Source organism: Podarcis raffonei, chromosome 2 (assembly GCF_027172205.1).
Source record: "Podarcis raffonei isolate rPodRaf1 chromosome 2, rPodRaf1.pri, whole genome shotgun sequence".
NCBI lineage: Eukaryota > Metazoa > Chordata > Lepidosauria > Squamata > Lacertidae > Podarcis > Podarcis raffonei.
Window position 1 is genome coordinate 72117831 of NC_070603.1, and position 144179 is coordinate 72262009.

Here is a 144179-nt window from a genome sequence, read left to right on the forward strand (position 1 = left end):
TAGATGAGGCCACAGCAGAGGCACAGACGATTGTGACGCACAGAGGAGCATTCAGGGTAAAGCGGCTGCAATTCGGTGTCAGCGTGGCACCAGGCATATTCCAGAATCTAATGGACTCTCTACTTAAAGGGATTCCGGGCGTCACCCCCTTCTTCGATGATGTGTTGATTGCCGGGCCCACACCAGAGGAGTTTGAGGACCGCCTCCGCACCGTTCTGCACCGTTTCCAGACGGCGGGTCTCAAGGTGAAGCGGGAAAAATGTCTACTAGGAGTGCCTCAGGTGGACTTTCTGGGATTTATGGTGGACGCAGAAGGGGTCCACCCGACTGGGGACAAGGTACGGGCCATTTGTGATGTCCCAGCGCCCAAGAACAAGACTGAACTTCAGGCCTTCTTGGGACTATTGAACTTTTACCATTCCTTCCTTCCCCACAAGGCGGCGGTAGCAGAGCCCCTACACAGACTCCTGGACAAGCGGGCCCCTTGGGTGTGGGGCCAGCGCCAGGAGGCCGCATTCCAGGCAGTCAAGGACTTGCTTGTCTCAAACTCGGTCTTGGCACACTTCGACGAGAGGCTGCCGGTGGTGCTAGCATGCGATGCCTCGCCCTATGGAATTGGCGCTGTCCTGGGACACCAACTCCCGGATGGAAGAGAGGTACCGGTGGCATACTTTTCCCAGACACTCAACTCAACCGAGCGGAACTACTCGCAAATCGACAAGGAGGGTCTGGCAATCGTGAAGGGAGTAAAAAAATTCCATGATTTCTTGTACGGGCGGCCCTTCACCGTGGTGACTGACCACAAGCCGTTGCTTGGCTTATTTGCCCCTGAAAAGCAGACCCCCCAAGTGCTGTCTCCTCGCGTCCTCAGGTGGTCAATTTTCCTTGCCAGCTACCAGTATGCACTGATTCACCGTCCGGGGAAGGCGATGGGCCATGCGGATGCCCTCAGCAGGCTACCACTACCGGAAACAGGCCCCGACCCAGCACCCGCACAAGAGGTTATGAGCCTGGAGCTGCTTCCCGACCGCCCCATTCAGGCACAAGAAGTTGCACACCATTCCAAGAAAGATAGGGTCATCTCCCGGGTCCTGGACTGGGTGTGGAGGGGATGGCCCAGCAGCAGCCCCGGGCCAGAATTCGCCGGCTACACAACCCGCAAACATGAACTGTCGGCCCACAAGGGGTGCCTGTTATGGGGAAGCAGGGTCGTTGTTCCCCAGCCCCTCCGAAAAAGGGTCCTCACAGCCCTACACGAGACACACCCAGGGGTAGTAAGAATGAAGGCCCTTGCCAGGAGTTATGTGTGGTGGCCGGGGATCGACGGAGAGATAGAGGCCTGGGTCAAACACTGCCAGGCCTGCCAAGAATCCCACCCAGATCCCCCAAGGGCCCCAGTCCAGTCCTGGGAGTCCGCCCGAGCACCATGGTCACGCCTGCATGTGGACTTCGCTGGCCCCTTTCAGGGGAAAACATTCTTCATAGTGGTGGACTCCTACACCAAATGGCTGGAAGTCGCACTGGTACCGTCCACTTCTACGTCCGCAGCCATCCGGGTACTACGCAGGCTGTTTGCAACCCACGGGCTCCCTGACACTCTCGTCTCAGACAACGGGACTGCATTTACGTCAGGAGAATTCCAAACCTTCACAGCGCAGAACGCCATCCGCCACATCCGTTCGGCGCCATTCCATCCTGCCACCAATGGCCAAGCAGAACGCATGGTGCGGACCACCAAGGACACCCTTCGCCGCATGACGCAAGGGGATTGGGAGTACCGCCTTGCCACATTCCTTCTAGCACAGCACAGCACCCCCAGCTCAACGACTGGCCGGAGCCCCGCTGAACTACTAATGGGTCGGCGCCTTGCAATCAGATTGGACCGCATTCACCCCGATAGAGCTCAGGATGAGGTAGTGGTGGGGGAAGGCAGGAACCCCCGGACCTTCGAGGCCCAGGACCCAGTGTACGCAAAGAATTTTGGGGCAGGCCCAGCATGGGTACCCGCCACAGTCACCAGGGTCACTGGCCCCGTGTCGTACGAGGTGCTAACAGATGGGGGGCAATGCTGGCGCCGCCACTGCGACCAGATACGGCGACGATTCCCGGGAGAAAACCAGGAGGAGGAAAGGTCAGAGGAGTCCCAAAGGAACAGAGGGGCAGTGAGGCCCATAGAGCACGAGGGGCCAGCAGGAGAGGCAGAATCAGTAAATACAGAGAGGACCTGCGAGGCCGAAAGGACACCGGAACCAGAACCACAACTGAGCGAGCCGGTTGCGCCAGACCAAATAGCCCCATCACAGCCAGCATCCTTGGAACACGAGCCAGAACCTGAACCCCGGACCAGGGAACACCCCAGGCCGCAACGCACACGTAGGCCGCCAGCGTACCTCGAGGACTATGAATGCGACCTCCCGGGCAGGACTGGAACTTAGAGGGGAGGGGTGTTATGTACTGAGTTGAATAGGATCCAAACTGCAGCAGTCTGATTGGTCCTAGAACAATAGGATCCAAAAGGCAGCAGTCTGATTGGTCCTAGAACAATAGGATTCAGAATGCAGCAGTCTGATTGGTCCTAGAACAATGCAGCAGTATGATTGGTTGGCAGGAACTACCCAATCATGCTCCAGATAGAAGTGAATCCACAACCTGATTGGCTTACAGTAGAATTCCGGAATTAGCCAATCTTGTGCAGCCCATTGTGTAAATAATGTATATAAAGCTGATACTTTGAGGGGACTTTCATTCATTCCTCCTCACCACTATGAGCTGAATAAAGAGCATGAAATCACTTCGCGACTCTGAGTATATTTCAAGCCCCTTCTCTGGCAGGTGGAGAAGAGAATGGATCCCTCTATCTTTCCGATGAGTGAAAGGAAAAGGGACCCATTCTCCTCCCCATTTGCTACAGGGGTGAGCAGAATTAACTTAATTTTCCTCCTGTTCCATGCCAGGGCATTTTTTTAAAGGGGGTGAGAACTGCCTCCCTTCTCTTTCCGATTAAAGAGAAAGGAACCCATTCTCTCACCGCTTGGTACCAGGACAACGTGAGGAGAGGGAAAGAAAGTGGTGGAGTTGTGTGGACGCTTCCCGGACACCCCTTCACCAAACCTGGCAGCGCCACTGAGTTTACTCAGGAGGACTAGTCATGGGACTTTGCCTAAAGCTTTTCTGAAGTCCAGGGGATGTATCTCATCCCTATCTAGATGTTTGTTGACACTTTCAGAGAATTCTAAAAGGCTGGCGACGAGGCAAGTACTGACAACAACCAGTACAGTGCACTTTGTTGCTACAGTTTCTAGGAACTGCAGCAGATTTTTGTCTTGTTTTTCCAGACATTGGCCATTTGGAATGGCACCTGCTATGTATGATCAGGCAGTCACCTTGTCGGTCTGCTGCAAACTCTGTACTTTGGGTCTTCACCTTTGGCAAGCAGCAACTTCTGTCTAGAAGCTGATATAGCCATTTCTGCTTCACAGGGGATCGTCCCATGATCCTGTGCTTTCCCTACTTTGCCCTCCTTCACATCATGGTGTTGATGTGGGCGAGGACTTGATTGTGTTGGTTTGTGAGGTAAGACATGAGGGCTCTTTCCAGGACTCCCTTCTGATGGGAATTGGTAAGAGGATATAGGAACTATATTTAATCCTCTATATGTGGGGGGCTGACAGCAAAGTGTTAAAAAATGACTGGTGCCTAATTTAAAAATATGGGGCTAGCACACAGAAAGCCCAAATAGGAGAGTATTAAGTACCATAATTAGGCAGATAAATGAAGCATAGGAATAGGCTACAAAACCTAACTGATTCCATTAAGCTGTGTGAAGCAGCTGATATCCACCACATGTGATGTGTTGTACCTAAACTATTGTAGCCTCTCCAGCACAAAGTTAGGATTGTTTTATTAATATAGCTACACCGTAATGGGGTCAAATGCCATCGGTGTAATAATTTAAATGTCTTTTTTTGGATAAGAGTTTTGGTAGTTTTTTAATACACAAATTATTCCAATTACTTCCTCAATCTCTATCCTAGATCAGATGCCTTTTACTGTTTCACGGAATTACATCCTCCAATTGTTAACTCATTAATTATTTGATAGAGTATAGGGTATTTTCATTTGTATGCAAAATCAGTTTTTCAAATGATGTTAAAGGTCTTGCAGCATGTGCTTTAACTTCAGAATTTGATATAAAATACACTATTTGAAGAACAAAAATCCAGTTTACACTTTTCTCACTATTTGTTCAGCTGATATAGGTGAACCACTTTCAAATAAATCATTTAAGTCTATAAAGATCTTTCTCTCCCCATTTCTGAATAACATGATCTTTTCCTGTGCAGCATGACTGACTGACTGAGACTCAGGTGTGCAGTATTAGAGAGACAAGTGTTTTCTGCTGAGCATTATTGGAAATCACTTTAGTTGTCAAATGAGCAGAAAGATAATGATTTCATTCTCTCCTTTCCCAATAGAAAAGTGAATGTAATTGATGTGTCACTGTCATGCTGTGTTTCAAACCGTATCTCCAAAGAGTAAACCACTTGATTAGTTCCATCACTCAGATGCCAACCACAGTCTTTCAGATGTCTGTATTGTCACCTCTCTTCAAAGCAAGGAACAGCAGGTGGGGAGAATCCTGTATCATTCAGAATGTTACCTGTTCTATTTTGGGTAGGTCATGAGAGGACATCAGAAAGGGTTCCATAGTTGTGAAGGCTACATCTACATTTCAGAATTTGCTGCAAATGCTGAAATGTCCTTGATCATTCATTTTAAAACATGTATGCTCTAAGAACAGGGGTAGAGAAACTGGATCCAGATGTTGTTGAACTCCAACCCCCATCAGTACCAGCCAGCATGGTTAGGGATGATGGGAATTAGAGTTCAGCAACATCTAGGGGGTCACAGTTGTCCATCTGTGTCACTGAACATTAGAAGCTAGCACAAAGTAGGATTGTATCTCCTGTCTGCTGGGATTGGTAGAGCTACAACTGTTGATTCAAAAGTGTATGCTTGAATATGCCCATTATCCAGTCAACCATTTTGGATAACAGCAGAACTAGTGTGTTTATACAGTGTTAGACAGACATAAAATAATTAGGTGACTAAAACTTAGTCCTTGAATGTACTCACAAAACATAGTTAGGTGGCTTGAGATGGGCCTATCACATCAAAATCTGCAAGTCTTGTTATATATGATGCTTCCAACAATACATACAAGTGCATGTTTGAAGCCCATTTCCAGTATTATTCCACAGAAAAGCAATTCTTACCAGCTCCATGACCATATAATATTTGTTTTTTTATTATATTGTTTAGAAAAACAGTTCCATAAGCTGTGTTACAAGTGATATGTTTCTTAAAGCATTTACTAGTAGTTACTTTGGTCATGCATGATGAAGTATGTCACACATACAAAAAGATGGCAGTGGGGCATGATAAGATGTCATAATTTGAAGAAATAGGGACTAGCAGTAGAGAGGTTTGCCCAGTTGCCTTGCAGAAGAAGGAGCTGTTGTCACTGGTGCACAAGCTCGGCATAGATTGGATTTGCTCTTGAGCACAATTTGCAACATTGAAAATGTGACCAAATGCCATGCAATGAGGGTGTGTGTATAATAATAACCATATTTTGTAGTTCATAACACAGTTTGCAATGGTAATGGTGCATAAAAAAAGGAATGATCCTTGTACAGGGAACACACAGTGTGTTTTCCCCTCATTCATTCCTGGAAGTTCTCAATCAATTAGCTTCACAGAAGCCGGAGGCAAAATGCTACAAACCAGCCTGAAAGGGTTTCACTTTATCTGAGTAGTACATCACCAAGCCTCCCTACAGATACGGTACGTCACATGCATGGCTAACAAGGAGAAAGGTAACCTTACATCCTGGATGAAACCTGTTAAAAATTGTAGAGATTACCTTGGCATCTATTTGCCCCGTACTGGAACAACAGAAACTCATTAGGTTAATGAGTTCAAACAATGAGTTCATAACATTCTGATTCTGTAAACACACCTATAGACGTTCTCTCGTTCTCTTCTCTCTCTCTCTCTCTCTCTCTCTCTCTCTCTCTCTCAGGATACACAATTGTGCAATTATTGCACTATAAAGTATCTAGAAAGACCCTTCTAAAACCTTTGACAAAATATCCAAGCTTACAGTTCAGCAGGGAAATGGTTCAAGGATGCACACTGACAGGTCAAAACATAACCGTGTTAGAGCCAGAGGAAAATACGGATCAACAGTAGCACCCAGATACATTCCAGTTTCCTCTCATTTCTCAATTCAAATTCTTCAGGTTTTTCTGGTAAGATAAGTGAAATGCCATCAGTGGAGTGGAGCAGTTGGAGAAAGGTCATTTTGCTTGACCCCAACTTGGGGCTTATCCATATGTCTTCTTGTCCCATGCCTAGAAAGCATGGATCTGAATCTTCTACTTGACCCACACTTTCTAGGGGCTTTGCCCTGTTCCTTTCCCAGGGAAAACCCTGCCTTTAGCTCTAAATTGGAAATAACAGCAATCCACAGAAAACCCTATCGCTATTTGCTCCACCTGAAAGCTAAAGAGAATATCATGGGAGACTTTGTCAAAAGCCTTACTGAAATCAAGATACACTATGTTCACAGCATCCCCCTGATCCACCAAGTTTGTAACTCCATCAAAAAAATAATTGTCTGGTATGACTTATTTTTGAGAAACCCATGCTGGTCTGATTGGTAATATAGCATACTCTCCAACATTTCTCCAATGAAAATAGGGACATCCTATTCCACACTCTTAAACATTTCACTGATGGTATCATACGAATCACTGTATGATCCCTTACTGACAAGAATTATCTGAGTAGCTAATGAAGGAAGAAGCAACCAGAGAGGAAATGGTGCCAATGTAGGAACAGCCAATGCTGCCAAACAAGATTTTAAATGGTAAAAGTAAACCCCCACACCACAAAATATTTTTGGTCCACCAAAATCACCCTCTTTGATTGAAACTCAAGAATATCTGGTGCAACTACCATCTATACCCAGATAAAAGCTCTTAATTAATAATTTCCCCGCATTTATCTAGGCCATTCATTTTGGATGTTTTTCACAGCGATGACAACATGTCACCAAACGCCCCTGGGAGGCAGCAGATCGCATTCTCCCATGACAAGTCAGAACTGCCTAGGGAAGAGAAAGACTAAAAATATTTTATGAGGGTTTGGGGGGGGTGTTAGGCTGAATGCCTGGACCCCATTCTAAATTTCCTGGATCCAGCATGGATTCAATTGATGGAATAGCCAGGCCAGCCTAGGTGATGGGTTGTTAAGAGGACCACTGCCAGTCACCATAGATAATATGTTATTGGGATAGGCCAATGGTCTGATTCAGTATTACACAATTTCCTGTATGTTCTTATGGGCTGCTATGTGTGAGTTTGAGGGGAGGGTTGTATTGTAAGAACTTTAACCTACTAAAATTCTCCTCACCACGTCAGCTTTGCACTCCTGTTCCCTCCAGGGGACCAAGCTCTATCACATGTTGCCTCAGACAATCTATCACATGATGAGAAACAATAATAAAATTGACCAGTTTGCTCTGCCTCCCTAGCACAGTATCGACTGGATGGGTACTTAAAAGGTAGCCATTCATGATCTCTTACAAAACTGAGTGAGGTAGTTATATAAGCCCAGAGAGGCCAGGATAGGAAATTGCAAAGGGAGGGAGAGGCTCTCCTTAAAAAGAAAAGAAAGGAGACCATGAATTCAAAGATCTACAAAGACACTCCTGTCTTTCTGGATGTTTAAACAAAGAGATCCCATAACATAAAGCTAGTAGAAAGAGCCAGGATTAGCTCTTTCAGAACAACACTGAATTCACTCCAGAACTTTTTATTTTAACGATGTTCCAATGTACAGATAAAAGAATTAATGTCTAAAGAGCTCATGAGCAAGGTGGCCTATCGTCCAACAATGTAAATACTTGGGTAACTTAATTATACAATTATGGGATCAAAAACATGTGGAACATTGCAATTTTGGGGGGGGGGGATACATTTAGCTTAAAATTAATTGAAGCTGAGACACAACCTTTGGATTTTTGTGCAGCATGGTGGAATTTTATGCAATATGTTAATAATCATTAAGTGACTTGATTCCAGAAGTAAGTCAGAGAAAGAGCAAGGACTGTAATTGGGAGCAAAGCGTGGCTGGTGGCTGGCACCTGCACTTTGCAAGAAATTGGAAAGGACAGCTGAGCAGGATTAAGGAGGGGGAAACATCAAATCCGCTTCCATTTGTTATGTTTTCTTGACAACGTTTCAGCGGGAAAGAAAAAGGGTATAACAGAGAATAGCAGCAACTGTGAAGCTGGACACATGAAACAGGGCTTTCTAGGAAATGGCTCACTGCTCTCTCCTGATTGGCCCGTTCCTCACGGGTCCCCACACACTTCCTGACTTGATGCTTCCTTGATCTTATTTTGATGTCCATGGCTTTCTGTGAGGCTGGGGAGACAGAGGTATGGCATGGAACTCAAGCTCTGAGCGAGATAATGGTGGCAGACTTGTGTCCTCTAGCTAGGAGGGCCTTCACCAAGGTACTGGTGATTCACCTCCTAAGAAAGTAGCCTCAACCTCATTAGCCACGCACTGTAAGGTCATGACAACAAGTTGTGAGGGGAGAAATGACAATGAGATTGGCTAACACATCCCTTCCTGTGACTGCAGAAGTGTGGCGATGACAGCAGTACTAATTGTCCAATGATTGGCTCAACACATGGCTTGAGTCTAAAGATGAGCAGCTCTCCAGATAGTCAGAGCAGCCATATGAGAAAGTTTTAAGCAGCAATCATTTCCCCATTAAGAAGGATCCATTTTTAATCTATCATCTGTCTGTCTATCTATCATCTATCTATCTATCTATCTATCTATCTATATCTATCTATCATCTATCTATTATCTATCATCTATCTATCTATCTATCTATCTATCTATCTATCTATCATCTATCTATCATCTATCATCTAATCTATCTATCTATCATCTAATCTATCTATCTAACTATCATCTATCTATCTATCTATCTATCTATCTATCTATCATCTATCTAATCTTCCTCTGTATCCCCTTTCGCTAGACCAGTGGGAGAGAAAAATGTATCTAGACAATGTGAGTGTCTGTTGGCTTTTGAGTGGTGGGTCAGAATGTGATTCTCTCAACTCATCATTGAGACAACACCCTCCTGCTGAGTCACTGGACCAAAAATGAAGGACCAGTACCATCTCTAACCTCCTACAAAAGAGCTCTGCACACTGGCATCAATTCAAACAAACCAGGCTTACATCCAGGAACCTTGCTGAGATGTCATTCTCTGACCTCTGGTCCATGTTTCTGCGGACATAGCTGGTTAATATTTAGCTAATGGCCACACTATGACAGAAGCCTAAGTAGATCAATTTGGTGGAGAAGCAGATGATGTATGTGCTGGAACTTGTCCCAAGCCGATTAACTAGGCAGTAATTTTCCATGTAATTTGGGCTAGTTCTGTATGAGTAGGATAGGGTTTAGGGGGGATCATAGTTCTCCCCTGAGAATCCTCAGGGAAGTCCAGAGAGAAGCACAGGGAACCCAGCATCCACAAGGATACACCACAGCCAACTGCTCTAACTTGAATCTGTTACTTACAAAAAGGTGGGAATTGGGTTGAATAATGTACAAAATCCTGGTCTGAAAATTCTATCAGCTGTACTGAAATCTGGACCAGGATGTTTTTCCTGTTTTCATGTTTAATTCAACAGGTGTTATGTGTGTTTGTGGTATCAGTCACACAAGAAATCACTGAGCTATAAAGTCCTAGACCTACATCCCGAAGAAGCTCCACATGGAAGATATCACCACATGTATTTACCACTGAGGAAAACCATGACTCCAGTTCATTAACATTTGATTGGTGCAGAGCCTATCCCATTGCTACTAGGGCAGCTCCCGTTTAAAGCCAAATTTTAAAATCAGTGCTTAGCCAAAATGTTATTTAATGGATCAATTTAATTTGAAGATCTTTAAATAACCCGAATTTGAAAATGTGCCATGGTTAGATTTACTTTTTCCTGCTAGAAGAGGTTGAATGATATGTTTCTGTTCACCTGTTGCCTCATGTGGAAGCTTCTAGGTGATGTACAATAAAAACAGATTAAAACGCAAAGCACAACCAATGCAAACTGCTAATGAATGAAACAAGAAGAGTTTGGATTTGATATCCTGCTTTATCACTACCTGAAGGAGTCTCAAAGTGGCTAACATTCTCCTTTCCCTTCCTCCCCCACAACAAACACTCTGTGATGTGAGTGGGGCTGAGAGACTTCAGAGAAGTGTGACTAGCCCAAGGTCACTCAGCAGCTGCATGTGGAGGAGCAGAGATGTGAACCCAGTTTACCAGATTACGAGTCTACCGCTCTTATTAAAAACAACCTGGTACAATTATCAAAACTACAGACTGCACCTGTACAAGCAAAAATAAAAATAAATCCAATTTAAATAGGGACCAAGTTAAATGAAATCTTTTAAAATGTTAAAAGATTACCCTCCCCCCAAAAAAGGACTGAGAGAAAAGTCTTTGCCTGGTGCTAAAAAGAAAACATCTCAAACTGCAGCCAGGTAAGCTGGTATTAAAAGATGCTTACTTCTGACAATATGTTTCATTTCCTAGTTTTGTTCATATCACTGCATACCTAATTTGCTTCATAGAACATGACCACACATTTTAGCATTCTTCCTTCTCATGTGACCAGCTTTTAAGATGCATTACATGGCACCCAAGACTCATCGGGCTGAGGAGCATGAAATATGTAGTGACATCACAACTGCACAGCAAGATCACAACTGTACAGCAATCATGGTGCTAGACCAGGAACCTTCCATAAATGTCCATGGCAAAGCAACATTGCCTTGACCACAATGGGTACTAACAATTATTAAGGAGAGCAGGTTGTTCTCCCAACAGAAGAGTACTATACGTATGTGTATACATATGAATGAGAGAATCATGAACAAATGGGACAGCTCTGCAGCAATGCAAACTGCCCTGTGATCGTCAGATGAAGAGTGGTATATACATTTAATAAAGAAGAATAAGAATCCCTCCATGTGTATTGTTTCCACACAGGGGCTAGATCTAGACAAATCAAAAAAAAAAATTCAGGGAAAACACGTTGTAAACCTCATAATGGGAAATCACGATGCTGAAAGACAGAACTCCACAGCGCCATCTGGTGTCACAGTGTTATAACACATTTTAAATGTTTTTTCTTTACTAATGTAGCTGAGTCCTGTGACGACTCTGCAGTTCGCTCCATCCCAGTGAGCCAGCAACATGTAGCTGCCAAATGGCAGACTAGAGCAACTGCTAGATTACAGGGGTCAGCAAACTTTTTCAGTAGGGAGGCAGTCCACTGTCCCTCAGACCTTGTGGGGGGCCAGACTATATTTTTTCGGGGGGGGGGAATGAACAAATTCCTATACCCCACAAATAACCCAGAGATGCATTTTAAAGAAAAGGACACATTCTACTCATGTAAAAACACGCTGATTTCTGGACAATCCGTGGGCCGGATTTAGAAAGCAATTGGGCTGGATTTGGCCCCCAGGCCTTAGTTTGCCTATCCATGTGCTAGAAGGATAGCTTTTGGAAGTGCTAGTACTGGGCCATTGCTAGTAACAAGATATGGAGCAGCCCTTCCTCCTGATTCCTGCCACACTGGGACAAGAGGGATGAAAATAGTACAAGTTTTAGTGGAACTACTGTATGGAGGAACAAATGGATTTTGTACACCAGGGAAATCTCAGTCCATACCCATCAGGGATTAATCTTCTTTCAAAGAATCCTAGCAAACTCAGAGCTTCTGTGGTTCTGATCACTGCACTAACATGAAATAGTTTCCCCACCCTAGGAACTCAAAAGTCTGAATACACACAGTGATGTAAGAGAAGGCAAGGCCAAGAGTCGGTCAGTGACTTACCCAAGGTCACACAGAGCGTCAGAGCGTCAGACTTACTTTCTAAGTCCACTTACCAGCCAATGCTCACTGTCACCTCTCTGATGAGAAAATGTTTGAGCACTGTGACAAATTACTGACACTGTTGGATTTTTCTTTGGGGGCCAATTGCAATAGGTCGTCATTCCAATCTGGGAAATTGTGTGTGTGTGTGCATGCGCGCACGCATATACACTCACATACAAAAATACATACGGTACATACTAGGGGCTGCTGGTGCAGGCTATACCATTTCTGCTTTGTTAGCATGTGCACCATTTAGGGACTAATAGCATTCCTGTAGCAATTTGTTTATTTCCAGCTAGTTTGGATAGGTCATCTTTTTTTCTGCCTCCACTTCACACTGTCAACATGCTCCACAGCAATTACAAGGCAAATTCCATTACCACATATCATACAGGTTATTTCCTTTGCTTGTGTCTTGGATGCCAAAGCTCGTTATTGTGCTAATTCAGATACAAGATAGCACTGATGGCATCTGTCTCTATCAAACCACAAAACCGTGCCTGGATATATACACTTGTTTTGTTGATTACAGCATGGGCATTTTTTTGTTAGAATTAGAATTGCCACCAAAATGTCAAAGTTTAGAAAGCTCAAGTAAAGCTGGAGGGCCCTTCTTAAGTGAATTATTTCAAGGAAAGTTAAGGGAGTTTTGATAAGATTTCCTAGGGGTCTGTCTGTATTCTACAAGATGGGGGGGGGGGAGATATATCGGCTGTGTTTCAAAATATGCATCTAAATGGAATGAGAGTCTTGCAGCAAAAGCAAAACAACAAACTAGGGGCAAGTGACATTACAAAGAAAGCCCACCTACCTCCACAAAAGACAAGTGTATAGGGAAGCTGCCGTTGGTCGTTGTTTGCTTTAAAGCTATGTTTGCTGTCCCTTCCTTATGCCTTTGTGCGTCTGATGATCCTGACATCTTTGGCTCTTGTTACAGATGTGCTTGTTATTTGGATGGCTTCAAAAACTGCTAAAGCTTTTCTGAGCATTCATTGGAACACTAGAAAAGCCCAAAAGCACTTCCATGGCAAGCCAGAGGGTGACCACCCACCCCTATTATTTGTGTTTCCACTTGGGAGGGATGCTTGCAAGTAGAGGAAGGATCTTTTTCCATTTGTGTTTTTCTTTTTTAAAGAAAATCATTGTAATAATATAAAACAGTGGGTGAGAGAAAATTCACAGGTGGCTAGCAGGTAAGTGAAGCTTCCTTTGAATATTCTCAGAAGGTTTTCAAAGATCTCTAGGTAGAATATTGAATTTGAGGCTGCTTCCAAACTAATGCTATTTTATGGATGGGATTCAATCATGTACAGGCAATATCTGATTGTGCAATTAAAGCAGATTTCGTGCTTCTGTGAAACAGGTAAGTAAAGGTAAAGGTAAAGGACCTCCAGATGGTTAAGTCCAGTCAAATTTGACTATGGGGTGCAGCATTCATCTGCACTTTCAGGCCGAGTGAGCTGGCGTTTGTCCACAGACAGCTTTCCGTGTCATATGGCCAGCATGACTAAACCATTTCTGGCACAACGGAACACCGTGACGGAAGTCAGAGTGCACAGAAATGCCATTTACCTTACCGCCACAGCGGTACCTATTTATCTACTCACACAGTCATGCTTTCTAACTGCTAGGTTGGCTGGAGCTGGGACAGAGCAACGGGAGCTCACCCCGTCGTGGGGATTCAAACTGCTAACCTTACAATCAGCAAGCTCAAGAGGCTCAGTGATTTAGACCAGTGTTCCCCAACCTTGGGCCTCCAGCTGTTTTTGGACTACAACTCCCATCATCCCTCGCTAGCAAGACCAGTGGTCAAGGATGATGGGAATTGTAGTCCAAAAACAGCTGGAGGCCCAAGGTTGGGGAACACTGATTTAGACCATAGCACCATCCACTTCCCTGCTTTTGTGAAACAAACCCACTTCCCACACCAAAAAGAATTTAACTTCTTGCATTAAGGACAGTGACAGAAAAGAACCCTGGAAAGTGTGGGATAACAATTGCTTTATTTGACATCATATTACCTTGCAAACAAATCAAAACAAATGCTCAATAAATGGTGTCCATTGTAAATCTTCTCCAGACACTTTGTGCAAACAGGATTGAATGCTCAATAAACTTCTCGTCTTTGACTCATATGCCTCTCTTAAACATCAGTTTAAATACCATGCAACCTTGCCCATACAGCAAAATAGTGTTGTGTAATCCCTTAGCATGAACTCTCTGCCTCCAACTTACTTATATAGGCATCATTTCAGATTTGACAGGTGTGGACATAAAAACATTTCAATAGAGGAGGCATCATCTCTCCTTCCATCTTTTTCTTTAAAAAGAGGAAGAGTTTGTGGCTCTTTGGCATGCATACCTGCTGAGTTCATAGGTTCATTTACTTGTTTGTAACAATCATTGCAAAGTCTGCAGATCCAACAGACTAAAGGAACAATCACTTCCAAACTGGAAAGGTGGATTGGGTGGTGCTTTCGAAACATTACTCCTGCCTCCACTGTTCTATCTTCATGGTCCCTGGTGGCAGCTGTCATCTTACATCTCATCCATTGCCCAAAATGTTAGGGAGGAGATGGGCAATCCCAGCATGGTTTCTCCTCACTGCTGCTGGTGCCATCCATCTTCTCAGAGCAGGGCTTCCTTTGAAGCCCAAGTCCCAGATCTGGTTGATGACGAAATGCCAGGCTTCCTTAAATGTTTTTACACCCTCCAGATGTTTTTGGCCCACAACTCCCATGATCCCTAGCTAACAGGACCAGTGGTCAGGGATGATGGGAATTATAGTCTCAAAACATCTGGAGGGCCAAGTTTGAGGAAGCCTGCAAAATGCAGTGAAGCTCTCTCTGAACCACTTTCTGCTGTCAAATCTTAATGATGCCTTTGGGCTTCTGGGCTGAGATTTTACATATAAACTTACCTGCGGGTGAGGAAGACGGACGGCCCCTTCAGTCAGATAAAGCTACATTCTTCAACAATGGCATGGCGCACTTCCTCCAGCCATCTGTATTTTTTTAGAAAGAAATACAGTATTCCTCTTACAAGTGCACCCAAGGTATTTTGCTGCCAGAGCTGGACCTCCCCCTTCCCACCTACCCCAAGTCAAGTTGCATGGTATTCAAGGACAGTTATTTTGGCACTGAGGGTCATAAACAAACAAGCAAACAATCCCACAAGTGCTTCTCTTCCTCCCTGCACTCTGTTTTTTTTTTTAAATTAAATATTTATTAGCATTTTCAAGAAACAAACAAGAACAAAAAATAATCAGAACAAAAGAAAAATACAAAAATACATAACAAAATTAAACAACAAAAGAAAAATAGAAAAAACACATAAAGTTACTAATACTTATTGTTCTTAACCTTATTTCTCAGACCTCCTCACACCTCCCCTTCTTGTATTCCAATTTAAATTGTCAGTTCAGCAAGTCCTTAACTTATTTCTTTACCTTAACTTATACATTTATTCTAACATACCATTTTTTACTTTGCTTCTTTTTTCCATTTCCTCCATTTATTTTTAACAATCTTATTTTCAATTAATTTAAAAAAGAAGAAACCAATTTTACCTTATTAAAAACACACATCAATACTTATACCTCATTAGTTGTTCTTAAACTTTTTTCCTAAAGTCGACCAAAATTTCCCTTCCACGATTTACCCAATTTCCTTACCACTAATTAAAAATAAAAAAGAAAACAAATTATCCTTATGTGCCCTTTGGATTCCCAACCTCCACCCACCCTTTTCCCGGTTCCAGTCCCCGACCAATGTCCATCAGTCTTTATGTTATTTATTTAGCCTGGAGACCTCACATCTGAGGCCCTTTTATCTCTCTCAGTTCCTTTCTGCCGGTCTCTTTGATGGTCCTTAATGTTAAACCCCAAGTCTCGAAGGGGCTCCGGCCCAGCAGTATCCTTGTTGCTTCCAGCCAGTCTTCCATACTTAAAAGCAAAGCCTATGGGGGGCTCCAACTCTTGTTTCAAATTTCTTACAGATCCAGATGTCCCCAAGGCTCCAGCTTTCACCTTCCGCAAATTTGTAATCCTCAGGTCTTCAGATCTCCTCCAAGGGAGATCTCTCCATTTTCCAGGCTCCCATTCAGACCAGGCTTTCCACATCCAATTTTTATTGTCCTTTTTTATCATCATGTCAGGCCTCATATTGTAACTCTCCTTTAACTCCTCCACATCTCCTGCTTCTCCTTCATTTTCTTCAAAAACAGCACCTTGCTCCATCATTTCTGCACTTTCAGTTTCATTTATTTGTTCAGTTAAGTAGGCTTCCTGTTTCAAGTCCTTATCAGGCTCAAAACTGTTGTTTACTGACCAGTGTAGTAGTGATACCTTTGTAGACATAACATTGTATTCATCTTTCAAGTTTCCCAAGAGAGCGAGTGTTCTGTCCAGTTCTGCTTGGAATTTACGTACTCCAGTCATTTTTGTAATGTAGTATCCCTATTACCCCTCTAGGGGGATTTTAGTTCCTTAATGTTCCTTTCAGCTCAAAACCAAAAGTCCAGTTATTTTGTATCAGCCCTCGTTGTTTTCAACAAAGTTGTACCAAGTGAACCAGCAAAAACAGCAGAAACAATGTTCTCTTTTTCCAGCTGGCAACTAGCTGACTAGCAGCTCTCTTGACAGCTGTCAAAATCTTCCATGCAACAGACTTTCTCTTGGGGCGTTCCCGGGTCTCGGGGGGGGGGTGTGAAATTCCAGTCCCCAAATTCTTTTTATCCTCCAGTAAATCCTTATAGTGTCAAAACCGTGAAATCAAGATCTTTTCACTAAAAAACAGGTTCTCTCAACCTTAGTTGCCCAGTCCTTTGCTTTAAATTGTTTACAAAGAGGGGGGGGTGACTTCCTTTTTAGCCCCTTCCCGCTCGTTCCAGATCCAAAATTAAAAATTTTTTAACGTTCCAATCTCCGTATTACTCACGGGTTTATATTTTAGAGTCCAGTCAGTCTTGAAAGAAGTTGGCGCTCTCTGTCAATGGCTTGCGGCTTCACTCCGTAGGCGAGGGAGTACTCTCAGCACCACGCCTCACCCTGCCTCCGTTCCGAAGCCTTTAAAAAGGCTCCGTCGCGGATTGGGGGGGCGCAAATGGTGCCCGCCGAGTCTCTGTGTTCACAGGCATCCGCGCCTGTGATTTTAAGGGTCCCCGCTTCGCCGCAGCGGCCAGACCCAGACGCTACGGAGCCGATTCCCTCCGGAGCTCGGAGGGAATCCGCCATTAAACAATGGCGCCAACCCGGAAGTCGAGGCACTCTGGATGTAATGGTAAAATAACAGTACATTAAGAAGCTAGAAATTTTCTGTGTCCTTTCATAACACCCAAAATTAGCTGCCTGAGATGGCTACCTCACTCTGCTTAATTGTTGGGCTGACCCTAATACCACTGGCATGACATACCTTGTTTATTTGTTTTTCTTGTGGCACAAACCCCCACAAGTTAATTTCCAGATTTACATGAGCACAAGCAGCCTCATACCCAGCATTTAATTTTGTGAACTTCCCTGATATCTACGGGTATAGGGAAGTATACAAATGTATAATAATAATAATAATAATAATAATAATAATAATAATAATATAATTGCTCAGGAATTCTAAGAAGCCCAAAAAATCTGTGCAGTTTTTTAAATTCAGTAGTTAAAATCAGTGTAGTTTTGAATAGTTCAGTCTGCCTTCTTCAGTCAATATGGTGTCCAATTCTAAATACAGATGAAAACTTGCTCCTTGATCTCAGGAACAATCATGTAAATTTAGTCACAATATCTAAAGACATGTCCAGATCCACAGTAAACAAACAATTTCCCAAAGTACATAGTAGACATAGTATCTCACCCAGGTGCAAGATTTAGGATTAAAGCCCCAATAAACACTATTATATGCAGTGCAGATATGATTATTGTCCAGGAGACAGAGAACTAGGCTTGAACTCTAACTTAAGTCAGTTCTTCCAAAAGAAAGAAAGAAAGAAAGAAAGAAAGAAAAGAAAGAAAGAAAGAAAGAAAGAAAGAAAGAAAGAGATTCTAGAGGATTAGGGATGGAGTGTGAAATTCAGTTTGTTATAGATTTTAAGGTGAACCCAACTAATTCACACTTTCTCAAACAATATATGAACTGAAACACAGATATCTTCTGAAATTTGCACTTCTCTGCATTTTGTTATGCAGTTCTTCCAATAAAATAGTTTAGACAAAAACGTATTGCAAGGAGTGTACACAAAAATGAAAACAAGCTATAAAAATGCCCTATAAAAATGCATTCTGTCAGGGGAAACTGCTTGCAAATACATGTATAGTAGACAAAATTGCATACGAAAAAGTGCATGTTATGAGCATTAAAATGCTAGTGGATTTTCATGAGGACTTTAAAAAAACAATACAAACTGATGCAGAAATTTGGAGAACTAAAGACTGGGAAAATGAGAAACCGAGAGAAACCAACATTGACATAGGAGGAACTATATATGTCAGAAGCCTCTGGACAGCAGAAATACATGTGTGGGACAGCAAATGATTGTGCCAACCATTTGCTTCATCACAATTGTATTTTATTTTTTTGCAGGGCAAGGCTAAATTATTAGAAAATGTGATGACAGAGGAAGACACTTAATTCACCTCTGCTAGGTGTGACGAGAAGGGGTAGATTATTTTAAAAGAAAAGGGAGAGATCAGCACAAAGATAAGCAACCATCTGCAGTGTTCTCCTCTTATCAGTGTGCCCTGTCTGGCTTCCCTGCATCTCTCTGGATTCCAGCCAGGCCTTGCAAAAGTCGCTGCTTTGGGAAATGATCAATGGAAATCTCCAGGATTCTGACCTTGACCCTCCCCCTGGGAAGCAGCTACCAATTGGCTGCCAATCTGCAAGTGGGAGATACTGAACTTGCTCCATCTGAGGCCCGTTCCTCTCTCCCCATTATGCAAACAGATGGAAAAGATCCCTTTACACAAAACAGTAAAGTACCGGTAACTTAAATGGGGGGAGCATATTCACAAACCTCCAATATTTCCACTGACTTTCCTGGGGGTATATTTGATTTGCAGCAGTGCAATTAAGGGGAAAAGGTAAAGGGGCCCCTGACCATTATGTCCAGTCGTGACCGACTCTGGGGTTGTGGCGCTCATCTCGCTTTATTGGCCAAGGGAGCCGGCGTACAGCTTCCGGGTCATGTGGCCAGCAGGACTAAGCCGCTTTTGGCGAACCAGAGCAGCACATGGAAACACCGTTTACCTTCCCGCCGGAGCGGTACCTATTTATCTACTTGCACTTTGACGTGCTTTCAAACTGCTAGGTTGGCAGGAGCAGGGACTAGCAACGGGAGCTCACTCCGTCGTGGGGATTACGAACTGCCAACCTTCTGATCAGCAAGCCCTAGGCTCTGTGGTTTAACCCACAGCACCACCCGCATGGGGAAAGGGTTTTGCAAAAGATTCTCCCCAGCTTTTTGGCCACCTTCTTGTTGCCTGCTTATGGTTGTGGTGGTGGGGCAGTGATCATGTTCCCCACCGCTGCCATTTTTAAAGCTTCTGTTTTTGAACCACATTAACACCAGTAAAGGCAAGAGACACATCCTTAGTCGGATTTTGCTTTGGACCTTATAATCAGCTAAATTTCATTGGCAATGTAGTGGCCTCGCAAAGCCAAGTCACAGGCAAGGAAGAAACATCTCCCTCATTTAGCCCCTCACCCTGGCATCATGCGATTAAAATATATAAAATGATGCCTCCAGAAAGAATGATCAGTGCCATATTAAGTGGGGCAAGGCTTTCCCACTGTTCCCACCCGACCCTCTAAATCATAAAGGGGGTGAGCAAAACCTATAAACAGTGTGGTGAATTTGTGGGGACCAGGCAATAGGAAGTAAATTTTGTGTACACCAGGCAATAGGAAGTAAATTATTTTATTTTTGTTCCCCCTGTAGCTCCCTGCTCAAGGAAGGCTCCATAACCCTCTAGAACAGGGGTCTGCAACCCACAGCTCCAGAGCCACATGTGGCTCTTTTACACCTTTGCCGCGGCTCCAGGGCGGATACTAGCGAGGGGAGGAGGCGCATTGTGCGCCCCGACACTCCCCACTGTGGCGGGCGCTGTACTGGCTGTGACGTCGCATGGGGGCGGTGCGTGTGTTAGTCATGCACCCTCCCGACGTCACCTTCCCGCCCGCTGTCAGATTGCGGCTCCGGAGATATATTTGTTTTAAATGTCGCAATGGTTTTGCGGCTCCCAGTTTTTTTTTCTTCGGAAACGGGTCCAAGTGGCTCTTTTTGTCTTAAAGGTTGCAGACCCCTGCTCTAGAATAAACTTTGAAGGTGCGCAGATAGAAGATCCATTCTGACCATAGTGTCCATTCTGATGGTGGATGGATGTTCTTAAAAATGAAGTCTTTATTAACATTATTATAAAATTTAAATTTATGATTGAATTACCTTCATTTAAAAGGATTTTATTTCTTTAATCTTTATCATACGGACCATCTTACAAATTGCACATCTCTTTTGTCTGGTCAGTGATTAATCTCTAGTTACATATTCCCCAGTTATGGATTTGTTCATTATTTCTATTAAATTATTTAAATTGTATTCTGGTCTTTGACTACCCACATTAATAAATTCTAACTTATTTAAATATTATAAAGATATTAAAAGGATATCTGCCACATGGAACTCATAGAAGATTTTCAGATTTGATTCCCTGATAGCAATTAGAAGTCTCTCAGTTCTGTTATTTGTGGTGACATCATCATCATCATCATCATCATCATTAAAATAAGATCCTGATATTTTTATATGTGTTGTACAAACACGTTCCTTACTCATTTCAAGCAGTTATTCTGCATTTATACCTTCAGCCTTAACTGGTAACAATTTAAGCCCATCCATCTTTATTATGCAATAGTTAAAAGCAATTATTTTGGATGCAATTGCTCCATTTAGGATTAGGGGTTTGACATCCTAATTAACTATAAAAGATTCTTAGCAGTCAATGGGTTGACGCTTTTGTCAACCTCTTTAGGATTTTATTCTATCAGAATTATTTACTCAGGATTATTAAGTCTTTTTCTTCCATTTAAATCCATTCAGTTGCACAGCTAATTACTGTTCCATCTCCTTGACACAAATGCTCATCCTTGATGAAGTGACTGAGAACCATCTTCTTTGCAAATGTGATTCAGGCATTTTCTTGAGGACCCTGACTTATCTCAGCTGGCGAGGAGCCCAGAGATGGGAGAGGTCAGCAAATGCACCTGCATAACCCTCCCTAGCAACTCTACTGACCTTGAAGCCTGTGAGTCTTGGGAAAAGGAGGAGAGAAATACCAGCTGTGGCTTATGGACTGACTTTCAGCCCAGAGATCAGTATTTAAGAAGTGCTGCTGCTGCTGCTGCTGCTGCTGCGTTCCCCTTTGGGAGCTATTTCTATGAGGGTGGTATGTGTATGTGTGTTCAGGTTGGCTCTGTTATAAGGGGAAATTGGGGTGGGACAGTTTTGTGTGTGTGGTATGGGTGGTTGTGAGCAGTGGTTTGTGTTACTCAAGGTGGAAGCCTGGATAGGTTGAATAGTGGGACTGAAAGGTGTTAAGGTAATCAGAAGCCATTGGGTAAGGTTGCATTGATGCAGAGTGGAGCCCTCTCTGTGTGAGAGAAGGGAGGGGGATGAATGCATTACTCCAGGTGAGAGATGGGGTAAAAAGTTCTGCTACAGCTCCTTAATTGTTTCAGTTGCTTGCATGCCTTACTCAGGTATTTGGTTAAACTAGAAGTTATAATTGTTCTCACTGCAGTATAGCACTGCTTACTTTATGGTGGAACTTTTGATTTCTTATTTATTGGACCTGTTTTTATTATTCTGTGCTTTTTTGCAGATTATCTTTTTTTCTCTATGTTTTTATTACCCTATTTCGTTGTTCCCTGCTCTGGAACTGAAACTATTCAATGCATATTTCTATTTCTATTGTAAGCAAGGCTTTAGCTGTCGCTGTTTAGCTGAAACCCACAAGAGCAATAGAAAGCATGTTAGTCTTCATTCTACTGTCCCAAGAAGAACCTGTTGGCCCATCTGGTCCAGCATCCTGTTCGCACAGTGGCAAACCAGATGGCTGTGGGAAACCAGCAAGATGGATATGAGTTCAAGAGCAGTTTCCCCTCCTGAGGTTTCCTTCTCTAACACTGTGTTCACACTCCCATTTACTGTGCATTCGCTGCATTTCCAGGGCTGAGCTTTTAATCTGTGTTCACACAACCACATTATCCAAAAAGCACATGTCTTCTGTACTTCGTTATAAAATACTACTGTTGGGTGTGTCATTTTCTCTAACCAGCTTCACACCGTTTGCAGTCTTTAAGCTCTCCCAAATTTGTCTCTAGCCAGGGTATGAATACTTTTGCATAGGGTAAAGGCATTCCTGCCTCATCAATGCCCCCTGGTGTGTGGCTAAGATAAAACAAACTGAAGATGTGAACAGTTGGAGGGAGGAGAGTGCTGTGAAATGTGAAGGAAGGGAGGCAGCCTCGCTGGACTCCCACCTTTGGACTTCCTCAGGGAGAAGCAATGGCACTTTCCTTTCCCTTCTACAAATCCAGAACAGACTGAATTCTGGCGTGCTGGGAGAAACCTGGGTTCAGATGACATAATTCATGGACTTAGAGTCTTGTCTGAGATTACCCTCCATCCCTTAGCCTTGCTTTAGACATGCCCTTGATAAAAAAAAAGTGGTGGGGCAGCAAAGGGATTCTGACCTTCTTACTATTTGTGACAGTTCCTTCATTATGAGCAGTACATATTTTGAGAAGACTACAGGGGCAAGTTTTGACCAATACTGGGATGGTGGAGGGCTGCCCAATCTCTAACCTCCCCCACCCCTTCAAGTACTCAGAGGATATTCTACTTAGTCTCTGAAAACAGATGTACATCTTTAAAAAACAACAACAAAACTTCACACTATAATTCAGTAGGCCATAGAACACACAATTCCAATAATATTCACCAGTTGCTCTTTTTTCCAGCACAGTTCATGTTAACAAAAGGGTCTGGACTACCCCCGATTCACACTGTGAGAGGGATGGTTGCTCATTGGTTGAGCGAGGCCTCTGTCATCCCAGGAGCCTCCAGTCAAAAGGAGCAGGGAGCAAGTGATGGGGAAGACCTCTCTCTGCCTGAGGCTCGGGAGAGCTGCTGCCAGTCACAGCAAGCAATACTGGGCCAAATAGGCAAACAGACTGACCCGGTATAAGGCAGCTTCTGTTCTCAGTAAAGGAGTAGGGTAGAAGAACTTACACAACCATTAAAAGTTGTCATCATTAATTTGGCCTCTGCATGAGTTCTCAACACCAGCAAGCCATCTCCAGCAGTAACTAAATGGGATTTAATGAGGAATTACCACTGAAAGCTTTAAACAGGACAGTAGTTCTAAATATAGACCATAAATAAAATGTTACCCTGTGTGTGTCCCCAGTTGGCATCTGGAAGGCATGGAGATGAAATCCCTGGAATGAAAATTGGAGCTAAGATAACATTTACCCTTGAGGTCTGTAGCAAACTCCTGTCACCAGCTACCCAATACAGTGACATTGACCTGTGGGCAGGGCACTTCTTTACCCCAGTTGAGAAGATGAGTTATTAGACCAGGGATGAGGACGCCTTCTGAGCCTGAGGGCCACATGTCATGGCCAGAGACAAAAGTGGGTGGAATGGCAGGCTAGTTTCTACACACATTCCGCTCTGTCCTCCATCCACCCATCCATCCAAGCAAGCAAGAGGCATTATCAAGAGTTCAAGGACTGCATTTGCCCCCTGGGCCTGAGCATCCCCACCCCTGGGTTAGGCAAAGGGTAAATTCAGACGACTGTTTACTAAGTTGTTCCTTACTGCACTGTGTGCCTGTCCTATCTTCAACTGCCTAGGAAGCCCACCAGGAATGGGACAAGGATTAGGATGGAACACCAGGGTAGATCTCCCAGTCATTCTAGAGTCTAAGAAAGCAACTCATCCTTTTTCTTCCATTCCCTATAATTTGGCCAATGAGTGGTTCACCGTAAGGGGGGCCAGTGAGCAGGAGAATCCAGTGAGACCAGGAGAATCCAGTTGTGGCAGATCCTGACACTTGTTGAACATGGGACAACAACAACAACAACAATAGTAATAATAATTTATTTCTACCCTGCCCATCTGGCCACTCTGTGTGGTTTTCAACAGAACATTAAAAACAGAATAAAATTTCAAACATTAAAAACTTCCCTAAACAGGGCTGCTTTCATATGCCTTCTAAAAGTCGGATAGTTGTTGACTTCTGATGGGAGGGCGTTCCACAGGGCAGCACCACTACCGAGAAGGCCCTCTGTCTGGTTCCCTGTAACCTCACTTCTCGCAATGAGGGAACTGCCAGAAGGCCCTCGGAGCTGGACCTCAGTGTCCGAGCTGAACGATGGGGGTGGAGACGCTCCTTTAGGTATACTGGGCCATGGCCGTTTAGGGCTTTAAAGGTCAGCACCAACACTTTGAATTGTGCTTGGAAACATACTAGAACAAGTGCTTCTAGCCCCCCTTCCATCATACATGTTGTTGTTGTTTAGTCGTGTCCGACTCTTCGTGACCCCATGGACCAGAGCACACCAGGCACTTCTGTCTTCCACTGCCTCCCGCAGTTTGGTCAGACTCATGCTGGTAGCTTTGAGAACAGTATCCAACCATCTTGTCCTCTGTCGTCCCCTTCTCCTTGTGCCCTCCATCTTTCCCAACATCAGGGTCTTTTCCAGGGAGTCTTCTCTTCTCATGAGGTGGCCAAAGTATTGGAGCCTCAGCTTCATGATCTGTACTTCCAGTGGGCACTCAGGGCTGATTTCCTTAAGAATGGAGAGGTTTGATCTTCTTGCAGTCCATGGGACTCTCAAGAGTCTCCTCCAGCACCATAGTTCAAAAGCATCAATTCTTCGGCGATCAGCCTTCTTTATGGTCCAGCTTTCGCTTCCATACATCACTACTGGGAAAACCATAGCTTTTACTATACGGACCTTTGTTGGCAAGGTGATGTCTCTTTGATCATACATACACCTCCATAAAACTGGACCAAAGTTTGCTAGCACTGCATTATTCATCCCAGCTGCAGAACCAAATAGTCTGGTAATAAAATATTTTTTAAAGAAAATTGCAACATTTTAATAATATTCCTAGGTTTTTCATGAAACTACCGTCTAGCTTTGGAATGTGTATTTCACTCCTTTTAATTTATTTGTTCCCCTAGCTTTCATCTGCTTAGATTAGAAGCATGTCAAGAAAGGGACAGTGGCTGAAGGTAAACTAATGAGATTCAAAGTTAAATGAAAAAGGCAATGGTTCTCAAACTTTTTTCTCTGAGCCACACTTTCAAAACAAAAATTTGCTCACACTACATCAGATTTTTTATTGATAAGAAATGCATTGGGAAACAAAAAGAAACAACTCCTAACAGTGCTTGATTTATAACACAGAATACAACTATCTCTGCGGACACACAAAGCGGGTAACCAAATGGACAGGGGGTAGGGCTTCTGGGTGATAAATAATGTTAAATATGGATCAGATGAGAGTCTGACCTTAAAAACAATTTGCTGGGGCATTGTGCCCCTACTACTATTTATACACCTATTTACCAAGTAGGTTTACAGGGATTGTATGTAAAAGGTAAAGGTACCCCTGCCCGTGCGGGCCAGTCTTGCCAGACTCTAGGGTTGTGCGCTCATCTCACTCTAGAGGCCGGGAGCCAGCGCTGTCCGGAGACACTTCCGGGTCACGTGGCCAGCGTGACAAGCTGCATCTGGCGAGCCATCGCAGCACACGGAACGCCGTTTACCTTCCCGCTGGTAAGCGGTCCCTATTTATCTACTTGCACCCGAGGGTGCTTTCGAACTGCTAGGTTGGCAGGCGCTGGGACCGAGCAACGGGAGCGCACCCCGCCGCAGGGATTCGAACCGCCGACCTTTCGATCGGCAAGCCCTAGGCACTGAGGCTTTTACCCACAGCGCCACCCGCTGTGTGTATGACAGAGGGCTAAAAACTCAAGAAACAATGCACACGCACACGCGCGCACACAATTTTTGTATGTGCAAGCCAGTCTGCAAGACAGGAAGCTTAACTGAGGCCCTTATGGTCCACCAGCTTTGTGGCTCACAAGTTAAGCAGGCTTGATCTAGTGAAAGACAACTGCACTGTAGTTACATATTCTGCCAAGCCTGCCCTGTGTCTTGGCCTATGTAACAAGGGTAATAAAATGCCAGAAAGAGAACTTGGTTGAAAGCTCCTTAATGGCTATGTAAACATTTCCCTGGACATTAGAATTTTACGGAAAAGGTTGAGAGAGTTCTATGAGGTGGGTGGATCTTTGAATCTGGGTTAGAATTTTAACCTTGAACTTCAGCTTGAATTCAGTGACACACATGAAGTATTTGGCAGGGTGGCAAAGAGAGGAACTGTGTCACCTAAAAAAGACATATGACATATAGAATATAATGAAATCAGGGGAAAAAAATCAATAAAGCACCAGTAGCTATTGGTTGGTGGGGGGAAACTCATATTAGGAATGCCTGTCTAAACAAGAGCAGTCTTATTCTCTCTGGACACAAATGTGCAGGTAGGAATGGAGCAACCACAACACACCACCCCCCCCCATCCTGCAAAGTCAGCCCAAAAGGTTACCACGGTCAATGGTACTGAGAGGTCAAGAAGGAGCAGGGTTGCACTCCCCTTGTCATTCTCACCATGAAGGTCATCCATCAGAGTAAACAAGGCTGATTTGGTCCCAGATCTAGGCCTGGAACCAGACTGGCACAGATCCAGATAACCAGTCTTACTCATGACCCTCTCAAATATTTTCCCAGAAGGAAGTATTTGTACCCAGGTTATAGTTGTTGCAATCCATTGAGTCCCTGCTGGCTTTTTCAGCAGTGACTGCACTACTTGCATACATACGTACATATGTTGTCCAAGATTAGGGGAAACCTTGCTTTAATGTCTGTATAAGCATTTATAAAATTCAAAGGCAAACAAGAGCCTTCTTGTATGAGTACCAAGGTGTCAAAATCCCAGGCCTCGGTAACAAGGCTGACCATCTGAGTTATTCTTTCTGAGAAAATTGTCATTTTAGTTGTGATGTTAAAAGTGTGAGCACAAATAAACATACCGGTAATGCTTCTCTTGAGTTTTTCATAGCACTTCCGTAGCACACAGCTTGCTGTTTCTCGCTTATTCATTCCTGAAGGCCTAGAAGGCCACCTGGTGGCTGGCATCTTCTTCCTTGTCCCATACAAGGCAGTTGTACCCAACCAATTGTTTTTAATGGGTGTTTCTGTACACCAAAACTGGCTTAATAGTTGCACCTTTGCCCTAGGGAAGCCTGAGAACTAGAGTTCTGTAGAGGGGATAATGAGAGCTATAATATTATTCTCATCATCTGCATAAAATTATAGTTGACAGGATTCTTTTTTGGGAGCTAAAACTGCCCAGAGAGTTGGAGGTGGAATTGCAGAGCTCTTGTTTTCTGTCCTGTGCAAATTTATTTTTCTGGCTAGCTGTGGTCTTCGGTCAACCTAGTTTGGGAGATTTAGCTCTTCAAACAATACCTGAGAAAAGCCCAAACTCACAACCAGTGAGACAAACATCATAGCTGCTATTGATGTGCATATCCATTTACTTTGACTCACACAAGTTCTTAGGAATGTATCTAACCAAGTCATTGAAATCAATAGACCTGACTAACTTTAGTCCGTTGAATTTCAATGGGCCTGCACTGAGTATAACTTAGTTGAATATGATCCTTACTGGATAGTACTAATGATGAGTAATGTACTCATCTTCAATGCCTGAAGCAGTGTGGGAATTTGTAAAACAACTTTTAAAAACAATGAAAACATCACAAAAGTGATAATAAACAAGATGGCTGAATGTTATTGTGAAAGCTTGCATTCCAATGAAATATAAAGAAACATTTTACTTATGTGTTGGTTGGTGTGTTTCCCTTGGTTTATCTATAATAATCAAAAGTGCAATTGTCCAAGACTGTTTATATCAGCCTATTAGTCCATGATGATGAAAGCAATGTACATTCTAGCAGAAGTCAACAAAAAGGTTAACAATTCCAGGTCATCTTCCAAAATGAGATTTCTCAGAGTACATTTTGAGGGGATGACTAGTCATGACCAGTCATGTTCTTAATCTTCAAAAATATTCTTCTCAATTAAAAAATAATAATCAGACAAGTCCAATCTATATGAAATATATGAAATATGAAATGTCCACATCTGGTGCTTGAGGCCTCCAACAGCAGCTGTTAGGTAGGACATAAACATGTTTCTAGCTGACAGGAATTAGATATTAGCAAAACTGGATTTTTAATTTATTTTAAAACTCCCTTTAAATGTTACATTAATAAAAAGTACAACATTTTTCCATGGCCCAAACTACTCTTTATCTGAGACTATTTCTCCAACCAATTTTAACTTTTATCCAAAGTGTAATCTTTCTATGTCTACATTTACAATTAGATGGCATAATTCCCTCCCCCATTGAGTTCAAAAGCTCTGAAACATCTTGTCACAAACAAAGCAACCGTGATGGTCCGTCCCCCCCATCATTATGAGGGATGTAATAGGAAGGGGCATTGAACTCTTTCCTCCCAGATGAGCTCTTGACAAACATAACTCATGCAAAGCACTGAGAGGAAAATAGCACAATTGCAGCAGGCCAGCATCCCTCTCCCTGTTGCAATCCCAATCTATAGCTCTTATTCCCCTGGCTGCTATTTGCATTTTTTTAAAAATGTGCATGTTAAATGCTTTTAATGTCACATATAGTTTGCAACTCTGAAGTGGCCCTTCTTTCAAAATAACATGAAAACAGTAGAGATGGGAGCATAATAATTCTCATGACAAATTAAGAAAGAATTCCCTCATTTCTATGGATTAGCCTTCCTCCACTCCAGCAGAGAATTTCACACATGAACTTTGGCCAAGACCTTCAGTCCACTTCTGTATGAAGATAAACAGTTTCATGCAAATAAAGCAGAAGAAAGTGTAAATGAAGATGCTAACATTTATCCCTTCTCCGAAACATGGTGCTCCATAACAAAGCTCTTCAATGAGTTGAACCTCTTAAGGAGTATTCATCATTTCCTTTTTATAGAGCACAATCATTAAAGCAAGTCTACAGTAAATTGAATCTGCACTGAAGGCTTTCAGATGTGTAGTTACAGAACATCTTCCAATGAAAGGAGACCAAATGTAATTCAATGTACTGTACCAAGGAAAAGGTAATTGGTTTATCTTTTCTCTGATACTGGCAAATGGACAGACATGGTCCTGTTGCATTTGTTCTGGTTCTTACGCTTGGGTAACATTAATTGGCACTTTGAGCTCATCATCATCATCATTTATTACTTATACCACGCCGATCACTACACTGGGCACCATATTAAAACTTTGAAAGGCTTGGCCCCTACAAACAGGTTTATAATCTAATAAAACACAGCACACAAAGGAAGGGGGATAAAGAGGAAAGGGGGTAATTAATACAGAAAGATTGGTTGGAAGTACCTGGCAGAGAATCATTAAGAAAAAAAGAAAATTGAAGAACAAACAATCTAAGCAGCTTGACCACAGTCTCAAAGCAAATCATTGGTGGAGACTGGATGGTGATGATGATGATGATGATGGTAATTATGAAAACCAGAACTGGTAGCAATGTAGACTTCCACCAAGGTAAGCCAATGCCATCCTACCGAAGTACAAAGCCACCACCATCTAATTATCAATGTTAGATGGTAACGATTGCATGTTCTGGAGTGTTGTTATGACAGGGTCCTGGGGTGGTGGTGGTAAGAAAATATTAAAGTTAACTCTTTTGTTTATTAGATCTGACTTAAGTGAGCGCACCCTTGCAAGGCCCCGACACCCAATTTGAGACAACTTTCCTAAAGAAAAATGGCCATCGGCAGACTTGCAGAAGTCAGTAGGTTTTGTAGATTTGGTAGTATGTCTTGATATGCAATGTTATGCTGATGCTAATGTAATCCAAACTTGATGTTTGGAGAAGCTGGAGGAGATGGAGAGGACAGAGGGTGAAGAAAGAACTTTGAGTGGAGGGGGGCCTTTTCCCCATCCTTTGGATCCCCTGGGAAACTCAACAAACCTGCTCAACCGGGAACTGGGTGTGGAGAGTGCAGCTGAATGGGACACAGCTGTGGGCAGCCTGAGGAAGTGCCATCCACCTTGGACCTGCCCCCAAAAGCAAGTCTAGAGTGAGAGACTAGGGCGGTGTCCACTGTTTCCAGGAACTCTTCTTGTGATATTTTTGTGGGTGAGCTGAGAGTTTGTTTGGACCCTTGATAAGAACCCAAAGGCTGAGAGGGAGGGTGTGTTAGAAGGGAAATGATACAGATAGACAGAAAGATATTCCTTCTTCTAACACACCCTTTCTCTCAGCCTCTGGGTTCGTACATATATATGTAACTTTGTATTAATGTAATACTCTTACATGTAACTATGCGGTTTTGTAATTACTAGCTTTGTATTAATGTAGCACTTTTATATGTAACTGTATTTGGTAGTATTTTGTTTAAGTCGTCTGTTGTGGATTCATTTTTTTGTATACCGCTTAGTGATATTTTTAATATATTAAGCAGTATAGAAATTTGATAATCAAATGTTTATTTTTTTCATGTACCATTTTTACTGCTTTTTCATTCTGTATATTGCGAGCTTCCTTGAACACAAGTAACTTCTGTAAAAAGGGAACCCATAAAAGTCAAAATTGTTACAGATACCACATTCTCCTCAATATCTCAAAAGGGCAGATGCCATCATTGGGTTAAAAAGTAGATGATTAAGCAACTTTGAAAAGAAAAACCAGTTAACTGCACAGAAGTCAGAGGCCTAGTCTACAACAGGATGGCCGGCAATATTACCCTGTTATTAAAGTGTCTCTTGGTGTTTAGTTTCTTTGATTCACAGTGAATGTCTTACATTTGACTGGTAGGAGAAAAAGTAAAGAATCTGCAGTGGGTGGCATTGGTGAGCTATGGGATCAAACCAAACCCTTGTCCCATTGGGGCAACAGAGTCAGGGTTGGGAGCTGGATTTTGCCCCCAACTTAACAAAGTCCCTTCTTATATCATGGAATCATAGAATTGCAGAGTTGGAAGGGACCCTGAGGATCATCTAGTCCAACCTCCTGCAATGCAAAAATATGCAGCTGTCCCATACAAGGATCAAACCTGAAACCTTGGCACTATCAGCACCACACTTTGACAACCCTCTGTTTGTAGTTCAGTGTAAGAGATGTGACCTAAGCTCTCTCTTCAGATATTTCAGACCTAATTATGAAAGTGTGTGGGCTTGTGATAGAGCCCCTTGGGGAGTCTGTGCTGGGTATCTGGAAAGCAGAAGATCTAGCTCTCAGCAGATCTTAGTAATTTCTTTCTTAATCACTTCAGAACTTCCTTATTTGTCATTGCTTCAATTAAGAGACCTGACTTCCACTGACAGATCTGCCAGGCCACCTGCCTGAACAACAGCAGAACAGTTGCCTCAGTTGTTCCCTGGACAGAAGCTCCGTGGAGGTTTGCTCTGAGCAGAGAGATACTATTCAGAAAGTATTGCAAGTTATCATTCTTTTTCATTATCTGGCATGTAATTTCATTATCTGGCAAACGACCTTGACAGATTAGAGAACTGGGCCAAAACAAACAAGATGAATTTTAACAGGGAGAAATGTAAAGTATTGCACTTGGGCAAAAAAAATGAGAGGCACAAATACAAGATGGGTGACACCTGGCTTGAGAGCAGTACATGTGAAAAGGATCTAGGAGTCTTGGTTGACCACAAACTTGACATGAGCCAGCTAAAAAAGCCAATGCAATTCTGGGCTGCATCAATAGGAATATAGCATCTAGATCAAGGGAAGTAATAGTGCCACTGTATTCTGCTCTGGTCAGACCTCACCTGGAGTACTGTGTCCAGTTCTGGGCACCACAGTTCAAGAAGGACACTGACAAACTGGAACGTGTCCAGAGGAGGGCAACCAAAATGGTCAAAGGCCTGGAAACGATGCCTTATGAGGAACGGCTAAGGGAGCTGGGCATGTTTAGCCTGGAGAAGAGGAGGTTAAGGGGTGATATGATAGCCATGTTCAAATATATAAAAGGATGTCACATAGAGGAGGGAGAAAGGTTGTTTTCTGCTGCTCCAGAGAAGCGGACACGGAGCAATGGATCCAAACTACAAGAAAGAAGATTCCACCTAAACATTAGGAAGAACTTCCTGACAGTAAGAGCTGTTCGACAGTGGAATTTGCTGCGAAGGAGTGTGGTGGAGTCTCCTTCTTTGGAGGTCTTTAAGCAGAGGCTTGACAACCATATGTCAGGAGTGCTCTGATGGTGTTTCCTGCTTGGCAGGGGGTTGGACTCGATGGCCCTTGTGGTCTCTTCCAACTCTATGATTCTATGATTCTACGTAGGAGGACACTCCTGATGTGCCTATTAGCTTAAACTACTTAATGTGAGCTCTTACACGTCACATCTTCTATTATCTTCATTAAATCCAAAGGTTAAAAAAAAAGTACCGGTAGTGACAGCTGAACACTTCAGCCGAATAAAGCACAGCTGAATATCTTGATATTACTATAGCCCGATTTTTCTCAAACAGAACAATCCTGTGCATGTTTACTCAATCTTAGGAGTTTTTTTTTATTAGTAGAGACCTGCTAAGATCTCTCTCTCTCTCTCTCTCTCTCTCTCTCTCTCTCTCTCTCTCTCTCTCTCTTTCTCTCTCTCTCTCTCGTGCACACAGACACACAAGAACATGTACATGCACACACACTAAAATGCACACATCAGATTCATAAAGCAAATTAATCCCTGAGACAGAGTTCATGTTTAAGCTCAAAATACTTCAGGCTCTTGGGATTTCTCCCGATACTCAATTTTGTTTTTGAGAGGTAGATGCACTGTTGTTGTTGCTTCTTGGTTGCTATGGAGAATCAAGATAACTGCCCTTGTAGAAGCTCTGCTGTGCTGAAAATTAAAGCTGCATTTTCTGAGTACTCAATGTACAGTCGTTGGGAAATTATAATTTCCTCTTGAGTTAGCACATCCATTGTGCTAGTGTGAAATGGTTCCATGGATGTCATGGGCTATATGGTGCCTGCAGCATTACTGAAAATGAAGAATATTCAGTACCTCCAGAATGGGTCACTTCATATATTCAGTGGTGGCAAAACCATATTTGCCATTGTACACACGTTACTCAGAGAACAGGGGCAATTCTGGTTTTCTTGTGGGTCACCTAGAAGTGACATAAATCATACGAGGACTTCTCCACACACACACATCCCATCTACTAACCGCACCAGCTTCTCAATTTTCTGCTAGACTCAGTGAAATATCATTGTGTTGAAAACACAGGGCTGTGCAGTCATCACAGATACTGGTTGTGGGTTGTATGAATCTGTTCTGCGGGTTTCCCCAACCCTCTGGGTAGATCTGTGGGGAGAGCATGAGGAGAGGAGAGGGAGGAGAAGTTCTTCTGAACAAGCTGGAGTCCTTACATGAACTTAATGACTTTGTTGTATACAAGCCTGTACACTTAATAAAGAAACAAAATAAAAAAAATTCCTTCCAGTAGCACCTTAGAGACCAACTAAGTTTGTTATTGGTATGAGCTTTCGTGTGCATGCACACTTCTTCAGATAGACTGAAACAGCATGCACACAAAAGCTCATACCAATAACAAACCTAGATGGTCTCCAAGGTGCTACTGGAAGGATTTTTTTTATTTTGTTTCGACTACGGCAGACCAACATGGCTACCTACCTATAACTTAATGAAAAGTTAAACGCTGGCTTTTAGTTAAAAAGGTGCAGTAAAAAGAGCCAGTGTGGTGTAGTGGTTAAGAGCGGTAGTCTCGTAATCTGGTGAACCGGGTTCACGTCTCCGCTCCTCCACATGCAGCTGCTGGGTGACCTTGGGCTAGTCACACTTCTTTGAAGTCTCTCAGCCCCCCTCACCTCACAGAGTGTTTGTTGTGGGGGAGGAAGGGAAAGGAGATTGTTAGCCGCTATGAGACTCCTTAAAGGGAGTGAAAGGCGGGATATCAAATCCAAACTCCTCTTCTTCTGCTTCTTCAGTAAGAAATAAACAAGCAGCCAACGGTGAGAACAGTACAGGAATTCAAGAAGCAGAAAACCTGAAGGAAGTTCCATGAGCTGCAAATATCTATCCCCCAGCTCACTTCTATATACACCAATGCATTCCTAACATTAAAGCCATGCAGTGGGTTTTAACTGCCTGGGGGACCCACGTTAGCTACAAAGCATATTATAAAATATAGCTAACTGAATCATAAAGTTTACTTGTACATATACCTTCAAAATGCAATGTGCTGCAGGAGTCTTAGGAGTTAACATGCTTAACATCTGTAACAGTGCCCTAATACTTGCTTGTCAAAACTGTTTTAGCAGTGTGGAATTTAGAATGGGGAAACAGTGGTAGCAGAGTGCTTAACCCTTTCCTCACAGTTTAAAACTCATGTTTGAGAGGGCCAACGTGAACTTGAAATTTTACAAGCTGTGGTAGGGGGGGAGCCACTTGGGAGATTCTGAGGGGGAAACGGAAAGTGGCAAAGGCTTACGTCTCCTCACCCTCTCTTGCTTCTCTGCTCTAATTACATCTCTGTTGATTTTTAAGATGGAATCGCTCAGTCGGTAGAGCATGAGACGCTTGCCCTCAGGGTTGTGGGTTCGAGCCTCACATTGGGAAAAGGATTCCTGAATTATAGGGGGGTTGGACTAGATGACCCTTGTGGTCCCTCCCAACTCTACAATTCTATGATTCTGTGAAAAGGGCATTAGTAACACCATTCAGTTTAGCCTAACGAGATAAAGAGCACATGCTTTGCATTACAGGAAGGTCCCAGGTTCAATCCCCAACATTTCCAGGTAGGACAGAGAATGTCCCCTCCCTGAAACCCTGGAGAGCTGCTGTCAAGCAGTGTGGACAATACTGAGTTGGTTGGATCAAGGGATACGACTTGGTATATAATAAGGTAGCTTCCTATGTTGCTAAGCAAAGTTACAACAGCACATCTTGACCACAGGGTGGCACTAGAAGGCTTTGTAGGAGGGTTTGGTTCCACGTAGAATTCAATAGCAGGGTGAACGCAAGTGAATTGCTATCTCCCTTTCACAGGCAGTAATCTCTGATGCTTCCTAAACCACTGTCTGGGAAATGATTGAATCTCTTTGTAAAGATCAGCTTTAGCTGTCCTTGTGCCTTGGATAGAGCACATTTTCTCTGTCCTTCCTCCCCCCCCAAAAAAAAACCCCCCATCATTAGATGATGATGACTAAGACAATAGTAAGACACATTTATATGATGCATTTCAATATGTGAATGTCCTTTGCCAGTAATCATTACACTATCCACACATCATAGGCCTGTAGTACTATTCCAATATTGCAGATTGAGAGGCAGAGACTTCCCTGTGAGGTGACTCAGGCTGCAGTCCTACACCCTGGGAGTAAGTCTCATTGAACTCCCAAGCAAATGGACAAACTTGTGCTCAGATAAGAACTAACCTCTTGGTTTGTTGATCACCTCATTGCAAGAGCATTTTCTAATCTAGACATGTGGGTTTCAAGAAACATATATTCCTCTTGGAGAAAAGGTTTGATGGTACAGCAGAACAATTTTGATGCTGCGAAAATGAGTTAACTTTGCCTGTGTAAGTCAATCTTATTTAAAACTCTTCTTACTGCTATGACAGAAACTACATAACATCTAGGTTTTCACATACTGTTTTTTCTTCTCATCAAATCGTAAAGTTGGAAGAGACCCCAAGGGTCATCTAGTCCAACCCTCTGCTGTGTAGGAATCTCAACTAGATCGTACATGTCAGATAGTCATCCAACCTCTGCATAAAAACCTCCAAGGAAGGAGAGTCCATGACTTCCCAAGGGAGTCTATTCCACTGTTGAACAGCTCTTATCATCAGAAAGTTCTTCCTGATGTTTATTCAGATTTGATTTTTTTTTAAATGTACCTTGAATATATTGGTTCAGATCCTACCCTCCAGAGCAGGAGAAAACAAGCTTGCTCCATCCTCCATGTGGCAACCCTTCAAATATTTGAAGATGGCTATCATATCTCCTCTCCATCTACTCCTAGCCAGGCTAAACATCTCTGCACACATTCGAGCTTGTCAATGTCCTTCTTAAACTCTGGTGCTGAGAGCTGGACCCAGTATCCCAGATGTGGTCTGACCAAGGCAGAATAGAGCAGGACTTATGACTCCCCTTGATCAGGACACTATATTTCAAATTGTATAGCCTGGAGTTCTTCCTGTTGCTTCAGCATTTCCATATATGAAGAAAATGAAAGGTTTGCATGAAGATTGTTTATATGTGACAATTGTACATGCATCTATTTTACTACAAGTGTGATCTACATAGAGTTTTCCACATTCCCCCACCCCCGTACAGAGATATTTATCATGTAGGATTCTCAAAGTGGGGACACTTTGCAAAAAAAGAGCAAAACGGAATTAACTGGGAATGCTTGATGAAATAAGCACAAAGCACAGGTGGGGATTTCTGTCCCATTTTGAAACTATAAACACGCACACAAGGCACTAGGAACCTACCGGGAATAGACTTAAGCAGAATGTTCTTCCAAGGAATCTTTCCATTTTCCTCCCCTTTCAACACGTCCGATGGTATAAGGCCCTCTGCCTGCCAGTGATTCCCCAGTGGGCCGTCTCTTTTGAGTCACATTCCAGTCCTGTGCCTCATGGCCCCTCTCCTGAAAATTTGCAAACCAGATGGGCAAAAGGGAATATTACAGGGACAGTCTCATTCCTAATTACAGGGAGAGCCTCATCGCTAATTAAGTGCAAAGATGCATCTCAGAGAAAGCAACTCGCTTTGCTTCTTGATTTGAATTTAAACTTCTCCAATAAAGTCAGGAAAAATACCTACATGATGCTTGGATGCCAACAACAGCAAGCAATGGCTTTGGGCATTCATGGTCAAGACTACTGCCAGTGAACACTGGAAGCTGTGCTATCTAACAAGGATGACCTAGATTCTCTGGGGCTAGTCCAGTTGGGGTGGGGAGGCTTAGATGTTGCTTCTGTCCTGGCTCCCCTTTTGGTCCCCTTAGATTCCCCTTCCCTTCGTTTCAGAAATGGAGGTTAGGGGTTAACATGTGGCCAGTTCTTCTTCCTCCTCTTCCTGTAGCTCAGCCTTGTCTCCTAGCTGCAGAATGAGGACCTGAGCTGTCTCCTTCTCAGCCTCCCACCCCCACCTGCAATATAGAGTGCTACAACTAACACAAATCCTGTGCCAGTTCCTAGGCCTCTTGAGAGATTTACTGTAAGCAGAGTCACAACCCTGCTGCCATGTAGGATTGCCTTGGGCAGCTCACTCTTCCACAATTCTCCCCTCCCACCCAGTCCTAGCCCAAAACACAAGTCACTGGGCACTCAAAGTCATAGCACCTTATCAACAGAACCCTGACTTCCTTGCTGTTAATCTATGAAAAAGCAGAACCTGAGGCATTTGTAAGTAACACCTCCTTGCCTGAGCCTGACTTTGTGAGTTTTAGTAAACAGGTAAAAAATTATTATACAGACAGGACTTGTCAGTGTTTGTTTTTTGCATTGGCATTATCTGCTATATAGATTGCTTGACAAACTATTAATGCTTGTGGGCATTGTATTTTCGGATGGATTTTGTGATTTTATATTTACCCAGTGTTTGTTTTGTATGTACCAGCCACTTGGGAGCTATGAGAAAAGAGGTCAGGTCTTCCTTTCTTTTGTTGAGCAACAGGGTCCCGGAAAAAGCTCTGCTGTCAAGCATGAGGGCAGAGCAAGAGAGGATAAGGTTAACAAGAGCACCGCTGGGGAGAATGGAATAGGTACTTCTAAGCCGCTTCCTGCAACCATGAAAGCAAGAGGAGGGAAGGTGATCTATCCTGCCCATTTGGACAGGAAGGAAAGGCCTTGGGCCCATCAATGCCTGTGTCAAAGGCCTCTCACAAGCCACCTAACAAACCCTCAAGCTGGAAGGCCAGCTGGCATTTGAAAGGGACTTCCTCCTCGCTGTGTTCCAGACTGTGAGAAGTTCCTACAAAGAATCTTATTGTGCAAAGGATGAGGAGATTCCAACAGGACAAGTTCAGTTCTCAGGATGGGATACAGGGGTTGTGATGCTTTTTCTCTTGGACCACAGCCAAGAGAACAACACAAAAGAGGCTTAGTCCTCTCTGGATGAGCTACTGAACAAATCTGGGTACCAGTAGTGCTGAGAAGAACCAGTATAAGGGCCAGGATACTCTGAACATCATTATCAGGGGATGCTTCCTTCAGGTCAGCTCAAGAGAAAGAATACAGTCTTGGAGAAAGGAAAGCTATGATCAAGGGAGGGAAACCACAGTATTGAGTAAGCCTTCTCGTTCAGAGAGACATGAACTGTACCCCACCCACAGAGAGTTTACTGCTGTTCAGCCCTCTCATGTTCATCCTATTGCATAATATCAAAATGCTGCTGTCAATTAACATATAAATAAAGCCTAGCCATGGGGAGAGCTGTAGCCATTTCTTGAGGATGGTCATCATTTCATGATGGCATCACAGTACCTATTTTTTCCACTAAAAAGTGATTTACAAGTTAAGGGATAACTTACGATATAGGCTCCCTGGTGCATACCGCATTTGGTGCATACCGCATTTGAATCTGCCCTGCTCACCCAAACAGCTTCTGGTCCACGGAAAGCTATCAGGTCAAAGATTCTAGATTGAGCCATTGTGAGAATAGCATGCTAAACAAGATGGCAATTGGCCTGATCCTGCAGGTTACTCTTTTTTCTGCTATGCTTTTTGAAACAATGAGAGTTTTGTTCGGTTTGGTTTTTTGATGGGGAATTATTTAAACCTGTAATTATCAGTTTGCATCCTGAAGTAATATGAACCCAAAAAGACTGTGTCTATACCAGGTGCTGCAGCATGTGTGAATTGGCTCCAACCACAAGCCTGTGAAGCAGGAGGATGGGAGAAGAAAGGTGCAGAGGGGCTTCTGGCTTGTTTCAAAACACAACTCAAAAGTGCTAACTTTGATCTATGAAGCCTGACATTACTTGGGATCTGCGTCCTGGAAGAACCATTAGCTCCTATGCAAAGCCAGCCAACTATTACAATCCGCATCAGAGGCCCTACTCAGTGTGGCCCCGTCTTCAGGAGCAAGGTGGGCGAGAAGAGGAGACAGGGACTTCTCAGTTGTGGCATTTTGATTATGGGGTGTCACCCACCTGTCCATTAGTCCACCCTTGGGTGCCAGTTCTGTTTTTATTGTTTCTATGGCATTTTGCTATGGCTTCTCTTACTATCTTTAACCATATATATACATTTTATTTCACATATTCTTTTGTTTTTTTAACACATTTTTTGTATGAAATAAGACTGAAAACCAGAATGCAAATGCTTTGAGTAAACAAACAAACAAACAAACAAACAAACTGCTATTGCCGCATTCATTGAGTGTGGAACGTTGCCTCTCATCCAGCTATGCAACCAGAGTCGGGAGCTGCGAGGCTGTGCCTGTGAATGGAATCTTGAAATGACACAGGGCTGGGTTCTGAGTTCTTAGTATAATGACAGAGAGAGCTTGTGTGAGATTAGACAGCGTTTCCAAATTGTTGAAATAGTGTTCCACCCACGGTGTCTCCGGCAGGCATTCTTCTGAACTTGTGTAACTCCACTGCTCAGGCGCATGTTGAACTGCAAGACCCACAAAGATATGGGTGTTCAGCAGCTAGACCTCGCTTCTGTAAACTGTAGCTTCCTAAATACTTGGCCTCCTGTTACGCACAAAAGTGGCAGCATCCTGCCACGTAATGGTGTACCAACAGCCTCCATGATTGTTTCAGCAACTTCAAAACACAAGGTGGTTTCGTTACCCAAACCAAAGATACACACGCCCTACGCCAGGCACCCCCAAACTTGGCCCTCCAGATGTTTTGGGACTACAACTCCCATCATACCTAGCTAACAGGACCAGTGGTCAGGGATGATGGGAATTGTAGTCCCAAAACATCTGGAGGGCCGAGTTTGGGGATGCCTACCCTATGCACATCACAAATACAGTAAGAATTCACAAATATTATAGGACTCTTAGAAATACAATTAAGTACTACCAATGTGGTATAATTCCTATATAATGAATAACTAGTCTTGACATGAAGAGAAAATATATCACCCTCAAATTTATCACTAAAAATGCAATAAAAAAGGCTGCTATGTTTTTGACATTATAGCTATGTCCCAGACTAGTGAAATCATTCTGATATACAGGAAAAGCTGTATTCTTCTTCCAGCCTTGATAGCAACTTTAGCAGCAGTTTGCAATTTTATAACGATTTCTAAATCCACATCCTCCACCAACCCATCTAGATAAACAGCCATCCACAAGAACTTTATAGTAATTTGTCTTTTCTACTGTCTTTTCAGTAACTAATCAAGACCATCCTTTTTCTACAAGCCTTTTCAATGGAGATATTTATCCCAGTCTGTTATATATGTTGGATTTTAAATTGCTTTAATTGGTTTTACATATAGGAATGATTTTGTTTTCATTGTTGATGTATTTACCGTGAAATTCCAACACCGTTTAATGTTATTACACTACCAGCAGATTATGACAAAGATCCACATGTGATTCTCCAAATCACCACCAATAATCTTGTGACAATTTGTAAGCTCAAGGTTGCTTCATAAAGACTGGGTCTCTGAACCCACCAGAACCCACTATTTTTTCTTCTGTTGTAGAATTTGTTGCAAAATCATTAAAACTTGTTATTAGTTAAAATGACTCATGTGGTTATGGAAGAACTGGCCTCAAAAGTCTCACATACAAGCCAAAAACAATGAAATTAGTTTTTTTCTTTCTTTTTAATTGTTAACAGTGAAAGAGAAACAAAATAAAGTGGAATGGTTGATTCAAACAAGATAGAAACCAAATATTTGTTTAAACAGAATGTTAATTAGCTGCACATGTTTGAAAACTACGAAATTAAATTTGGCTTCCTTTGCTGAACATGGGTGCTACCACCTATGATTCAAATGTCACCTAAGTCATAAATGAAGTGCGAGTGGTCTTAGGCAATCATCCGTTTCCCAACATCAGCCCACTCATCTGTGGGTAAAGATTTACTGACCAGCACCCCATCTACATGTGGACTTAGTTGTCATGGGAGAAGAATGCAGATCCTCTTTCCAATATGGAGGAGTAAATGGACCAGTCTCACAGTAGATGGAAATCAGCAGTGGGGTCTCCTCACCTCAGGATCATCTTTAGAACAAGTGCATTTTATCATTCATGTATTATCTGGTGTGAGGTAGCCACTCACTTCTTTTTAAAGAAAAGACTGATTGTTCCCACAGGTCCCCTGCTGTGATTCTATGATGCCAAAAGATTGTTGTGACCCACTCAGATTTTTCTTTTTACACTTTTACACTGATGGCACACATTTTTACATGTGACCCTAAGAGGACTGGCCATGTGTCAGCCTGAAAAAGGTTATCCACCCCTGCAGTAGATGAGTGGCTGCAGAGGAGGAAATTAATCACAGCAAGGGGGGAGGGAATGACAGGGGGCAAGGGGGTAGGTACATCTATCTCAACCTCAGGTCCCCAGTGGCATCAGTGTAAAAAGTTCACAGCAGCAAACATGACCCTTCCGTCTGTCAAAATTAGAAAATCGGATCTCTGAGCTTTGCCTTTGTTCCAACCTCTTTTGGCTTCAGTATGGTTTCCTAGTTACAGTCATACCTTAGGGTGCGAACGTGCTCCCTGCGGGAGGCACGTTCGCAACCCGCAGCGCCGCATCTGCGCACACACGTGATGCGATTTGGCGCTCTTTGGCGCATGCACGTGATGTCATTTTGTGCTTCTGCACATGTGCGAGCGCCGAAACCTGGAAGTAACCCGTTCCGGTACTTCCGGGTTCGGCACAGTCCACAACCCGAAAATGTGTAACCCGCAGCATTCGTAACCCGAGGTATGACTGTTCTCAGAATTAAGTTTTTAAAAAGCCATTTGAAAAGCAGCTCCTCTGCAAGTTCATCATGATAAGCTTTGTGAAACCCGAATTCACCATTGAAAGCAGAGCTGGGCAAGTAACTGCAAGACACCTCCTTTTGCCATCCTGGTTCTTTGATAGGAAGATGGTCCCTGGTGTTTATCTGAACAGTGCACTATCATAGCCCATTCCTAGTTGGTCTTTTCTTCCTGAGAACTGCTGCTTCAAAGCAGAGCCCAGAGCCAGGAGAGGTCAAAAGGTCCCAACACGATGTGCATCTTGGGATGGAGACCTGATGAGCGTTCATCAGAGCGCAATGGCTAAGTGTTCAGTATGCATTATTGGGTGGGGTGGGGGGGCTGAATAGTTTACAATATTTGTTAACATTTTAATTGGTATTATACTTAAGGTTTCGCTTTATTTCACAAGAATTGCCATCTTCTCTATGGCTTTGGAGGACAGGAGGAGAGGAAATGATTAATAGAATTACTGAGGTTAGAAGCAGGCCTATCCGATTTCAATTAATTGCTGGCATTTACGTCACAGCAACAGCAGGCGGGCTGGGGGGGGGGAGCTGAGTCAGACAGGGCACTTCATCTGTGTACAGTGCCAGGGGACTGGGTGAGGGGAAAGGGGGAGCTTACAGAGGAGGAGGAGGATGGGACATTTCTCAGGATTAGTTTCCACCACAAATCTTATCATCTCAGGCAGCAATGACTGTGCTGGGTTGATCAGGATACTCGGGACAAACTTGCTTGGCAAACAGCACTCACAAGTACTCCGTTATCTGCGGAAATGTAATGGGGAACAGATATGCATCAGCAAATGCAGCCCAGGACCAAATGGAACCACCTCTCTCACAAATATACCTCCGCATTAAACAACTACCAATATCTGGCTGCCCTGTAATAGTATGCAAACGGCAGCTGCCTCACACTATTGCGCGGTCTCAGCCTGCCTTAGGCGCCAGTCTGCTTCAGAAGGTGCTGTGCGGAGATTCTTGCCACGACACACCAAGAGCTACATCTTCCTCAAATGTAGCCTTTTAACAAGTGAGTGGCATGCAGTGAATGCTGCAGTCCTACCAAGATGTACAGCAGACCCTCCAAGTGTCCCTATTTTCCAGGGACGGTCCTAGAATTACAGAAGTCATCCCAGCTTCTGATTTGACCCCAGAATGTCCTGCTTTTCCTTAGGACGTCCTTACTTGCATCAAAGAAATATTGGAGAAATATGGTAAGATGTCCCTATTTTCTTCGGAGAAATGTTGGAGAGCAGGGAGTTATGTGACCGCCGAGCCAAGGAGATAAGTAACCAGGCAACATTTAGAAGACATCTGAAGGCAGCCCTGTAAAGGGAAGTTTTTTAATGTTTAACGTTTTGTTATGTCTTATATATGTTGGAAGCCACCCAGAGTGGCTGGGGCAACCCAGTCAGGTGGGTGGTGTAGAAATTTAATTTAATTTATTATTGATGTCCCTATTTTCATCGGAGAAATGTTGGAGGGTGTGGTATAGTGAGAGCATGGATCTGATAAAAAGGTTCATGAGGGATTCTATAAATCCAGCTGCAAAAGGCACACACACTGAGAGCTGTCACCTGTCCTCATTCAAAAAAAAAGAAGGTAACTTGGGGGTTCACAGAAACCTAACTCAGCAGTGAAGCATTGTCTCTGCTTGCGCAAGGTCCCAGGCATCTCCAGATAGGACTGGGAATGTCTACTGTCTGAAACCACTGCTAGTCATTGTCAACAGTACTAGGCTTGATGGACCAAAAGCTGCAGCGGGTTCACTTTCTTCTTTTTTATGCTATGATGAGAGAATTCCTTTCGCCCGTGATACACTAACAGGGTGGGGAAGGAGGAAGTCAGTCAGCAATTAATTTCCCTGGAAGAAGTCCATCTTTTGGCTCTGCTGCCTGAGAAACATGACTGGAAAGTCTCCTGGCCCTGGCTGCATCCTCAAAGCCAGCAGGCAAAAGTTAAATAAAGAACTTGGAAGTGACAGTGCCTCTGTGGCCCTGGGTCTCATCTAGGGGAAGTTCTGCGCCCTGACTCAGCCGCTGTTTACAGAGAATGGGACAGAAGGCCTATTGAAGCCTTCAATAGCACTGAAGCATGGTGGGGCAGCCTTGTCTCCTTGGCATGGAGCTGCTTCCTTGCTCATCTGTTGACTGTCTATAGCAAAGTAATATTATTTAAAAATTGGCTACTTTCACACAGTGCTCTCTGTGCAAAAAAGGTCAAATGTAGGAACACAGGAAGCTGCCCCATACAGCATCAGACCATTGGTCCATCTAGTTCAGAATTGTCTACACTAACTGGCAGCCGATCTCCAAGGTTTCATGGTGTCAGGAACTGGGCAGAGGAGCAATGGTGGAGACTGCATCCCCAGCCTGACCCTCCCAGAGAAGAAGACGACAGTTCAGAATTACAACAGGGTTTTGACAGAGGTCACAGCTCAGAGGAAGATGAGGGGGAGAGATGGAAAATAACGGGAGAGGAGGATTAGGCAGAGCCGGAGCAGCTGGCTGACATGTTATCACTAGAAAGCATTCTAGACCCACCACCTTCCAGAACCCTGCGAGCCTTAAAAGTAGGAGAGCAAAGAGCTTGAAGACAGAGGGCACTTAGCTGCACCCATAGAGGAGGTGATGATGATGACGAATGAGGAAGTGGGAGAGAAGGGGGGGAGGGTGTGGAGATTCACTCGGAACAGCGCCATTATTCAAAGAGGCTGCATTCCCAAGCCTCTCTCTGTGAAGGACTTTTCCTTGTCTTATCCGTTCCTGCCGTGGGGGTTGGTTCCTCTGCCACCTGACACATGCAGGCGGTCTCTCTCAGCCCCACCAGGAGATGCTGGGGATTGAACCCAGAACCTTCTGCAAGCAAAGCAGTAGCTCTATCACTGTGTTCTAGCTCTCCCTCACTCGAAGCAGGGAAAACAAATGTTTTCAACAGGTGACAAAATATCAGATTTGTAGGTGCCTGCCAGATTTCAACAGGAAGAGTATTCCAAAGTACTGGTGCCACTATGCTAAAAGCTTGACTTTCTATAGAAAGTAAATGAATATGTGATAAAGGTCAGACAGTCACAGTCATTTGGTTGGTGTATAAAGGAGGTACACTTATGTCTCTTTCCTTCCAACAGCAGAGCACACTATTAAGTAGCATATATTAATTACTATTTAAATGAATGTCGTCGTTTTATAAAGTGGAAGCGAAATGTGGGAGACCCTTTTCCCCAGCTGCTGTCCCTGGCTTTTGAATTATCACTGTTCAGAAAGGAAGGGGAAATATGTCTGTTCCTCCACTTTGGATCCTCAGGCCGATATAACACCGCACAAGGTCCTATTGTGTCTGCTGCAAGCTGGGCTTCGCAGGACATGTGGATAATAGCTGTATTGTTCTTAACATGTGGGCTACTGAAGAAATGCCCAGCTATGTGGATCTGGGTGAAAATGTCATGAGATTCTTATGCCCCCAGAAGCTAGGATGCTCTATTTGATGGCGCGATTACCAGGGAGGGCTGCCAACAGGATCTCCTGGGGTTGGTACATTATGGCTATTCAAGCTGCCTTTTTGTGGCTGCAGTCCCTGGCTAACTGAACTCTGGGTCCCTATAACAGACCCATCAGTTCTGTTGTAGCTCTGGAAGCAGGCGTTAATAAGCAGGGAGCACTCTGGGTTACATAAACATCTACAAAATTCATCCATACAATAAACCAGTGTCGCATCTCTGTTACAACATACCTGCCAAATGCCCTAGAAAAAATGGGACATCCCTTATTTTTGAGCAAGATTGCAGTGGCCATTTTGGGTGCCACAATCTCATGCACTCTCGTGTTGTGTTCTCACACTGTACTCTCGCACTATGCTCTTGTGCTATGCCCTCACCCTGAAAAAAACAACCCATTTTCGGAGTGAGAGTGAGGCGCGTGCTATGTGCCATGCCTTGGAGTGCATCCCAGAAGAAGCACATCCTGGTTTTGGGTCTGAAAAAGTTGGACAGTATGTTATAGTCTCATTTTACAGATGAGACTATGCCTTGGCCAAAGGCGTTAACATAGTTCACCTTTGAATAAGAATTTAAATTCAGTCCGTTTAACATTACAGTTTGCATCTGAAACATATTGCATTTTTACCCCGTTTTTCCTCGAGGGAGCCCAGGGTGGCCAATATCATTACCATCCCCCTATATTAATGACAACCCTGTGAACAGGGATGGGAGAGAACATCATGTAGGGTGAATTTTGTGGCACAGTTCTGAATTTTGCAATACAATTCTCAGGTCAAATAATGTGCCAAACTGCATTTATAAAATTAAGACTTTGGAATACAAAATATTTAGAAATATACACATTGAGATGAAAAGTGTCTTTGCATTCATATCTAAATATCCAATTTTTGTGCAATTAGAAAAGTCAATTGCAATGCAGAAATAGGATAAATTGGTGTATGGAACGGGATAGAATAGAACGGGAACATTGCAAAATAGACAAACAGACCAGAAATAGACTGATCTGTCCACCCCCGCCAATAGCAGGTTAAGATTCAGAGGTACTGGCCCAAGGTCACCCAACAACCTTGTGACTGAGTGAGGATGGGGTGGGTGGGTTTGAACCTAAGTTGTTGTCTTGGTCCAACATTATAACAACTACACTACACAGCTCCACAGGAAACAAGATGTTGTTCTCAGGACCATTCCCTACAGATACTTCGCTGCTTTTCTCCTGCTATTCTGTCCTGCCGCCTGCATCATCCCTCTTTACCAAGTGAAGTCAGACAAGATCAAAACCCCATATGATGTGGTTGCCCTGCTGCCAAGGCCAAGAAGCTCCCTCCCACAGCAATTCTTGTTCAGCCTGAGAGCTGGTACTTCAGACACTATGGGGCCCTCCCTTTCCAGCCCACATCCCAGTGAAGTTCAGCCTTCCTTTATTCCCCCAAGATACTTGTATTTGTTAAGGAACTAAAAGATAAAGGAAGCCACCCCCCCTCTCCCGCCACCTTCCCTGCTTGCACAGACACACAAAACCTCCCCTGCCTAGCTTTGTTTCCCTCACACAGGCAAGCAGTAAATTCTCCTTGGCTCCCAGGGACAGATTTGATCACAGCTTGGCTCAGATGAATGCCTTAGCCTGTTCCCTGCTGGGACACGACACAAGAGAACAAGCATTGTTACTTGGGAGCCTTTCGTCAGCACAGGAAGGAATAATGGCCCTGGAGTGGCCTCAGTCCCAAAACTCAGACAACAAGGAGGTGAACATGGCTCCTGGTTGTGTCGCCCAGTTTCAGAAAGCAAGATATACTTAAGTGCATTATGTGTACTTAAGCTGCTAGAAATGAAAATGTTGTTGCGAGGCTTTGATTTCTGGTGCAGGCACTTTCACGTTCAGAGAGGTCTTGTTTTCCCTACCAAAAGTAGGCCTGTAAAGACACAAGGACCTATGAATGAGGAGGAAGGACATCAGAAGTAGAGTTAAAATGCATGCCAGCTGCAAAGGATACTTATTGTTGTTTTATTTTGTACCGATTTGTGAATCACCTTCCACATATACATCCCAAGGTGAGCCACAAACACATCCTCAAAAGCAGCTAAAATGATGTTTAAAGCAGTACAAGAACAACAAAGTACAGGTTTAAAGGCTATACTAAATGAACAGCTAGGCTGGAAAACCTTCTGGAATCAGCCGCTAGGAAGAATGGGCTTACTGTGCCGCGCTTGAAACAAGTTTACAACTTACTAGAGATAAATGTTGCCATAGCTTGGGTGCTGACATCATACAATCTTCTGAACCAACCCAAAAGTGAAAATATTCTGGCAGGTCATATTAAGTATCATAAAAGAAATAATGGGGCATGGCCTACCATTTACTCCGAAATCACCCCTTTTGGGATATTTGAAAGGAATAAGTCATGAAGAGGATTAAGAATTATGAACAGCTCTTTTAACTGCTGTTAGGATTGTTATAGCGAGTCACTGGAAATCTGCAAAACCTTGAGGCAAATTCAAAAAAAGTATAAGAAATGGCACTATTAACAAGACTGACATCCTATAAGAGAAGTAAGGAGAGCTACACCAGGTAGATTTCTTGAGAGGTGGAATGTGTTTGGGAACTCCTGGCATCTACAGCTGTGAATTACTGGAATGTACATTTCCAAGATAGGACACAACAATATGTCTTGTTTACATGTATATAAATACTAAGACTTTAGGATAAACTAATCAAGAGCACTGTATTATTACTATAACTGTTCTTTGTACATATGTGATAGAGTTTGATGAAGTCTCTCTCTCACACACATCTTTATGACACTATTTATTAGTATTTTCTGCAGTAATTGTTTTCCCCCCCTAACAATAGAAAAAGCATGCCCACCAGCAACAGAAAAACCCCATGTGCTTTTTTCTGTTCTGGTAGGCTGCATGTGGAGTTGATTCTAAGTCAGCAGTCTAGAAATCCAATCTGGGGGCTCTTTGAACTTGGTTCGGCCTCTTAAATAAATATTTCTTGACAAGGAAGAAGTGTGCCCAAAAAGAGCATCAAATGTTACCATCAAAAGCAAAAGAGTCATGTGTTGTGGTTATGAGCAGGCAGCATCTAACCAGGAAAGTGGTATACACTTATTTCTCTTCACCTGATACCAAATTGTTCTGGGTGGTTGAAACAAAACGGGATTATGGGTAGCTTCAAAAAGATCTCTCCAAACTGGGTGAACAGACATGAAAATGGCAAAAGTGATTCAGAGACAGCAAGCACAACGTGATGCACATTGGGGCAATTCTACCACCACCCTCCAATTTCACATGTATGCTTTGGGGGGGGGGTGTGTCTGATCTGGCAGTGATTGATCATAAGCAAAACTTTAGAGTTCACTCTAAAAGTCATCCCACTGTGCAGGCAGCTAGGGAAAGGGTAAATTTCAGGCTGGAAATCATTAGGTAAGGAACTTAAAAGAACACTGACAATATCATAATGTTGTTATATAAATCTATGGTGAGATCACACCTGGCTTAATGTGTACAGTCACTGCTGCCTCACATCAAAAGGGATATTGCTGGAAAAGGTTCAGAGAAGGTCAACCAATATTATCAAGGGGCTGGAGCAACTCCCATATGAGGAAAGGTTACAACATTTGGGGCTCCCTCACATCTGGCCAGTGTGAGAACAGGATTATGGACTAGATGGGTCTTTGGCCTGGTGCAAATGGCCTGCTTTTATGTTCACCTCTATCCACCATGTTAGTTGGGGAGAGGAGAAGTAGTCAGATGCAGGAATCTCAGGTATGCTTTAGCTGAGATTCCTGCATTGCAGGGGGTTGGACTAGATGACCCTTGGGTCCCTTCCAACTCTATGATTTATTAATTACTCACCCACCCTTAGTGTAATCATTCAGGAGTCCTGGATGCTTTTTGAGGTGATGTTGCCTAACTGTAAATTGTTTTCAATTAATTTTAATATTGTATTTTTATATCACCCTTGGACCTTATGGTGAAGGGCAGATAAGATTTTTGTAGTAAAAAGTACGTCTCTCTTTCTCATCTCCCATGCAAAGCAGATCACACACAGCTCTCTCTTGTGTTGTTTATTTATTTATTTAACTTTATTTGGCAGAAATCACAGCCAAACTAGACAAATGTGTGGGGTTCTTTAGCTGTGCTTCCTGCATTGCAGGGAGCTGGACTAGATGACTCTAAGGGTCCCTTCCAATTCTATGATTAAACACTTGCCCATTTACCTATAAGCAGGAATGTGGTCTACTTTTTAATATCCAGAAAAAGCATGCAGGAAAGGGGAATGAAACCAACCCCACCCCACCACCTTAAATCTAGTGAGAATCTGTTTTTTGTTTATGATTTCACTGCAGAGCTTGTATGGGTGAGTAATAGTTCTGAGTGAGGATCTCTGTTCATTTTTATTGCTATGATTAGTGGATGTTCTTGTTGCTGATCCAGCAATTTCCTAATTGTTCGGTATGATTGCTTGCTTGCTTGCTTGCTTGCATTGCTGGCAAAGGGGATGTTTAGGTCAGAGAATGATAGTGTTGTTTTCATTTGGCTTAAATTATTTGGCTGCTCATGTTCTTGCAGTGGAGGGAGTGCTGGCTGCTTTGGCTGACCTGGCAGCAAAAAAACGAATGTTCTTTTCTACAGGCTTACTAACAAGGAGACCTGGGTGAACTCAGCTCTGAAGCCTTCCCTTTCTCGGCTAGAAACTTTTGCTTTCTTTTTCGAGAGCACCCAATTATGAAGCAGAACTGATAGAGCAAACCTTGGGATAAGTGGAGAGCAAAGGTCGAGGAGGGAGGCCTCTTGCTTTGATCTAGAAAACAGAACCAGTTTAGTTACTACTTGGAGAGTAAGAGCTCTGCCAGACTGATGTGTGTTTGCTGGTGGCAGGTTCACTGAGTCAGTGTGCCTGAGGATGCAACTGGGGTCCCCTCCAGACTGGGGTTTTATTGCTGTTCCTGACACAACAATAGTGCATTAGTGGTGGGTTTGTTCTGCTTTATTAGTTGTTCTGTGATGCTTCCCCACATTATTGCGGATCAGAGGGGCTATAGTACAACAAAAGTGGGACAAAAACAACAACACCCCCAGAGCATTTGTGGTATGAAAAGTAACAGGATTTCAGCAGGAAGCTACAGGATATGCACTGGCTGTGCTATGGGCACCCCAAATATTTGCAGAAACGTATAGTAATGAAAGTGGCATTGTGCATGAGCACAAATAGTCGTGAAAGAGCAATAGAAAGGGTGGCTGGAGAGCCATCAAGACAACACCAGAAGGTCCACGATCAGATCTCGTACTATTTTGGAACATTATATTTTTTATAGTTGAAGACGTTTAATCCGTTCCTCCTGTTGCAAAGTCACCACATCCAGCATCTAGATCTGGCCCTGTTGTTAGGCAGAGTGAGGCAGCTGCCTAAAGCAAATGGTGATGAAGGAAGTAGTACAGGAGTCGGCAAGGTTTACCTCGCCTGGGCCGGTTCACTCCAGTGGAGATCCGTCTGTGGGCCGGATCATGCGTGAGCGCGCATGGCTGCAATTTCTGGCATCTGCGCAGACCCGATTTCCAGAGTCTGAGCATGTGCAGAGCGATTTCCGGCACTGGGGAAGCGAGTCCCCATGCCGCACTGCACCGGTTTAGTGCAGTGCGCGGGGACACACCGAGTGGGCGGCTTGGTTTGTGGGTGGCTTGTGGGCCAGTTAAATGACCCCTTAGGTTGCCTACCGCTGAAGTAGTATGTCTCATCTCTGAATATTCACCTGACAGTCCCGCTAGCCTCTGTACATGGAGGAAAGGCTAGCCAGTCCAAGATGTTTGGCCACTTGAGGCAAAACAGAAAATGATGCCGCCGCCAAAGGTGACTGGGGGCAGCCCAGGGAAGCCCCAGTGCTCTGAAGGTGGTGGGGGGAGAAAAAAGGAGGGTGGAGAAGAACATGCAGGGGGAGAGGGAGACAAGTGCAGGAAGAGGCAGGTGTGTGCTCCTTGGAGGCCCATTACTTGTTTCTCACAAAAGCATGGTCATCTCTTGGGCGGATGCAGGAATAGCTTTGGGAGGCCCTGAAACTTGCACCAGCATCCACAGCAAGCAGGTCTGCTGCCTGCCTGGTCCTGCCAACTCCTTCCTTCCTAGAACATGGGTGGGAGGAAGGAGGCTGAGGTAGAAGCAGAGGATCTTAGTGGCATGGCCGGCCACTGCTAAAGCAGCAACAAAAGAATAGAACAGAAGAGACAAAAAAAGAGGAGAGAGGCATGGGTATAGCCGGGGGGCAGGGGGGCAACTGCCCCCCATCAATAAAAATCAATACAAATCTGAGGTTCTGGCCCCCCCAACAAAAATCCTGGTTACACCCATGGAGAGAGGCCACTGCTGCTAGTGGTGGCAAAACCCCCACCCCCAACAAAAATGAAGCAGTGGGAAGGGAAATTGTTGCCATGAGCAGGAAGAGGTGGGAGCTGAACAGCAAGGAGGGAGATGAAGACAATTCGGATGGGGGGGGGCACAATGTGATTTGCCCCAGGACACACACACACACACACACACACACTCCAGGGATAGACAGGGATTGGCAAATCTGCCCATTTTGGTTTCTCTTTTTTTCAGATATAAAGTTCGCCTTTCCACCTTTCCACATCCATTTGTTATTATTTTTTTCAAAAATGAAATCTCATGAAAAATCACCAGGCTTTTAGTGTGAACTTTTTCCTAAAATACTTGTTTGTATGCAACTTTGTCTAATGTACACATTTTCGCAAGCAATTTCTCTAAATATAACGCCTTTTTCAGCAATATGCCTATGTATATGCAAAATATACCCTACCTTACCAGTTACTTGGCTAGAGAACGGCATTGCAAAATTCAAAGAAAAAAGAGCTTTGAAGGAGGACTGCATGTCAGGAAGTGTAAATTGCGAATAGGTTCACCCTTAAACCGCAAACGGAACTGAATTCATCCTCCAGCCCTAGTGATGCTCCACACAAAAAAAGGTCCTTTCAGTTCAACTTCTTTTGTTGGCTACACTTAGTTCTGCAGTTTTATTCCCTCTGGGTGGGATGAAACGAGATTATGGAGCCAAGGGCCAAACTAGCTCCATAATCTGCATGTGAGTTTTCTCCAAAGCAGCAGTAGATGCAAGCATTGGCCCGCTATGTCCCTGGTTAAGGGCAAACTGCCTGTGGGAAGCAAAACGGGGAAAGGATAACGTATCCTAGCTTCTCTCTCTGTGTGACCAGATAAAAGTGCCTCAAAAGATTTCCAGTGATGGGCACACCCAGCTTAAAAATAGCAGCCCAATGGCAGGGTGGGACACAGGCACAGGAGAGCTATTTTTGAAACTTGGGGGTATGCCAGCTGGAAGCTGGAAGAGTTGAAGAGAGCAGAGAGGCTACAAACTTCAGGGACCAGTTTTGGAGGGGCAGCTGTGCTCATCTGAGGCAAAGACACAGAGCCTTATAGCACCGTAACAACATATTGTGGTGAAAGGCTGGACTGCCTTGCAGCAGAAAAAACCAACCTGCTTCAGACAACGCCAGGGAGTTGTGGGGTTGTGGCGGAAGAGAAAACTGAAGGCAGGAACTGGTAACTGAATGGCACAGCAAGGACTTCTAAAATGTTGACCTGGTGCAAGAACAGGGGGAAGCACCATTGAGGTTCATAGAGCAAAACGTTTTGGGCCAGCGCTGGTGTAGAATAAGCTGTCACAGACCTGAGTCCACTTCATCAGATATATGGAGGATTCCCTTTGGTTGATGATAAATATATATATTAAAACATTGGTTTTAAGGAAAGAGTAAGGTGCTTACAACTTTGTGGCACACTGTATGAAGGTACAGTAATAGATTCAGGAGGTGCTCAGGTCTCAATGTCAAAAGATCCCAAAATGAGTGTCAGCCTTGCATGTCAGAACTGCCAGCTTGCATGCAAACTGCACACTCCATGACGCAGCTGCCTTATGTCCTGCTGCAATTGGGATGTTTAAGAATTCTAAGCGGTGCCCAGAGTAAGAGGCATCAATCCTAAGGTCAACTGCTGATTTAATTCAGCTCCTTCCCATGGAAAACCTTGCAGCAAGCATGCTCTGGTGCACCTAATGGAGAGGGATTGAATGATAAATGGCATTTGCATCCATTGGCACACCATGAAAGGCTTCCCTGGTATCAATGAAACAATTCAGTCCTTTTGTTGGGATAATAAGAGGTCCTATCAGGGGTAGACTCCTTCTGCTTCGTCTCGTCTTACCTTTCTCATGCCACTGCAGCCTCTTCCCTCCCTTCCCCCACTTTTTCCACAATATATTGCGCAGCCGGCAAGCTGGAACTGTTTGCCTGGAGTCTTACTTGGACCTGCTTCCCAGAAACGTAACAGCTCATTACCATCCTGACTCCCTTCCCAGTGTCTTTGCTTGAAAAACTCTTGTGCCCAACCAGAACATCCTTGAAGATTTATGGCAGCTACTTACATCTATTTCCATTCTTGCTGTACTTTAGGAGCAGCACTACTTTGGCTACAAAGATGCACACATATCACTCCAAACAGCAAATTTAATTAATGGTGACTTCATGAGGTTTATTGTAATGAGCACTGTGGTTTGTTTGTTGTTTTCCTGCATGCTTTCCTTGTGGAAAAATGTTGAATGAATAATTTGGTGTTTGATTGACTTGTTCTTTCCCTTTGTGTCACAACAAATTTTTTATTTTTTTTTAAAGCCTCCTTCACAGGCCTCATAAACAGAAGTTCTCAGCTTGTAGATACTGGAGACTTGACAGCATCCCATATATACACTGCTTTCTCTTTGGTTCAAGCTCAGCACTTAATGGCCTGCCCACACACATATATGGCCCCAAGAAGCTGGATGAATACAATTACTGGGGCAAATAAAGGTAAAAGGTAAAAGTAAGGTAAAAGGTAAGGTAAAGGACCCCTGGTCCAGTCAAAGGCGACTATGGGGTTGCAGCGCTCATCTTGCTTCAGGCTGAGGGAGCTGGCGTTTGTCCACAGACAGCTTTCCAGGTCATGTGACCAGCATGAATAAACTGCTTCTGGTGCAACAGGACACTGTGATGAGTGCCAGAGCTGACAGAAACACCGTTTCCAAATAGAGTTGTTTGCAATAGATACATCATGGCCCACCAATCAGACCAGGCATAAGCAAATTCGGCCCTCCAGATGTTTTGGGACTACAACTCCCATCATTCCTGACCACTGGTCCTGTTAGCTAGGGATGGTGGGAGTTGTAGCCAAAAACTTCTGGAGGGCCAAGTCTGCCTATGCCTGAACTAGTCAAATTCATTGGCAATAAAGGCTGTCAATGGCTTCCAGCCACAGTGGCTATGTACTTCCTCCATTGTCAGAGGCAGTCTATGCTCTGAATGCCAGTTTCTGGAAACTACAGCTGGGGAAAGGGCTTCCCATGGGCATCTGGTTGACCACAGTGAGAATTACTGACCATAAGGGTCTTTGGTCTGACCCAGCTGGGCTCTTCTTGTGTTCTTAAATCAGGACCTTCACACTGCAGGAAGCTGCAGACTTCGTGTGAAAGTTTGGATGGAAAGCATGAGGCTTCTGCAGTTCTTCCATGGCCATCTGCAGATGCAGAAGATCTAGTTATTTTTTCTCTTTGCATACTTAACGTAGGCTTCTGCATCTAAAGCATTCACTGCTGCAAAACTATGGAGACTGCCCATCTCTTCTATTTGCTCAACTATCTCACTTGATTCTTGCATGCTTAACCTTTTTCTCCGCAAGCCTGCTGTTCACTATACTTGCTTCTAGACTAGATACGTTTGCCTGAACAGAGCCAAACAAATGTCTCCTCTTCCTCCCTCTCAGGATACACACTTCCACAGCACATTCAAGGATTTAGAATTCCTCACACTGGCAACATAAACAAGAATAGAACAGGCTGTTTCCTTTATTGACCCATTTTCCCAAGCCCGCCCCCCGCACAAAAAAAGTTTTAAAAAATCAGATGCATGAAGCTTGTTGGCGTTGCTTCCTTGCCCTAATTCAATCCAGACTATGCCTCTCTCTCTCTCTCCCCACCGCCACCGCCTTTGGGGCAGGGCTGGGGGATCGTGTCATTCCTGGTCACTCTTCCCTCAACATGGCAGCTCTCCAGCATAGGGAGCAGGATCTCGTGACCCAGCCACATTCACAACTTGCAGCGCATTCGCCATGAAAAGGGAGCCTAGCCAAGAGAAACCACAGCCCGTGCTGTGTAAAACCACGGCCTGTTTCATCTTTTCCCCGCCAGCAAGCTACAAGGAGCACTTCTACCCCTCCCCTGGAAAAGAGGGAAGGATATCTGCATTGGACAGAGACAGGGCTTCAAAGCTTAGCTATAATCCGGTTCTTTCATGTATTTCCCCCCCGCTCTGACTTTTAGAACTGGTGAATTAGGAGAGGCATGAGCCAGCTCTGGTTAATTTTTCTTTTTTTCTCCAGAGACCATATTGCCACAAGTTAATCTGGAAATAGATATACTATTTGGACATATAATTACTGCACACCAGTGACCCTGCACCTTTAAAATTTGTGTAGCTGATGGACTGCAGGCTTTCCAGGGAAGGCCTCCTTGAGGCTTGGAAAGATTCTTACCCTGTTACAATAGATTCCTTTCCAGTTTGATTCTCCGGTTTGGATTTTGCTTGGCTGGGACATTGTTATCACTCAGGGGATCTCCTATCAGAAATTTGAACCAATCGTGGTTTTCAGATTTGTTCCTCCAATATCAATATTGCTTTTAAGTGCAGTTTCCTCCGTGGTTTTGGCAGGACTACCATGCTCTATGGTGACAAACTGTTTCTCAATGGGCTACATTTTCAGAAATTTACCAGCAACATCAATCTTGGGAAGGGATTAATGAAGGGCCTTTAGCATTGAACAAACTCTGCCATCTGCGAGAAACGTTATTTGCAATGTCAGTGGGTGAAGGAGGATGGCAGTTCAGCTAAAGGAAGAGAAACCATAGCTCAGTGCTAGAGCATGTGCTTTACACACAAGAAGACCCCTGTCATCTCTAAGTAAAAGGATCAGGTAGCAGGTGATGGGCACAAGACCCTGGAGAGCTGCTGCCAGTCAGAGCAGACAGCACTGGGCTAGATGGATAAATAGTTTGACCTGGTATAAGACAGCTGCCTATGTTCAGCTTTCAAAATACTTTAAGTTTTATGGCTTGAAAATGTGGCTCACGCTAGACTCCATTGTTAATATAAGCTGATATCCAAGATGTAAGAGAGAAAAGATACCAGAAACATCAAAAAACTTAAATCTAACTTGATTTCAGATTAAGCCTCCAAATTACCAAAACAACTTATAGTGATTTTACCTTCTTTTTCCCTTTTAAAATTATTATTATTATTATTATTATTATTATTATTGCTGCCAGTGCATAAAGGGCAACTTTGTGTTACAAAGCTACTATTGTCACTCAGAGAAAATTGAACCATTTCTACCTGGGTGTACCTGCTTGCTTGTGTGAACGAAGATTTACTTTATTACATTTATTTATATTATTTTATATTATATTATATTATATTATATTATATTATATTATATTATATTATATTATATTATATTATATTATTATATATACTGCCCTTCATCCGAAGATCCCAGGCTTCACAAAAGAAAAATGCAATGGCTTCAGAGAGATAGTGACTCTCAACAGAAAAAAAAGGTTCCCAACCCCTTGCTCAACAGGAAACGCCATAACCAAATTTGCCATGGATGGCAAATGCTCTCTTTGTTTTTAACAGCTTGTCTTTCTTCCAGGGTAACTGGAATTCATGGTTTGGAACCTTAAATCATGGCTAAAAAAAAGGAAAAAAATGGCTTCAAGTACAAGATGGTACAAAGCATCTTTGATAGAGCTAGGAGACAGGTAGGGATAGGGAAGAAATTCAATTCAGTTTGCATTTAAAGGCCAACCTCCTTAATTTGCACTTCCTGAAAGAATACACAAACCAACACAGAGCCATCCTTCGAAAGTCTCATGTCTCCAAATTTTGCAATGCAATTCTCGAGCAACCCAGTTAATTGGCAGTGAAACATTTGCCACAACCACATCTGCAGACTTCTGTTAAAAGGCCAACAAGGAATTCTGACCACATAGTGTGGCTTCTGAAGTAAACTGCAGCTGGCCATCCTCATACCAAGTCAAACAGCTTGACGTTGAGCTAAAACAGTCCATTTTGATTTGAAGGTTACATGCCCCTGGGCAATTTATTATTATGGTTCATGGCATTCACTGTTAAAAGTATACATCTTGTTTGAAGAAACTGCATTCAAGGATATTTTCCCCCCAAACCAAATGGAGCCTAAAAAAAAAAAAGCACAAATGGGTATGGAGAACAGAGGATTGCTCAAACCAATTCAGCAAAATCCAAGGGCCAAACCACAAGGGAGCCACAATTGGAACTTGCAACTTTTTAAACTTTAAAATGGGCAATGAGGGTTCCAGATTTGATGAGCAGCAGCAGCACTGAAGAGGGGACATTTAACCTTTTGCTGAACACTGTTTCCCCATTTGAAGTCAGTAGTGACCCCAGGAGCTATTAGCTCAACTAGAGAAAACTGGTATCTGTATTCCCCCCCCCCCCCCGAAGCATCTTAAAGGGGCAGTTTAGATCAGGGAGACAACACAGGGAAAGGGTTCATTACCTCTTCCTGTGTTGCACCAATCAAGAAAATGGAGTCCTTTGCACCTGCTGTAAAGGAATTAACAGCCAAAATGGTATAGCAGTAAAACTGTTGGACTAGGACAGGAGAGGTCTATGTTCATACTGCTTCTCAGCCATTATGATCACTCAGGGCCCCTCTCAGCTAGCATTTATTGCGGGTGCATTTTGCAGCACATTCTTAACACAATAATAGTGCATCAGTGGTGGATATAATCTCATTTAGTTTTTCCGTGAACCTTTCCCCATTGCTACCACATTATTGCTTGGGGGGGGGGCTATAGCACAACAAAAGCAGGGCAAAAATAAACCAGAACTTTTGTGGTATAATGAGTTACAAGATTTCAGCAGGAAGTTATGGGATATGAACCAATTGGAAGTGAAGCAGTGTGACCACGCCATAACTTTTGCAGGCACAAGTCATGTTGAAAGTGGGATCATGTGTGACTGCCCCAAGAGCAGGGGTCAGCAACCTTTTTCAGCCATGGGCTGGTCTACTGTCCCTCAGACCATGTGGTGGGCCAGACTATATTTGTTTTTTGGGGGGGACGAATTCCTATGCCCCAGAAATAACCCAGAAATGAATTTTAAATAAAAGCACACATTCTGCTCATGTAAAAAACAGCAGGAAGGCCCCACAAATAGACCAGAGGTGCATTTTAAATAAAAGGACACATTCTACTCATGTAAAAACACGCTGATTCCCAGACCATCCGCTGGCTGGATTGAGAAGGCGATTGGGCCTACCCCTGCCCAAGAGCACCCAGAGTACAAATCATTGTGAGAGTGCAACAAAAAGGATATCTGGAGGGGCCCTGGGTCACTTGAGGCCAGTCACTGTCTCTCAGTCTAACGTGCATTACAGGTCTATTGCGCAGATAAAATAGAGGCGCAGAGCCATGGATACTGCCCAGGAAAGGCAGGAAAGAAATGCTTTACAAGTTGGCAAAATCTGCCATGAATCTGTCATCACACGTAGCTTTGTCCAGATTTTCCAGAGCAGAGTTTATAATATTAGATTGCACTATACTTCCAGCTCCATGCTTTGTGCTAAAGGGGTGGGGCATTTTGGTGACATGACTGATCCAAGACCAACCTACATCTTCTATAAAGTACTGAATCTGGACAACACCCTGCACTATCAGGTTCTCTCTTTGCTGCATACAGAACCCCCCCTCCAAAGGGCTGATCAACACAGTCAATATTTGTGCCAAGTCCAAGTGAGGGTTATCCAAGGGAGCCTGTTATCAGACAACGCTGTAGTATTATTACCCATGAGTTACAGTGGTGCCAGCAGCCAGCCCTCTCTTGCTCATTGCATTGTGCCTGATAGCTTACAAACTCTTTATTGTAATGTTCATTTTATATGCACACTCAAGAGTTATGGCACCTCCTCTACAAAACACGGAAGGCCCCTGAACAATGTCAAAGGCCACCACTAAGTCTGGAGAAGAGCTGGTGTCTTCTCCAGAATACCCAAGGACTCCGAGAGAGTAAGGAACTACTCATGAGAAGTTGCTCACCATGAGTACACTACATTCTTCAGGCAATCCAGGTGGGTAGCAAATGCGCTCTGGGTGGGGTTCTGTAGACTCTTGGTTAAGAACCTTCGGTTCCTGGCAGAGAGTGCTGCAACAACATCATTGTGCCAACCACATTAATTTATTTTTGTGATCTAACTGGTGATGGGGCTGCCCTGTGTTTTGACCTTGGACAGTGACCAGCCCTTGCCTTTCAGATCACCTCTGAGAGTGGACTTGGGGCTGCTAGATTTGGTTTCATCTGAAGCAGGACAGTAACCAAATTTTGCAGGATGACTCCTGAGATGGAGGAGAAGGTTTTTCTCTCTGCTGGGGTGCAGCTTGATGGCAATTTGAATCAAGATGGCAGACTGAACCTTTCAAAGATTTTAATCACTGATCTCAAAAGTGCACTGATATCTTGGTTTCTTGAGCAAAACCAACTATGAGGTGGCTAGTATGTGTATCTAACATATACACACTAGTGAATGACACTTCATGTGTCTTCTGAAGTTGATTTCAGTCCAGAAAAGCTAATGTGCCACAAGATAGTATGATGTTTTTGCTGAAACAGACTAATTTAACACCTGTAGAAATTGCTTGCTGCCTATCAATGGATATGATGGTATGAATTATTGTTCTGAAGAAGACTCCCAAGTCTTGGGCAGCTCTTGTTCCTTAGAATATATCCTAGCCCCATTAGAAGAGGTACATTGTAGTAAATCCTGGATTCCCTGGTATAAATGCTAAGGCTGCAAACCTATTCACACTTACCTGGGATAAGGTTTATTTCTGAGCTGGGTAGATAGATCCTTGCCCAAAGGCACCCAGAAGAGTTGACATTATCTGTGAACCTGTTCTGCTCAGTCTGGCTACTGGCTTGACACATGCATGCTTTACATCAACCCCTAGTAGCATGAACATATGAATGTAATAATGACTTTTTGATCTTGGCTAACATACAGTGGAGGGGTAAATTAGAGGCAGTACAGGTTTTTTCCAAATTCCACTGGAATTTTAGACAAAAATAAAAATCATGCTGTTCCTGTTTATCAGATGAAAACTACTGATTCATTGTGCAGTGTTGTGGAGTATATTGTGCAACACATATATACACACCCTTTGGCAACTCTATTATTTTCTCATGTGAAATGTTATTCATTCCCCTTGGCTACAGATACTTTCCTACATCCCTGCATGGCAGCTTGGATCCTCAATCAGCTCTCTTCCTGCGTCACTTGTAACCTGACCCCCTGAAAACATCCACATAGTTCTCATCAGTTGTTGGTGCTGTGATGCTGACGTCCAGCAACAAGTCTTATTGCATGCAAACAATGTGATTTTCCTCCTCTCTGATGGGTCTGAGTCAACCCTAACAACAATATTGGCTCCTTTTGCCCTTCGCAAAGGTCTACACACTGCTCTGTCCCCAACATGTCATAATGAAGTCACACATTCCCATCACAGAAAGCAGGGAAGATGTTTTTTCTGTACTCTCCAGACATCTATAATCTTCATTCATTTGAGTCAGGGCAGGGTACAATTCTTGGTCTTTTTATTATGCTCCTGGAGACGAGGGTAACAGACTTCTCTTACTGGTTGTTGCCTAGTATTTATAGACAACTCAGGTTTATCACTGAATACTGTACATGTGTAATTAACATGGTTTCCTACTGTCTGCACTGGAAGTCTGGTCAAATATATTCATATGAGCATAAGGACTGGGGCTCAGGTGAACTGTAGAGTTTCCTATTCAGCGTCAGACCTGACCTATGGCAGTCAGATACTGCTGCAACTTCATCTTATTTGCAAATACAGTCTCAATCTGCAATACTCAGAGCTTATCACATTCCCCACCCCATCACTTTTTGCTGCCATTCCAACCACTTTCTGAGTCTGGAGGAACTGAGCAAGACTTGGTTGTGATCTTCAGTTCTTAGTACAAGGACAGCTTATACCACAATGAATGTGTTAGTCTTTAATAGGACCCTAGGTAGTTTTTGCTGCAAAAGACTAACCAACATGGAAATATCTATCTTTCCAAAAGCAACCTTCTCCTTTAAATCACTATGTTAGGCTTTAGATTTCCATGTGTCTGTGTGGTTCCATCCCACTGTCTATCAACTTACCAGTAATTTCTCCCTGAATTAAATGGAAATAATGGCAGGGATGAACTGAGCTATATGGCAACTAACCAGTGGACAGGGGAAGGGGACTGACTTGAGGACCACACATCCCAATTATTTCTCTAGGTTGTGCCTGTCACACAAAAAACCACTTGTCTCCTGCCCCCCATTTTCCCCAAGGAAGGCAAGCACCTATCTCCTACCCAGGTTGCGAATCCACAGGTTAAAGATTAAACTGTATGGAACTGAGTATGGAACTGAATACAAAGAACTGCAGTAACAGTAATGACTCCCTGTGGTGATGGCTGCTTTTTCCTGCCCCACCAATGCTTTAAAAGGTTAATTAGAGAAGAGGGCACCTGAAAAGGAGCAAGCAGACTGATGTCAACCAACACCAGGAGGTGCAACTCACATGCTTGCCCATGGATTTATCATTTTATTATTAGGAATTATCTTCTTTGTTTTGCTCCTTCCCTCTTAACCTTGTGTTTAGTATTATTAGTGCCAATTACTACAGCACATGCCCATTGCTTCCTTTCACCTACCTCTATACTTTTTAAAATTCTGCATTTATTGAATATCGCTTTCCTCCGGACCTAAACCAAGATGCTCACTGAATAGACACTGCAACAGGAAAACCCACCATCCCTGCTCTCTAGCACTGTTCCAGTAAAGCAAGCACCTCATCCATCTATCTCAGCCTTGTCCACCATCACCTATCTCACTCTTGGTCTTTCCTTCCATTTTGCCCCCTTTTTGCTGCCGCTTGGACCCAGATATCCCCTCCTGCAGCATAATGGAAAGCTGAGTGGTGACAGACACCATGCCAAGGAGGTGGAGACCATGAGGGGGCTGAGGAGTGAATCTCAGGAATGTGCCAACTCCATTATTCTCAGCCAGTGACGTTCCCAGCAAGTGAGCGTGCTAATGAGATCTGATAGAAGCCAGCAAAGAGACTTTGCTGCCAAGTAATCTCCCCCCACCTCTCTCCTGATTAGTATGTTGGTCAACATTCACTCCCCTGACCACCCTCATTTACCAGCACTGGATTAGGACAACAGCCCTGGCCGTTTCAAACATTAACTCTCAAAGCAGACCCCCTGCCTCTGATTAGCTGATCTGTTTATGTTAAGAAATCGTGGTACATTTTCATATTTCCTTCAAGCACTTCTTCTTTCTGTTGAAGCAGCAGCAATGGAGGCAATTAGTGGCATGGGCTAACTTACATCCTCATTTCCCACATTGCAGTGGGCCTATCAAGCAGGGCCCTTTTAGCCCTGTAGACAACTCTGGCTTCCTCTGTTATTTTCGCTTATATACACATTTTTACCGGCGCCTCACCCCAGTAATTATATTTTTGTGCACATTACCTGGCACTGCAAATTTCTACGGATGACTGTGTTTCATTTCTCTCCTTGTTTCAGAAACGGTGCATAAGGTACGTTTGCCTTTTGGTGCAAACATAATTGAAATTCTCCCCCATCCCTAGCCTAATGCACCAATCAATCAAGCATTACCCCAAGCTTTTATTTCATTAAAAAAAGAAATATTCCATTTCCAGGGATTTCCAGATAAGGGTTTGCCCATAAGGTGTCATTTGAACCTTAAAGGCAAAGAGCTAGTTATCCACCACTGCAGCTCCACTGACACAACAGACTTCCATGTGTGCAATGCAAATCCCTCTTCCTCTCCTGCTCCCTCCAACTCCCTATGTGTCCTCAAAATTAGCTCCAGGGGGTGGGTGGGTGAGTGTGGAGCTTTCAGAGCAGATAGGAAGATAGGAAGTAGAAGTCCTCCTGCACTAGTAGAACAAGGCTAGTTCAGCACTGGATGTAACCCAAAAGGTGCCCCTTTCCTCACTCATCACTTCCTTTCTTTTGTACTAGTCTCTGTAGTGTCTGCCATTGTCTAGCTGCAAATGGGTTTGCTTGGCTTGAATTATCAGAGGCCCTGTTTGGACAATGCCTAAAAGTGCCGATCCAGCTTACTATCCCTACCATTCCAAGCCAACCATCTGGGGAATGGTCTATTCCGAATACAGCCATATGCATAAAATCTTATGCACAGAGAACCGGACTGCATGGTTTGTTCCTAAATTGCACACAACTGTAAAAGCATGGAGTGCATTTGGAGGGGCCATTCTCATATGGATTTTTCGCTAACTTTTATATATGAAAACACACACACACTTTTGGCTCTCAGCAAGTAGTGTATAAATAATAATATTTTAAAACAAAACCCCGAAAAGCATTAAAAACAGACCAGGGAAAAGAGTCATATTCATATCCTCCATATCCTGGATCATGCAATGGGCCAGATCAGCACTTTGTTGTCATCTGATACCTGTGGCATTTTTCCACTAAAGTGTGTCAAGCTCAAGACTCAGCACTTTGGGAATATCAGGCAAGAATATGCTCTGTCTGCCTCCACTGATCTCTGTCCAAAAAAGGGTGTGAAAGATGTTCCATCTATGGAAGAACCTTCTATTTACACACTAAAAGTCATCCCAGGACATCCCTGGAACCAGAACAGTCCCAACTTGCTTATTTTTATGTGGATGATTAAAAGGCATTCACAAAGACCATACACAAAACTAATCTCAAGGGTAAAAGATGTCACCATCATGAGCTCTTGCCTGAGTAGTTACAGGCAGTTCACAGTCTGGCAATGCATCTCTTACTTTATGCTTACTTACATTGAATCTCCTCCGCCATTTTGCTGCCCAGCAACTAATTTTGTTAGATCATTCTAGGATTTTTCACACTCTGCTTTCAATTTAAATATTCTGCGTGTTTCAGTGTCATCTTGAAATTTGGCTGCCTCGATATTCATTCCTGTCTCTGGATTATTTATTAATGTTTTAAGAGTGCCAGTCCCAATAGTGGAATAATAGTAATGCCTTTGATTTATGGAGTTCAGAAATGAGCACCAGCCTTCACGTAGTCGAAACAGCACCCTCCCTACACAAGAGACACATATCAGAAGGACTGGAGGAAACTGAACAACATTTACAGAAGTACAAAAAATCCTTAGGGGAAAAGCCCTAAGATGGGGGGACCCAAAAACAACCCAATGAGAACCAAGTGTGCTCAGTGTTCAGAGGATGCTGCCTGGGTATTGGGGTTTATGTGGAAAATAGGAGAGAATGGAATGGAGTATTCTATCCTGAACTGGAACACACTGCAACATTTTGTTCTAGGTCCCACTTGCCAAATTTATAAATGGAACCCAAGGGACTAGGGTACACCAGACATCATGCTGAACAACAAATACTATGCTTTATTAAACAGGCTGTATGGCTCAAGCCACACAGCTCAAGGAAAAGTAGAAAAGAAGAACACTACCAATTCTGATCTAAGCAGAACTGCATCTGCCCAAATATCTTAGGCCCAACATATAAAAGCAAGACTTCACCAAGAAAGAGTTTTCTTAGCATTCTCATTCACCCCATAAATATAATGTCTCATTAGAAGGAAAATGTCTGTGGCCGTTTTAGCTATTTTCCTGATGAGCTAGCTTGTTGCTGAACTAAGACAAAAGCCCCTTTCTTCCTTGCATTCTGACATTGCAATAGCTCAATTTTGTTAATGAACAAAGCCCCTCGTCTGAAAAGCAAGGTTACAAATAATTAACAGCCCACTGATATCGCCCGGTAGAGAAAGACCAGAGGCAGGCCATGAACTCAGAGGACAGGGCAGGCATCCATATGAAGATGGTCTGAAAAGGGCATGTCAGCTTAATTTGGCAAAGAATAAGAGGAGGCATAATAAAGGCAGAGAAAATAATGAAGGGATAGAAAGAGCCAAAAAACCTTCTTCTGTTAAGAGCAGCCTTTTGTTATACACTGAAACATTCCCAGGGTGACACATTTTGAAGCCTGTAGGAGAAAATGTGTTTTGTTATTAAACTGTGGAACATATTGCCAAGGGATGTTAACAAACAGCTCTACATGCATTCTAGTAAGACTAGATAATATCACTTAGGTCCAATTTCATCTGATGATTTTCCTGTGTAGATATGATTTCTGTGTTATAATAAAACAGGTTGCACAGTATTTCCATTTTCCCCCACATGTGCACAAGTCAGCTCTTGTGTTAAATGACCCTGTCACCACTCATTTCAAAAGACTGTACTCACACCTCACTCTTCAAGTCTCCTTCATTTTGTGTTTAAAAGGGGGGGTTGTCTCTAAGGATAGTCATGGAAGCTTGCGCCTCCCATTTTAAGAACTTCTAGAGCTGTTTTAGTCTGGAGAGAGTGAGGGGTGGGGTGAGGAATCTTAAAGCAGGCCAACCTATGACATAAGCTTTTGTCAACCAGATCCACTTCACATATCCACTTGTCAACCAATCCACTTCACAGAAATTGGCAGGCATGTGTAAAACATGTATCTCACATAAAAATTGACTGTTGACAGGAGAGTAGCTCCTGAGGATTAATGAGAGGCTTTTATTTGAGCACTCTATAGTCTATGCTCAAGTTGATATGAAATGTGTGCACTTTAATTATTAGCCTCTTTATGCATTTTACAGTATAGATTTATTCATTGCTGTGCGTTTTATAATATATGATCAAGCGGCTAGAAACAGAGTCTGCTTTAATATTTAGCCTTGATGGTAAAAATCTTATACACTTTATTTTTAACTTTTATACATTTGGCATAGTACTGCCATGCAGCTGCTGCTAGTTTTGTTATTGTTAATGTGAGATTGTACTAGAAATGTTTATTATATCTGATTGATATTAATCAATATGTTTTAATGACTGATAATTTATTTTATAACAATTTAAAATGATATTATTAACTGCTCCGTTGTGCTTCCGTTGTAGAACCATGATCTTATTCTTCGTAGCATTTGTTTTTCTCTCTGAAATAACCATTTCTCCAGCCTGCATTGTTTTCTTTCTTAGGTTGTTGGCCATATGATGTCAAACAGGCAAGCCATTGTTCGTTTACACATCTCTCAAACATTTGTAGCTATAGTTAAGTAAATAAAAATAAAATAAAAACCAATTTAAAAAGTTATAATGCTTGTCTTATAAAAAATGAATTATTCAGATTGCCATATTTTGTTTGAAATGCTCTAGTACAGTGGTACCTCGGTTTACGAACTTAATCTGTTACAGAAGTCCATTCTTAAACCAAAACCATTCCTAAACCAACTAATGAGGCCTCCCGCCACCCTTCCACCATTCGGGTTCCGTTCTTAGCCTGAGGTAAAGTTCGCAAACAAAGACACTATTTCTGGTTTTGCAGAGTTTGTAAACCAAATCGTTCTTAAACCGGACTGTACTTAAACCACTGTATTTGAGAGTTATTGTAATTATGTATCAATTTGCATTTGGTTGTGCTATGAAATGCTTTGGGCATATTTGTATGGAAAAGCAGCACACAAAATGGAATAATAAATAAATACATATATTTACACAAAAACACAGTGGATATAGGCTGCATATGCATCACCATTGACTTTGGCTTCAGTGCTCTCCCATCATGAAGCTGCGTACATGAGGTCAGCCACAATCTACACTGAGCCTGCAGTTTTCTGAGAAATACTGCTGTTTTATATGTTTTCCTTCAAACCAGCTTCCATCTGATTTGAAAATAGAAGCCACATTCACTTCGCAGTTAAGCCAGGTGTGTACAAACAGGTAATGTTCATTGGGTGAAGACATCCCTGACCCCTCTCAGAAATTCTATTGGGGGCTTACTCCCAAGTACAATAAATTAGGATTATAGCCTTACAGTGGTACCTCAGTTTACGAACTTAGTCCGTTATGAAACTGAAACTGTTCTTAAACCGAGGCACACTTTCCCTAATGAGGCCTCCCACTGCCAGTGCCCTTCCACCATTCAGCTTCCGTTCTTAGACCAAGGTAAAGTTCGCAAACCAGGACACTACTTCCAGTTTTGCGGAGTACTTATACCGAATAGTTCATAAACAGGGCTGTTCTTAAACTGAGGTACCATTGTAGTTGGTAACTTACAATGAAAGATAATGCTACTCTGCAGTTTTATAGTTACTTACTGTATTTTTACTCCTCCTGATACGGTATGGTGGAATGAAATTGTGGGATTCATTGTTTTAAGTGTATTTATTGTGCTTGTCTAAAACTCTGGGATTGATTTCAGTGAAGTGCGGGTCAGAAATATTTCAAATAGTCTGACTCGGCAATAAGCTGTTTCCTATGTGTTAAGACAGCGTGACTTTGAGACCAACATGAGCTCCGCATGATTTTAGGAATTAAGCTCTGCTTTTAACTGAAGCAAAAGGCAGAAAATCTCAACTGGCATGAATTACTCCAAAAGAGCTATAGGTTTGGGCATCGCATCCAGTACAGTGGTACCTTGGGTTTAGAACTTAATTTGTTCTGGAGGTCCGTTCTTAACCTGAAACTGTTCTTAACCTGAGGTACCACTTTAGCTAATGGGGCCTCCTGCTGCTGCCGCACCGCTGCTGTGCGATTTCTGTTCTCATCCTGAAGCAAAGTTCTTAACCCGAGGTACTATTTCTGGGTTAGCGGAGTCAGTAACCTGAAGCGTATGTAACCTGAAGTGTCTGTAACCCGAGGTACCACTGTATCAAGAAGCTGCCAGGGGAACATTTCCCATTGTCTCTGATATGGGTACTTCATGGATCTACAGTAAGTCTGACACTGACATTTTAGTCTCACAACTATCCCCTATGCATGTTAGGAGGATGACTGATGGTGGCTTGTCCAAGGACACTCTAGGGAAATTTGAACCAGGGCTTTGCACCTCAAAATCCAACCCTGTACCTGCCATGCTGGATCTCTGGTACAGCATTTCATGGAGGGACGTGCAGTTAGTGTGCTCCCACAAATGCCACCGTAGCCAAGCACACACACACCTCAAAAAACTGGGAACAAAAGGAAAATGATTTTTTTAATTAAAAAAAAAGAGGGAGGGAGGGGAAAAGGAAAAGTGGGTCGATCAGGCCCTACTTCTGAAAGGAACCAGATGTGATTAATGAGCACGTGTGAGGGGTTAAATGCAAGCACTGCAAAGTACCTGGCCTCCAAAACTATTTATCAGGAAAATTCTCCTTAAGCAGAGCTGGAAGTGAGCCAGAAATAATTCCCACGCTCAGTGCGGTACCAGGCAATCACACCAATGCTTCCAGCTGCCCAGCCCAGACCGACAGTCTGCCACACACGCAGGGGCTCAGCTCTTTGGTGTGGGCTTCTTTGATTCCATTTCCTATTTGGGGGGAGCTCTTTAGTGTGTGGATTGAAAACAGCCACGCTGGCTAGAGAAAGTGAACAAACCCCATTGCAAGGAAATTGATTTGCATTCCTGAGAACAGCCTGAGAGTTACCCTTATACTACCAAGGGCACCGAATCATTGCACCTTTCCCTTATGGCTTTGGATAAATCCCAACCACAGTTCTGCTGATGCTCATCATTACCAAACTTCTAACTACATAACTACAATGGCTCTACTCCAGCCTAAAGAGAAATGCCACCTCCAAATTCTTCTCAGCGGCTCTCAAACCTAATCCAGGACCTCCTGTTTCAGGCCTGCATTTCCAAACCATGCTGCTCTCTTCAGTTCAGAGTCAGAACCTTCAAGGAAAAACCAGAGGTCTTCATTGTACATTCTGGGTTGGTGTGTGTGCGTGTGCGTTACTTTAATCCTCTCTGGCAGCCAGGAGAACATAAAAGTTTAAGGCAGAAAAGCTATGTTAAATCCTGTCTAATCTCCTGTCTTTTGTTAGCACAGGATTGTTTGTTATGGTACATTTTAAATGCTGCTTCAATCAAGCTTTAAATTGCTTTGATAAAGGAGCCTTCCCCATTTTCTATGAATATTCATTGTTTTAAGGGAGATTCAGAGCAGCTTGCCCCCAAATTGATCCATGGTTCAATTTCATCCTAGCCCTCCTGTTCCGCTGCATTCATATGCATTCATAAGTCCTCCTTTCCCACCATTAGGGGTGCCCCTATTGGAGTTGCATCAATGGTCTAGTTCCCACTGAAGTCATGAATTTGTGCCTGGGCTGTACTACTTCAGACTGCAGGCAGGAGCTCACTTGGCTGGATGTTCCTCTGTTCAAAACTAGAGGTCAGCAAAAAAGGATTCTAGCATAGCCTCCTTGCTGACATGCCAGCTTTCTACCTGCAGGGAATATTTTGTATAGAGCAGCATTTAAACATAATTGCACATAGCAACAGGCTGAAATGGCACATCCCACACCTAGGTTTATCAGTTCAGTGAAAACAAGACCAATATTTCTTACAGTATGTAACTGTTGAGAACTGAACACAGCATTCCAGGCACAGCAGCCAACTCCATAGAAACTGCTCATTACATTGACTCCTCTTGGTTTTGTGACATGAACTAATTGCCTCTTGGACATCATTTGCTAGCTGCCAGCTTCTTTCTACCATGATGCCAAGCATTAATCCTACAGTTTAATCCACTTTGCACTCCATCTTCACAATCCACAAAGTAAAAATCCATTCTGTGAATGTCCATGGAGGATACTTGCTGGAAAAGGGTAAGGGCATTTTCTTCCTGCCATAGCGTTACATGCAGCACTATCCACAGACCTACCGGGTATTTTACTACTTATGTGCCAACTTGGGTAGTAGGTAGATAAACACACGCCCCAAGTACATTACTATACACACATAGTAAGATTCGCAACTGAGAAGACATTGTCAGATTGCTATCCAGTATAGCTTAGCCTTGAAAAAACGGACTTTTACCATAAGGTTAATGGGAGAGAGAGAGAGAGAGAGAGACCTTTTCCATTTGGCCCCTGTGTATCCTTCTACATGTATTAAAACAACAGGAGAAAGATGGATCATTGCATAACTGACCTATGGCTTTTTGTTCACTTTCTCCGGTATCCACACTAATTTTATCCCAGTTTCTCTAGTGATGAGCAGTGTTAGCGGCCAAAAAGCACTGAAATCCAGGAACCTGTCATTCTTCTGTCAAGAAACACCATGGCAAGTCAGCCAAGGAACCAGCCAAAGATGGAAAAGAGGGCATATGTCAAGGTGTTAGAAGACCTTCCATCCTAGACATAGTTCATGCAATATTTTATAGAGAAATTTTTCTAGGGAGTCTTTAGGGACTGCCTTTTATTTTTCTTACTTTTATGTGACAAGAAAGTTTATTTCCATTGGGTACTCCTGGAAAAATAAGCACTCTCCCCCTTACATGGAGTTAAACAGTAATGTATGTAGCAAGGGGGTGTTGTTAGGGGGCCTGGATCTGGCCATGAAGCTCACTGACTGTCTCTCAGCCTGCCCTACCTCATAGGGTTGTTTAAGGATAATGTGGGTGTGAGGAGAGCATGTACTCCACGTAGCCCTGTAAGTACCTAGCAATGTACTTGGCAGTGGTGGCTGAGGCCTATTGGAAGTAGCGAAATGGAAAGCAGGGCAACTAATTGGAGACAGAACCAGAACCAATGGTAGCCAGAGCCCCCTAATGTCATCTCTACACCAAGGGTAGAATTCAACATCTCACTAAGGAAATCATTCTGTCAGCACAAGCATTTCTGCTTGCCTGACACAATGATCTCCCCTCTCCTTCCCTTGCACACTGTTCTGGGGGTTCTCCCAACCCTTCAGCATGGATTTGGGATAGGCACAGGTGGAGGACAGTGGGGGGAAGCCCCACTTCATCAGCAGAGGACCTTGCACAGGGCTCCCACTGATGGGACAGATTAGTTGATTCCTGCTCCCATACATCTAAGATTCATTTAAAGCACATGCTTCCTCCCAAATAATCCTGGCATCTATAGTTAATGCACCATAAAACTACAGTTCCCAGCAACCCCAAATGAACTACAGATCTGAGGATTCTTTGGGGAAAGTGATATATTTTATAGTGTGGATGAGATTTTTGTTTCGCCCCGTCCTCCTTCCCGCTGAATTATACAAAGGCAACCCTGAAACTAAGGAGAAGGAGGAAGTTAGCAGGCAGCTGGTTATAAGAAAGGAGGCAAGGCCAAGTGGTTGGTGGGGCAGTGCCCCATTCACCCTAATCACCTAACCACCCTGGCCCCCAGTGTGAAGTGAAATTCAGAGCAACAGAATGCAAACACATGTAAGCAGCAGCAGCAGCAGCAGCAGCAGCAGAAAAAAGGGTTCTCCAGGCCTACACCGCACAGCTGTCCCTACCTCCATAACATTCAACACATTAGAAACGCATATGGAAAAAGTGTAACTATAGCAAATTTGAGGAGGAAAGAAACTTACCTACTACCTGAGGTTGCTGTTGCTATAAACTGCTTACAGAAAGATAGTGGGGGTTTTGATCCCAAGGGATACAAGGTCATAAACAAGTGCTCATTACAAACTCAAACAACAGCAATTATGGCTGCAAGTGAGCAAACACATGCTACCACTCCTGTATAAAGAGGTGTGAAGTATATAACAAGGGCAAGGAGAGAAAACACAGCAGTTATTCCCTACAGAACTACCTGCCAGATTTTGGCAGGGAGGAGTAATGAACTTGTTATTCTGAAATGGAAATGTGGTCCTCCTTGCCAATGATTATTTCTCCAGGCAGAGTGAGATGTTAAAATGTGCATAGAGACTGCAATCAGTATTTGCAAGACACCACATTCCTGATTTCCCTGCTGACCATTCTCAAGTTATGCCTTCAGCATCCAAAGTTTTCTGTCCCGGGATCCAATATGGAACATGGCGCTATCAGCACACACGCACCCTCCACAAACCAAGAGAGAGGAGTATAGACCTCAGGAAACCTCACTGCTGGAGCTCTGAACTATGGGCTGTATAACATTACTGCATGTCAGTTATCTACTAATGAATGTCTAAGTGGAAGGTGAATAACACTGCAAGACTTCACGTGATGCAATAACGCTTACTGACTTCCAAGTAACCATCTAAACTGCCCATTTAGAGCAAAACTCTTGACCTTTGCAATGCAGTTATCTATTATTTTCTATTTATATAAGATCTGTCATTGGCAATAATTTAGAAAGTGGCTTAAGGTCAGATTGGGGCAGTATCTTTATTTTGGATCTGGTTTTAGTCACTCTCTCTTGCTCTCCACAGCAAGCCACCCTACATATTTTTCAGCCACCCTACATATTTTTCAGAATATCCAAAGGGAAATGGAAAAAATGTTTTATTTATATGCAGTTTGCAATGCTCAGTTATGTAAATTAATTGTTTAAGCTCTTTGGATTAACTAAAAAGACATCCCCAGTTAAAATTAAAACTATTTTAATATAAATACTTATAAAAAAATTGCAGACTGTAGACACCATCTTAGAAAAGACAATATCCCTTCTCTCACATGAGTGGCTGGGTGGCTGGGGAGGGAACCATACCTGCCTCAATAGTTCACAATTAAATGAATAATATTTATTTCTTCTGGTTTGCTGTATTCCTATGAAAATTTATTATGATTTGATATTAAAGCTAATACAATTTCAACTAAAATTTCTCTGATCAACTAATATCCCTATTTACATCCTGACTTTTTGCCCACCAGAGGTGTTCAGAATTCCAATCAAATAATACAACAATTGCCTATGGTAGAATGGTTTTTAAAACCTTTTGAAATACCTCTGTCCTTAGCCTCTTTAAAAACCCTAAGTAAATGGCTTATGAAGGCATGTTCTGTTGGTCAAAAGCAACCATATTTATAGATTTAAATGTCTGTATGCCACCCTTCAGTTTCAATATCCTCAGAGAAGCTCAGAGAAAGATAAAACAAAATCCAAACAGCAATAATAAATGCCAAAGCAGAGCATTAAAAACAATTCAGATTTTTTTTAAAAAAAAGAAAAACCACCTAAGAGAACAGTAAAAATATCCAAATTACAAAACCAGTTAGATGACATCCTGGAAAATCTGAGCACACAAAATGTCTTTGCTTTGTGCCGGAACATAGCAATTTTGATGCCAGGTGAGAAAAAACCATTCCTTATTCGGGACAGCACAATGCTGAAAATGTCCTCTCTTTGGTTGCAACTCATCTAACTTGAAAAGGTGCAGTCGCTCGGAGAGAGACCTCTAATGCAGACCCAACATCTGGGCAAGCTCATGTGAGCAAAGGCAGTGCAGGAGCTGCTCCTACCTTACAGCTGATGCCATTAGGAACATTGCACCTGCTACTAGACAGAGAACCACTGCCCCAAGTTCTGGAATGGCCAGCTGGCCAGCAGCTCCCCCGGTGTGTCCTTCCTTTTCTAAATCTGCCTCATCCTGGATGCTGAATAAATCTTTTACTTTGCCCTAAATAGGATCTGGCTTCAGCTGGTCAGAGAATGAGACTGTAAGGGATGGAGGGGCAGGGAACCTGATGGGTTTATGGAGTTAAGTTAGCCACTGAAGTTCACTGCTGTGATGTCCCGGAGGGCTGTGTGTGACCCCTGCAGGCGTCCTGCCAAGGGAGATATTTGGGGACTGTATTATGGGAACTCTCCTTGTGTGATATGCTCATGAAGAGATTTTAACAAATTAGATCCTGAAGCAGCACATAAGGCATATGTGGATTCCACCAATTCTTAAAAGAACATGACTTAAAGCAAAGTGAGCTGCTGCACAAGTATTATAGCACTAGATAACTTACACTGGAAATAAACATTCAGCCCAGTCCTGACCATGATTACCAACAGGCAAGTCCCACTGAGTGGGTGGCCCTTACCTTGAAGTTAAGTGTACAGTACTTATCTGAGCACGAAGTCCTATTGGATTCAGTAAGAGTTGTTTCTTAGTGCACAGAGTTAAAATTGCACTGTTAAAGTTAGGACTCATTGAAACAGAAGGGAGTATTGGGGAAAGGGGTAGGGAGAAGTAAAGACAAAACAAAGTTCTTGGGTAAAGAGAAGTCCACACCTGAGTATTGTACACAAGAAACATTCTGTGAAGTTGGATAAAGAAGGCCCACCCTAAGCTACAAATCTCTATAGGAGTGCTGGCTTTAAAAATATATTGTTTGCTATTCTGACTGTGTAATCTTTTTATAGCTGTATTATGCTTTATTTGTTGTCTGGCTGCTTGGTTTATTTTGATTGTTGCCATTTATCTTCTTGCTAGTCACCCTCAGAACACTCATGCAAAAAATTGCAGGATATATATTTCACAAACTTTTTGCCCCCTGAGACAGAGCTCTTCTTGTACACCAGCCATGCTGAATTTTTTGCAGCGGGGCTTCCCCCCACCCCATTGCTTCTCAACACCAATAAAAGCTTTGTTCACAGCTGATAAGTGCAAAGAAGTCATGTCAGGAAACAAAACTGACAATCCCATTTACCCAACAGGAACCCTGAGAGCAAACCACAACCTCTTCACTTCATTCTAGATATTCCCTCCATCAAAGAATAAAAACACACAAATTTTAAATCTGCCCATGAGCTCCAGCTACTGTGGGCTGGCCACTGCCTTCCAAATTCCATTGCATTGTTGGCACTAGACAGCCCTTGCCATGAGCAGTGGCAGCCGGGAAATGCTTTGGAGCTGTGTCACCTGGCCTGGAGGCTCAATTCTCACTTGGAAATAATAAACAACTCTGTGTTGTGGCACACAAGCTCTTGTACTATCTAGAACGAGGCTTAGAAGACAAGCATGTGCCATCACCTGCTTGCCAAAGGACTTGGGGGCTTAGAGCCAAAATGCCCAAAGGCCTCTAGGAGGTGTAGTGCTAGAGGGTTTATCTACAAAAGGAAAGAGGCAGTAGTAAGAACTTTAGTTTGTTGTTCCGCTCCTCAGGCAATGAGAGGGAATGTTCTCGACTGACAGTTTTACAGAGGAAGCTCAGGTAGCTGGAGCCTACACGTTTGCTTAGAAGTACGTTTGCTTAGAATAATGTACAGGAAGTAATATTGAATACACCTGCCTTCCCTCTCAAAAGTTCTACCCCACTCTTCCATTATTATTTATGGTTGATAACACTCTTCCCCCAAAGAGCTAAGAGCAATGCACATCACAATAATCCTGTAAAGTAGGTTATGTCGCAAGAGTATGCAGCCCAAGGTTACTGGGTAGACTCTGTGGCTGGGAAGCAATTTAAATCTGTTGTTACCTCAGTTTGAGGTCATGGGTTCAATACTGTATAAACACCATACTGGCTTTCATATATCTCTATGAAAGAGGCTAGCCAGTCCTATTACAGTTCAAGAAGTCGCTGCTTCTCCTCCCCCCCCCCCGCCCCCAATCTCTGGCAGAGGGGAAAGGCCTATAATTTCTTGACACAAAAAACAGAGCTCCTGCCAATGGCAAGTCCATTCAATTTGGTGTAAATCTGCTTATATGCAAAGGATATGCTATTCCAGTGTTGCAAGAGAGTTGGCAATCCTTTTTGGATGAACCCACACATTGTTCTCTGTACTCCACCCTCCCCAAAACTTCCGTCTAAGGCCCTTGCCCCTCTTTTTCTTTGGAAATCTGTTGCATGCAGACACAAAATAACAAACACAGAACAGGCCTGCAAATGATTTCCGATTGGCCAAACTCAGCTGGGACCATTTACTCGCTTAATGGTGCGATAAGGGTCACATCAAATAAAGCAACAGCACACTTTCTACCAGGCCTTGGACAGGAACACTTCCTTCTTTCAACTACTACCTCCTCCCTTTTCTGTGCATTCTGCCAGGGCTGGAAAATTGCAGCTTGTCCTGAAGGCAGTTCTCTAAAATGTAAACAAAGCCAGCCAACCTTAATTCCTCAAATGCAGGTGTTTTTCCAACAAAAATTGTACACATGGGTTGGCAAGCACTCTAGCCAATGCTTACATTTAAGATGATCCAAAGGGGTGGAGGGACTGAAGTGCAGAGAGACAAAGAGAGAAACCTACAGAGAGCTGTGGTTTGCAAAGTTTCTCTTTTCATGAACGTCTTCCACATAGGTTGCTGAGCTGAGTAGCCTCTGTGCACCTGCCACATAATTTTGGTGCATGGCAGGATTTCAGGCTTATGTTGTAGGGTGCTGATTTGGTTCATAGAGGGCACTGGCCTGGCCTGCTAGACCTGGCTGTCATCTTCCACAGAGTGTGTCCCATAACCCCACTCCTCTGCTGCATCTGGTGGGACAGCTGCCCTTCAGGACAAGTTGCATCCATTGCCGTCTCTCCCTCTCTCTCTTTTTTTTTACTTCCCAAGGAATTCAAGTCCCTAAAACAGTTTTAAAACTCAGACACAGAGGGCTAGTGGCTTGTTTTCCAGTCAGCGTTCTTGTGCCTTTAACATTTAACATGGAGCAGACTTCCTGGCATTGATAGTAGATTAAGTGTTGGGGGAAGCTTCTTTGTACTATGTCCCCAGTTTGTCAGGAAGCTCCTTGAGGCTGCAATTCTGAGTGCACTTGCTAGGGGTGGTCATGTCCTATTGTGCTGGCTACTCAGTAGTGAGACTTACAACTGAGTAAAAACATGTAAAGGAATGTGCTCTAAAGATCAAGGTCACACCAGAAACAATTGTTTAGCAACCCTGGGAGAGCTAAACTGTGGTCATCCAAGGTGTTTTGGGGCTACAGTACGTTTCCAAGCACAATTCAAAGTGTTGGTGCTGACCTTTAAAGCTTTAAACAGCCTCGGTCCAGTATACCTGACGGAGTATCTCCACCCCCATCCTTCTCCCCGGACACTGAGGTCCAGCTCCAAGGGCCTTCTGGTGGTTCCCTCACTGTGAGAAGGCAGGTTACAGGGAACCAGGCAGAGGGCCTTCTCGGTAGTGGCACCCGCCCTGTGGAATGCCCTCCCACCAGGTGTCAAAGATAAGAATTAGCAGACTTTTAGAAGACATCTGAAAGCAGCTCTGTTTAGGGAAGCTTTTAATGTTTAACAGACCACTGTATTTTAATATTTTGTTGGAAGCCACCCAGCCAGATGGGCGGGGTATAAATAATAATAATAATAATAATAATAATAATAATAATAATTATTATTATTATTATTATTATTATCCTCCTTGACCATTGGTCATGTTGACTGGGATGGTGATCATGGGAGGTCAAGAGTAGGGAATGCTATGTCAGTACATTGTCACAATGTGTAATGTGGTGCTGCCAACCTACTCAGGACATTATGCCAGCACAGTATGGCATTGCCCTTTCGTTTATGAAAAGGCACTACAAAACGTCTCATTCTTGGACAGCTGCACCAGCTGTGGGAAACCTTTGGCCCTCCAGACATTGCCAAACTACATTTCCTATCATCCCAGGCTATTGGCTGTGCTTGCTAGGGCTGATGGGAGCTGTAGTTGGAGGGAGTCGTAGTTCAGCAGCATCTGGAGGGCCAAAGATTCCCTGCTCCTGCGTTCCACTTTTCACACATCTGCTCAGAAATGCACATTTCCAAAAGTAATGGATTAGCCCTACCTGTGGATGAATTCTGGAGAAAGGCGATGTTTATGTTGCATAATATATGTCAGCGCCAGGAAGAAGCAGGAAGTTTGCAGTTTGGATCACCAAGCTGAGGGCAGGAGAATTCTATTAGTAGTAGTACTAGTATACCTCCCTATACCTGCAGGTCTCGCGACGGTTACAACATTAAATCACAATATATAAATACAAAATACGTAATAAAAATAGAACAAAAGCAACTTAATAACCCTGCTCCCCAACACATTGGATGTCTATCAGGCAAAGGCCTGGTTGAAGAAGAACGTTTTTGCCTGGCGCCTCAAGGTGCATAATGAAGGACAGTATACAGTGGTACCTCGGGTTAAGAACTTAATTTGTTCTGAAGGTCCGTTCTTAACCTGAAACTGTTCTTAACCTGAGGTACCACTTTAGCTAATGGGGCATCCCGCTGCTGCTGTGCCGCTGCTGCATGATTTCTGTTCTCATCTTGAAGCAAAGTTCTTAACCCGATGTAGTATTTCTGGGTGAGCGGAGTCTGTAACCTGAAGCGTATGTAACCCCGAGGTACCATTGTATAAGGAAAGAAGCTAACTTCTGAGGAGGGCCATGTCCACTGACCTGGCAGAGGTACCCTTCCTAATCCCACATGCGTGGACCATGGCAGTGGTGAAAAGTGCCCTTCTTTTTAACTTTTATTTCCCTCAGGATTCTGGTGTTGCACTCGGGATCCGGGACTTGGCTGAGCTCTGGAGGTCTGGCCCCCCAACGACGGCCGCAGACCTCACAGCAACGTCCCCCCACCCTCTCGATTCTATCCATCCAACGCGTAGGGAACCCACCCGCATTCTTTCTTTAATCCGCACTCTTTTCTCTCTTTCTCTCTGGCACGAGGCTTTTTAATTTTACTTTTTCCCAGGGGGCTGGAATCTCGCTCAGGCGGGGAATTTCCTTCCTCCCATATAGAGTTTATGGGCTTGTTTTTCTCCCCCAGTCCCTCGGCCTCGGTGTCCTGCAGCGCGGCGGCCTCCTGCCTGCAGCCTGCCTGGCTCTCGCCGGCCAGCTGGCTGCCCCGGCCGCTGCGCGAAATCAGGCACAAACTGGCCGCGGAGCGGTTGATGTGGCAAACTCCGTCAGGAGGGAAACTGAGCGGGAAAAGGAGTCCCTGTTGCAGTTGCCGACTGCCAGGTGTTTGCAAAAGTCGCCCAGGCGGTCGCACTGCGCATGTGCACTGGGCCGAGGCCTTCGCAGAGGCGGGAACGTCTCATTCAGACGACGCAGCGGCGGGAGAAAAGGGCGAGGAAGTAACGGCTGAAGACGGTTCTCCCCTTCATTAGGGTCTGGACGTGTCTTCGTGGATTTTGGCTTTCTTACAACGTACAGGTTGCCCGTTCCCTAAAGCCCTGGGACGGTCCTGAATTGGATTTGATATCGTGGGGAAAGAGTGTGGGTATGTTTAGTTGTGGAATCACAGAATTGTGGAGCCGGAAGGGACCCCCGAGGGTCATCTAGTCCAACCCCCTGCAATGCAGGAATCTCAACTGAAGCAGCCATGACGGGTGGCCTTCCAACCTCTGCTTAAAAACCTCCAAGGAAGGAGAGTCCACCACCACACAGGAATATTTGTAAATATATTTGAGCCACCAAAAATTAATGGGCGTTGCTATTCAAATGGCGTGTGTACAACACATCTTCTGATCGATTATGTAGTGCAGGGCTTACCTGCTCCCCCCCCCTCCATGTTTTATTGAAGTTGGCACCCCAGGTCCACCACCTTGTGAGGGAGTACTTTCTGCTGTCAAACAGCTCTTACTGTCAGAAAGTGCTTCCTGATGTTTAGTTGGACTCTTCTTTCTTGCAACTTGAGCTATTGGGGTGAGTCCTATCCTCTGTAGCAGGAGAAAACAAGCATGCACCATCTTTCATGTGACAGCCCTTTAGATATTTGAAGATGGCTATCACATCTCCTCTCCATCTCCTCCTAGCCAAACTAAACATCTCTGCACACGTTCCAGCTTGTCAACATCCAGCTTGTCAATATCCTTCTTAAACTCTGGTGCCGAGAGCTGGACCCAGTATTCCAGATGTGGTCTGACCAAGACAGAACAGAGCAGGACTTATGACTTCCCTTGATCAGGACACTATATTTCAGATTATATAGCCTGGAATTCTTTTGATATTTGAAGATGGCTGTTGCTATCCTATCTCCTCTCAAGTCTCCTCTTTTCCAGGCAAAGCATTGCCTGGAACCCCCTCAGTCATTGTTTGCTCATAAGGCTTGAGGACTTGGCTATACAGCTGCAAATAAACATTTTAAGTGTGTCATAAAGTGCAATATATGCATTTGGCACTAGATGGCGATGGAGAGCTATAGCAAATTCAATATATTTTTTTCAAAACTTTTTTTAAAAAGGATTTTCACAGTGTTTTTTTATATGCGTGTAGATTCCACCTTGGTTTCCAGACCCTTGGTTATTTTGATTATCCTCCTCTGCACACATTACAGCTTGTCAATATCCTTCTTAAATTGTGGTTCCCAGAACTGGACACAGTTTTCCAGGTGTGGTCTGACCAAGGCAGAACATTAAGATTAAGGAGAGACTTGATTGAGGGTTTGAATTATCTGAAAGTTTGTGAGGCAGAAGATGGAGCAGACTAAATACCGTATTTTTCGCACCATAGGACGCACTTTTTCCCCTCCAAAAATGAAGGGGAAATGTGTGTGCGTCCTATGGTGCGAATGCAGGCTTTCGCTGAAGCCTGGAGAGCGAGAGGCATCGGTGCACACCGACCCCTCTCGCTCTCCAGGCTTTAGGAAGCTATCCGCAAGCCTTGCGCGCCCGGCGGGAGGTCCCGACGGGCGCGCGAGGCTTGGGGCGGCAGCCTGTCGCCCGAAGCACGGGGAGCCCCCCGAGGGCTCTCCGTGCTTGGGGCGACAGGCTGCAAGCCTTGCACGCCCGGCGGGAGGTCCCGACGGGCGCGCGAGGCTTGGGGCGGCAGCCTGTCACCCGAAGCACGGGGAGCCCCCCGAGGGCTCTCCGTGCTTCGGGCGAGTGTCTGCAAGCCTTGCGCGCCCGGCGGGAGGTCCCGACGGGCGCGCGAGGCTTGGGGCGGCAGCCTGTCACCCGAAGCACGGGGAGGCCTCCGGAGGGCTCTCCGTGCTTGGGGCGACAGGCTGCAAGCCTTGCGCGCCCGGCGGGAGGTCCCGACGGGCGCGCGAGGCTTGGGGCGGCAGCCTGTCACCCGAAGCACGGGGAGCCCCCCGAGGGCTCTCCGTGCTTGGGGCGACAGGCTGCAAGCCTTGCACGCCCGGCGGGAGGTCCCGACGGGCGCGCGAGGCTTGGGGCGGCAGCCTGTCACCCGAAGCACGGGGAGCCCCCTGAGGGCTCTCCGTGCTTCGGGCGAGTGTCTGCAAGCCTTGCGCGCCCGGCGGGAGGTCCCGACGGGCGCGCGAGGCTTGGGGCGGCAGCCTGTCACCCGAAGCACGGGGAGGCCTCCGGAGGGCTCTCCGTGCTTGGGGCGACAGGCTGCAAGCCTTGCGCGCCCGGCGGGAGGTCCCGACGGGCGCGCGAGGCTTGGGGCGGCAGCCTGTCACCCGAAGCACGGGGAGCCCCCCGAGGGCTCTCCGTGCTTGGGGCGACAGGCTGCAAGCCTTGCACGCCCGGCGGGAGGTCCCGACGGGCGCGCGAGGCTTGGGGCGGCAGCCTGTCACCCGAAGCACGGGGAGCCCCCCGAGGGCTCTCCGTGCTTCGGGCGAGTGTCTGCAAGCCTTGCGCGCCCGGCGGGAGGTCCCGACGGGCGCGCGAGGCTTGGGGCGGCAGCCTGTCACCCGAAGCACGGGGAGGCCTCCGGAGGGCTCTCCGTGCTTGGGGCGACAGGCTGCAAGCCTTGCGCGCCCGGCGGGAGGTCCCGACGGGCGCGCGAGGCTTGGGGCGGCAGCCTGTCGCCCGAAGCACGGGGAGGCCTCCGGAGGGCTCTCCGTGCTTGGGGCGACAGGCTGCAAGCCTTGCGCGCCCGGCGGGAGGTCCCGACGGGCGCGCGAGGCTTGGGGCGGCAGCCTGTCGCCCGAAGCACGGGGAGGCCTCCGGAGGGCTCTCCGTGCTTGGGCGACAGGCTGCAAGCCTTGCGCGCCCGGCGGGAGGTCCCGACGGGCGCCCGAGGCTTGGGGCGGCAGCCTGTCGCCCGAAGCACGGGGAGGCCTCCGGAGGGCTCTCCGTGCTTGGGGCGACAGGCTGCAAGCCTTGCGCGCCCGGCGGGAGGTCCCGACGGGCGCCCGAGGCTTGGGGCGGCAGCCTGTCGCCCGAAGCACGGGGAGGCCTCCGGAGGGCTCTCCGTGCTTGGGGCGACAGGCTGCAAGCCTTGCGCGCCCGGCGGGAGGTCCCGACGGGCGCGCGAGGCTTGGGGCGGCAGCCTGTCGCCCGAAGCACGGGGAGGCCTCTGGAGGGCTCTCCGTGCTTGGGGCGAGTGTCTGCAAGCTTTGCGCGCCCGGCGGGAGCTCCCGCCGGGCGTGCAAGACTTGGGGCGGCAGCCTGCACCCCGAAGCATGCGGAGCCCTCCGGAGGGCGCCCCGTGCTTCGGGCAGGTGTGCGCAAGGCTTGGGGCGGCAGCCGCGGCTGGGGGGGGGAATAAATTTTTTTTATTCATTCCCCCCCCAAAAAAACGAGGTGCGTCCTATGGGCCGGTGCGCCCTATAGAACGAAAAATACGGTAAGTGGGAATTGCAGGGAAATGGGTTTTGGTTCAATAGCAGGAGGATCTAGATACTACATGTAGCAGGGCTGTTCCACAGTGAAGCAGAATGTCTTGGGATGGGAGGCGGTAGAGAGCTGGAGGTGTGTAAGCATTATGTTCTTTGTGGCTTTATTCTGTATTTTATGCTGTGAACTGTCCTGAGAACTTCAGGTGAAGGTTGCTATATAAATTTAATCAGTCATCATCATCATCATCTTGGCCCAGTAGCAAAATAGCAACCAGTGCAGGTCTCTGAGCAAAGATGTTGTGTGCTGTCAGGGTAGTCCCAGAACTTTTACTTTATGCCAGGCCTGAGCCTTGGAAGTTATGAAATAATAGAAAGGTGTGGCTCTTAGCACAGCCTGAGATTCTTTGCCTACCCAGTGATTGGTATTCAGAATCAGCACCCACATAAGCTTGGATTGAGAGAAAGACTTTCCAAGTCAGAGGCTAGGATTTGCAAACAGACTTTAGCCCCAGAACGTCTCATTTTATGAATTAAGTACTGGAAATGCCTTGCTTAATAAGGTCAGGCATGTGATCAACAGAGAAGGGCCCAGAAGGAGCTGGTGTTAATGTATAAACCAGGATTTCTCAGGCAGTAACAGAAACAGGCCAGAGCTTGTGGGGGAGCCAGCTTGCATTCCTAGGCAGCAAAAGAAAAATTAGATCAACAGAGATCTGGGCTTGCTGGTCTCGGCCCACCCGCCTTTGCTCTCTTCCCTTTTCATTGCCTTTTGGTTGGCCAGTTTTAATTATTGCACTCTCCATATTTTAGGCTTTGAGTCCTCTCTGATGCTCTGATTGATTAGTTCTACCCTTGAAGCCCAAACATGTTAAACAGCAAGGATTTTATAGGAGCTGTGTCAGGTTGGTGGCTTGAAGAAAACCACTTTTTCTCAAGGCTGAAGTCTGTCCCTGCAAAATCAATAATGGACCCCAAGGGAGAGAGGAGAGCAACGGAGGGTGGGTGGGTCTAGGGCAAATGAGCCCAAATCTCTGCTGATCTAATTTCTGATTTGCTTTGCTGGGATGTGGCATATGTGTGTGGAAAGCTTTAGATGCATATGTCACCTCTAAACTATTCTCTGTACATAGTTTGCAGGGATCTGCGTATGCCATGAATGTTGAAAATGCTAAAATACACCATCTGACTTGGAATCAACAAACCTGAGCAGGCCAAACAGGAAAGTGCATAAATGAGATTTGGTTTGGAGAGGTAAGAGCGTTTTCACACCTGACACTGGAAATGCCTTCGAGCTCATTTGCTCTTTGTAGCTTTGTGTATGGATGGAAAGTGGGAGCAATTTGCTTCTAAGTAGGTTGTGCAATGCATATGAAATTCAAATCGCCCTTCAAAAAGCTTGGACTTTGGGTTCTAGTCCAAGTTGTGAGATGGGAACGTATCCTAATCTGGAAGCAAGGGAAATCCTGGATGTACTTCTAGGCAGTGCTTTTTTCCTAGAAAAATAGGTGCCGGTACCCACCATGAAGTTGTTACAGTAAGTGCCACACTTTTTAACAACAAAAAGAGGTGCTGGTACTGAGTACTCTTGAGTACCCCCTGAAAAAAGCACTGCTTCAAAGTACAGTAATGAGCAAATTTTAGTGATTTTAAAAAGAATGACTCACAGTGTACAAAAATTCTTAAATTCTGTTCTCAAGGCTCAGATGTCCCTGTTCTGATACAGTGGTACCTCAGGTTACATACGCTTCAGGTTACACATGCTTCAGGTTACACACTCCGTTAACCCAGAAATAGTACCTAGGGTTAAGAACTTTGCTTCAGGATGAGAACAGAAATCGTGCTCCAGCAGTGCGGCGGCAGCGGGAGGCCCCATTAGCTAAAGTGGTGCTTCAGGTTAAGAACAGTTTCAGGTTAAGTACGGACCTCTGGAACGAATTAAATACTTAACCTGAGGTACCACTGTATTACATTAAGAAACAATTGGTGTTTTAGTGCTTCTGTTTCCTATTCCATCAGTTACTTCCACAATCTCTCCATGACCAGATTTGACATAGAGTACATATGCGGGTGGCGCTGTGGTCTAAACCACAGAGCCTAGGGCTTGCCGATCAGAAGGTCGGCGGTTCGAATCCCCGCAATGGGGTGAGCTCCTGTTGCTCGGTCCCAGCTCCTGCAAACCTAGCAGCTTGAAAGCACATCAAAATGCAAGTAGATAAATAGGTACCGCTCTGGCGGGAAGGTAAATGACGTTTCCGTGCTCTACTCTGGTTTGCCAGAAGCGGCTTAGTCATGCTGGCCTCATGACCCGGAAGCTGTCTGCGGACAAATGCCGGCTCCCTCAGCCAATAAAGTGAGATGAGCGCCGCAACCCCAGAGTCATCCGCGACTGGACTTAACAGTCAGGGGTCCCTTTACCTTTACCTTACATATGCGATAGAGAGGTGTGATCAGTTCTGGCTCCCTGAAAAGTAGTCCTGTTTTCAAACTTTTGTTTATCGCTTCCACACAAACAGGATATGACAAATCTGGTCTCACAGATTATGCAGACTAATAAACTGTGTCAGTACCTGCCTGGCAGAAGTGGCAAAAATTAATTTTCCACACATGTTAAAGGGAAAACTTCTGTTCCTGTTCTCTGAATTTTAAAAATATGAACTTTAATATGGACTTTCCCCAGCCAGTATTGTGCAGTAACAGAAAAGTTATTTCTTCTTGTAACTAAAGTGGTAGTTTATAACTACAAATTTCTACTTGGCGTAGTTTCTCAGCTAAGCTTAACTGTGTACAATATTGTTATTTCATGTCATGGTGGTGTTAGAGATTATTGAGTGCAGGAATGTACTCAAGAATTAATGTCTGCTAGTGGGTTTCAGGGTGCTGGAATGTAATGAAGGATGAACTGCTGTGTTTTGGGGAGACGTGGGCCATAGTAACAACTTCCAGAATGTTTTAACTTCCAGTCTGTTGCTGCAAAACAAATCTTGTGGGCACTTTAAAGAGTAACAGATTTATTGTATCATAAGCTTATTTTTTATTATAAATGTGCAAAACATCCATAAAAATATCACAAATGCACTACGTATAAACATTACCGATAAGGGTCTTGGGTTGCATAAGCTTTCACGGACTAAATAGCATGGTCACTCGTCCATGAAAGCTTATGCTACAATAAATCTGGTGCCACAAGAGTCTTTGTGGTTTTGGAATACGGGTTGTAGAATGGAGCTATTTCAGGTTTCAGAAAGAATCTGTTTTTAGCCTTGTTGGGCTGAGCACTTGAATGTGGCATTCTAAAGCATGGATACCAGTTAACTAGAATAGTGCAAAAACACCACCACAGTTTCTGCCACTCACTGATCATCCGCAGAGCACATGGCCTAATATCTAACCAACATTAAGCACTGTTGCCCCCATTGGTTTCAGTGGGAGAGATACAAATAAGCATGCACTGAATGCTTCTATTTAAATAAATGTGACTTGGAAGTTCTAAACTGTGGCTGCGCTTCAAGCTTACGTACTTCAGCCATATCTGACAGTGCTTTGGTTCTGGATAGGGCCGTGCAACCTAAAAGCATGCACCTCTTTCGACTTCTGCTCTAATCCTATGCCCACTTACCAGGGAGTAAGCCCAATTGAACTCAAAGAGACAAACTACTGAGCAGACTTGTCTAGAATTGTACTGTAATTGAGCAGGATCCACATAGGCACAGCATCTCAAGTATTTGCCTTCACCCTAGCTGAAGGACATAGAGCCACATGGGTGAAACCAGCACAAGGGAACATTCTGTGGAAGAACTCTTAGACCCGCCTCTTGAAATTCCTCTGTCAAAGGATTCACATCAATTGTCTGTGAAACTGTTTCACCTGCGTTATCTCTGCATGAGTTTTATCTGTGCCTAAATGACTCTAAGCATGATTGTTCCCACAACAAAACTTTCCAGGCGGTTTCTTTACATGCTGATGCATGTGGGATGCTTTTTCTTTCTACTCTTCTGAGAGAAGAGAGGCAAGATCTGTCTGTCTCCTATCTCTGTTCCTTCATCACCACACAGAGACACTAATAATCATGGGGCAGGAATGCATTGTGCAGACAGAGGAGGCCAGCATACACAACTGTGGTCTGCATAACAAGATTTAGTGTACTAATATGTTTTTTGAATTGTACATAAACGAAATGACCTGTCCCTGAAGACTCAGAGAAGATCCACAACAGGATCTGGAATACTTTGAAATCGTACATTGTTTAATTCAGGGGTTGGAGGCTAGTGAGGCTTTCCCCCCCCTCCCCCAAGAGGGAACTGGCAAAGCTGGCTGAAGTGGGACATGGTTTAAAGGAAACTGCTGGGCTGGATCAGTCTGATTATCCATCTCGCCCAAATCCTGTCTCTAGGGCCTTGTACTCATGAACTGTAGCAGTTAGTGGTAAGGAAACACAACATCTGTGCTATTTGAAGTTGGGGAAGGCTGACCATGTAAATGCTCAAGCCTGCTTATTACAGTGATGTAATAACTTATCTTGTTTCACAGCAGCTAACCACTAGCATGCAATAAAATCAACAGGTCACCTAGATACTTACTTGGGAGTAACCCCCATTGAACTAAAAAATCATTCTGTCTGCAAGTCTGTTTAGAAATGGAAACATACAATGGCCGCTGAACCTTTCACTATACACTATACACCTTTGTTGCCTATAGGTAAAGGGACCCCTGACCATTAGGTCCAGTCGTGACCGACTCTGGGGTTGCGGCACTCATCTCGCTTTATTGGCCGAGGGAGCCGGCGTACAGCTTCTGGGTCATGTGGCCAGCATGACTAAGCTGCTTCTGGCAAACCAGAGCAGTGCACAGAAACACCGTTTAGCTTCCCGCCGGAGCGGTACCTATTTATCTACTTGCACTTTGATGTGCTTCCGAACTGCTAGGTTGGCTGGAGCAGGGACCATGCAACGGGAGCTCACTCCGTCTCAGGGATTTGAACCACCAACCTTCTGATCTGCAAGTCCTGGGCTCTGTGGTTTCACCCACAGCACCACCCACATCCCTTGTTGCCTATAAGACTCTGTTAAATTGTTGCCTATGGGCAGCACCAGATTTAGTGTGGTGCTGGTAGCTCTCCTGCACAGGGGGCCAAGCTGAGAAGGTGCAAAATTGAGAAGATCCATTTGGGGGCACCAAATTTTGGACAGGGTGCCATATTACAGAAGATCAACAAGGTCCGCTCTGCTGTGGGGGTACATGAAGTTATCTGTGTGAATGAGGATATAGGTCAAGAGAAGAAAGTGAGGAATAAACAAACATGGAGGAAATGGGAAGTTCCTATATCCTTGCCATCTTCAACATATTGTGTATATTATTATTATTATTATTTAAATGACCACGACAAACATGCACATCAGCATGGGGAAGTTTGTGATGCTGTCATGTCATTTGGCTATGCTACATAGGTTATGCTACGTTTGGACTAATCAGCACACAGGTCTGCTATATGGGGAGAGATTCTCCAAGCTCCACTTATCTATCTTTAGTTGGTCCTGACCTTGGCTGTGTGTTTTGCTCAGAGAAGAAGACAGGAGACTTTCACACCGGAACAGGCTACCCACAGCCTAAACAACACACAGGAGCCAAGACAGCAAGAGGGTGAAGTGCTGGGAAGTGTTTACATCTCCCTGCTCCAGAGAGTATGACCTCACTAACTATTCTAAATACGGGAGATAAGGCACTGCTGCTGTTGCTCACCCTTCTCTCAGATAAAATAAGCTGGTGCATGAGGCACCAGAGCATTTCTTGAAGGGTACAGGAATACTAGACCAAAATGCTGCTTTAAATAATTGTTCATAATGGAAAAGACAAACAGGTTGGCTTTCAAGAGTTTCCCCCACCCACTTGTCCTCATTTTCCTCAAGTGCTGTCAGCTTCCATGAGCTTTTCAATGCTGCCACAAGTGCCCAAATAATAATAAAAAAAGCTTCCATATAAGAACATCCCTCTGGGCTGCTTGCCAAAGGCGACCAATGACAGGGCCTGCAAGGAAGGATGACCCAACAAACCACTAACATGACTGACTGCCAGCATGTGGGTTTCATGACCAGCACCGCTGTGACGGAAACCCATCCCCCAGGCAGACTGCCAAGTTGAAGAACAGGCTCAGCTGCTTAGAAAAGGGCTCATTTATTTTGTTCACAAATGCGTTCTTAAACTATGGGTTTTTATGAAGTGAATGTAAGCTGCCTTGAGAATTTCCTGCTGAAAGGTAGGATACACAACTGAAATTAAGTAAAGATAAATATCTTGCCCACTGCGTCTCTGGCGTCACATCCGCACCACATTTAAAACACATGGCTTCCCCCCAAGTATCCTGGAAACTAGCTTGCCCCTTACCAAGCTACAATTCCCAGCACCCTTAACAAACTACAGCTCCCATTACTACCAAGACTAATGATAGCGGATAATAGTTACGTATTTTGTTCCTACAACTGTATTGTGTGGAAAGCCGTTATTACTCCTGTTTTACAAGTAGGAAATAAATACTGAAGTATAACAATGGGATGAAGGCTACTCCAGTGGGCTCTTCTTTCCTTCCCAGGGCAGATGTAAATCTTTATTCATATCCTAAAAGAGATTGGTCAGAAGGGAGTTTCAGTCTCGAGGACCAGTTACCACTTCAGTTTTTTGCAGAGCACTGCTGGTAGAAAACAGAGTTCATGCTGTTTATGTTTATCATGCTAGAAAGCATAAAATCAGTGTTAAGTACGATTGATTCCCAATGGAGAGGGAGGCTTCCAGATGAGAGCCTCACATCACAAATGGTTCATTCAGTTCTGATTTCGCTGTATGTGCAATTGGAATATTAGCTTTCAACACATTTCTGTGTTTCAGTCTTGGATATTCATTGTTATTCTGCTGACTGCTGTCCACACCAGTGGGAGGAGCCTGACGGAATGTGTACAGAGGTGTGGAGGGTGGGGCTATTCCTATACCTCACTCACTCCTCTTTTGTCCTTCACTGCCTTTTTCTGGACCACGCATGTATGCATGTCTGCAGATATTTCTGTACTAGTGCATACACTTATTTATTTATTTATTTATTTATTTATTTATTTATTTAATTTATGTTTCCCATGCTTTCAGGGAGGAAATATCCATATTAGTTTTTTTCTTTTTAAAAATATTTAATACTGTGGTTTTGCACAAAGGTGATATTTTCCCAAGGCTTGCCCAAAAATAATAAAGAGGCCTTGCACAACATCTTGGTATTTTCAATTTAACGAAAATTAAGTCCCACTGTACGTACTGTAGTCCTACTCCCTGAGGTAATCCCCCATGCATACCTTACCAAGGACTTGTGAGAGCAGCTCTTTCTGACCAGGTTGCTAAAGTTCAAACATGCCTCTAGTACACAACAGTTGTTGAGAAGAAGCATATTCATATATTTTGGGCTCCTGGAAACAAATGGCTAGGTGTGCTCCTAGGCGAGCCCTTGGAAGCAGGGGTGTGGCATTAGAGCCAACCACCAAAATGTCACAATAAGTGTGACAAACGACACACACACACACGTGTGCTAATGAGCTTCCACGCTAGCAGTGACTGCAAATGTATAACAAGCTTGTTTTTACTCATCAGATTTTCCATGGTAAGAGGAAATTCCAGATTAAATATATAAAAAGTAGGGGCCAGCATTTGATCATTCATTACAGTGTTGTTTGGATGATGAAAAAATATTACATGCATGAGCAGCACTGATTTCACAATAAACATCCATCTGGAAGCACCTTAGATATGGGAGTCTCTCTTTTGAAATCCCAGAATAACATTACTTTCCATCTTCCACAGCTTTATCTCAAACAGCTGAGAAAGTCACTTTTGCTGTTTACAGAGAGAAGACTAGAGTTTGTTATTTAAGAGCTGAGAAGAGCCTTCTCAGTGGTGCCCTCTCCTCAGTTTATGGAATCTCTACCAAGAGAGGCTTGCCTGGTGTCTACGCTGTTGTTACTAATCACTTTAAAAACAAAGAACAAACTCGTCTACTTTTTTTTAAAAAAAGCATATAGTGATGGCCTTTTTTGTGCCAGGCGAAGACGTCAGGAGAAATTCAACATCACCCTGTTACAAATGTCCCATCAGTGCAAACATTTCTGCTTGCCCAACAAAACAATCTCCCCTTTTCTACCCCCTCACAATGTTCTGGGGTTTCTCTCAACTCCCCTCAAAAAGGGGAGCAGTAGAGTGGAAGTCCTAGTGCAGGCTTCTGCAGTTAGTTGAATCTGGCCTTTCTATTATTCCAAGCAGTGCCATAACTACAGGGGAGGTTGCTGGGTTTTTTTGCCCCGGGCAAAGCCTCCAGAGGGTCACCACTGAGGCTCCCAGCCTCTCTGTATGTGTATACAAATGTGTGGGGTGTGTGTGTCCCAAACTGGGTCTTGGACCCGGTTAAAATAAAGCCTAGTTTCTTTTCTTTTTTAAAAGATATTTATTGAGATTTTACAAAAACATAAGTTTACAAAATAGAAAAAGGTCATATAAAAAGAAAAAGATACAAAAAAGAGAACATAGAAAAATACATTAAAAAGAAAAAAGAAGAGTAAAAATACAAAAGACAAATAACTAAAAAAGAATTAAAAACAAATCCGGTTTTTGTAACTTTAAACTCCTTAGCTTATTTCCTTGGCCTCCTCACACCTCCCCTTTTTGTATTCCCATTTAAATAATCAAATCAGCAAATCCTTACCCTCTTTCGTTTATCTTAACTCTGTATCTTAACATATTATAACTCTATATTTTCATCCATTATCAATTCATTTTTGCATATTCTTATTAACTTTGTTGCTAATGCCACTTATTTTCAATCCAACATCATTTTAACATTCATTAATTTTACAGTGTTTCTGAAGATAGTCTTTAAATTTCTTCCAGTCTTCTTCAACCAACACTTCTCCCAGGTCTCGGATTCTGCCAGTCATTTCCGCCAATTCCATATAATCCATCACCTTCATCTGCCACTCTTCCAGGGTGGGTAACTCTTGTGTCTTCCAATACCTTGCAATAAGTATTCTTGCTGCTGTTGTTGCATACATAAAGAAAGTTCTATCCTTCTTTGGCACCAATTGGCCGACTATGTCCAGGAGAAAGGCCTCTGGTTTCTTCAGGAAGGTATATTTAAATACCTTTTTCATTTCATTATAGATCATCTCCCAGAAAGCCTTAATCTTTGGGCACGTTCACCAAAGGTGAAAGAATGTACCTTCATTTTCTTTGCATTTCCAACATTTATTATCGGGCAAATGATAGATTTTTGCAAGCTTGACTGGTGTCATGTACCACCTGTATATCATTTTCATAATATTCTCTCTTAAGGCATTACATGCCATAAATTTCATACCGGTGGTCCACACCTGTTCCCAGTCAGCAAACATAATGTTATGACCAATATCTTGTGCCCATTTGATCATAGCAGATTTAACCGTTTCATCCTGCGTATTCCATTTTAACAGCAAGTTATACATTCTTGAAAGTATCTTAGTTTTGGGATCTAACAGTTCTGTTTCCAATTTTGATTTTTCCACCTGGAAGCCAATTTTTTAATCCAAATTATAGGCCTCTCTTATTTGATAATAATGAAGCCAGTCTCGCACTTTGTCTTTTAGTTTCTCAAAACTCTGCAATTTCAATTTGTCTCCTTCTTGTTCCAATATTTCCCAATATTTCGAAAATAAAGCCTAGTTTCACCCCTGCTTCCAGGTCTTTTTAACATTATTTTATCACTCTTTCATTCTGAATTAACATTATGTCAGACTGATACGGATCTTTTCCCTGCTTTTATTGCGGTTGTGTTGCTCTCAGCTCTACTTTTTAGCTGTCCATTTGACTAGGTAATTTTGAGCGTAGCTGTAGGGTTTTAAAAAAATCTATACTGTTTCTAAATTTAATTATGATATGTTCACTGTGTTTTTGCCTTTTATAATCTGCTTGAAACTTTTATTGCCCAGAGGACCTATAATTAATAGGATGTAAATAATAAATACAAAAACAAATGAATAATACAAATACAAATAAAGAGTGATATCATCAGCTGAGCTGGCCGTATAATATGCCCTTGCGCCACCACATCATCGATATTGGCTGAAGTGAGGTCAGTGCAGAGGTTGCCTGGTGTCCTCTTGGCTCTGCTGATAACAGGCAGAAAGGTGGAGAGCACGAAGCACCAGTTGCCTGAAGCTGGACAGCACTTGCTATTCTTGGCTGCACTGGCTGGAAAATTGGAAGCTTCAAAAGAATTTTGTTTTCATTTGTTTGGGAGGCAGCCAAGCATCTGGGAGGCAGCTGAGGAGGAAGAGTGTAAGTGGAGGGAAACCTGTGCAGTTTACTATTTATCTATCAGATATGAATCTCATACTGGCTTTCTCCAGGTGTTGCAATCTATCTCTTCCTATCTCTTGGCCTGGAGCTTCAAGGTGTGCTTGTGCTGTCTCCTGTACCTCAACACATCTCCCTTTCTCTCTTTTCCTTTTTTGGGGCATCTAGTGACCTGTACACTGCATCAGTTCCCACCTGTATGTACCTGTAGATGCAGCATACCCTCCCAACCATTCTAATTATTATTTACAGTATTTACAATATTACATAGAGGATAAGTCTGTCAATGGCTACTAGCCTGCACATTGTGCCTCCACAGCAGGAGGCAGCAATGCTTCTGAATACCAGATTCTGGGAACCACGGGAGGGGAAATTGCTCTTGTGTTCTGGTACTGCTTGCTGGTTTCCCACAAGCATCTGGTTGGCCACTGTGAGAACAAGCAGTCCATAAAGGACTGCTGCTGCTGCTGACCAGGACTGCCTACTGGGAGCCTGAAGGGCCCTGCCCTGCCTCTCTCCACCTGGCTTGGACAGGGGCCTGACAGGCTCCATAAAGGACTGCTGCTGCTGCTGCTGCTGCTGCTGCTCGACAGAGAGGGCTCCTTTTTAAAATTGTTTTTCTTTTTTATCTATGTCATTTTAAATTGTAATTGATATTAATGTTGTATTTTTCATTTTAGATTTTATGATTTATGTGGAAATAGTTTTCTATTTGGTTGTGTACCTTTTGATGTGTTTTATTTATTTTTTATGACTTTTGTTATGTTAGCAATTATGTAAATCTTGTCATGTTGTAAGCCGCCTTGAGCATTGTTTTAACTATGGAAAGGCGGCATACAAATAAAATGGTGATGATGATGATGATGGGTCACTGGCCTGATCCAGCAGGCCATTCTTATATTCTTAATAATCATTTTTTTTATAAGATATTTATTAAGATTTTTTATAATATCACAATACAATAAAAAAGAAAAAACAGAATAACAAAAATACAGAATAACAAAACTTTTTAAAAAAGAAAAACACAGATACATTTTCAATTACTTATTTTCTTTTAACTTGTTTCCCGGACCTCCTCATACCTCCCTTTTTTGTATTCCACCCCAAATTGTTAGTTCAGCAAATCCTTACCATTATATTATTACCTATTTATAATCCTTTTTTTTTTCATATCTCTTAAAGCATTACAGCTGGAAACCACTTAATTTCAATCCAACATCATTCTAACACTCATTAATTTTGGTTGGTTGGTTATTCTTAATAATCATTATCCAATGAACTCTAGGCAGTATATAATATATGCCCCCTTTATACCTCAATGCAACCCTATTAACCTTTGTGGTAGGTTAAGTTGAGAAAGTGTCTGGCCCAAAGTCACCCAGTGAGTTTCATGACTGTGCAGAGAACTGAACCTAGGTTTCCAGAGCCCAACAGTCTAGCCACTACACCACTACCCTCGGTCGAACAAGATTATCCCTATCATATATGCAGGTGGTAATTTATAGAACGGAAATAAGAAAGCCAGCTTTTGAAAAGAAAGCGTCATTCTTCTTCCCTCATTTCTACTGCCACTGCTCACTGGTGTAAAAAAAAAAAAAAAAGCTGTACTCCCAACCCACTGCAATAATACCTACTTTACTTTATTCATACCTGATAGCTCTTTTTTATGTCAGCTGTTCTTGTGTTGGGAATGTCACATGATTCATGTGCTCTCGCCAAGGCTGCTAGCATAGGATATAGCCATAAATAAAGGAAACCCACTCGTGCCACAATAAATCTGCCAGTGTTTATGGTATCACAAAATTCTCTGTTGGTTTTGCTGCTTGCCAGGTTTCTAATACTGAGTTTTTGTAAACTTGGCAATTCTGGCAGAGTCGTTTTGAAATCTCGCTTTAATCAGTGAAGAATTTTGTACATTAACATTTCACCCATAAACTTGGACTGCGCCTGTTTCTTTATCCTGCTCACTGTGTAGCCATTTCTAATTTGTAGCTGAATTTAAACACCATTCTGAAGCACACCTTCAAATTATACTGATTGTGTTCAAGCCTGATTAAGTTCATTGTGGCCATAATTAGGATTTGTAAAGAGTTGTGCAACAAAATAAAATTTTTACATATATAAGACTAAGATTCTATGCAGAGTTAGCTGGGAGCAAGTCCTACTCAGTTTAGACATTCTTACTTCTGAGTAAGCCTGCACACAATTAGGCTCCATATTGTGCAATTTACAGACTGTGAAAGAATGCATAATTTCGATCCAGTATTACAGATATCCCATGAATGTGTTTATTACCAGATTTTATGAGAATAGTTTGTTCTCTGCTGCACCAGTTGACTGCTTTCTTAACATAGGCCTGTTTCGCACATAACACTAAGCCGTAGTTTGTTTAACAAACCATGAATTAACCATGAACTGTCCCACAATCAAATAAACCATAGTTTGTTTCTTTAAGGCTTTATTTGTTTTCTAGCTCCTCTTGCCTCATGCTTTTGTACCTTGATGAGTGACTGGGGTGGGACAGCCAAACAAATCAGGGTTAATTAAGGTTGCCAGGTGTGCACATGTTGGGAAGCCATAGCTAAACAAAGCAAGGTTCATAAGCCAACAATACACCATGCCTTTAGGTTAAAGTTCGTTGGCAATGCACATACTATAGCCACTGGGCAGGGTTTTGGACAAACAAACTGTGGTTAAATTAACCGCAGCCCGGAGCTATACAGACTAGACTTGGGAGTCTTAACTTTTCTGCTGATGTAACTAGCCCATTTTAAAACATGCTAGTAGCTGGAGCATCTTTTGAGCAGAGGCAGTTTTAATTTCTTGAGGCAACTTTTCACTGCTTGAAAAGTTCCCAGTAAACAACGTTTGTTTGCTTATATAAAGGACAGACAAAAGGAAGCACTTATTCACACAATGATTGTGGTTTTCACTGCCAGAAGATGTAGTGATGTCCAGTAGCTTAGATGGCTTTAGAAGTGGAGTAGACAGACTCATGCTGTATATCAGTGACCACTAGTCTTGATGATGGTAATATGCTACCTCCTGTTTCATCTGTTACTGAGGAGAGGGGTGCAGCAACAACAGCAACAAAACATTTGAGCAATCTGATCATATTTTTCTTTAAATAAAACAGATGTAAATTGAGTATCTGTAATGCTGCTATGTGGATTGGTTTTCTCGTGGATTAAACATTACTCATGTCAGAATGAATTGCACTTAAGTATGTATAGTTGCCAGGTCTTCCTTTGGCAAAATTCTTGACTTCATCAGGTCTTTAAATTCCTACCATAGGTTTGATTTCAAACGAAGCACAATTTGCAACAACAACTGTTTCTTCCAACGTCAGTGAGAACTATGGAGGTTATGTCAACTGAAAGCCCCTGGCTTTCTTTGTGGTAGCTCCTACCCTTTGGAATGCTCTGCAATACCCACCCTTGGATATTTTGGAGGCACCAGCCACTGGGGGCACCTGACGTTTGTTAAAAACACAACCATTTCCCCCATTAGTTCTAGTTCCAGTCCTCCTATATTTCTGATGACACCTGTGGCATTCCTTTTTAATATAAGATGACTTCAATGTCTTTCTCTATGTTGTACACAGCTTTGGGTTTTTTTCTGTGGTAAGCTGTATACAAGTTTTTCTAAATAAATAGATAAAGGCTGCACTCCTATTCACATTTATTCATAAAATTCATTGGGTCATGCATAGGTTTTGGCTGCATGTGAGATAAAGCTATGCTGCAACCCATCACGAGTCTTTAGGGTAGGTCTTTAGGATAGGCCAACTGTCATTGTTTTTATGATATGTTTACAAGTGAGACTTGCAATAAAATGCTGCAATGTAATCTCATCTCCAAGCATGAACCTGCCAGTCATGCTCTCCTCCAGCAGGCCATTCCATTCTCTCCCTCCCTGCTCCATTTTCTATTTTTATTTTCCAATTGACATCCGTCAATCAACATTTTTTTGTTACTGAGCATGCTTAGTAACCAGGGAATATTTTTTGTTTTTTGTTTAAATATGCTTCTACAAACCCCCAAGTACAAGCTGATGCCTTCCTCATTTCTCAGTGGCCCTGTTTTCACTCCATTTCTATCGGTACTCACCACCTGAGTTGATTATTACAGGGAGTTCTCTTTACACAGTTAGCAGGCTCAAGTTAGGCATTTTACAAGGCAATATGACCTGCAACTTTGACTATAGATGCCAAATGACATGCTTGAATCTGTGGTGTCTGCCATAGTCATAAGACCCCTTCCGTGTCAAAATCACATGTAGAGTCATCTGGGAATTGCATATGCATCTATTTTATTAAAAACACCCCCCCCCAAAGTCACAACTATCTGCTGCTTCCCAATGCATATGTACTGCATATGTACACATTACAGCAGATGCATGGTTTTTAATGCCCCCCCCCATGTCTCACTGCTGAGGGGGTAGTCAACAGAAACAAAAGGTGACAGTAAAGAATTGCATGGCTTTGTTACCTCCTTATGCATTGGAGAGTACCTTCTCTCTCTCTCTCTCTCTCTCTCTCTCTCTCTCTCTCTCTCATGTACCACCCTACATGAAAGAGGATAGCTGGAAACACTATATAAAAGTGGGTTATACATACTCACATCTGTATATATAGAGTATATACACTCACTCACTCACTATATATAGAGTATATGTAGAGATCCTACAGAAATATAGACACACATACCGCCCAATAATTCATTAATAAACAAGCCAGCATACAGTCTATAGCCCTCTTGATTCCCAGCAGCTGGAAAAGACTTCAGTTTTTAAAGTGCAATACATTAAAGTCAAGTTGCATTCTGGTAGCTGAGCAAAGGAAAGCCACAGGCCCTTGGGGGGAATCGCCAGCCAGTAACCTGTTCTACAAGATGCTGGGAGTGGGGGAAGTGAGCAACCCCGCTGTCCGAGAAAGAGTGGGAGGCAGAGAGAATGCCTTACAGTAAGAGCTGGCAGCACTAGCAGCCATGAACTTTCCCAGAACCCCATGCTAAAGACTGCGCCTCTGTTAGCAGACTGCAGGGTCATAAAGGGCCTTGCAGCCTGTTCCACCCGCCTTGCTCTTGCAAAGGAGGCCCAAGAATGGACAATAGAAATAGCAAATACTGGGGTCATGGAGCTGTAGCAAAAGGAGGCCCTTCTGGGAGCAATATTGCTTGGGTGTGTGCACCTCCTCCAGCCCCCTGCTGCCAGCAGTGGAGCATAGGGACAGGTGTGAGACAGGAGCTTAGGATCACAAGTATGGGGAGGGGGTTGGTATAAAAACAGCCTGACCAAAAAACAAACCCAAACCCTGAGGGGTAACATCCCAACCAGAGAAGCTGGAAGAGCTGAACACTCCCCAGGTGCCCTGTGTGTCCCATCCAGCCCCCTTCCCCCATGGTGCCTCCGCAAGCTTCATTTGGGTGGTCTATGGCATGCCTGTATTAAATATTCATACTGATTTAACATTTGTGTTTTTATTGCTTCATTTATTTCTTATAATACATGTTTTATTGCAGTACGGTTTGAGTTCTAAATACAGTGGTACCTCGCGTTACATACACTTCTGGTTACATAGGCTTTAGGTTACAGACTCCGCTAACCCAGAAATAGTGCTTCAGGTTAAGAACTTTGCTTCAGGATGAGGGCAGAAATCGTGCTCCGGCGGCGCAGCGGCAGCAGGAGGCCCCATTAGCTAAAGAGGTGCTTCAGGTTAAGAACAGTTTCAGGTTAAGAATGGACCTCCAGAATGAATTAAGTACTTAACCAGAGGTACCACTGCACCTCTTCTTTATTTTTTTGCAAGCCCTTGAAGAAGGAAGCTTGGGCATAGCATGAGGGGGTCAGAGCATCCAGGGTCGCAACTCAGTTCAACTCAAGAGTAGACCCATTGACATTAATGAACCTTGGTTAGTCCTGTCCGTTAACATCAATGGGTCCACTCTGGCGTAGGCCTAGCATAGGCTACAACCCCAACTCATGGAAGGACTGGCTAACTTCACTTGGAGAGCAGTGAAGTTACTGCCAGTATCATGGCCGGCTCTATCCATCCAAAAGAGTGAGTGTCCTTCCGGTTTTCCGGGGCCCGCTCCCGTGGAAAGGGGCGACGGGCAAGCCCACGCGGTTGTGGAGAGCAAAGCGGGTGGGCGCGGGCACGTGGCCGAGGGCGGCGGCTGACCCTTCCCCGCCCCGGGCGGCCCGCTTCTCCCGATCGCGGCTGCTGCTGCTTCTGCCGGGCGTGGGCCCCGCGCTCCGCTCCTGCCTTTCTCCTCTGCTGGCTCCCGGCATTGATCGACGCCCCACCCAGGGAGTCTTCAACTCTTGACGCCTGCGGGAGCCACTTCGGATCCGCCGCTCGAGCCAGCTCCACCCCTTTGGGTTGACTCGCCGGCGCTGCGGGTTGGAGAGAGTTAGAGCGGGGAGGAGAAGCCGGGCAGCCCCTCGCTCCTCAGCCAGCCACGGGAGAGGGAGACACAGGGAACGGACACCCCGTGGGGGACTGCGAGGATCTGACCCCCAGAATTTAGCCGGATCTTACTCTCCATCGGTACTGGCGGCGAGACTCCAGAGAGGCGCTTCCCCCTCCCCAGCACCCGGCTCGGAGCGCCCCCCTTCGGCGGCAGCGGCGGCAAGGAAAGCGAGGGTCGTCCGGAGCTGGAGAAGCAGGTGAGTTTCGCTGCGTTTTCCCTTCCGCGCCGTCTGTGGTTGGAGATGTGTCGCTAGACTAGAGCGCCCTTGCAACTTTGCAGGCGGGTTCGGGCTGATCCGGGCCAAGCTTGAGCGAGGACTTTCCTGTGTTGTGACATTAGATTGCGCTTCGCGGAAGATCTTCTCTGCAGCCCCTAGTCCTCATGGAGGAGAAGCGGAGGCGAGAAAGGCAGTTGTTCCCACAAGTTGCTTGCCAGGAAATGTTTAGTTTGCAGGAATCGTACACACACACAGTGTGGACACAGTCTTTTGACCCTCTTTCTGCCCTTGGCAGGCATCGCTAGGTCACAGCAGAATCACTCCATACTCTGATGAACTCTTTAATGATCATCTCATTTAATGATGGCACAGGCAAAGGGGTGGTGATAAGGGGTGCCCCTGTTTGGTTTTGGTGAGCTAGTGTATGCAGAAGACTCTGATTCCTTAGAAGACTCGGGTTAAGTACTAAATTCGTTCCGGAGGTCCGTTTTTAACCTGAAACTGTTCTTAACCTGAAACACAACTTTAGCTAATGGGGCCTCCTGCTGCCGCCGCACGATTTCTGTTCTCATCCTGAAGCAAAGTTCTTAACCCGAGGTACTATTTCTGGGTTAGCGGAGTCTGTAACCTGAAGCATATGTAACCTGAAGCGTATGTAACCCGAGGTACCACTGTATATGAGACCCGGAAGAGAGTTCAGCTCTTGTAAAGTGATTATGAATCTACACAGTTGTGAACTGGAAGAAAGGTTAAGGACATTCATTGTCCTCGTCTTTACACCCAGACAAAACATTCCCAACATGTAAGGTTTGAAGGAGCTGGCATTAAAACCAGGGCTCTTGAATTTTGTAGCCCTGAAAGGGGCACAGTAGAAGGCACAACTAGAAAGCCATACTCTCCCTGCAAATTAATGCATTACTTCTGAAAGAGCAGTAGGGATTTTTTGGGGTATCCACTGTGGCCGAGAGAAAGAGGACCAGGTCTCCTCCTGCTGGTGACTCACCAACAGGCATTGGCTATCATCACATGGAAGAAAAGATGGAAAAGGCAAAGTTGAACACTCTATTCTCGTGCAATCAGTCTCTGACTGCAGCTCTAAATGTGCACTAAGTTCTTAGAAGCCTTTTTTTAGGAGAATGACTGTATATTTCTGGAGTCAGCACTTCTCTCTGCAAAGCCACTGGAGCCAGCCTCAGTGGAAGGAGGCCAGACCCCTGCGGGAGAAGACGGGCATATTATTTTGGGAAGGGGGTTTGGAGGGATATAGAATTTGCTTCCTTCCTCTCCTTGTGTTAGCATTATATTTAATTTTCTGTATCATTATAAACTCGGAAGGCCTGGCATTAGAAACTGATGTGGCATTGCCCGGTCAAAATCAATTACAGTTGTTATTATAGTAGCTTTCCTGGGTTATAACTTTCATATGTGATTGGCGCATAGAGCTACTGGGAAAAGACAGATATGTTGAGTCTGAGGGGCGTTTGAGTCGGGACCCACCCTATTCCTGCAAGTTGTTTTAACTTTTTAAAATACTGAATTTTAAATTATTATAACCCACCCTGGGACCACCTGGTGAAGGGCTAGTAATAAATGTAATAATAAATATGTAAATAAATAAACAAACCACCTAGTGCGACATTCTTCTGAACCAGATCATCTTCATAGAAACTTAGAACTGTAGAAGTGGAAGGGACACCAAGGATCATCTAGTCCAATGCCCTGCAATTCAGGAATTTCATCAAACAGGAAATTCAGAACCAGAACATCCTCATGAGATGGCTTGTCCAAGCCTTTGTAATTGGTTCCATTGTCAAAATTGCTCCCAATGGTGCTCCTCTGGGGGCTGCTAGTGGGGGCGCAACACACACAGTTTTATTTTACCTGCTATTTGTGCAAGTCTGGTCTATCAGAAAACATGTATCTCTTTTTTTTTTAATGACTGCATGCACAGGTAAACAAATACTTGCAGTCATGCACACAGTGGACTTCAGGTTTCTAGAAATTAGAGAATGTGAGGAAGTACTGACTGACACAGTGCAAATATATCCCACCAAGCACTGCCCACTAGTGTGGATGGGGAACATTGATTCAATTGAAAATGTGTGGACAGATATGCACAAATGCGCACATAAAAGAATCAGATCTGTCTTGCCTATATGCACATTAGCACTCTGGTGCATACACAGCCTGAGAGCTCTTAAGTATTTGAAGAGTGGTACCATGACACACACACACACACACACACTCTGTCACCCCTCAGTCTTTTCTTCTCGATGCTAAATGTACCTGGTTCCTTAAACTTTTCCTCCTAGGACTTATTTTTTCATACCACTGAGTCTCTTCACTGCCCTCCTTTGAACCCATTCCAGTTTGCCTATATTCTTCTTAGAAATGGACACAGTACTCCAGGTGAGGTCTTATTCTTGCAGGTGAAGTCCTACTAATGCAGAATGTAGCAGAAATATTAAATCTTGTGACTTGGAGGCTATAGCTCTGTTAATGCAGTCATCTTAGTCTCTATTTGCAACTGCATACATGTTCAGTTCATGGAATCAGCTACAATTCTGAGATCTTTTTCATATATGCTACTGCTGAGCCAAGGATCTCCCATCCAGTACCTCTGGAATTGGGTTTAGGGTTGCTGTCGTTTCTGCCCAAATGCAGAACATCTCATTTGTCTCTGTTGATCTTTGCTTTGTTAGTTTTGGTTTCCTGTGTGTTTGGATGTTTTATTTTATTTTTTGTGCATTTTAAATTTATACCCTTATGAATTAAACAGTTAAAGGATCTACTCATGTTTAATTTCAGCTGGTATAAAAAGGCTAAACATGGGTTTAAGCTGCCTGCATCAGGATTTCTTCATGCACTAGCAAACTCCAGTTCAGTCTCCTTATGCCTAATATGGGCAAGTTCATGGGGTCCACAGGGTGCTCTTTTATAACGCAGAGCATTGCATAACAGAAGCTGAGTCGGTGCTGCATAGTTTGTTCTGCTCCCAAGTTTTGCTGGAGGGCACCTCCTTTTTATCTGTGGAGAGGATGGAGGCGGGAGCATTGCCTTACCAGCTGACTTGTGTTCTCCTTGTCACCCAGTCCATGTACAGTAATAAACTTTTAGAGGCTTCATGCAGTTTCTCTGGCTTTGCTCCCTTCCCTGGCAGTATCATAGCATCAAGTCTTTTAAAACAGCAGTGTGTAGATTTCAAACTGAGTTGCAGAGAAAATAAATCTCTCTTCCCATTAGTGATGGTGATTTGAAAAGAAGCATCACTGACAGAAATGTAAGCCCAGGCACTATAGGGCTGCTTCGCATGGCATGTTAAACAAAACCTTGGTTTAGCAGGACTATGCAAGCTTGTGGGATTTGGGGGAGGAACTCATAGGTGCTTTGCTGCTCCCTGTGTTCAGCAGGGCTAAAACTTGACAGCTCAGAGGTGGGAAACTTGCAGCCCACCTAGGGGATCTAGCTGGCCCATGAGGCCATTTCCCCCAAACCATGTCCATTTGCCCATCAGATTATGTCACTGGGTGATGTCAGCTGATTGGTGGGGACATGGCTCAATTCTGCCAGATGCTGCAGACCCCTGCAGCCAGCAAAATCGAACCCTTCACTCACCAGCTGCTGGACCCTGCGTTTTGAGAGTGGTCCCCGAGAGGACTGCACTGGCGAAGCAGACCCTTGTTCCATCCATGCTGCTCAGCTTTGTCAGGTGGGTGTCATGATGTCATATGATTGACAGTTGGCCAGCAGGGTTGATGGGAATTAGAGATCAGACCCACCAGGCCAAAAACATTGTGGCTTAGCCATGAGGACCAGGAAAATGCAAAACTGCAGCAAGCTGCTCTGCAGGAGCCCATAGGGTCTTGCTAAGCCAAGGTTTGGCTCACAGTGTCATGTGAACCAGGCCAATGCAGTGGTGGACCTCAGGGTTTCAAATTTCAATGCTGCCTTGTGTGGTGCCAAAATTTGGCACCCTCGATCTCTTGCTTTCCATTCTACATCATAGTTGTAGCGACCCCTGCTGACCCTCCCAAGGCTCTGTGCCCAGAGTGGCCGAACCGGTCCTGCTCCCCTAAATTTGCCTTTGCCCATATCTTTGGAGGGGTCGTTCTGTTATCAGCATAAGATCTGCCAATTAGGACATGTTGAATTTGTCAGAATGTTACTTGGAAGGATACCAAAGTTCCGTCTTTCTACAGACCTCAGGAATGTCACAGAAAGGTCCAAGGAAGGGCAAATCACAGTAGTCTGAAAGCTGGAGTTGCTTATGCATGCAACTGTGTCTTATTTTTGGTACAGAAGAGACGTGGCTGTAGTAGATATTTTGGCCTTCAGGGTTCAGAAAGCAAAAATATGTCAGCCTACCCTATTCCAAAAACATCTTCCAGTCAAAGTCTTGTAAATATGAAGAAAACATACTATTCCTAGAATGTTGCACTGTATCCGTCTGTCTGCCTGTCTGTCTGTCTGTCTGTCTGTCTGTCTGAAATAGTTGTACTGCTTAGCAGTCACAATTCCCTTCTCTAGACCAGGGATGGAGAATCTGTAGCCCTAGTAGCCCTAGTTCAGCAACATCTGGTTTGGAGAAGGGAATTCCAGCAACACCTGGAGAGTCCGAGGTTCCCCATCCTTCTTTCAGAGGCAGTGATAAACAGGGACATAGACTGTGTCAAATTTTTTGCCATCATGATAAATAGAATGCCTCTAGAGGGCAGTGATGGATGTCAGAAACATGACTAAACAGCTGCCAATACGGGACATGGCTGTTATGGATGTGCACAGCTAAGCCAGCAAAAGAGATGGCCACCCTTGTTCTAGCTGCAGTAAAAGAAGACAAAGAGAAGAGCATGTGTAGGAAGGCAATATTTGTATGACAGGCCTGGACTTCACTGAATTTCACATCAAATGCAACTGTCCCAATATCTTCCATTCTTGTTTAGGGAGTGCTGAACAATGTAAGAAGAGATTTGTGCACTGCCAACAATTGGCAACTTAGAGGCGTTTCTGTCAACTGAGTGTATATGAATTTTGATTAATAAAGTAACAAAGATAGCCAAGAAACAAAGAAAGCTACATACGGGTTACTGGAGAAGAAGGGTGGAGCATAATTCCATAGAATCATAGAATTGTAGGGTTGCAGGGTGCACCAAGAGTCATCTAGTTCAACCCCCTGCAATGAAATGCAAGTTGGATCCATTGTCAGGGACTGGCAGGGCTCTGGCAGAGGCAAGGAGGCTAGAGGCTGACTCAGCAAAGGGCACCAGCAATTTATGGGGTTTTGTGCCACCCACAAGGCAGGAGCCAGGGCTAGAAGAACAGGAAGAGTCTGAGTAGTCAAGAGATGGAGGATGAGGCACAGGACATGTTGGAAGCAGAGGCTGTTCAGATGAGAGGCAAGAAGTAAAGTTACAGGAAACTAGGCAGAGGACCATCTCAGTAGTGGCAATCGCCCTGTGGAACACCCTCCCATAAGATGTCAAGGAGTTAACAACTATGTGACTTTTAGAAGACCTCTGAAGGCAGCCTTATATAGGGAAGTTTTTAATGTTTGATGTTTTACTATGGATTTATAGTTTGTTGGAAGCCTAGTCAGATGGGCGGTGTATTACTACTACTAATAATGAGTGGAATGACTCTGACTGTTAAGGCTAACACCAACGTTTCTCAGTGGTCTTGTCCTTCCTGCTTACTTTCTTTCACCAGCAAATGAATTCTGTTCAAGTAGGGAAGTAAATATTATTAGTTATTTTCTTCTTCTGTAAAACCGATTTATTATTGTCAGAGCCATGCTAAAATCATCACTATTCTGTGTCAAGGGAACCCACTTTCTATCCACTAAGAAAAAGCAAATTCTGCAATCTATAAAAATTAGGCAGATTTTTGCCTATTTTATAAAAGGGAGTGAAATGATGTCATGTATGATCTAGTTCATGTTCCTGCATTGGGGGTGGACCTGATGACACTCAGGTTCCCTTCCAACTCTACAATTCTGTGATTCCATATGTCCTGACCCTATACTACAAATCATTAGGCACTATACAAGCTTATTCAAAAGCAAACCCCACTTTGTTCATGGGAGCTCTGTTCAGTATGCTCTGGATTGCAGCCTTAGCCACAGATCTGGCTCATGATGTTTCCCCACATACTGTATTACTTTCAAGTTTTTATCTGCAGCTCTGCAGAGCTGCTGCAAAGTGGCCAAGAGAAATGGGCTGTGATGTTCCTGATTCATTAGCAACTTACAACCAACTTGCTAACTTGCTTATTCTGTTAATGAAAAGATGTGGAAGAACTTGCACCAAATGGTGTATGTATATTGAGCTCTGCAATACGTTTGATCTGAGCTGTGATTCATTGTGCCAAATTTCCAAATCAAACAGAGGAGTCTTGCAGTTTGGTCTCTACTGGGTTAATGTTTTTGAGCACATAAACATGTTTTGCCTGCCCTCATACTGTAAGGCAGAGGTGGGTTGACTTGTATGGTTTACGTTGTTGTTGTTGTTTAATTAGAATTGCCATGGTCCTCCAGTATGTCTAAAGTTTACAAAGCAATATGGTGTCATCAGGTGCTCTCAGATGCTGCAAAGGAGTCACTAATTGTAACACCAAACGCCTTCTCCCTTGTTCCCTGCTGCCGCCACTAGCATCCTTTGCATACCTGCTTATGCATGTAAGTCCACCCAGCTTTTTTGCAAGAATCCCAGCAGCCACTGAAAAATGCCCAGTGATCCTGTCATTATTTACTCCAGTTATAAGAAGCATTCTAACTGGTCTTCCAGACTGATAATAGGAGTCTATTGCTTTGGACTCTTCCCTGGAATAATTACGCATGCCTTCCCATTTCAAGGGTAGCTGCCTTTTGCAGCCCAGTGAATATGGGGATTCTCACTACAAAGCAAAAAGAGGTGCCCCCTTTCCCAGCGGCACAGAGTGGGGTGCCCCCCTTCTTGCTCTGCTTCTATTTTGCTGCAGTGCAGTGACTTTAATATGTTCTAATTAGGCATCTGCTGGGAGGGAAGACTGGCTCCTCCAGCAATCACTGCAACAAAGCCCTTCCCTGCTGGGGCGGTGAGAATGCTCTGTTTGGAAAAGTTTTGGCTTTGGCTAGGACTGCAAGGAATTCTTGCTCACAGGAAAGACATGGTTCACTTCCAGGCCCCACAAATCCAGTCTGGGCAATCCTACCTGAGTGTGCAAGTCTTTGGAGAGCCCACTGCATGTTCTCCAAGACAATCTCCCCGACAAAGTTTCAGCAGGAGCTACGGCCAGATCCTATTTTAATGCAACCCCCCACCCCAGGTAAACCATAGTAGAACAAACAACTTAGTGAGGGGATAGAGCTTTCTTCTTTTCTTTTCTTTTTCACTTTCTCCTATGCAGCTTAACCAACTCCCTGGAATGGGAGCTCTGTTCTCTCACCTGATGTCTGAGCGGTGTTCACTAGCTGACCCACCAACCACGGAGCAGTCACCAGAAAATCGCCCTCCCTGCCTTACAGCTGGGCTCAAACGACATCTCCATAATTGCTTTAGGAAGCTGGCATCACTTAATTGCCAGAGATGCAGGGGAATAATTGCAGAAGACAAATGGGCTCAGAGGTGGCCATGTCTTGATGAAAAGAACAGGCTGGGGAAGATTCATTCAGGGAAAATGTTAAAAAAGGATTGAAGTAAATAGAAAGACATGGGAAAAAGCAGGGAAGGGGCAGAATTCACTCTCTTTGCTGGGAGCTTGGCTGGCAGCCTTGCTTTTCACACAGGGAGGAAAGCACTGTAGTTTTGCTTTTGGCTTTTACACAGTGGATTACATTAACCTTGGAGACATCTATGCAATTCCAATGACTGGGCTTGGCCTAAGAAGACAGCTGAGCTGGACCTTGTCTATAGATTGTGCCCAAATGTTGTGCTGATGAGTCATATGTTCAAGTCAAAGACCTAACAGCAACAACACATTTGCAACCTTTCAATCAAAAACGGCCTAGAAAAGATATAGCCCAAGGATGGGAAATCTCTGACCCTCCAGGTGTTGTTGGACTACAACTCCCATCATGCTTCTGACCAGTGGCCATGCTGGCTGTGGCCAGTGGGAGCTGGAATCCAACAACATCTGGAAGTCCAGTGGCTTCCCACCCCTGATGTAGCCATTGCTTTCAGAGCAGTAGTTCAGATACCAGCTACCAAGACTCTAGACAAGCAGCTTCCTTTGGCTTTGATCAACTAGGAAATCCTGATCATCTACTGGGGGGCTCAGAGCAAGGCAGGGGGAAGATAGGGCACTCTCTATAGGTGTCCTATTAACACTCATAGGTCAGTAGCAGAGCACATGCCTTGCACATAGTAGGCTCACTGATGTGAAATCGTCAACCACCACAAAGCAGGAAAGATCCCTGTCAAGACTCTGAGAGACTGGTTTCCAGACACGTCAGTAATCAAGAGTTTGTGGTATATGTCTAGCTCCTAATTGTACTGTTGACTCGGAACAACAGCAACTCTCCAGGGATTCAGGCAGCCTCTTCTAGCCCTTCCTGGAGACACCAGGGGTTGAACCCGGGATCTTCTGCATGTAAAGAGGATGCACTACCACTGAGCATTGGTCCTTTTCCAAAGCACTTGGGGGCTTGAGCAAACCAATTATCTCCACCCCACCCCCAGTTTCCTTAACTGTTCCCCCCTTCAGCTGACACACCACCATCTTTATGAGATGGAAGCTTACTTGTTCTGGTCACTTTCCTGGCTGGGGGTTAAAAGTTCAGTTACCTTTTAATGTAAGGTAAGTCCTCCAAGTATATAGAAAGTACCGTCTTAGCTTGGGGTTGCCTCATTTCTCTCCCAATCTGGTGGGCACTCAATCACCAAAGTTTGCTCTTAGACAGAATTATGGCATTACTGGACTGGACTGACCATTGTTCTGACCAGGGGTGGTATAAGATCTCACCCAAAAAATTTCATGTGCGTTCTTGACAATTTGCACTCAAGAGGGCATCAGGGCAGTTATACATAATCAAACTTTCAACACTGTTTGCCTGTGCAATAGGTTTGGGACAGATGTGCTGCTTCATTTCCAATCAGTGTATGTCCTATAACTTCCTGCTGAAATCCTGTAACTTTCTAGACCACAAATGTTATTGGGTTGCTGTTGTTTTGTCCCACTCCTGTTGCGGTGTAGAGCAAGAGTGCCCTTCCAAAAAACCAAAAAATATAGTAACTTGGGGGAAGCATTGCAGAACAACAAATAATGTTAAATGATGTGAAGATGGTGCAGCACAACCGCTAAAGCAGTTTTACTGCGTCCATGTCATGTTGCAGAATATACCCACAAAAGACAAACACCAGTCTAGAGGGATGCTAGGTCTTAGGGATTAGTTTATTCTTGAAGGTGAAGACTGCGGGTGGCTCTCAGGAGTCAAGGGAGAACAGCCTTTTCTTGCTTCTTTAACAGCCAGCCGTTCCACCCAAAGTGCTGCCTCTGACCTTTGTATGGCTCTGTCAAAGCAGTGTGTGAAAGAGGCCAGGATATTAATTTCATTTACTGGCTTCCTATTGTTTGCTTTTCTCTTTGTCACTGTACGCTTCCCACCCAACCCTCCTCCCTACATTTGGCATTCTTTTCCTTGCTCTCTTGCACTCTTCTCTTCTTTTCTCCTTTTAAAGGCCTCTTAATTTGTTTCTCTGCTTGCCTTCCTGCCTTAAATGTTTCTCCGCTTTATTTGTACACATAGACGCACACAGGCGGAAAATTCCATTAACTTGTAACAGTGATTTTCTGCTTTTCAAAGGAGCAGTGCTTCTTTATGCATAATGCATCATCTGTGCACATTTATGCCATTCTGGGCCCCAGCCTGACCCCTAGACTCCTCCCATGAAGCCCCAACACCATCCATAGCCCAAGGGAAGCCCAAGAAGTGCTGCTGGTCCCAGCACTGATCAGAAAGATCTTAGTATTCAGGTGGGAACCTGACCAGGCCTGTCTCCAGAGACTGCCCTGGAAGAAACCTTGAGGTGGGTCTCCAACAACCGCAGCAGAAGAGCCCCCTTCTGAGTCAGCAGGAGAGGCTGAAGTGCCTCCCAGAAATCCCAGGCGCCTACCCAGAAAAGGAGAATGTGTGCCTGAGAGCCCCAAATATTGGAGATACTTGTGAGTAATGGTCTACCGTACTTGACAGTAATCCCTTCTCTTCCTGGAGAGCAGGGTTAAGCACTTGCAGTTGGTCCTGGGTGGGGTCTAGGAGGCCAGACTGTGTAAGCCAGGCATCCCCAAACTTGGCTGTTTTGGGACTACAGTTCCCATGATCCCTGACCACTGGTACTGTAAGCTAGAGATGATGGGAGTTGTAGTCCCAAAACAGCTGGAGGGCCAAGTTTGAGGGTGCCTGGTGTAAGCCCTTAGGTGACTGGCATGTCTTTTGGTTGTCAGGTTCATGAGGAGCACCTTGCTTGCTTCTGCTTGAGGGCCCTTGTGTGGAACAGTCAGGGGGCCATATGCCAGTGGCCGGTGAGGCTCGAAGCAAAAGTGGGCAGTGAAATGGATATGACTCTTACCTACTGTAAGGCTACATTCTAGCTATGCCAAATTCTCTGGTTTCTCCACGCAGGCATAGACTATATGTCTACTTACCTCTATCCAGGTGGGCAAGAGGCATTATCACAGCCCAGGGGCATCTTCCAACCACATGAAAGCTCTTGCGGAGGGCTCAGGGCAGGACCCATAGGAAGGGGCTGACCTAGGGAAGGGCATGGTTTGGGGAGAGATTCCAGGGCCTGCGTGACCACATTTCGCTCCTGGGCCTGAGGTTCCCCATCACTGATGTTATCTGTTCCGCTCTACCATTGAATGACCTCCTGTGCTGCTAACCTCTGGATTTCTTCTTGAAGACGCTGTTTGCTGGATTGCATTTGCCTCCGGACTGCTTCAATGTGCTTTGAGCCCAGCTACACCTGGGCTCTCATTATTGAATTCCCTTTGATCCTGACCTGTTCTGTTGTGTTTCTCACATTAGTCTGCTGTTGACCTGTTTGTGGTTTACACCAGCCGATGCCCCAAAACTGTGTCCTGACCTGGTTGGAGCAGGACACCTTGTCATCTCTGTTGTCTGGCATTTCCCCCCAGTCAAGACTAGGATTGTCAAGCTTCAGGGAGGGCTGTCTAATTACCTGTGTTAGGTGTAGTTTATTTTAAACCACTACGATAATATTCTATTTTGTGGGATTCCTTTCTCCTGGAGGCTCACCAGAATCCTAGACTGACCAATTGTTAAATTTTTGGAAGTAGTGTCAGAACTTGCTGCTTCAGGAAGTATTTTGTGGCTAGCTTTAAGTGGGCGTCGGGTAAATGTGTGGGTTTAAAACAAACCTTTAGTTCTATGTGTTGAGTAGCACAGGAAGCTGGCAGCAGGGGCGGCAACAGCATTTCTTTGTTTACACTATTTAAATGCTAACCAATAACGTAAGTTCTCTAGGCAGCTTCCCATAACAATTACAGCAAGTAAGTATTAAACAAGATTATAAATGCATGAAAAAGAAAACATCAGGAAATCAAATCAGTGCAACAAAGCTCAGAGCATACTAAAATGTCACAAATCTTTTAGACGCCAAGAATATCCCAAGCATTCTATTTTGTCATGTATGATCTGGTTGAGATTTCTGCACTGCTGGGGGTTGAACTAGATGACCCTGAGGATCCCTTCCAACTCTACAATTCTATGATCTAAAAACCCCTAAAGGTTTTAAGATTGGAAAACCTAGGAAATATTGTTAAAGTCTTTACCTGGTACTAAAAGGACCATAATATACATAGGTGCCAGGCAAGCCTCTCTAGGGAGGGCATTCCGCGATGGGCATGCCACCACTGAAAAGGTGCTATCCTTTGTACCTGCCAAACCTCATTTGGTGGGTGCTGCTGAAGAAGAGTCGCAGATGATCTCAAAGTCCAGGCAGGTTTAGATTGGAGGAGATGATCCTTCAGGTAATGCGGCTAGTTGAAGGCCATTTTAGAATCCCTCTTTCTTGCTTTTATATACAGTGGTACCTCAGGTTAAGAACATAATTCGTTCTGGAGGTCCGTTCTTAACCTGAAACTGCTCTTAACCTGAGGTACCACTTTAGCTAATGGGGCCTTCCGCTGCTGCCACGCTGCCGCCGCCGCACGATTTCTGTTCTCATCCTGAAGCAAAGTTCTTAACCCGAGGTACTATTTCTGGGTTAGCGGAGTCTGTAACCTGAGGTACCACTGTACTAGGCTACCAAGCTTTCTTCACCAATGGACCACTTGAAAATTGCTGAAGGTCTTGATAGATTTTTCTGCCTGTTGTAGCAATTGTAATGCCTTGTGCTAGGTGCTGTATGATTTTTAACTGTATTTTTACAGGCAAGTTGCAGACCACCTGAACAAAGCTTGCAGACCACTTGTGGTCCATGGACCACAGTTCAGAAACCCCTGCACTAGGCAAAACTGTGGCTGTCTATAGCAAAACCCTCCTCTCAGCTTTACATCATAGTTGAATTATCCCTAAACGTGTTAGACGTATATTGAACTGCACATTGTACTTGCATTATTCTGTTACTACCACACATTAGCATGATATTTAATTCCAGCAGTCAGCTCAACCATTCCAAAAGTATTTATGAAAACATTCCTCTTCCCAACCCACACATTGCATTACAGGACTATCCACTTCTGTGACAGTGACAATGCAGAGCGACTGAATCTGCATAATCTCTTAATATTCTCATATCAGAAACAGTTGCTGCAAAGGGATATACTAGATACAGAATAAGCCACAGAAACATCTCCCAGTGAGGCTTATTTGTCCCAGTCTATTGATCTGCAGAATGCATGGAGCTGCCAAGGTCTGGCAAATGGAGATGTTGGAGGTGGATGGGTGAGGGGTCTGTGCTAAGCATTGCCTTTTGGTATCTGCTAGAGAGGGAAAGGAGATCCTTACAGGCTGCTGATCAGACCATCTGTACAGTGAGAAGTAGGTGGCAGGAATGCCGGCCTTGTGGTGCGCCTTTAGATTGCAGCTCTGAAACAATTTGTTCCAGCACTGGACCTACAATAGCCTCAGAGTTTAATAGAGCTTTTCCCAGCTCAGAACACAGACAGCTCTAGTGCACATAAAATCACAGGAAGAAATGACAGACACAAGTGCAATGAAGAGCTGGTACAGGTTCAGAGAGCTTCCCTCTGCAGATGGAACAAATATGGAGGCGCTGAAGAAGGTGTGGCGTCCAAAGTCAGTCACTGATGAAACCCTTCAGCAGTACATACACACACATAGGATATATTGGCGTGCCCTCTTAGGAAGCCACCTAACATCAGCTCAGGCTATTTGTTCATCTAGCTCAGTATTGTCAGCTCTGATAAGAAGCAGCTATCTAAAGCCTCAGACTTTAGTCTTCCCTGATCCCTTAAAAAAAATAAAATGTGGTGCCAGCAGTTGAACCTGTGATCCATGAAGAACATGGGTGCTCCATCACTATAGTCTCTCCCAGGAGGTGGAGTAAGGAACAACAACAGCAGAATGTTTTCTGCAGGCCCAAGGTAGGCTGCCTCTGAGGCTTCTGAACTTCAGAAGGAAAGCATTAATGACCATTATGGCTCTGCTCTGCCTTCAGCGTCAGTGGCAGTGATGCTTCTGAATACCAGAGCCTTGGGTCCTGCTTTCTGGTTTCCCACAGGCATCTGGGTGGCCAATGTGAGAACAGGATGCTGGACTAGATGGGCCATTGATCAGGCTGCTGTAATGTTCTTTGGTATATCTTGGTAGGATGAAGAAGGAATTAGGCATTTGGGAGAAGAAGACTGAAGTCATGATAGGATGTAGGAGAGGGAGTGTGCTTTGGTTTGTGTTTCTGGGGGGAGGACACTAGGCAGATAGGAGCAAAAAGAGAGGACATCTGTTTGAAAACTCTTGTGACTTGTAGCTTATACACTTAGAAGGTTTTCTGCTTCTGTAATGTCTAGATATATCTGGGGGCAGAGTGATTCCTCCTAATACATTAAGATAGATGTGGAGCAATTGCAGTTTATTTGTACCTGGTTTTGTTTTCATATTTATTTATTTACCTTTGCATCCAGGTCTACCCCACCCCTAGCGATTGTAAGGTAAGAGGTATCCTGGGCTACCAGCTGCAAAGAGCATCCCTGCTCATCTCTATTCTTCCTATTTAAGAGCAACCTAATCGAGATTTTTAGCATTATTTTTTCATAGTTTTTTTTCATAGAGTTGGAAGGAACCCCAAGGGCCATCTAGTCCAACCCTCTGCAATGCAATCTGATTAATAGAAGGGAACCACACCAGTTTTTAACATGCGAAATGAAAGCAGCATAATTTTGTTTAAGGCATAAAATGCCCCAAGGGTTCTTCTGCTTCTGAGTTAGGATGCCCTATTTTCATGGATGATGCAGTTGTAATCATCCAAGTTGCATCTGCTTGAGGTGAGGCGAAATGAAGGGAAAAGATGGGGAGATGCACCAAAGTTAGCCTCAGATGTGAATAACAGCCCCTGAGATACTTTGACCTTGGTTGTCATGCCAACAGATAGCTCTTCTTCGCTGAAAAGCCATATTCACCCTTAGGGATGAGTGGAGAGTTGAGTAGGTTTTTTGTCTGGGTTTATGAGCTGCTCATCACAATAGGTTGCCAGAGCCCTTTGTGTGAAGCTCAAATGCTTGGGCATCAAGTGTCTTGGAGGCCTTGATGCCCTTCAGAGCAGCTTGCCCTGAATAGTTTCTCCACCCCCTCTAAACTTTCAACTGGGGCAGAATGTTAATGGCCCAATCCCTCCAGCTGGAAGCAGGTTAACAAAAGCAGCCAGTAACTTTTGCCTTCCCCAAAACTGAGGTACAGATCCTGGTGGAGGGAGTGGGGGAGACTCCTTGGTCAAAGGATTGGACAGTTCGTTGATCCCAAATAAAGACCCATGCTGGGTCAATTGCCCTCTTTGCAAACACAAAAAAGTTTATTATTTAGTAAGAAACGAATAGGTGTCTGGTTGCTTAGATTATTGATTGATTGATTGATTGATTGATTGACTGAATTTATATACAGTTAGATGCCGTTAAGTGGACATTCAGACTGTCACAGTTTCAGCAGGATTCAGTTACATGTTGGAAAATCCAGGCTGCACAATTGCAATTGATTGGGAGATCTTGCATAACACAACTCATTTCCTCTAAAGACCTGGTTTATTTGTTTTTGTAGCAATTGGGAAATCTTGCACAACACAACATGTTTCCCCTAAAGACCTAGTTTATTTGTTTTTGTAGCAATAAAGAAAGTGACAGGGAAATGCACTGGGAAGTGTGGGATAACGCTTGCTTGATGCAACATCATTTAACCTTGCAGCAAACTAATCAGGATGACTGTTACATAAACACGTCATCTGGAAGTGCCCATAATCTCATTTATACGCCTGGGTGTCATAGTTTGCTGGAATATGAGATGTTGTTTCCTTTTGTTAGCAAAAACAAATCATAGTTGTTCATAGCATCTCCTTATCTGAATCATACTATTTTCCTCTCAGGACAATATGCCTCTTTACCACAGTGGAAGCCCAACTGTCCTGTAGTTTTGCCTCACCCTTCTCTCCTCTCTCCGCACCCAGAGAAAAGCTGAATGGAGCATTTCATTTTTCATTCCTGCTTTGTCACCACATCCACTGTTGTTTGGGATGAGGAATGGTTTTCCTGCTCCCTTCTCCCTTTCATATAGAATCTGTACACAGAACCCTTTTATGCAGTATTGATGGGACTGCATGGGATGCTGAGCTGGCCGATGATCTTCCCTCCCTTTCAGAGGCCATCAGGGGACATCTATGAACACAAACTTAAATGTCTGTAGATTCTGAAAGTAAAAGAAAAATCAAAGACAATATGACTGGTGCTAAGCAAATGCACAACAGATTCCCAAAGCCACAAGTATGAGATCACTTCTTTATGTGGTGTGGCTATATTACAGTAGAAGCTGCTCTTACTAGTTCCCTGTTGCCAACCCTAATGAGCTATAAGAAAGACTTACGGCTGCAGCCCTAAACAGGTCTACTCAGGAGTAAGTCCCGTTCAGTTCAATGGGGCTCTACTTCCAGGTAAGAGGGTTTAGGATTTAGCACTTGTTGTTTAGTGCACTGTAGCCATTTATTAGACCACACTTCCAATCTTATTAGTGTTTGACTGGAGGCTGTGACCCTGTACTCACTTATCTTGGAGTAAACCACATGGAACTCAAGAGAGACTTTCTTCAGAGTAGTGTCATTCATTAACCTCAAAGCAGGTGTAATGCAGGTATCAGTTTAGAATGGAGGACTTAAAGACCCATTCACATTTATTTATTTTTAAAATTTGTATACTACCCTATACCTGTAGATCTCCGGGCAGTTCACAACATAAAATTGCAATATAAAAAACACAAAATACATAATAAAAATAAGAACAAAAGGCCTGGTTGACTTTCAACCAGTCCATGACGAGGGCAAGACAGTGGGCCAGCACATCCACTGCCTCACCTGCAGATGCAAAGGAGAAGTGAAGATGTGTGTCATCAGCATATTGCTGACAACATACTGCACACCTCTTGATAACCCCACCCAGCGGCTTCATGTAGATGTTAAACATCATAGAGGATAAAATTGAACCCCGAGGAACCCCACACTGAAGGCTCCACAGGGCTAAAGAACACTCCCCAAGCAACACCTTCTGGACCCCTCCATCCAAGTAGGACCAGAACCACTGTAAATGCTGCCACCCACCCTTAACTCGGACATCCTCTCAGAGGAATACCATGGTTGATGGTATCAAAAGCCACTGAGAGGTCAAGGAGGACTAACAGGGGCACATTTTCCCTGTCTCTCTCCCGACAAGAGGTCATCGTACAGGGTGACCAAAGCAGTTTCTGTGCCAAAACTGGGCCAAAACCCTGACTGAAATGCCCCTAGAAAATCAGTTTCCTCCAAGAGTGCCTGGATCTGGTCCGTGACCACCTACTCAAGAACCTTGCCCAGGAAAGGGAGATTAGCAGCTGGCTGGTAATTACTTAGATTTTCGGAATCCATTCAGTTTTCCAAACCATTTGCACATGAATCCACTCACCAGATTATTATAGGAGTAGATTATGCATACCATGTGATCAGCACCTCAGCAATCCTGTGAATGGCAAGGTTATGAAATCCAGGTTTCTCTTCACAGCAAATGACCAATCTTGCTTTCCAGTGGCATATTCACATATGTTATCTTGGTGTGGGAAACATCTTATAACAAGGAAACAGATTGTGTTTTATAGGCACTGGGTGCCTTCTTAGATCAGTGCAGCACTAAGCACAAATTGCCGGGGGGGGGGCAGTTTAACGTTGCTGTTGTTGTTTTTGTTAGGAAACTCTGATAAAGTGAATCATAGTCCAGGGAAGCTTATACTGTAATACATTTGATAGCCTTTAAGGTACCACAAGATTCTGTTTTGTTTTGAAGTCAAGGACATCTTACTGCTATCCACTAGGAAAAGTAGTTCCCTACATTCTTATCACTACTTTGACCATTTGATGGAGTGCCCAAACAGGGAAATAGTATTCTGTACCGAGATCTAAGTAGGATGCCATCTCTCTTCTATTGATGACCCTGACCCTGAGCCGCTGACAGTGTTCACACATTCAGTGCCAGCCCTGAGTTACTGTCTGTAAAATCCTGGTGCTGTTCATGTCATGGCCACATTGATGAATTAACTAATCAATAAACCACTCACATACCAAAATGGCCTTTAAGCGGTTTCTTAGCAGCCGTTTTGGCATTCATATCCTTGTATAAGTCATTGATTCGCCACCAAAAAATGACATGTAGTTCTGTGCTTAATGGTACCAAGAAGTACAGATCTGAAACCAGAAGGTCAGAAGTGTATCTTGAAAATTATGATTAGAAGGGGCATACCAGGGCTTTGGGCTGAGAGTTGCATAAAGTAGCTAAATAAAATACAGAAAAATAAGTTGTGCCAGCAGTTATGGAAGTCCTCCCTCCCCCCCTCTAGTTTTATACCCATAGCAATCCTGTGAAGTAGATTAAGCTAAGAGATAATAACTGGCCCAAGGTTACCCAGTAGCACCATGGCTGAGTGGGGATTAGAACCCAGGCCTACAGGGCCACAGTCTAGCCTTCCAACCACTGTGCTACAGTGGCCTGCACCATGGCGGAGAACTTTGGCTGCATTTCTGGATGTGACCTGACAAGCAGAAAGCCAGCAGGTGGGTCTGGGTGGAGATCAGTGCTGTCTAGATGGGTCTTTCCCTTTCCAAGGCAGGCTGAGGATTTCCCCCCCCCCTGCTCCTCCTTCTCCCACTTATGCTGCAGGGGCTGGGGGGGGGGGCTGCTGTTGTAACCCGATCTGGCAGACAATCTCACTCTTGCTTCTCCGCCTTTCAGCTGCCAGAGGTTCAGAGTCCAGCGCCTGCAGAGGAGAAGAGGCAGCTGCTGCTATGATCCAGGCACTGGTGCTCCTGTTGCTGGCTGGAAATGGAGCCTCGGCTACCAGCACCAATCCGCGTCTGAAGCTCTCCTTTCATAGTAAGGCAGACATCAAACCAACAGAGGGGATGGATGAGAAGTGTGTGTGTGAGCTTGCACCCGTGTAACATTTTCAGAGGAGGTGTGAACCAGGAATGGGTGTTACATGGGATCTCTAGGGTTTTGAATGGGCAGTCCTCCATAGGTGATGGGGCCATCAATAGGATGTTATGGACAATGTCTTTCCATAGAGCAAAACTCAGAAAGACAGGTTTTGAGGTGGTAAGCAGAGAAGCAGAGTTTATGTTTGTGGAGGGAAGGGGTTGATGTGACAGCTACGAATATGTTATATTCTGAGCGTTTCCATCTTATGATGCCCACCTTGCCACTCCTTCAGGGCTCTACCTGCCTCCTATATGTGATATTTACAAGTGATATTTACAGAGACACACAAGGTCATGGAGAGCTGTGTATTATTATCCTGATTCTCCAAATTGTAGCTGGTGCACTCAGTGTCCAGCCTGTGCTAGGAGTAAGGAAGTGTGGGGCATTTAGAAAGGCACACTCTGTTACTATCAAATCAGGAAGAGTTCTGTTCTTTTAATAGTGAGATGAAAATGGATCCTCCTCCTCCTCCTCCTCCTCCTCCTCCTCCTCCTCTTCTTCTTCTTCTTCTTCTTCTTCTTCTTCTTCTTCACACTCATGTGTAGCTAGAGACTCTGTTTCCTTAAGTTTGCAACACTGCCTCAGATTTATGTGCTGGTGTCATTGAGGTCTGGCTCTGATCCCATATGTTGTGGGGATATGTTTCTTTCAAGTTTAGGAAAGAGATGCGTAAGGACTGTCTAATTATGAACATTTGGGGGGAGGGAAGCCAAAATAGAACATTTGTTCGTGTCTATATAACACCACAAATTAAGTGGCTGTGCTAATACTTTACAAGTTTTAAATGACCGGAAAGAATCTGATAAATATTTGATAATGGGCAACAGTACAAGTACATTTTTTTAAAATAAAGGACTAGACCGATTATTGGCTAACAAACATATTAAAAGGCTGTTAACCAAAATACTCAGATTATATAGCTTAGGAGTGGACTATTTCTCTGTGTGTTTTCATCTAGAACCCCTGTGATGCACCAATGGATTTTAATATATGAAGTAAGACAGCATGATCAGGATTTCTTAACATTAAGGCATATAAATTAAATTTTAAGCAATCCTGAGCATGTACTCTTGCTTAAAAACATATAGAGCCCCTAGCTGAATGAAACAGGCTTTTTATTATGTATTTTAATTAGTGAAGGTTTAATGCTCTGATGGAATTGTTATGGCATATTTTAATTTCATGTGTGGATTTTCTATAGTTGCAAACCGCTTAGAAGCCATTTGGACATATATATGGTATACAAATTAATAATATTACTGTATTTTTCTGTGTGTAACACGACTCCATGTATAAGACAACATTTCCCTTCTACTGCCGCAGCACCAGCCCTTGCTTACTTAGCATATTAACCCATGTATAAGAAGACCCTCAATTTATCACAAAAAAATTCAGAAAAAAATGTCATCTTATACATGGAAAAATATGGTAATAATAATAGGTCAGCAGTCTTTGCAAGAATCGCAACAAGCAGCAAAAACTACTAGATAGTCAACAGCAAAATGGACTTGCAGCCTATTGGTGGAAGACAAAATCCAACTTCCGCCACACACTCGTGCACACAGCTGTGGCCCTCAGAGTCTTTTCCAACTATACAATTCTATGATTCTGTGAAACATCCCCCATTCATTAGTCTGCTGGAAGTGATAAGCAGGGATTAAAATACCCTGTTAGTGTTTGAGAATGCTTCTTTTCAAGTAACTGGAAGTGTTTTAGCTATTAGATAGTCCGTTAGTATGATAAATAGACTCTGTACTTATGTGAAATAAGATACAAAAGCATCTCTCGCTAAGAGGGGAAGAAATTCTCTCATGCGCTCAGAGATGATATCATAGAACGTTGCCCTGGAATGGACCACAGAAAGTTGTCTAATTCATTTGCTTGATTTTTAAGGAAAAGCAGATCCGACAAATTGTGTCACTCATTGTTGAAACATCTAGTAATGAGGCTGTACAATCATCATATCTTTGCTAGTTTCTGGGCCTACGCCGCATGCTTCACAATTTTCAAACATTTCCTTACAAATGCAAGGTTTCCTTCAATAAAGCATTAGATTCCTAGGATGTAGCAGATGTCATGGTGCAGTACCATGGACACTGGGTACATTTTATTCTGGTGATGAATGGATTCTACCAAAGTGTTATCCTTTGGTAGGGTTCTTTTTGGCACCCCCTTTTATGATGACAAAGCAGGCTAATGCATTAAGAGCCAGACTAGACTTGTATCAGATTTTTCTACCACTGATGGCAGCTGTGTTGGTGGGGCACTAGTCAGAGTTGCTAGCACAGGTGCAATCTTTAGGGAAATTTCCCCCAAAATTTATTCTCTCTCCCAAACACGGCCACGCTTTCTTATCTTTTGGCAGCTGGCCAAACCTAATGACATGTTGGAACATCTCATCTTTTGAAGGATTTCTAAAGTTGCTAGGCTGCAGCTTTAATTGCCGAGTTACCCCTTATGGAGTCAGTCCTTGAAAGCTCATGGCCAAGTCCTTGCAACAGTGCGTCACATGGATTGCGAAGGAAAGGGAAGGGGGTGTTCTGCTTGTGGGAATAGAAGGGCACCGTGTTTGGCAGAGGTTGGGAACATGTCGCCATCTAGAAGTGATTGGACTCCCAGCTCCCATCAGCCCCAGCCAGCATGACTAATGAGCAAGGATAATGGGAGCCACAGCGCAGCAATATATAAAGGGCCACACATTTCACACCCCTAGTGTTTGTGGGACAGGGAAAAAAATGGAGGGCAGTTGGGTTGCTTTGAGGGAGTGATATGCAGGCACTCCTTTTGGAGCATTCTGGAATTGTTTGCTGTAACAACACCCTAGTGGTCCCAGGCCCTAAGGAATTTAAGATTGGCCTCAACCAGAGTCAGGGCCTTTTCAACTCTGGCTCTGGCCTGGTGGAACGCTCTGCCTCATGAGACCAGGGCCCTGCAGGATCTGATTTCTTTCCGCAGGGCCTGTAAGACAGAGTTGTTCCGCCTGGCCTTTGGCCTGGAGCCAATTTGATTCCATCCCTCCCTCTTTTTCTTTTTTCTTTTCCTTCTCCTCCTGCGATGAGGCTACATTTTAATATTTTAATGTTCCATTATTTTAATGTTGTATTTTATTTTTGTTTTTAAGTTGTAATCATTAATCTTGTTTTATTATTGCTTGTAAGCCGCTCTGAGCCCGGCCTTGGCTGGGGAGGGCGGGGTATAAATAAAAAAATATTATTATTATTATTATTATTACAGTGGTACCTCAGGTTAAGTACTTAATTCGTTCTGGAGGTCCGTTCTTAACCTGAAACTGTTCTTAACCTGAAGCACCACTTGAGCTAATGGGGCCTTCTGCCGCCACCACGCCGCCGGAGCACAATTTCTGTTCTCATCCTGAAGCAAAGTTCTTAACCTGAAGCACTATTTCTGGGTTAGCGGAGTCTGTAACCTGAAGCATATGTAACCCAAGGTACCACTGTATTCTTATTACTATTCTTATTAATGTTATACTCATTTATTTGTTGTTTTCCACACACAAAAATCCTCAAAGCAACTTATGGTTTCTTAACATACGCACAAAGCATCAATACATTTACAAGCAATGCATCAAGAAAGGCAATAAAAGCCAACTTTGATCTAAAAACAAAGTCACTCATGCAACAGTATTATAAAAAAGATCATTCCTACCCACCCAATTAAAGAATGTAAACAACGAACCAAATGGAAATCATACTGCGGTATGACCTCAATGAAAAAAACAAAGGCCTTGGTAAATGGGAGTTTCTGTGTAGGAATGCCTAAAAACTGACAGCAATGACACCAGGCTTTTTCCCCCCTGGGGAGGGCAGTTGACAAACAGGAGAGCAAACCATGGTAAAACCCCATTCTCACATTACCACCCTCCTCAGAGGGGACACATTAGTGATTTTGGTGCAACCAAAACCAGGCAAAGCTCACCAGACCTCCTTGATCCCTCAGCCCCCAAGCAGCAGTAACTGCTGTCATTGACCACTCACTGACTAGCACCATTCACCTCTTAAACAGCAGTGGGGAACCTCCAGATGACAGGGTTCATTAGGCCCAGCCTGGGTCTTAATCTTCCCCAAGAGACAGTTCCCTGCAAACTGTGTCCACCTGCCATCGTATGTGATGCCTGGTGTGCGGCAGATAAATATGCAGCTGCAAAAGAGCAATTGGGAGCTTAAAGTGCACTTCTTATTGTTCCTTGGCAAGTGGGGCGGGCAGCAGTGACCCCCGCTGATGAATTCTGACAGGGACTGCCTTTGAAATTGTCTCTTTGCAGGTGGTTTCGATCCAAACAGCTCCTGCAACTGAACAATTACCACCCGCAGACCAGCTTTGTGAACGTCTTTGTTGGAGTGCAAAAGGGAAATGTCTATTTTCAGGTGCAGTTTGAATCCAAATCACACCTGCAAATGAACAAAGCGAAGGCTGGCTGTCAGCACCACATAGACAATTGTTGCTGACAGCAAGCCCCTTTGATGTCAGAGGGGGGGCCCTGCCAATTGTTCAAATGGCCCATGTGAGATAGGAAGGTGAGGATCCAGCCCACCAGCCAGATAAATTTCCACACCCTCACCCTAAAATATCTAAAACTGGAGACTGGCATTTTTAGCATCAAAACAATATGAAAATAACTATGTGCTGCAGTTAAAAATATGCCGAACAGTGGAAAAGGCTATTTCTGCTTCCCAAGCAGACAAGACAAAGTTCTTTTTCTTCTGTCCTCTTTGACATCTTTATTTTCAACCTATTGTTTCATAAAAAGCCTCTACTGAATTTCCTGTGAGTGACAGAGAAAGCAAGCTGGCCAGCTTATCAGTTCACCAGGGATTAATGTGATTAAAAACCAATTCTCAAGAAGGTGCTAGATAAAGTGTTTCCTTGCCTCTCCCGGCCACACTCCTGCACTCCCTTTCCTCCTCTGTGTGCTCATTCCCTTTCTCTGCAGAGTATGAGGAGGAGAGGTGAAATGTAAACATACAGGTAGAAGACACAGGTGTGTGGCTGGCTGCCTTGCTGGCAAGCCAGGTGCAGAGCCGTGTTTCTATGCAAAGAGAAGCAGATGTGTAGATTTTGAAGGTCACAGTCAATAAGCTCACTACAATTTCGATTTCACTTTAAATGATCAATGCAGGGACATGAGAATGAAGCCTCCTTTCAAAGCAGGACCAACAAGAGGAAAAGTCCATGGTAGCCTGATTTTTCTCCTGTGAAGACTGTGCTCATTAGCTTTTTCTCTTACCAAACCCAGCACTTTGGTGTGGGCTCTGCGGCTTCATTGCACACGTGGAACTCCTTGATGGCAGAGACACTCCCACTCATTTCAGTGGAGGGACATGCAACCCATGGTTATTGTTGTAAGATTTTTTTATCCATCCTTCAGCATAAGCCCCAGGGGAGGCTACAACAATGTAAAAATACAATACAGTGGTACCTCAGGTTACAAACGCTTCAGGTTACAGACTCCGCTAACCCAGAAATAGTACCTTGGGTTAAGAACTTTGCTTCAGGATGAGAACAGAAATCGCGCGGCGGCAGCGGGAAGCCACATTGGCTAAAGTGGTACCTAAGGTTAAGAACAGTTTCAGGTTAAGAACAGACCTCCAGAACGAATTAAGTTCTTAACCCAAGGTACCACTGTATTAAAATCAGTCAAAACAAGCTACAATCAAAAAAGCGTGTCCTTTTTTGCCGTAAGCCTGCATGCAAAGTCGGTGGCTGCCAGTGTTCATTCAAATGTTTTGCAAAGGGGTGCCATATTTTGATGTGATAACTTTGTCCACATCTGATGCGCTATTCAGGGCATGCACCCTTATTGTCATTTTTTCAGATAAGGCCATACGTTGTGTTGACATTGTGAGATATGTAGGTGTTCAAGTCTTTTACAGTTCTGTGCTCTGAGTAGTCGTTGTTTACATACCCTCCAACATTTATCTGATGAAAACAGGGGCATCCTGTTCTATTATTATTATTATTATTATTATTATTATTATTATTATTATTATTATACCCCATCAGACTGGGTTACCCCAGCCACTCTGAGCAGCTTCCAAATTATATAGAAACTAAATAAAACACTAAACATTAATAACTTCCCTATTCAGAGCTGCCTTCAGATGTCTTCCAAAGGCTGTATAGTTACTTATCTCCTTGGCTCGGGGGGTCACATAACTCCATACCCTCCAACATTGCTCTGATGAAATAGAGACATGCTAAGGAAAAGTGGGGCATTCTGGAATCAGATCAGAAATGGGGATGGCTCCTGTAAATCTGGGACTGTCCCTGGAAAATAGGGGCACTTGCAGGTTCTGTGTTTAAAGCAGATAGGCCAGGAAGGGACATGCAGGACTAGAACTAGGTAAGGGGAAGCAGTTGTGCTAAGCCAGGCCAGCTCAGATTTTTCCATGCCCATCTGTGGCCCAGCCAGAGGTCAATACCAAGCCACAGAGGAGAGAGATGGCATGGAGAGGAGGCCATGTTGCTTGTCTGGTGCTGCTGGACTAGAAGAATATGTATATCTCAAGCAGACTCAAGCCAAGGAACATGAAGTGGGGGGGTTGGGTGGGGTTGCAGATCAGGCCGTGACCTCCCTCTGGACCCTGAGCACCCTGTGCACCCGACATGGGCAGCAGCTCATTAGTGGGTGGATTGCTCCCCTGCCAGCCACTTTCTTCCCCTTCTCCACAATGGCTTATTTGTTCCTGCTGCCGAAAGCAGATTAGGCTCTCTGCAGAGAGAAAGGGCCCTTTCTCTGCGCAGATGCCTGTTGTGCTGGGAGATTAACGTCACACTGTTGTTGAGGCTGCTAACCTGTTAAAGCTGGTGGAACAGATCAGGGAGCGGGCTTGAAAGGTGGGTGTAAGAGGACACAGGCCACAGACGGGGTGCGGGGTGGGGGTAGGGTGGGAAGACGAAATCGGCAGAAGCCCCCCGACCACCACCCAGCCTACTCCCCGCTCACTGCTTGAATGGTACGCAGCTAGAGTAGGTTCGTCAGAAACTTGAGGCTTGGGAATGTCTACAGGACACCACCTGCATTTCCAGACGTCAGCAGCATCTACTGGAGCACTGGGGCTGCAGATCTGCATTTTCAGATCTCTTCACCACCACCACCACCTAGTACAGTGGTACCTTGGTTGTCAAACTTAATCTGTTCTGGGAGTCCGTTTGACTCCTGGAACCGTTCGAAAACCAAGGCACAGCTTCCTACTGGCTGCACATCTTTATCTGTGTGATAAGGGTGAAGGTCCATTATCATGTCTCTGTTAATAGTAGCACCATGTTGTTGCTTGGCCACAAAGTTCAAGGGATAAATGATGGTTATCATTTCCTCCAAAATACGCAGAAGTAAGATGGGGCTTAATTGTGATTTACCCTATATGGCTCTCTGGCATCTAAGCAATGGGTGTGGAAATCTCCCACACAGACAAGAGTAATTGGGACACTAGCATAACTGACAGGAGACCAGTGTTCCAAGTCTTGGCTCTACAGATGACCTTTATGTGATCTTGCCCAAGACAAGGCCCTCCCTCTAGGCCTCTGAGCTCTTCACACCTTTCTCTTTGTTCAGACTGAAAGTTTCTTGGAGTAGGAGAAGGACTCCCTTATCTGGCTGCACACATATAGCAGGCTTTTATGGGCTGCACAGTCATAATAACTATGTCATCACATAAGCAGAACGGATATCCCAGTATCCTTGACTGTCAGAGGCCTTCAGATTACAAGGGAGTGTCAGGAAGAGGACTTTTAAGGATGCCATCTCTCAGATAAACTCAGGCCATATCCACGCATTGTATTTAAAGCAGCATTATGCCACTTTAAACAGTCCCCAAATAACTCTGGGAACTGCAGTTTGTTAAGGGTGCTGAGAACTTTTTAAAAAATAAATTAATTTAATTTTCAGATTTTTGAGTTTACAAACAATTGTCAAACAATCAAAACAAAAAGAGAATTCCATAAATTCCCATGGACTTCCCTCCTCCCTTTTGTGGGTCCTTATGTTAACTTCTTTCCTCCTGCAACTTCTCTGTTAATCCAATTCTATTAAATCTCCAGTACAACCCTTGTCATATCCCTTGTTATGGTTGCTGATAATTGTTAGGAGACCCCTGTGATTCCCAGAGTGGCTTAAGTCAATCCTTCTTCCCAGGGAACTCTGGGAATTGTAGCTTTGTGAGGGGAACAAGGGTCTCCTAACAACTCTCAGCACTCTCAACAAGCTACAGCTCCCAGTATTGCATTGGGGGAAGCCATAACTGTTTTAAGCTGCATAAACATCCTCTGGAATAGGGAAATGGCCACGTTTAACAGAGTGCAGCTTTGTTTGTCTATTTCAGCATTTATGCCTCTCCTTTCAATTCCTGAATGCAGTTGTAACAATAAAAACCAATTTAAAAAGCAGAAATCAAGGGACAATTGTTTGCACTTCGCTTAGGTGCCTTATGTTGTATTCCATTGACTCCAGCTGATTCTCTCTAACTTTGCGAATGCAGATGGAGTTGTGCGTAACACGCAAGCGATTGTGGTTCATCTCCCTCCTTTTTCCTCTCCAGATTTGCGACTGCGCCACGGACTGCGCACTTATGAGCTGGAGCGCTCCTGCTGCTACGACTCGCTGCTGTTGGATGAAGAGAGGGGACGGCTCTTCGTGGGTGGGAAAAACTACCTGGCCTCCCTGAGCCTAGACAACATCAGCAAGCAGGACAAGAAGGTAGCCTGGCCCTGTTTGCCTGGGGCTTCCCACCAAAAATAGGGCAAGGGTATCTGGACATGTCTTTTTCCCTCTCAGACTCCGACCTGTTATTGTAAGCCACCCCAGAAATTCTGAACTGAAGGACAATATGGAAACTTTGGGTGGTGTTCCACCAAGCTTTACTCAGAAGTTAATTAACCTACTAAGTTACATTCATTCATTTCAATGAGTAAAACTTAGCCGAATGCCACCCATTTAAAATAAATGATGACATTGGGTTGTACCTTACACTGGTATTAATGGGCAGAAGATAATGATGTCCAGTATTTTCAATGGATCTGCTTTGAGTAGGACACTAGTATTGGATGCAATCAATAGAGTTATTATGTTCTCTCTTCAACTCCCTCCTCTGCTCCTCAGCCTTTAGTAGTGCCATTTCCCCGCTCGCTCGTCATGACAACGGATCCCGCATTCCAGACTCCTCCGTGAAATCTTCTATAATAAACTTCCCTGTTAATGGAGTTGGAAAGAGGGTGGGTTGAGGCTGCTGACGCCCTTACCGCTGGGCTGTGGACGAAAGCCGCATTCCTAGCCCAGCAGGGGAAACTCTTTGGGAGCACAATACAGCCACCGCCAACCCTCTGCTCCTGGAGCATTTGCACTTCTTTGGCCGGTGTGGCTGGAAGAGGGGGCATAATTCACTGGCAGAGCACATGCTTGGCATGCAGAAGGCCCCAGGTTCATTCCCTAGTATCCACAGGCAACACTGGTTACCTGTCTTAACATCCTGGAGAGCTGCTACTACCAGTTAGTGTAGATGACTCAATGGTCTGACTCAGAACAAGATAGTTCTTGATATTCCTTAGATGACACATAATGGCTGTCTGCTCTGCTGTCTGTTTTCTTTGCACACAGTGAACTAACGGATCTTGTGGGTCAGGTTTGGTTTCCTCAACATGTACAAAGCTTTGCACCGTGGTCCAGTTCATGGCAAAAGACTTACAGGCTGTCTTTCCCTTTACTACAGTGGTACCTCTGGTTACGAACTTACCGTATTTTTCGCTCTATAGGACGCACCAGACCATAGGACGCACCTTGTTTTAGAGGGGGAGAACAAGAAAAAAAAAATTCTCTCCCTCACCGATCCCTCTTGCTCTCCTGGCTTCAGGCAGCTATCCTCATTCAGTAGAAATGAGGACCAGAACAGTGGAACACACAGATCCAAGGAATTCGATTGCAGTGACTCCTGGCATGCAAAGTATCCCCCAGCTTAGCCCTGGGATATCAACCTTGCAGTTCATCACTTACATGAACCTACCCAGCCCCTAAAATCGGCCTCTAAGGCCCTGCCCACTGTGAAGAGCCAGCAGACTGGTAGGTACTAGAGTCAGGGCCTTTTCAGTAGCGGTATAATATCTTTGGGACTTTCTCCCAGAAGAAGTACATGGGCCTCCATCTTTTCTGTGTTTTGAGCAGATTGTAAACACTTGCTTGTTTCAAGCTACATTATATTAAGAGAGTTTTAAGTGGCATTTTAAATTCCTTTAAACTGCTGGTGTTTTAGGGTATACTTTTGTCACCAGAATCCCCGCCCCCCCGCCCCCGAATGGGACGTAGAAAAATGTGCAAAGCTAGCGGTGGGCCTTATGGCTCCTGTTTGTTTGTTTGTTTGTTTGTTTGTTTGTTTGTTTGTGCTGTTTATATATTCAAAATCCTCATACACCACCTTTCTAGGCAAAGACAACTTTTAAAAGATAATTAAAACCATACAATTTTTTTAAATCAAAACAAAACACTCTGGTGACAAATGTATACCCTAAAACAGCTGCAGTTTAAAGGAATTTAAAACGCCACTTAAAACTCTCTTAATATAATGTAGTTTGAACCAAGCAAATGTTTACAATATGCTCAAAACACAGAAAAGATGGAGGCCTGTGTCAAGTCTCAAATACCAAGGAGACAGGTGATGGACAGTGAGTAAAGGAAGCCAGGAGCATTACAACTAAGGGTTGGTTAAAAACAAAACAAAAAAACTATCAGCATTTTTAGCAGCGTTTGACTAACTTCAAGTGTGATGAATGACTATGCTAGGAGCCCATTTCTTAAAATACAAAAATATTTTGGCAAATGATCTTTGCCTTATCTTTGTTCTCACAGATTTACTGGCCAGCGCCTGTGGAATGGAGGGAAGAATGCAACTGGGCAGGAAAAGACATCAATGTAAGTGACCCAGTTGGGTGGGGAGGGAAAATCCTTTGCTCGGCCCCTATGTGAGTCGGGGCATAAAACAAAGAGGATAAGGAGCATCAGGAAATGCGATCTGAGTCGCTTGCTTTCCAGAGCGAACATTTCAATTGACTCCTCATCAAGCAAGGCATGGAGACTTCTCCGAGTTGTCTGACCACGATGAGCTGGGGAAAAACTGATACGCGATAGCAGCCTCCCCCTCCCAGTAATTCACCCATGACCCTTCATTGCATCTTGCTGCTTTCATTGAGCATCTTGCTGTTTTCTCTGTCTCTCCCTGGCCTCGCAGACAGCACCATCATGCCCCAGCCCTGGGAAGAGGCCCCAGGAGGCCTTGGGAGTCATGTTGCTGTGAAGGGACCGGTTGGTGCACTTAAGAGATTCCTGCTTAGCTGTGACCCATCCTGACCTCCCAGGAGATAAGAGAAGGGTTCCCACCATTTTGGCAGGAGCAGAGATGAACCAGGACACAGCCAGATTTTGCTCCTTGATAACATTGGGCCAGCAGCATGAAGGGGTCTCGGTCACCTTGGCTATAATTCTTACAGGTTGTCCATGGAGGGAGCAGTGCTGTGTCAAGCCCACTGGCAATGTGAGCTTTGTGAGCTGTTGGGTTTCTCTCCCCTAGCTTTGGAGAGCAGTCTTGGGTCACCGTTTTCTTTCAGGATTGCCTGGTCAACTTGGAAGTTCCCATTGAGGCTGTTTGGTGCAGCTGCCAGTGAAGGGCACGAGAGGACAAAGGGGCAGCCTGTCTCCCCCTTGGATTTTGCCAGTCTCTGCTCAGAATACTGCTCTAAGCCCTGAAACAGCATATGTAAGCAAAGTTTGCCCTCATCCAAGAAGGTTGAAAGAGATGTAGGGCGTGTGGGCTTTAGGACTAAGACCTTGGGCTCATCCAGCTGACTGTAATTTTGGAGACTCATCCAGACTTCCTTTTGTGCCATGTTTCTAGGCGCCAGTCTGTGTTTTAAAGTTCCATTACCAAGTAGGTTTTTTTGGGGGGGGCACTTTCCCAGGGAAAACCTGTGTTTTTCTGCAGAATTGGATCAAACTGCAATTAGGTTTCCCCGCAGGTTGTCATTTGGTAAAATGTGGGTTTGCCCAGGGAAAGTGCTGGGACGAAAGAACAAAACACTTGAACATGGAGCTTTTTAAAGCGTGGCCCTGTGGCTGGAAAGTGGCACAGAAGAAAGGCTGGGTGAGCCCTGAGTGTGCTGTTTCAGTCCTTCTGATCCCCACAGTTGAGGATCCATGCAAATATTTCAACAGCTGATGGGGTTGATGTGACAATAATAGGACCTGTGTCATTCATGCAACTGCCTTCTCCATTCATCACATCAAGGGGAAGTGAGACGTGCCTTTCCCCACTGCTCTTGCTTTTGCTTCCGGTTAAGGGCTGTGGGGTAGGAAAGTTGCCATCCTTAAGGGAACTCTGGCACTATGCACTGTTATGAAGTGCTGTTGGTACTTTGACCTGGTGCAGAATGCCATGAAAAAGTGTGATGTGGTCATGATGACCTAATTCCTGTGGTTAATTATTTGCATGATGGACAATAGCCTAGAGTGGAATCAGGCAAAAGTGTTCTATGCAGGTGCATACAGACACTGAAAGCAACTCTCTGAACAAGGCAAAGGAAGGATTAGCAACTTCCTGAGTCAGACCATTGGTCCCTCTAGCTGAGTTTGGTCTGCAGCAGGGATAGGGAACCAGTGGTCCATCAAGTATTACTAGACTACAACCCCATAATCTCTGACTATTGGTCATGCTGGCTGAGTTGGAGTCCAGTAACACCTGTCTGACCACAGGTTATCCACAGTTGGATTGCAGGGACTGGCAGTGGCTGTCCAGGCTTTGAGAACAGGGATATATCCCAGCTGAACCTACATTGCAGACTTTGAACTTGGGACTTTATGCATGCTAAACATGTGGTCCTCCACTGAATGACGGCCCTTATTCATCATAGAGGAAACAGGCCTAGAGAGATTGCTCATTTGCCAAAAGTGAATGGAGCTAGGAGTTTTCAGCAACACAGTCACAGTCAGGAAGATGTTGCGGTGGGGGAACCAGGACCAGTGTCGGTACAAAAGCTGCCCTGTGTCCCATCACTCTTGTTTAAAGCAGAAGCAATTTGTTGCAGAACCACTGTGGCTGAAGAGCGAGTGACAATGCAGTAGCAGCACCACAGACGCATCAGCAAAGCCAAGAGCTGAGCCCCCGAGGCTTAGTGCTATATTCAGCCACTCCTCCCCAGCTTTTGTTTCAGACACAAGCACCACTGACCCTGTTGAAGAGGGGTGGGGAGATCAGCACCTCTGTGCTCTACTGAGCAAGTGTGGGCTGTGGGGCTTCCTGAAAAGCAGCTGGTGGGAGGAGGAGAGGCATTAGCAAGACACCTCTCTCTCTCTCTCTCTCTCTCTCTCTCTCTCTCTCCCTCCCTCCCCACCACTCTCTCTGATGGTTCCCTGTCTCCTTTTCTCTCCCTGTCAACAGCTCTCCATATTCAGGCTGCTTTATCCATCAGGGCAAAAGGGCAGGAAAACAAAAAGTCCCAAGGTTGTTTTTCTTCCTGGGCTTGCTCAAGAGTGATGATAGGGGCTGTAAGAGCCCCAGGCTTGTTTACTCAAGACCAGCCCAGCAGTGGGTGGGAAGGATGCTCTGCAAATGGTTTAGACCCCAAGGACTGCTTTGGAGATGACATTTGTGTGCATGTGTTTGGAAGAGGGGAAGAGAGGGAGAGGGAGACTTTGAGCATTCCCAACCCCCATCACAACTAATAAATCCTCAAAGTACCAAACCCAGCACTTCCAGCTACTCTTATATGCTGGCAGATTTGCAGGCTTTCAATCGTGTGAATATCACACGCACGATTGTGCCCTTTAGCAGAGTATGTGCCTAACCAGTGGCAGTCTTGTATTAAATGAATCAGATGCAAAGTGTGAGAAGACCCAACTGATTTTTTTCTCTCTCTCTCCAATTTAAAAGGAGCAGCATATACCAAGCAGAGAGCAAATCTTACAGGGGGAGGCATCTTCAGAGAATGGGAGTAAATAATGGGAGACACCCCCTTTTGTTGTGCAAATCATTTTAGAGGCAGAGCAATTATCACCAGAGTGCACAAAAAAATCCCCATATATATTGAGCTGTGATAATGAGCATGTGTAAGAATAGACTTGGTCCGGTGCGCAGGCTTCAGAGAAGAAGCTTGCTGGCTTTAATGGGACTGGGAAAGGGTCCAGGGCTCATTGGAGCTTAGCTGTCTTTATGGTTGGAAGTTCATTTAAATTCAGTGCTACGGATTGACGTTCGCAGTCTAGGTTAAGCATTAACGGAGCATAAGCTGCGAGATCACACTCTTGCCTTTCCATCTAAGTAGGAGTTAAGTGGGGAAAGCAGAGCAGGTGCTAAGAGGTTGGCAACACTATGGACTCACCCACATTTACCTTTTGCCCCACAGTTTCTAGGCTTTAAAGCGCCATGTCTAAGTCCTTTTGGCACTTTCTCCCATGAAAACCTTCACTTTAACGCTGAGTCAGAACAAATGGCAATTTCCCATTTGCTCCAACTCAGTGGTAACTCAGTGGGTTTTTGTGGAGACAGCACCAGGACAAAAAAAAAAGTGCTAGGTCATGGCGCTTTAAAGCATTGACTTCTACCTAGAAACAGAGGACAAAAGGAAGTCTGGATGAGCCCTAAAAGAGAGCGGGGGGGGGGGCGGTTTGAAGGACACAGGGTGTGTTCGCACCACAAAGCACATGGCATTCACCTAAGAATTTCAGGAACAGTAGTTTGTTGATGGTGCTGGGAAATGTAGCCCAGTAAGGAGGAAGCTACAATTCCCAGAGGAAGTAATGTGCTTTCAGTGCATCCTTTTCTACCACAGTGGTTTCAAAGTCAGTCTCCGTCAGCGGCTGGCTTTTGCTCAAGAACCAGTTTTCATCCAAGTTAAACCCCTGGTCCTTCTTTCTAAGCATCGTCTGCAGCAAGTGGCAGTAGTGAGTCAGCATTTCAGGATTGTGCCTGGCGCCATGGGATTGCAACGCATGTGCTCTGGTGCTGAGCTACCAGCTGAACTTGCAACCTGACCCAATTCATGGTGTTGAGAGTCCGCTGCTGCTTCCCAACCCTTCTTGTATGCCCATTGCATGCCACAAGGGCCGTTTGCCACATTATTGCTCCCTTGGACTCGTCATCTCTGTGACAGATGGCTTGAAGAAGATGGGCAGACACTCAGTGGCACATGTCCAGCCTCTGGAAGAGCAGTTGGGGAAGCAGGGAACATCTGGGAACATCTGGCCCATGACTGATGCATTGATCCATCCATGTTGTATCTGGCTCATTTCCCTTAACCATTAGCTGCACAGCTGGACAGCCCAAAGGGGGTAAGGGAGGCCAAACCCTTTCTATAGATCAAGTATTATTCTGAAGTTTCAGTTTTCCTTGGCCCAAATAACAAAACAAGCTCTCAGATGTTGTCTTCCCCAGGGGGAAAGGCATGCACCTGGATAGCTTTTCCAGATGGGGAGGTTTTGACCATAGAAAAGGCACAAGTGCAAGGTGGCACACTGATGCCACCATTTGCGGCTGCAGACCTTCTATAGAAGGGCCGTAGCTCAGGGCTAAAGCATCTTCCTTGCAACCAGAAGACCCCAAGTTCAACCCAGGCATCTCCAGGTAGGGTCGGGAGAGACACCTGCCTGAAATCCTGGAGAGCCACTTCCAATCAGTGTAGGCAATACTGACCGAGATGCTCCAATGGTCTGAATGTATAAGGCAGTGTCCTATTTTCCTAAGCAGGGATAGTGTTGATTGCAGAGGGTTCCCCCAGTTACCCAGCATTTAACTCTGTCACAGTCACCTTGGTGCAAACAAACTGGGCGAGTGAACAGGAGAGTTTTGTGTGCAAGAGGTGAGGAGGGACTGAGCCTGTTGATTTGGGGGTAAGTTTGTGTTTGAGGCTCTTGGTTTTTTCCTGACTTGCCCTGGGGGTTGGATTGGGCCACTCATCAGTGGTTTAGGCAGTCAGTGCCTAGGCTCCCTTGTGCCCTTGGCAAGGAGACATGGGTGCAGCCAAGGGGGGGGGCAGCTGCCCCCATCAATAAAAATCGATAAAATACATAGCAAACTGAGGTTATGCCCCCTCTAACAAAAGACCTGCCTCCCCCCAACAAAAATCCTGGCTATACCCCTGCAAGGAGATGTACTGGTGTGGAGAGGCTCAATCTTTTGCACCTCCCCTGGGCCTTTGTTGGGGGCCAACCTAGCCAGCCTCCAGGTACACACCTGGGGACTAGTGTTGGGTGGGGCAGAGAGGCAGAGCAGCAGGTGTGACCTTGTACAACAGGTTGCATTACAGCAATGTAGGACAGATGTTTCTCAGTGTGCCACTGCCCCACATCCTCCTTGTAGGCAAGCAAGAGGCATGGCCACAGTTCCAAGAGCTTCTCCACCCATGGATGAGATAACTGCCAAAGTCCTTTCCAACTCTGAAAGTCTGTGGGAGGAATTCTGATCCTTCTGTTGGTGCAAGTATTTCTGCTTGCCAGAGAGAATGATTCTCCCTGTGTCCTGTTCTGGGGGTTCTGCTCTGCGCTGCAAAGCAGATTGAGGGGACTCACGAGAGGAAGAGGGGGAGCCCCATGGCGCTGTACTGGCTTCTGCTAGCAGGCCAGGTTGGTTGAATCCTGTGGTTCTAGGTGCATGACTGTTGGAGCTTCATGCCATGCATTTGCTTTTATAGTCACCCCCACCCCCAAATTATTATCTCGCAGGCATTTCAGTTACTTCCAGTATTTAATCTTATCAAGCAAATTAGCCTGTGCTTGGCCCTGGCTTTCATTTTTACACCTGATCAGTCACTGATAATAGCATGAAGAGCTGCTGGAAATCTTCCCATGATTTGTCTGGTGTTTGCTATATCCTGCTTTATGGCCATTGCTCCATCTTATCTCCCCTTTCCTTATCCCAGCCTTCTTTCCTTTCGAAACTAACTTTGCACAAATGCCAAAACTTTTCCACTGACGGGGAGCTCTTTTCCATCTTGCAGAATTTTGTCTATTCTAATATGCCTACTTCACACATTTGGGGAGTTTCTGGATCAAAGTTATTGATATGGAGGCAATTGCATGGTGGTGGCGGTGGTGTTGGTAAAACCAAACACTTCCAAATTCCAGAGGAGTGTGTGCATGTTGCATGTGTGTGAAAGAGGGGTGGGGAGGGTGGGGAAGGGAGGCAGGAAACTATGAGGAGTAAACTGAAGGGAAAGGGAAAGAAAGTGACAACTCAACCACTCTCTTGTAAAGCACATCTTGCAGGACCCCTCAATTCATCTTTCCTGGTTTTGAAGTTTGCAAACCACTGAAACTCCAAAGCTGAACACAGAGCCAGTGACCAGACTGTAGCTTGAACTCTGGCCCACTCAATCCCAATGCAGTCCTTGCAGCCAGGGTCAGTTCATGTGGTGCCTGCTATGACTCCCACCATCCTTGACCATCGACCAAGCTGCCTGGGGCTGATGGGAGCTGGAGCCCAAGAACACCTGGCAGCCACCATGTTTGCTCCCCTTGCATGAAGCATTGCTCTGGAATTTAGTTCCTCCATGTAGAGCTGGCACAATCTGCTGCCTGAAACCCCGGAGAGCCACTGCCAGTCAGTGTGGGCAACGCTGAGCTAGATGGGCCAGTGGCCTGACTCAGAGTGAGGGAGCTTCCTGTGCCCCCCTGGTTCTGTGCTCCCTTCTCCTCCTCCCCTCTTCCTCTCTTGCCTGTAGGTTTCCTTGCTTGCTGCCATTGCTACTTGTTTGCTGAGCCTTCCCTGCTCCCCACCCACTGCTCTTGGCCACTTGTGGAGTGGCTCTTTTTAGCATTTTATTATTATTATTATTATTATTATTATTATTATTATTATTATTATTATTTTGCCTTGCCTGCTTAGGTCGGCTTGTTCTCAGTTAGCCTTCAAGAGAAGTCTCTGCGGTGTTTTTCTGTCTCTTCCTGCAAGGTGCCTGGTGGTGCTGGATGGGATCCTGACTTCTTCTCCCCCCCCCCCAATATCTTGACACTCCCCTGGGGCTCATATAACAAGAGAGCATCACTTCTGCCTGAGTTATTCCAGACATTTAAATAATCAGCCACTTTCTAAGGGGCAGGAGTGATCCGTCAGTGGCTAATTGTGCTCAGCAGCAAGTCAAACAGATGTTCCCCTCCTGACAGGCCATGAAAGGGAGGGGCTGCTGGGGAGGCTTGCTTTGTAGGAGGGAGGCAGCGGCTCAAACAGGGGTCTTCGTGTCTGCAGGTGACAGGCACAAAGCCTCTCAAGCTTAGCGTGATGGAACGGCTGCTTCCTACAGCACCCTCTGCTGGGAGGTGAAATGTGCAGAAACTCCCAGTCTACCACGGACAGTATGGCACCCCCATTTCTTCCCGCCCAGTGTGGGAAATGCTGCACAGTCCCAGAGGGAAAGAGATACTCCCACATGCTCTGGCATCTCAGCAATGTCAAGGGAGGCTGTCAGGGAAGGACCCACACTGCAGATGCCTGAACCACAGGCCAGCAAAACCTATGCGCTGCTCTTCCTGCGCACACCTTGCTGTGGCCTCTCCTCCTCCTCCGTTCCCAGCCTGGCCTGCCCCACAAGACATTCTTTCTGGCAGCAGAGGAGGCACATCTGAAATAAGGATCTGGGTGGGAAGTTGCAGATAGGTATGCGAGAATCATTTTTACATTCCTAACAGCTGTCCAAAGCCCTTAGCAGCTCCCTTTCTTTGAGGTCCAGCTCCGAGGGCCTTCTGGCGGTTCCCACACTGCAAGAAGTGAGGTTACAGAGAACCAGGCAGAGGGCCTTCTCGGTAGTGGCACCAGCCCTGTGGAACACCCTCCCATCAGATGTCAAGGAAGACATCTGAAGGCAGCCCTTTTTAGGGAACTTTTTAATGATTGATGTTTTATTGTGGTTTTAATATCCTGTTGGAAGTCGCTCAGAGTGGTAAATTATTATTATTATTATTAGTGGGGCTGCTGGTGCCTCTGTGTTGTGCCCATCCCTCTCCTTATGCAGCATCTCAAGCCTTTGAGCCTGCAGGCATCTGGCTGGTCACTGGAAGCACAGGGTGCTGGGCCAGGTCTTCTGTAGGCACCCCCTGGGCCCACTCCGTAACTGGCCTTGCTCTTGTCTTGCAGGCCGAGTGCATGAACTTCGTCAAGATCCTGCACCTCTTCAACCGGACGCACCTGTATGCCTGCGGCACTGGGGCCTTCCACCCCATTTGTGGCTTCGTAGAAGTTGGGCAGCGTGCAGAGGTGAGCCAGGCATAGGGTGGTAGAGAGCTGAGGTGAGGGAAGGCGCAGGCAGGAGAATGGCTCGAGCCCCAGGCTCTGCTCTCTGGCCTCTCTTACTGGCACGTCCCTCCTCCCTCTCTCTCCAGGACTCTGTGTTTAAACTGGACCTGAAACACTTAGAAGATGGCAAAGGCAAAAGCCCCTACGACCCACGTCATGTGGCCGCTTCAGTGCTGGCAGGTAAGGGACCAGGCCCCTCCGCCCAAAGCTAGTGATAACTCCCTCCCTCCACCTTGGATGGCTTTAAAAGAGGAGGGTAAGTTCATGGAGGGTGGGGCTGTTGGTGGCTACCAGCCACAATGGTTATGCTCTGATTCGATGGCCGGAGGAAGCAATGCTTCTGAATGCCACTTTCTGGAAACCACAGGAAAGTGCTGTTGTCACAGGCATCTGGTTGGCTCCTGTGAGAGCAGGATACTGGACTGGGTGGGCCATTGGCCTGATTCAGCAGGGCTCTTATATTAGAATATAAGAATAAGAATATAAGAATAACCGAGTGATTGTGTGGGATGTCCAATAAAACCACAGTCAGCACTTTCCAGTCGACACAGCATTTAAAGAGCATCCTCTCTGCCAAAAGAATAATTGGAACTGTAGTTTACCCCTCATGGAGCTACAATTCCCAGCACCCTTTACAGTTCTTTAAATGTATGGTGTGCATGCAGCCGTTGTCTCATCCAAGGACTCGTGAGTCCCTAAAGCTCTTTCAGCATTTGCCAAGTGGAGACTGCTCTCCATCTGATGTGAGAACAGCTTGCATCAGCCAGCACTATGTGCTGAGGATGCCACTGCTGGTGTGGCTGGCAGCACATTCTCTTTTGGCTCCAAGCACCCTCTGAGCAAGGCTCCAGGAATGGCAGCTGCTGCCTCCCGGCCTGCCTCCCTGCCTGCCCAGGAGCTTTCCTGCCTTTAAAGGGTGGAGGACATTTCAGGGGAGACGAATCCTGCATGGGGTACCAGAGAAAGAGTACCTGGGCCATGTTCCAGCATACAGATCCCATGACGAAGCCTTTTAACCTCTGTCTTTTATCATTCTGTGGTGGCCAGGTGAAGAGCTCTATTCTGGGGTGGCTACTGACCTGATGGGCCGCGACTTCACCATCTTCCGCAGCCTTGGCTCAAGACCCTCTATCCGCACGGAGCAGCATGACTCCCGGTGGCTCAACGGTCAGTGGGGGCAGGGAGCAAGGGCATCCCAGGGATGCGGAAAACGGGCTTGGGGCTGCATAAACAGCAATTTCCTTGCACTCATCCTGTTGTCCTTTTTCTATCTCTGATGGATCACTGGTGTTGGGAGTGGGAGAACATGTTCCTTTAAGTGCCAAGGAAAACTACAGTTCCTTAGGACTCTTGTTGGTTCTGCTTCAGAGTCTCAATCACCAGCTGTTTTGTCACTTATGAATGGAGGCTGCCATCTAGTGGCCAGGGCCTGATTGGCAGCTTCCTGACCACTGCTGACTAACCACCAAGGTAGACAAGATGCGTTTAGGATTTCATCTTTTGTTTTCTTTTACAAATTAGCAGCCCCACATGGCTGCAAAGCAGCACTCTGGGAGAAGACCTCTACCCCTTTCCCCTTGTGGCCTTTGATGACCTGAATACCTCTCCCAAATACATCTGCACCATGTATTTAAAGCACATTTGTACCATCTTGAGAACTGTAGGTCATCCTCACATAGGTGTAATTCCCAACACCCTTAAACAACCATTTCCCAGGATTCTCCAGGGGAAGTCATGAGCTTTAAATGTGTCATGTGGCAAAGTCTTCTCTGGACAGTGGGGAGAGAGAGGGTCCGACTGTGTTTCTGTCTCCTTTACCCTGTGGGAGTGAAAAGCAGCTTCAGAGGATGATGGTGGTGATGATTATGATAAAAAAGCAGGGGGAGATTTAACAACCCCCACCCCATTGTGCCTCAGTCAGATTCCCCATTACACTCATGGGAAAGGGGCAGAGTATATTCTTTTGCCTGCAGAAGGTTCCAGATTCAATTCCTAGCATCTGCAGTTAAACAGAGATGGAGAACCTCCTGCCCACCAGCGAGTCTGGTGGTTCCAGACTGGTCCAGGAAGCCATTTTTACTTAAACCACATCCACCTGTCAGTCTGGTGATGTCAGTTCTGCTGGGTTGGCTGCAAGCATTGGCTCCTCCCACGGGGAACAGGTGCTCATAGCCAGTCCCTGCAGAAAGCAGGATCGAAGGTCAGCTGATGGGCAGGGGGACTTTGATCCTGCTCTGCTCAGGTGTGCAAGGGAAGTTCCCTTTAGGAACTTGTGTACCTGGAGCCTTCAGAAAGCAGGCTTGCTTCCCTGCTCCATGGGCCAACTTTGACTCATCTATTTAACAGCTGGGTAATCCATCCACCTGTCAATGTTGGACCATGGGATGGAGGGGGGAGTTAAAGATATGGCCAAAAAGATAAGGGAGGAGGTGACAATAGATCAGTGGTCTGACTTTGCATGAAGCAGCACAGTGCTGCTCTTTGCATTTTTTCCTTAAGTGGAAGACCATTATGTTCCCTCACATAATGTACAATTTCCCACCTCTTTGCTTTGGCATTGATGTTCTCCCACTTGTCTGTCCCCAAGAGCCCAAGTTCATTGATGTTTTCTGGATCCCGGAGAGTGAGAATCCCGATGACGACAAGATCTTCTTTTTCTTCCGGGAGACAGCAGTGGAAGGAGCCCAGGGGCTGGGCAAGCAGACCTTCACCCGCATTGGCCAGATCTGCCGGGTGAGAGCTCTGTGCCTTCTCGAGTCCAGTGCTGAGGACTGAGCAAGGCCTGGTCAGGTTGATACCAGTCAGGCAGGTTAGGATAGGCATCTGGGTGCCAGCCCAGCACTTGGGCTGAGTGGCGGCCCAGTTTCAGTGTACATCCATGAGCCTGCTTATATGAGAGGGCTGCTCTCCTATTAGGGCCCAGAGGGGCTCTGCCTCTGCCCTGTGGAAAAGCATTAGGGTCCACCCCATTCTTAGGCCTTCCTGCACTTCAGCTTATTGAGCCCCTTGCTGAGCCTTAGATCCATGTGGATCTTGCTCTGTGGAGGTGGGCAGCAGCTAGTGGGCAGCTGAACTGGGACACTGGCTGGAAGGAGTCTTTCATGGCAGGAGTGGGGCTCTAGCAGCAGTGAGGGAAAGGCATTTTTGGGGCAGAGGTCTAGGGCCCCATTCAGCAGAATGAGCAGGGGGGCAAGTGCAGTGAGGCATTTCAAGTAAGTGAACTAACACGCATTATCATCTAAGAGGGTGCTCACCCACATGGGGGAATCCGGAGTCTAAAATGTCCTACGTGCACTGCTGTCCCCGGCTACCTCTCTGATAAGCCTCTCTTCCTCTCTCTGCAGAATGACATGGGTGGGCAGAGGAGCCTGGTGAATAAATGGACAACATTTCTGAAGGCCCGGCTGGTGTGCTCGGTGCCCGGCAGCGATGGGAGTGATACGTACTTTGACCAGCTCCGTGAGTGACTGTGGCTGATTGAGGTCTGGTCTGGCAAGAGGAGGGGCCCTAGATAAGTGGCAGAACACAGGCATTTTGCACGCAGAAGGACCCAGGTTCAGTCCCCAGCATCTCCAGGTGGGGCTGGAAGAGACTCCTACCTGAAACTGGAGATCCACCTTGACAGAGAAAACTGTGCAAAAGCTACATGTTCTAGAATGTAGAATAGGGATGCATTCACCCACATATAGGGACGCGGGTGGCACTGTGGTCTAAATCACAGAGCCTAGGGCTTGCCAATCAGAAGGTCGGCAGTTCAAATCCCCGTGACAGGGTGAGCTCCCATTACTCAGTCCCTGCTCCTGCAAACTTAGCAATTCGAAAGCACATCAAAGTTCAAGTAGATAAATAGGTACTGCTCCAGCAGGAAGGTAAACAGTGTTTCCGTGCACTGCTCTGGTTCACCAGAAGCGGCTTAGTCTTGCTGGCCACATGACCCGGAAGCTGTATGCCGGCTCCCTCGGCCAATAAAGCGAGATGAGCGCCCAACCCCAGAGTTGGTCATGACTGGACCTAATGGTCAGGCGTCCCTTTACCTTTACCTTTACCACCCACATATGTGCACATAGGCAGCCAAAACATGGACAGTTTTAAAAACACATGACTTTGAAGGAATAGCTTGTGATTCTTATAATATTTCTATTAAGACATTACGTTGTTCAAATCCTAAGCAACCATTCATGTTCTAAAGCAAAACAGATTTCCACATTTTTAGTTACATTTTTTGTCCCATGCATTTATATCTTCCAAATCTCAACCAAAGAACATCATTTTGTTTGAAAAGTGCCAGTTTCAATTCCAGCTTTGTATAATTAGGCGTAGGTTGTTTTTTGACCCATTGCAGCCAAATCCCAAGTTTTAACACCTGATGGACTTGTGCCCTTATATACCTGTTTTTAATATTTTATACATTTGGATAAAAAATGCACATGGATTGTTTTGAATGTTCTTAATGTATCCACATTGGGCTCCTCCAGACTGGTTTGGGTTTCTTTGTAGTTGTATGCTGCAACGTATGTAATACACTAGTCCCAGGTCAGGTTACAATAATGCGATTATGGCACAATAAAAGCCAGACAACTCCCCACCCACCCATGTTCAGCAGGAAGCTCCGGTACAACTCCCCACCCACCAATTTCAGCAGGAAGCTCCGGTACCTGTACCCATTGGAAATGTCCATCTTGAAATGTTTGCAGGTGCAAACGGTATTGAAAGTGGAATCATGTAGAACTGCCCTGATGCCAATGTGAGCAAAGCGCATCATAAATGCAAACTAGAAAGGGCTTTTGGGGGAGCTCCATTGTGTGATGGCTAAACAGATAAACAAAACAAATCTGAACTGCTGTCCTTAGAGGACAACAATAGTATTTATTTATTTATTTATTTATTTATTTATTTATGCATGCATGCATGCATGCATGCATGCAACTTGCGGTGTTCTGTTCTGTTTTGTTTAATTGGTGTTAGTGCCTGATCACTGCCAGTGTGTCAGCAGAGAGCAGTGGTGGAGGCTTAATTTATCTCTCCCTATTGGGGGTGGGGGGAAGTTAGAGAAAGGTTCACTTTCTAGCTAGAGTATTCTCCTGTGGCTGGGAAAGGGATTGCCATGCTCCAGGTGGAAGACTGCAGGCCAGTGACTCCTTTTCTCCTTCTCTCTCTTCCTCTGCTTGGTCTCTCTTCAGATGATGTATTTTTGCTGCCAACCAGAGACAAGCGCAACCCTTTGCTGTATGCTGTTTTCACCACCTCCAGGTAAGGATAATGGTGGTTTCCTCCACTTTCAGCCGGGTTTCCTTTTCCCAAGAGGCTGTAAAGGTAATGTCTGACCTTCTGGGAAATGTCCCCCCAGACATATTGGAGGGTGTGGGGTGGAGACACCATTTACCTGGTTATTCCTTCCCCTAATGCTTCTCTGTGGTCTGCTCCCACAGCACCGTCTTCAAGGGCTCTGCTGTCTGTGTCTACCATATGAGTGACATCCGCAGAGCCTTCTTGGGACCTTTTGCTCACAAGGAAGGGCCAAACTATCAGTGGGTGTCCTACCAAGGCCGGGTCCCTTACCCCCGCCCAGGAATGGTACGTGCCTTGGACTTGGGGTGATGAAATGAAGCCAGGTTCAAACTACTTAGAAACCATTTGGCAGGCAAGCGGTATATAGAATTCAATAGTAATGATAATAATAATAAAAATAACAAGGGTGCTTGTTGATGTAGAGATGTGGGAACACCCAGAACAATATGTTTGGAGAGCTCTTGGCTAGATGGAGAGAAGAGCGGGCTGAAATGAGGAAATGGGGAAATGGGCTGGGGGAGGATGGGGATTTCTGGTCCAGGATTGTGGGGTACTGACAGTATTCTATGAAACTTCAGGGCTTCAGAAAACTAAGGAAATTTGGGCATCACCAGAGCTGCCTGGAAGGGTAGCGGGGGATTAAAGGTAGGGTGTGATTGGACTGGAAAGGGAGTTACATGGGGTGCATGGAGGCCTGTGATGTGGTGTTTCTAGGAGTAGATTGTTTTTACATGCCTGGGCCTTCAACTCTCTCTCTCTCTCCCCCTCTCCCCTTCAGTGTCCCAGCAAAACCTTTGGCACATTTAGTTCCACCAAGGATTTCCCCGATGACGTGATTCAGTTTGCTCGCAACCACCCGTTAATGTACAACTCGGTGTTGCCACATGGCCAGCGACCCATCTTCCTGCAGACCAACGTGGGCTACACCTT

The 144179-nt window shown here is 44.7% G+C and overlaps 1 protein-coding gene and 2 long non-coding RNA genes across 5 annotated transcripts in view; 2 read left to right on the plus strand and 1 right to left on the minus strand.

Annotated features, from left to right (window-relative positions):
* Positions 1 to 5156: 5156 nt before the first annotated feature.
* LOC128408139 (uncharacterized) lies at positions 5157 to 79503 on the minus strand. Of its 3 annotated transcripts, none has more exons than XR_008328980.1 (3): positions 79139 to 79497; positions 78315 to 78408; positions 5157 to 6416 (listed from the first exon to the last, which is right to left on the minus strand). It is a non-coding gene; the product is annotated as an uncharacterized LOC128408139 (long non-coding RNA). The 3 variants fall into 3 exon arrangements; XR_008328982.1 differs by lacking the exon at positions 5157 to 6416 and adding an exon at positions 73148 to 75202 and having other exon boundaries at positions 79139 to 79503; XR_008328981.1 differs by lacking the exon at positions 5157 to 6416 and adding an exon at positions 76194 to 76629 and having other exon boundaries at positions 79139 to 79501.
* Positions 79504 to 79566: 63 nt separating this feature from the next.
* Positions 79567 to 89570, plus strand: LOC128408140 (uncharacterized). Its single transcript, XR_008328983.1, has 3 exons — positions 79567 to 79746; positions 84126 to 84246; positions 88556 to 89570. It is a non-coding gene; the product is annotated as an uncharacterized LOC128408140 (long non-coding RNA).
* A 9877-nt stretch (positions 89571 to 99447) lies between these two features.
* Positions 99448 to 144179, plus strand: part of SEMA3B (semaphorin 3B) — a 53759-nt gene continuing 9027 nt past the window's right edge. The window contains exons 1-12 of the mRNA XM_053377410.1: positions 99448 to 100014; positions 118438 to 118578; positions 127239 to 127396; positions 129536 to 129598; positions 137802 to 137921; positions 138047 to 138140; positions 139008 to 139127; positions 140548 to 140693; positions 141305 to 141419; positions 143141 to 143210; positions 143390 to 143534; positions 144028 to 144179. The exon at positions 144028 to 144179 is cut by the window's right edge and continues 68 nt beyond it. Coding sequence (XP_053233385.1) covers positions 118491 to 118578; positions 127239 to 127396; positions 129536 to 129598; positions 137802 to 137921; positions 138047 to 138140; positions 139008 to 139127; positions 140548 to 140693; positions 141305 to 141419; positions 143141 to 143210; positions 143390 to 143534; positions 144028 to 144179 — 1271 coding nt within the window. The 5' untranslated portion in view covers positions 99448 to 100014; positions 118438 to 118490. The remainder of the gene's footprint in view (positions 100015 to 118437; positions 118579 to 127238; positions 127397 to 129535; positions 129599 to 137801; positions 137922 to 138046; positions 138141 to 139007; positions 139128 to 140547; positions 140694 to 141304; positions 141420 to 143140; positions 143211 to 143389; positions 143535 to 144027) is intronic.